The 144,179-nt window shown below is 41.1% G+C and overlaps 2 protein-coding genes across 2 annotated transcripts; one reads left to right on the top strand and one right to left on the bottom strand.

Moving 5' to 3' along the window:
* The first annotated feature begins 48,168 nt into the window (after window positions 1-48,168).
* ZDHHC17 (zinc finger DHHC-type palmitoyltransferase 17) lies at window positions 48,169-126,833 on the top strand. The gene is made up of 17 exons (XM_063396423.1): window positions 48,169-48,290; window positions 77,619-77,722; window positions 85,578-85,700; window positions 89,009-89,086; window positions 90,428-90,572; window positions 96,408-96,472; window positions 97,772-97,934; window positions 102,457-102,582; window positions 103,817-103,959; window positions 106,225-106,327; window positions 113,516-113,638; window positions 115,600-115,662; window positions 116,809-116,902; window positions 120,167-120,250; window positions 120,642-120,799; window positions 121,606-121,700; window positions 123,701-126,833. Exons 1-17 carry the CDS (start codon window positions 48,228-48,230, stop codon window positions 123,837-123,839), a joined length of 1,869 nt encoding a protein of 622 aa, XP_063252493.1. The 5' UTR covers window positions 48,169-48,227; the 3' UTR covers window positions 123,840-126,833.
* A 1,966-nt stretch (window positions 126,834-128,799) lies between these two features.
* CSRP2 (cysteine and glycine rich protein 2) lies at window positions 128,800-137,515 on the bottom strand. Its single transcript, XM_063396424.1, has 6 exons — window positions 137,358-137,515; window positions 133,621-133,739; window positions 131,557-131,725; window positions 130,438-130,570; window positions 129,684-129,777; window positions 128,800-129,108 (listed from the first exon to the last, which is right to left on the bottom strand). Exons 2-6 carry the CDS (start codon window positions 133,730-133,732, stop codon window positions 129,032-129,034), a joined length of 585 nt encoding a protein of 194 aa, XP_063252494.1. The 5' UTR covers window positions 133,733-133,739; window positions 137,358-137,515; the 3' UTR covers window positions 128,800-129,031.
* Window positions 137,516-144,179: the final 6,664 nt, after the last annotated feature.

Raw genomic sequence — 144,179 nt, 5'->3', positions numbered from 1 at the left:
TGGTACTCATTCACACAATATCACATGCAAATTGTGCTGCTACAGCAGAACCTCCTGTCTACCACAAGTATCACTGCTGCTGTTAAACACAATCTGATAACTCAGTCAACTAAATACAGTTTTAAATTTAGTGCCTGTAGGCACTTCTTTTCACCAGGCGATGTTGCCATGTCACATTTTAGCTGTCCCCTTTGGCCATCAGATCAGTACAAGAGAAGTTGCTCTAATTTTTTAGAAAATGTTGCTTACAGAAAAGGACCAGATGTTCGCTTATGCCAAAAAGCAGAAGATAATGGAGTGTAGCAGGAACTTTATCCTGCAGGAACAGTGGGATGAAAAAGACTCATTGTGCTTCTAAGTGCAAGCCTGCATAACCTGCTCCTACTGGGGCCCTGGGAGCCTCCAGAGGTAGGAAAGGAAGGTATCAAAGGGAGCAGCTGCAGTGGGACATCCCAGCACAAAAGCCATCTGGGCAGAGATGTCTGGCATACGCAGTGGGGAGGGGTCTGCCTGAAGCCAAGTGTGGAGGTAGGGAGAGTTTGAGAAGGTCTCTCAGGATGGGTTTCTGCTGGGGTGGATTTCAGTGAAATTACCTTATTCTGGGATTGTTGTAGCTTCCCTCATTCTTTGTTTTCTTTTTTCCTTTTTTTTTCTTTTTTTTTTCTTTTTTGATTTTTAAAAATTTTTCCTTTCTTCTTTGTTTTTTTGTATTTTAATTTTTTTCTTTTTAATTTTTTCTCAATTTTTTTTTACTTTTTTCTTTTTAATTTTTTTAATTTTTCTTTATTCCTCTCCTCTCCTCTCCTCTCCTCTCCTCTCCTCTCCTCTCCTCTCCTCTCCTCTCCTCTCCTCTCCTCTCCTCTCCTCTCCTCTCCTCTCCTCTCCTCTCCTCTCCTCTCCTCTCCTCTCCTCTCCTCTCCTCTCCTCTCCTCTCCTCTCCTCTCCTCTCCTCTCCTCTCCTCTCCTCTCCTCTCCTCTCCTCTCCTCTCCTCTCCTCTCCTCTCCTCTCCTCTCCTCTCCTCTTTTTTCTTTTTTACTCTTTTCTTTATTTTCTTTATGTTCTTTTTTCTTTTTTTTCTTTTTTTTTCTTTTTTTTTCTTTCTTTTTTCTTTTTTTTTCCTTTCTATTTTCTTTTCTTTTTCTTTCTCCTTTTTGTATCTTTTTTCAGTATCAGCCAGAGAATTTGTTCTGTGGATAAAACCCAACAAATACTCACTGTGGCTGAGAATGCTGGTGGGTTGGGAGAGCACTCCTTAGCTCGCAGCTGAGCTCTGTGTGCATGCTGAATAGGGAACATGCCAAATGACCGGGTCCGTGACTGCTCAATGCTCAGCTTCCACTGGAGCTCATGCTGTTGCTCAGTCATGATGCTGTTCCCTGCCAGTCCATTTTCACCCCCTGAGGTGTGGCCTGATAGATCTGTGCTGGGAACAAACCATCTTTAGGGCCTGACCTACAGACAAAGCATGAGACGTTTGTACCGCTCCCATTATCCAGATATTAGCCATAACACAGGTTCTCTTGTGAAGAAGAGGGTTTGGGCCTGGAATGATACATCATTCAGCCTCAGGAGTAAGCAGGAGAGAGAGCCATGTTCAAATCCTTGTGCTGGGAGCTGAGTTATTCTTCAGAATCAGTGAACTTTCTTGTCAGCACGCAGGCTCAAGAGGAAAAAGGCTGCTATGTGAAGCCATACCAAGATTGGCTATTATCAGCTGATGAAATGGAGTTAACAGGTTTGCTGTAGGCACAAGGGACTGAAGTCTCTAGAAACCCTTCCACAGGCCCTCAGTTATTGCATGATCAGTGTCTGCATGTTTCTGGTGAAGTGTACACCAGAAGAGAAAAGGCTGTGATAACTATTGAGATATTCATGATACCCACATTGAAATGAGTGCCCATGAACTCACATCCTTAGCAGAAGCGATTGGTTAGGACTTTGGTTCATTTTATTAAAGTTTTACTTGCTTATATGTATGAAGGCAAAAGAGTCAAGCCAAAAATCTAGAGAACGAGGAGTACCATATAAATACGCAACAAAATTAAATATTTATATTTTACATATTGTATTTATAAACCCTGTGTTTGTATTTTGGCATTAGGGCACTGCATAAATGTATATATTAAACTAGTTCCAAAACTTATACAGGTATTTTTTATGCTATAAAGAAGGTTACAATGTGGAGCTTTCTTTTTAAAAATCTCCACTAAAAATATCTGGCTTCATTTTTATATTCTTAATTTTGTTGGCAAAATGATCAATGTGTGAACAGTGGTGGTTCTGCAGTTGCCTTTCCAGAAGCAGTCTGTCATTGACCATAGCAGTTCCCTGGAGCCTCAAAGTGCTACAGCAGCAGTGGAGCTCTGCCGAGACAGGTGATGCAGGATTAACCCACCTCCACCCATTGCATCACTGGAGACTTCTCTGGTTTTGTAGAGTGTCACCATGAGATTTTACTAGTTGCTGAGTGTTCATATTAAAGTAGAAGGTTTGCACCTTCTCACGCTCCTTTCATGTAAATACCAGTTTTGTTCTATAAACATAGCCATTGTTTTCACATTCCTTGCTGGGACAGACAAGACTGGGTGACAGTCCCTTTGACCAATGTGGTTGAGAGGTGGGAACACCACTCTCCAATCCATGGTCACCTTGCTGGAAGTATATAATAGGAAGTAATAAACAAAGCAGGGGATTCTCCCCTGCTGCTCTGCTCTCCCCAAATTTGTGACTCCGTGTGTCTTTTCTGGCGAGGCTCACAGCGACAATCTGGAATTAAACCACAACATCCAAGCACAAACTCAGGTGTTATGTATCTACTTCTACAGAAAAAATGTAAAAAAATTATAACATGGTATCTTCCAGTTCTGTGTGAATAAAGCAAAAATATCAGGAAACATGATGAATTCACAGTAATTCTACAGCTACAGTAAATAATATTCAATTATTGTGGTATCAGTATCATCAGACCTGTGAAACTATATAAATTGTTCTATATATTGTAAATTAATCAAAATTATTGTATTTTCTGAAATCCATAGTAATTTGAAAATATCACTGACTATTATGTGATATTATTCTTGAAATTTCTTCTATTCTGTAACTTTGTGCTATGAGTTTTCTATTTACTATTACAACAGTGCCAAACTTTCTCACCAAATTTTTGTTCTAGATACCAGATTAACAGCCTACAAAATCTTTGATTTTCAACTTATCTCACTAACCTAATTTCCTTAAAAATCTATTTAACAGTTTCCTTTGAATTTTTGAAACAAAAAAGGAAAAAGTTATAGGAAGATGTCTGGATGCTTTCACTAAATTTTTTCTCTTCCACAGGAAGGGAGAGAGATTGTCACTGAAGTTTCAGCTTCAGATTTTGCATGCCAATTTCACTTTTAAAACGTGCCTGAATTTGTTTTAAATATTCCTATAGCTTAACAGGGATTTATGCTGCTCCACATGGTTATGGTCAGTTATGAATTGTTGAAGAAACTTGAGAGCTTAATCTACCAGCGCATTTATTCTTGATTCCTACTTCTTTGCTGAGCTGCTGTAAATTCACATCTAAAAACCTAAAAACACTCTGTATTCAGTACCTCAGCAGCTTCCCAGCTCCTTGAAGCTAAAAGCCAAGCCCAGACAATTGGTGTCCCAAATGAGCCAAAGAAGTGCTTCTTTGTAACTGAACAGTTAACCTCAGGCTGAATGTTCAGGCTGAATTTCCTGTGTTAGGACAAGAGAGAAGGTGGCTGCAGTGGAGAATGCAGTTTCTTGTTTTACAAGTAATCCATTTAATGACTGAACCAGGTAACACTGTTCCAACAGACAGCATTTCCTGAAACAGGAGGGAAATTGCAGTAGTGTTCATCGGGCTGCCCTCAAGAGCAGTGCTGTGGGGCTTTGCAATAGCTTGCCCTCGTCACACGAGCATTTCTAGACAGCCTGTGCTGTGTCCTGACATAATACCTGAAAGCCTTCAATATAAAATCACAGCACATTCCATTTTAACCTATTAATTACTTAGAATCTACTTTAGTCTCATGACTCTGGGTTTTGTTTAATTATGGAAATCCGAGCAGAGCTTTCCCAAAACTCTGAGTCCTTCATTTGATTCCCAAATCCATTTAAAAGTCTGTTAAAATATGTTCTGAAGGCCAGAGATTAGGTGTTGATCCTGCAAGATGGTGAAAGCTATGACCCTGGTTTACCAAAACACCTAAGCTTGAGTAAGATATCACAACAGAAAACATTAGGCATGAATAACAACTTTTAAGATCTAGATAAATTAGATATGTATTTAGGTGGTTTATTGGGTCATATGCATAATACTCAGATCTTGTAGAATCAAGCTCCATACTTTATCTATATACACATATGCACATAGGAACATACATTGTGTATTTTAAAAGTCATTTGCAATTTGATTTCAGTTTACTGGTACGACTTCCTCAGTATAACTATACTGAGTGCAAAAATTACTGTTTTGCATACACTAGTGTAGGTGTACTTACAACAAAGTCCAGAAATGGTTGAAGGAGTCTGCCAACAGTTGTTCACTTTTCATGCAATAACCAGCTAAATCTAAACAAAATGAATACTACACTTGAGAGCCTGAATTCAATAAATTTTCCATTTCTGGGTATAGGAAATGAAGTGACATTTCTATCAAATCAAGACAATGTGTTGTATAAAGCTATCCTAAGAAACAAGGGAAACCAACTGTAAGAGGCTGTACATTATGCTGGTATCATATCAAGCTGCAGTTTACAATTGGCAATGACACACTGAGGTTTTGCAAGTATATCAAACAATACATTGCAATATTTTTCTAAATCATTTTAGCTATGTATGTTTTCGACCTCTTGCAATCCCAGCTTCACAGACCAGATGCAATATTATTCAGTTTTCATAACACCCCTTATGCCCTTCATCATCTTTTGCTTACATTACTTGGCAAATGTGATTTATTTAAGAAAAAAACAAGTGAAAGAAAGATATTCTCACATTCCAAGGAGTTCGATATCTAATTTTATTCAATTAATTTTCTGTTTCCAACAATCTCTTCTTTAGGTTACAAAATATTTCTGTTGATGATTTATCATAATTAATTAATTACCCATATTGAATAATAATTTTAGAAATCTACACATTCTTTTCAAACAAATATGGACTCATCTGACATTTACTGTGGTTGATCTTTCTCACCGGGATAGTCCTATATTAAACATTTCCAGAGATAACAGATGGTGATTTTATGTGAGATTTACATGATTTTCTGTTAACTGAATTATTTGTTGTCAAATTATCTAACAAATTTAATCTGCTGTCTTCTGAATTATTCATAACCCAGTCATAATTTCCTGTAAACACGACATAATCTTTATCAAATAATTTGTACAAATAAATGTCAGCTTTCTTATTATTGAGCTAATTTTTCAAACTTACTTCCATCTTAGTCAAATGTCTGTCTCTGGAAAACAGGGACAGAGGTGGTCCCTGAGAATGGCACCTGGTGATGGCACAGTGTCACTTGTTGGAGGTTCCTCTGGTCCTGAGGCATGGCACGGGACCATAAGACCATAAGATGCACTTCTAGGGGTTTAGGCAGAAAAAGAGGCACCACAGCATGAAACCATTTCAACACAGCAAAGCTCGCTGCTCATGTGCACTGCCCTCTTTTAAAAAACCCCTTGATTTTCCATAGGGAGGAAACAGAGAAAGAGTTAGGCTTACATACAGGTCGGGAAGCAGGAACAAGAGTCATTTCACTCCCCACATAAAAGAAAGTTGAGAAGGACAAATTTTGCACTCCAAAAATGGAGTGAATATCTATCCATTCAGATTCTATGTCTGAAACTATTGTTTTAGTGTTCCATTTATAGAGCGACCTAAAAGAAAAGATAATTTTTATTTTCCTTTGTACTTAAAATACAGTTAGAAATCAAATTGATTTTTTGTTAAAAATAAGAATTTGAGGAGGCAGAAAATTGAAATAAAATTACACCAGGAAACTTCCTAAGGCAATACCATCCTTCTACATGAGATAGCCTGTTAGGACGTAGTTAACAATCTGGAGAAATTACTAACTTGGCAGATGTTTCAGTGTATACTAAAATTAAATTGATGTTTGCTTAAAATATAAGGACTTCAATATTTCTTCACATATTCAGAAAAAGCAGTAATTTGTGTGCTTTTAAAAATTATTTTTAAAATTTATTTTTAATTTACTTTTAAGAATCCTTTAAGAAGATGTTGTTTTGTTAGTTTTGTTTGTTTGTTTGTTGGGGGAGTGGGGCTTTCTTTCAAATGCCACTTTAGAGAGTTTTCCAGTATAAAAAACTTCACTGATGGCAGATAAAAAAGCTGCTAACTTAGTTTAATGCATGTGTCACGAGCCAAAAGATGGTCGTGATGGTCCGTTTTGATTTCAAAGTGCAAAAAGAGGTGATGAGAACTTAGTTCAAGTAAAATCAATTGTATCTTTATTGATACGCACAATTATGTGATAGAAGAGAAGGGAAAGAAAAAGAGAGAGAGAAAAGAGGAAAAGGGGAGTCATAGCCACCGACTGACAGACGAGAGTCCTCGTGACGCTGGAACCAAGACCACCTTCGCAGTCCTCGTAGCGCGCGCCAATAGCTCTGTCTTGTCCGTCGAGGAGATCTCAGAGAGTCTCCTCTCTGGGGTGATCATTATAGTTCTATTTCGAGGCAAAGGGCAACACGCCAGGAACGGGGAGAGATCTCGTGGGCACTGCAGGTGTTCTCTCACAATGGAGGAGCGGTGTGCCCGAGCCTTCACAGCAGGTACGGTCGGTGCAGAACAGCAAACACGGCCTCCGCAAACACGGCTCAGGAACCGTAACAGCGTCCATTGTTCATCTCTGAGAAGGGCATCTCAGAGGTCTAAAGGGTGCACCTGCAGGGAGAGGCCCTGGATCCCACCTTAATCAGGCCAGAACTCCTGTGGCCCAGGGTCCGTGGGGGTCTCAGCCTCTGACAGTCGTGGGGCAGATGAGAAATCTTCAGAACGACTGTTACAACATGGTACTGCTTCCTTTTGTCTTAGTGGAATCTTTTCTCTAGCTCCAAAGTCGACAGTAACAAGACCTCAAATATTAGGCTTAGTTTTAAGCTGATTTCTATGATATGATAAGATGCACCAATACTGACCTTAATTATCTCAGAGACTAGAAATATCTTTAATTTGATCCCTTACCATAGTATATCAGTACCTCTTAGACTCATTTAATAGAATATCTGAAATCCATTAAATGATCTGACCTAAATTTTGAAAATCTCATGAATCTGAGTAAAAGCAACTGCTCAACACAATGTTTATTTTCTTTACTATCCTTGAGGAAGAACTTTACAAAAACACTTGTCAGAATTTAGAGTTCCTGCTACCAATTTACTGCTTTAACAGTACACTTCAGTTTTTTGAGTGTGACTGTAAGACTAATCTTTGTACTTATAAGGAGCTGTTCTTTGTAAATAGCGTTTTCATTCTGAAAAGAAAGAGTTTATTTTACAATTTTCAGACTACAAAAGAGTGAGAGAACTTTTGAGGGAAAGTTCCTTTTCTTAAAAATTTATTACATCCAGGCATAAGAACTAAGATAGCTCCAGTTATTTTTTTCTTTTTTTTTTCTTCACCTAAATATATAACAAGAAAAAATATCATCTGAAACTGTTGCCTCAGAATGGAAAATCATCTGGAGAAAGTTATTTCGTTTCTTTTAAATGGGGACATATTAGAGCACAATCATCCTATAAAACTGTGCTGATATGTGCCAATGAGATTAGCTAGTTTTGAGCTCAATCACCTGTGATTTGGAAAAACTTCCAGGGTTGAAGACGACTTATAAAAACTTTTCAAGCAAACAGGGAAGAACAAATATTTTTTTGTTTGAGGTAAAGTGAAGGAGGTCATGGTACAGACAGACTGGGTGTAGAGTAGTGAGGAGAGTACTGGACTGCTTCTTTTTTGACCCCACTCTTTTATGCAGTGTAACACTGAAAGTCTCTTCTATGGACCTGTTTTCTTTGAAGCCCTGTCCTGCCTAGAGGAGCAAGAATTAAAATAGCCTATTTTAAAAATATAACATATAGTTTACATCATCTCCATCAGAAAAAGAGCTAACTTGACCTCTCTACCCATAAATTAAAATGGGAACCAAACTTAACTTCATATATTATGTTCTCAACTTATGACATCTTAGTGTGGTGAATTCTGCCCTAAAAGAGTATTTTACTGAGGTCAGAGCTGTACATTCTGAAGACAAAATTTCCAAGTGGACAGAAGTGGATTCAGTTCCCAGAAAAACAAGGTTTTCTGCTAAAGTTATAATCTAGATACACCTGGTTCAATTCTCCATCATTTAGTTTAGAGGCAGCCAAGGTATATAGACTCTGCAATGAACATTCACATGCATTTCTGATATATGGGACTCTGATCCTATCTGGTTTTTGGGATTCCACTGTAGCTATTAAACTATTTGGGTTTTTTTCTTCCTTATAACACTGAGGTAGATAGGGACAATATTTAGAGGGAACAAAAGACTTTGGAAGACAGAATGAGAGGACACAGTCTCAAGCTGTGCCAAGGGAAATATAGGTTGAATATTAGGAAAAAGTTTTTTACAGAAAAGGTGATAAAGTATTGGAATGATCTGCCCAGGGAGGCAATGGAGTCACCGTCCCTGGATGTGTTTAAAGACAGACTGGATGTGGCAGTCGGTGCCATGGTTTAGTTGAGATGTTAGGAGTGGGTTGAACTTGATGTTCTTGAAGGTCTCTTCCAACCTAATGATTCTGTGATTCTGTGATAACACAATTAAAAGAGAGAAGTCAGAAATGGTGAAAGTAAAATACGGATCAAACATGGAAGGGAAAAAAATACAGCAGAAACTAAGAGAACGCTGATTACTCTGGAAAGTCTGCTGAATAAATAAAAATGGTAGTGCAGAATACATGACTAACCTACAGAAATGTGTCAATCGACACACGAAATGACAACGCGGAGGCAAGAGGTCTGCAGTGCTAGAGCTGCTCCCCAAAAACAGGGCCAGCCTGTTTATTTCTTTAATTTTTGTACATTTGTGGGTCTGGTTGTGGATTGGCTGCTGGGGTTACTACCCCTTCACCCCACTGGCCAGATGAAGTGGTTAGGGGGGGGAGGTGAATTTTTCCAGGGGGATTTAAGCAGGCCAGTCAGTGATCAGGTTTTGTGCTGGGACTTGGATTGGCCACTCAGAGGTTTGGACACGCCTCTGAGGACACAAGGGGTTAAAAGCAGGACTCCAGGGGGGTTCAGCCTCTTTTGGGTTCTGATTTCAGCAGGGAGGCATCTCCTCTCCCCTGCTCAGCTTTAGGCTGAGTGGGGGAGGGGAGCCACGTGGCCGGGCTCAGGAAAACCACACTGAACTGAAGTAAGCTGGGGCCCCGGGGGGAGAAGAGAGTGGACAGGACTGGAACTGAGCTGCCCCAGCCAGGATGGAGGGGTGGAGAACTGTGGAGGTGCCTTCCATGTGTGCTCACTCCCCCCCTCCCCCTCCGGGAGAAGATGCCGAGCCTGGGAGTGCCTGAGCCTGCAGCCCTGCCTTGAGCTAGAAACTCTTAACCCTTTCTTGGCAGAAAGAAACTTTTCCCAGACATTGATTCTCATGACTGGTAGTTTCAGAAGAGAGAGAGAAACAGCCTGGGACCAAGATGATAAAGCACGATTGGAAAGAACCCGATGGGCAGGGAATTGAAGAAGAGTGGCTTCTGAGCTGGACTTCTCTTGCATAATGTTAGCCATAGACTGAACTCAAGTCTCTTTTGAACATAAACTGCATTTGGGTGGATACAGCTGCCTCTGCTTTTGCTACAGTGACTGGCACTTGAAGAGTGGAGTGAGCAGAGAAGAGAGGGGGAGGGTGTGGTGGTGCCCTCTGCCCTCAGGGGAGACCTGCTCTCGGAACCCCGGCCCCTGGGTAAAAAGGGGGAGAGCTCGGCATGCAAGCATCCTTAAAAGAGCCCTGTATGTAGCTTTGGTCCATGGACGGTGGTGAGAGCACTGGACATGGAAAGGAGGGTGTCACCCTGGCAGACTTCTCCGGGCGGTGCCAGGGGTGACATGAAAACACATAAGGGGTGGACCCGTGTTTTCTGAGGAACAGTCTGTGGTGCAAGAGAGACTCCTCTCTCCCTTGCTGAATTGAAGATTGGGGGTTTTTTTTGAGCGGTGATTGTTTGATTTAAAACCCAAAGGTTTGGTCTATGGAGAGTAATGTGTGGGGGGTAGAGAAGAGGAGAAGAAATGTTCTGAGAAGTTTTTATTTCTGTCTCTGTGTGTGTTTAAGAGTTTTCTGTCTCTGTTCTTATGTAATGTAATAAAGTTGGGGTTTTTTTGTTTTCAAGATTTAAGCCTGCTCTGCACTGTTCCTGATCACATCCCACAGTAGTTGTTAGGGAAAAAACGTATATTCATGGGTGCATTAACATCTAGCCACTGTTAACCCATGACACCAGACCAGCTGTCAACCAACATTATTTTCAGGCTAGAAAATATGTAGGCAAAAGACTGTGAACAGAAACAAGAAGGTTTGTTTATGTTCCAAGGCATGACAAACTGAAAAACTGATTGCTAATATTGTGCAGAACTAAGAAACTGACTCCATCTGAACAACAAGGCAGAAGGCTTTAGAAAAACTCAGAAAAACCAGGGCGACACAGAATTGAGACTAAACTATTCACACAAATTAAAGTTCAGTATGATGCAGATATTCACATTCCCCAGTGGAGTTCTCAGCACTCCTACCTAAGCCTGTAAAAAGAAATTCAGCTGAAATAATAATTATACAACAGGTTTTGGAATAAATATATCAGATCATATTGAATGACCTCTCTTTCCCTGAGAATGATCCCCTAGGGTACGCATGTAGTAATATAACCTTGAAAATGCTTACTTCATCTTTTCATGATTTCACTGACTGTCCAAAAGATATTGTGCAGTCCTCTTGCACCTGCCAGCACAGCCCTGGGTGTGGCAAGGTGGACTGTCAGATGTCCTGGTCTGCACAGCTTCACAGAGCAAGGAAACAAGGTTTAACTTCCTCAAAATCTTGTGGTGATCTTTTCCTTGTTGACTGACCTTTGCCTCTTTTACCTTGTTGTTTCTAAATATCCTACTCTCCTCAGGGATTGGTGATGCTGAGATGGTTCTCGTTAGCTGACCTCCCTGTCTCAAAACTTTCAAAGTTCCACCCTGGAACAGTTTCACAAGCTAAGGTTATTGCCACATACAAAGAATGACATCTGTAGGAAACAGTTTTTAATTAAAATCTAGTTTAATGTTTCCATTTAATTTAAGCAGCAGCTGGCATTATTTTTCACATTGACAGTATGAAAGAAAGACATCAGAAAAATGGTTACTATTCCTTCTTCTTACTCTGCCAATTGAATTATTGACAGTATTAACATTTTAAATCTCTTTCTCCAACTTTTAAGAAAAAGGTAAACAAGAAGTAAACTGTGGCTAGGATTGATTTTCACCATTGACATGGTCACTAATGCCAATGTCACAAGGTAAACGTATCATTAAAATGCTGGTTAACAAAAACGTAGGTTCTCTGTGCTGAGATGTATTTATTTGGCAGAAGATTTCATAGCATTCTTTATGACTGCTGCTTGAGAGAAGCAACTGTTGTTTCCACTGGCATGTTTCTCAATTTCTACTTAACAAATAAAGAACTAGGAATACTGCTGAGCACAGCGTGACTTCATCTAGTTACAGTCCTTGATCTGGTTGCCTTACTACAATTTAAAAATAACCTTGGCATTCAGAAAAAAACAAACAAACAAACACAACATTAAAACTCTGTTTGAATTCCTCTTATATACGTATATGCTTGCTTTTATTACTGCTTCCACACCATTATCCTAACAGGGCTAATCACATGGGAAAAGGATTAATCTCATTTAGTTGAAAGCATCTGTGTCATGGACACCTACACCTGAGATAAACCTCTCAGGTTCTCTTGGTAATTCGTAGAGAGATCCCCCTTGGATGCTTCTATCTGCCCTGCTTTCACAGGAGCATTAAGAATGGAGTGCCTGAGTACACTGAGCAGTGGCAGAGAGGACAATGCAAAAGGTGTGATGAGCCTTGATACAGGTTATGGACTGACAAGTTACAGGAAGACAACACTGGAAGTGCTGAAAAGCTGTGTCATGCTATCCTCACGGGCTGATTTCATTGGCAGCTGTGCCTGTACACCTCTCCTGGCACCTTCAGGGAGACTGGGGTGAAGCACAGTTACATGGATATCCTACATCAAGCACCATCTACAAAAAGACCCCAAGGTTAATTTTAAAAACAAGAATTAGACATTCTGAAAGACCTAGCATCTGAAAGAATTCTTAATATGAAAATTCCTGAAATGGTTTCAGCCATCAGAGTCACACTCTCAGGGCCACCCGCAGGGCTGTGTGCTTGTGAGATGCTTGAAGAACAGCAAGAGTCCCCTACAGGGAAAGAAGTGGTATCAGAAGCACTACAGAATTCCTGCAACAAGATTGACTACTGATTAGATTGAAACTGTGAGGTAGGTAAGGATGCAGATAAGAGAGGGAAAAGCAGTGGTACTGTATAGCTAAAGCTTGGGTTATACTGTCATTTTACCATACTTCCAAAAATGAAATTACGTGATTGGTGAAATTAAGTTTTAATTGTGATTTCTTTACATTTTGCAAGACAAAAGCAGTAATTTGAGATACTAAGATTAATTTAAATGCTTTTTTGTTGTATAACATGTATTTCAATTATTGTCTATCTAAACAAATATTTCAGAATTATATTGAATTCCCTTTTAGGAAAACATCAGCTATGTCAAGATGGTTCTTGAAGTTTAAATCCAAACTCCACTCAGATCAGAGGATATAATTTGGATCACTTTACAGTTTTTATAGTAGCTGAAAAAATTGAAAAGAGATCATCAAAGAGGATGCTAATTGCAATAAAATTAAATGGCTGAATGGGTTAGAATTAGGATGCAGAACTCTGGGAGAATATCTGCTCTGATACAGCCTACTGAGTAGATACTTTATTCCTGTGTATTAGACAAAAACTTTTTTTAGCGTGTTGTTGAACTTTGGAAAAACTGAGGACTAGAGTAACGCGAGACTAACCAGTATAGTTTCTAGCACGTACTCTGCTTTATTCTGCGAGATGGCCGGTTAAGTACAGAACGAATAGTTTACAGTTAGCAGGTGCATTGTGATAGGCGGTGAACATACAGAAGTATGTAAGCAATCTAGGATTAAGGTGGCTACGGAGATCTAATGCTATTACTTCTATGCTGCGAGTAGCCATACTTTAACACATACCTAGTAGGAGATAAGTTTATCTGCTACTACGTATGCTGAACGTTTTGCGGCCTACTAGGCCCAGGCCTGAGGCCTAGTTTGGCCTAGTTTAGAATAGCTCAAATGGTATCCGTGAGCATATCATGCCCACGATACCTGAGAAACTCGGCCACATTAGCGTTTTCATTATGATTAATAGAAATTCACAGTGACTCAACTGTGGACTAAAGAAGAAAAAAAATGGTTATTGTCTTGGTTTGAAAGACAGATATCTGCTAGGAAGGGGGCAGGACCTCCCTAGAGATGGAGAATTCGAATCCCCTCACTCCAAATTATTCTAATTTTAAAAAATTAAAGGAGCTTTCAGACAGAGCTATGGGGATGGGAATAACAGTTCTTTACTAGTATATATGACAAAACAACAAACAAACAACAACCACAGCATTAATAATAAACAGAACCAAGAACCCTGAGGGCTTTCTTTTACAAAAGCCCAGAGCAGTTTGATCTGGGTGCCCCTGCAGGGCTCCGAGAGGCCGAGCTGGAAGGGAGGAAAGTCCCGGGCTGGTGGATGAGATGAGGAGCTCTGCGCTGGCAGCTGGAACAGCAGGGGTGTCCCGGCAGGGCTGGGCAGTGCAGGGCTACAGAGTAGCAGGGGAACCTCAAAGCTCCGAAGAAGCAGCGGCGGTGGGGGGAGGCTGGAGAAAGCGAGCTCAGGATTCCTGGGTACAGGAGCAGATGACGATAGATTTCCCAGGACGAGACAGAGGCAGAGCGATGGCCGTGAGCTCTTCCTGCAGAGAGGGGCAGCTTGAGCGTCCTCCTGGGCACTGAGAGCGAGACAGAGCAGCTGCCCCCCAGATCTGTCTTTTACCTTTCCCAAAGCTCATCATCTCTCCCCTCTGAGGGACACTCCCAGAGACTTAAAAACAATAGGTGTAGCCTTGTGCTGCCATGTCCTTCAAGTACTCCCTTTGTTCTGATTAAGTAGTCATTAAGGCTTCTTGGAAGCTTATGGGGAAAAAAATTCTGTAAGTGAAAAAAAAACAAACAAGCAAATCTAACCCCCAACATTTTTTCCAGTTGTTAAGGGTATAGTTTAACCTAAGAATAAGTTATACAATAAGTTATGCAAAATCATGTGTATATGAATTCTGGAATATTTATATCTCTCTATCTCTCTCTCTCTCTATCTCTATCTCTATCTCTATCTCTATCTCTATCTCTATCTCTATCTCTATCTCTATCTCTATCTCTATCTCTATCTCTATCTCTATCTCTATCTCTATCTCTATCTCTATCTCTATCTCATCTCTATCTCTATCTCTATTGTCTCTGTCTTTATCTCATCTCTATATCTCATCTCTATCTCATCTCACCCATTTTACCACTACTGGAAAGAATGAAAAAATAATTTTCTTTTTTCTTGAGTAGCTCTATGAAGTAGATAGGAGTTTTAAGTACAGGCTTGGTACTGTCATGCAAATAAGCACTTCAAAGAATTCTTCTCAGTTTATATTGCAAGCCAGAACTGTGCAATTAATTAGTCTGTTCTTCATGGTAGATGTTTCTATAAAAACTTTCAGTGTTCTTATAAGGAAAGTTTTTCTTTGTTTAATTCACTCATTAAATTTTCAGAGATGTCTAAGTGAACACTATACTAGATTAAATGAATGAATACAAAGGGAAGCTTAACTCAAACCAGTCTAGAAAACTGTTTTTGGGCAGTTTTAGAGGAAAACAGATGTATATTGAACAAGATTTCAAAAAATGTTAAAAACAAGAAAAAAATTCATGTGAGATGTGGACACCAAATAATGATCTTCATCTTTTTAGATTTTTCCCAAAATTTGGGGAACACTTTATGTAACAAACTTTAGATAACCTTTAAAAATATTTGGAATTATAGGAAATTTATTAATAAAGACACCATGTATATTAAAGAGCACATATAAAGTTCTATTAAAAATTTACAGACTATGATGGCACAGGTAGCATTTAGACTGACAATATATTTATCTCATTTTTCAAACATAACCAAGAATTGAAATGTTCTTAGTAAGTTTAAACATCATCCACAGAAGGCTCTTCTTTTCTCAATCCAAGTTTACATTTGTGACTGTTTAAATTTGTGTATTTTATTTTCTTATAACAACCTTATGAACTGAAATTCCTCTTCAGTACCTCAGATATTAATTTTTCAACTTCACTGAACAGTGAGCACTATGTATTTTTCATAATTCAATCTCCTCTCTAAAAATATTTACATAAAACTGTATTCATTTAAAGAGTTTCCATAAACTGTGTTCAAAACTGTTGCTTGGGGTAAGCATGAACTTGTAATATGAGCCCACGAGTCTATCTCACCTCTCATAAGTTTCAATGGGTTTTCTTCCATCTTTTTAAAAAATTGTTTTTAATGTTACACAGGTCTGAAAAAAAGTAAATAAAATAAATTTTAAAAAGACACATTTCTATTCATATGTAGTCGTGTGGAAAGAGAAATCAGACTGTATTCCTAGTAGCTCAAAAGTGATTTTTTTACTGTGGTCTGTAATCTCATTGAGATTACAGACCACAGTAAAAAAATATATTTAATATATTTAATAAAAATAAAACTTAATAAAAAAATATATTTAATATATATCAACATAAACATGTTGAAATATATTAAAATCAAATTTTATATATTAATCGCAAATGTTGGCTAATTTATACTATTTTTTTTCTTTAAAAACATTGGCTTTTCAGCATTGGTCTTTAAAGAAGTAAGAAAACAAGCATGCCTTTCAAAGGGAGAGAAAAGCAAAAAAATATAGTATTAATAATTACATAAACTTTGTGGAAAGACATGAGAAACGTTTGGACAAACAGGTACTTGTTCTATCAAGCTTGAATGTCTCCTTAGTTTTATTACAATCTCCTCTGAGTCTATTCTTCATGGAAATCTTATTTTTGTCATATATAGGGCTGAGGTAGGAAGAGAAATTAGAAACAATCCTTTATATATATTTGAGAAATAAATTCCCAGATATAGTCTCCAGTCTCCAAAAGATTTAATTTCTTGCAAGTCTTCATAGCTGGGATGGCAAAAGACCTTTCCTGTATGTTTTTAGCTACCAGGACAAGTAGATCAGAATCCAACCAGGTACTTACACATCTCTCTATCTGTATGTATTTGGTTTTCATTGCCTTACAATGATACTATAAATATTTTGGGGAAAGGTAATAAAATTTCTTCTCTTTGCTTAATGACTATTTCAATAGTATTCTTGCCTCTAAATTGCCATATTCTATTAAAAACCCCACAAAAGTCAACAAATCCGAACAATAGAAAGGAATGTTTATTGATGTTAAATATAAAAGGAATTTTGTGAAAATGCTGTGTTTCTAGTTCATCACCATGGCTTCCAGCTCCCCTCTATTCATTATTTTTTATTCTCTGTAGGGTTGCATGGAGAACTGGAGACTCAGTTACTGAATGAAACAATCTGAAGCACTCTGCTTTTGATGGTTTAAAGTAGGAGGTTGTCTTTTTGTAAGAACCCCCCCAACATATAATTATATTTCCATATATTTTCCAGGATACAGGAAGATGGGTGGTTGGTTTCACCCCCACATCCTCTGAGCTCTGCCCATGGTGATTTTTGTCCCATTTGTTATTCCACCACAGATTACCATTTAAGCACAGATTTGAATGAAAAGCATTTCTGCATATGCAGCTGTGATCAGTAAAAAGCATCTTAGTGTGTTTCCTTCTTAACAAACGTGGAAGTGTCTACACCTATTTCTGAGGAAAGTCCTGAGCTCTTGTGCACTCTTTCTTCACACGCCAAAAGGCTTTCCAGATGCCAAATTCTTAGGGATCACTGAAGTCTTCACAAATTCTGAGAAACAAGAGAGAATAGCAGTCCTGATTTAGTCTTATGTCCTATACATTTTTATTGTGTTATTGTGCATTTATATGTAAAGGTGAGCATGGGATAGACAACTGCTTTAAATACACTTCAATAAATCAGTACAACATTAAAATTTTCTTTGCTTATTGCTTTTTTCCTAAACCTCTTAAGGAAAATTGTTTAATAAGGAGGCTAACCAAAGTAAAAGAAATGAAATATACTATTTCAAGAAAATTAATTTAATTTCTCATATATCTCTTTGGAGACTATTGGGCTGTAATGATTTATGAAAGACTGTCCATACATATGTATATGTCGCACCCTAGATATGATGACGTAGTTAAAAAACAATATGATATGCTTGATTAGAAAGGCTTGCCAGCTCTCTCTGTGCATTACAGTTATGGATCTGGTTTGACCATTACACAGCAAATACTAACATCTGGAAACTTGGAGTTCAAAGGTTATTTTTCTCATAAAACTGAACCAGTATGATTCATAAAAACCTGATGTTGACCTTTAATATAACAAATTCGTACTGTTAAAACTGTACTATAAAAGATGGGCTGTCCCTTTCCTTGACTTGGTTTCATTTTGATTTTACTGAACATTTTAATCAATTACCGTAGAAAGAGGTGTTTGAAAATAACCCATCCTGGAGATTATGATGCAGAACAGATAGATTACTAATGTTTAACATATTTGCATATGTTAACTTATATCACAAAAAAGCAAAATCTTTTATGATTGCCTATGAAGCTTCTGACTTGTTAGAAAATTCCTCCAAATTTCTTTTTTCTCTTTGTTGTTGCTGTTGTTCTTTTTTCTCATTTTTCATATTCCTCTTCCCAGTATACCTCAGTTCCATTCCTCCTCGGTTTATAGTGCTCGAAGGAAGACACTATAAAAAAAGCACATTAACATGAATTAATTTGGTATTCTAGACCATGCCTTCAGGCTATGGGGATGTGCTGTAGATAAAATGATTTCCCTTACACTCCTGCACAGCTGTCCATTTTGTAGCTCTGGCTTATGTCCGTGTGCTCGTATTACCTCTGCTCTGAGCAGCAGATGTGGCATTGCACGTGTACCTCTACTCAATTCTCCAGGCAGCCACCCACTTCTGTGCATTTCCCCTCAACATACATGTTATAGGAACTACAAGCTCCCTGGGAAGTGGTAAAGACCACCAGCTATTGCTGGCACTAAATACACTGGCAAGGGGGAATGCCTAGATTCAAAAAATGCCTGATCATAATTTTCCTCCTTTTCCCATCCTTCTATTAACAGTAAATACTTGCCTGAAATCTGACTTTATTTGTTCCACTCCTCTTCTTTCTTTAATTTGTGCTTTTCTTAAATGAGTAACCGGAGTAAGGAGAACTTCTCACTATTCAACAAAAGGAATAAAAAATCAAGGAAAGTATCCACAATGATAACACTAAGCTAGAAAAATATTCCTTCCACAATGTTGGCTTTGAAAGGTAAAAACAGCCACCAAAAACCAACCACAAACCAAAAAATAAAACCACCACCAACCCATTCCCGGCTGTCAGGTCTGGTGCTATTTGGGACCATTTCCACTCCTAGCCAAGCCCCAGTGTCCCCCCGTAATGACCGCCAGCTTGAGGGAGGAGCCGCCATTTCAGGGCAAGCCGTGAGGGGCAAGCAGTCACCCCACGAAGAAATGGGGATAATCTGGGAAAACACCCACACGTGTCAAACACCCACGAGCTTCCCGAGTGAGGGAGGACCCTGGCAACTCCCAGAGTGACGCAGGCTCATCTGGTCACTTTTGAAACATCACCTCCAAAAGGCACAGGAGCAGGTGATTCCCAAATGTCAGCAGGCAAGCAGCTGAGGCAGAAGGCTGGCTTGCCTGAACAGGCATCTTCTCTGGGAAATAGGATGGAAAAGGAAGCTGTGTGCCCAGTGGAAAGCAGGTCACAGATGCTTCTTGCCATTGAAGGGAGAAAGTTGGTGGGGTGAAAGCTCAGCTGGAGATGAAGGTGGCCAGAAATGTGAGGCACAATAAAATCAGTGTTTTAAAATACATTAAAGGAAAAAATCATTGTAAAAGTAAGGTAACAAAACAAAAAGTAACAATTGTCCCCTACCAGGATGTGGAGGGTCACCTCACAGACAGGGGCAGATGTGGCAGTGTTTTAGTTTAATCAGTTGTATTTCTTATGCTTTCTGTATTGGTTTGGTTCCATGTACCCCTACCCCCCTAATTAATATTCCTTTGTCTCCCTCACAGGAGTTATTTTTAGCCTGCACCTGCATATGTTGTGTGACTTTTAACTATGTGTCTGTCACCCTTCCCGCCTTTGTAACTCCCCTCCTACCCCCTCCTGATTGGTCCACGTTATGTCACCCCATCCCTGGGTCCCTCAGCAACTGTTCCTGGTTGGCTAGTGGTAGCCAGCCACTCCCCTTGCTCCTCTCAGCTAGCCCCTGACAAAACCCCACTGCACCCTCCCTTCCTCGGCCAGTTCTGGGCTGAGGAGGTGTTTGCAATAAACCCTCTGTGCACTCAGAACTGTCTCCTCCTTTCTTCCACTGCCTGCCGCTTCAACATTGCTCACAAGAGTCCCTCAGGGAAAGAACCCAAGGGAGTCAGCCCTGCCTGCTCTGCTTGCAGGCTGACCCCATGAACGCCTGTCACCGTGCCTGGGCTTGCGGGGGACAGAGTTGGTCGACTCTAGTGGGCACCGCAACAGCGTTTCTGGTGCCCAACGTGGGGCCCTGAAAAGGGGCTTTCTACGCCAAAAAGGACCCCACGGACAGGATTGGTGGGTCTCAGAGAGGTGCTGAGCCCACCTGGTACAATCCTTGGACATCACGCCGCCTCGGGTCCGAGCAGCCTCTTCGGAGGAGCGCTCCCCGGGGAGAAGAGGGTAGCCAGCTCTGCCACACTCCAGAGAAGGTCCTCTTCACGGCAGTGGACTCCTGGAGTCGCGTTCCAGCACCCGCACCAGGGATTTTTTAGGTAAGTATAACCCCCCCTTGACCGCGGGGTGGGTTGGTGGGGATCAGGTTCCCCTCGTAGCAGCCTGTGTGGGACAGCCCCCCTGGCTGTGGTCGCGTGGCCCCGGGGAGCGGGTTTTTTGGCCCCTGCCCCGGTTCGGTACCCCCTGGTGTCTTGTGTTTCTTTAGTTGATTTGAGATTTTGTTTGTGAGCGAGTAAGTGCTCCGGAGACTGCCAGTGTTGTGTGTGAGTTTTTCTGGCCAGTTCTTTTTGTTAAGCGTCACGCCCCGGCAGTTTGTGGTTGCAGTCGGGAGTGTGCGTTCACCGGATTTTAAAGCGCGCGGCGGTTTCTGCTTTTGTTGAAATTTTAAGTTTTCCGACTCCAGGAAAGACACAGACAGGATGGGTGCTTCCCTGTCTGCATCCCAGAAAGGGGTTTTTTATGTTTGTGTTGAGGTGTTAGAGGTTCATAAGGTTGAGTTCTCCAAGAGTTGTTTGAAAAGGCTGATCAGATGGGTTTTCCTTCACTACCCGGATGTGTCCCAGGCGATGGTCCGTAGCTCCCGATTTTGGGAGGCGGCAAAAAAGAGATTATTTCAATTGGGAGGCGCCCTGGACAAGGACACGCAAAAATTTGCTTTTTTAATTTTGCAATTGAAGACATCCACAGCTAATAAGGGAGTGCAGAAAAATCCACTGAAAAATCAGCCTGCCCCAGTTTCCCCACACCCCGGTCCCAGTCCCTCTGCCCCAAGAAGGGGAATTTTGAAGAGAGCAGCAACCCAGAGGGCTGCCAGCCCAGGCTCTCTAAAAAATTCCCGGTCCCCCAGCCTCAGCAGTCTTGGCCGGACTGCTGGGGATTCCTCGAGAAGCCCTGGCCAGGCCGACTGAGGACTTTACCTTCCCCCTACCTCCCCGAGTTATAAGCCCAAAGTTAAGTTTAATTTAAGTGCGTCACACCGACCACAAAATGGCGGCTGTGATGCGCAAAATGGCGCCCACCCCACCTCATGGTCGTCACCCCTCCCCCCTCCCTTAAATCCTCCCCCTTTCTACACCCCCTCCCACTCGTCCAACCCCTTCCTTCCCGTACCCCCTCCCACAACCCCTCCCAGGACCCCTCCCACCTCCCCAAAGGTCCCACCCACCCGCCCTGCCTATCGCTGCGCCCCTGAGGCGGAGCCAATCCCATCTCCCCGCCCCGGAAGGAGGCCATCTTGTCACCAAAATTCCCACGCCCTCTCTTCCGGTTCCCACGGTTGGGAAACGGAAGACAAGAGCGATGGGGAACCGGAAGTTGCTCTTTCTGCCGCGCCTGTCACCTTCCGCCGCACACGCGGAGGTGACAACACAAAACCTAATTGGCATCCCTTTTCCCAAAACATAATTAAAGACTTATGTAAGGCGCACAAGGATTATGGCAGAGAGTCCATACTTCCGGGGCCTCCTCACAGCGGACCTCGCAGGTGTCCACGTCACACCAGCTGACCTCCGACAGCTCTTCTCCTGCCTCATGAGTGGCACGGAGTTTAAGCTGTGGGAGGCAGCGTTCAAGCAAGCCCTGCGAGAAGCCACGCCTCACTTGCCCTTCCCTGCCATTGATGAGCAGGGCAACCCCCTTTCCTTAGAATTGCTCTCTGGTGAGGGCACGTACGTTTCCCCAGAGTTGCAGGCAACCCTCATACCCCCAGCAGTCCTCTCTATTATTAGGGACATTGCTTGTAAGTCCTTCTTCTCCCTGCAGCCGCACGCTCCCCTACCACCCTGCACCAGCATTAGGCAGGGCCCTTCCGAATCTTTCATTGATTTTGTAGAACGGCTCACCAGAGCTGTTGAAATCCAGGTTAAGACGGAGAGTGTGCAGGACAGTATCCTGGAAGAACTTGCTTTTGTGAATTCTAATGACCTGTGTAGACAGGCAATTTTACGTCTCCCCTTAGATCCACCCCACACTCTCCAATCCATGCTACAAGTGTGCCAGTTGAAGGTGCCCTTCCTCACCCGGCGGAACCCACCACCGCCTGCTCAACCGCATTTTCCGCCAAAGGCCATGCGTGCTGCAGACGCTGCTCCTCAGACTCGCCGTCGTCCACCTCAACGGCACCCTTCCTCCAGCAACCACCCCGGTCGCTGTTTCTTTTGCAAGGAGGAGGATCATTGGACTGCGGACTGCCCTAAGCGACCTTCACAAAAACAGACTCCACCTGCACCTCCGGGAACGCCAGTGCCTTCCCATGGACCTTCAAAAAACTAAAGGGGGAGCGCGGGTCCACCCAGCGTGAAGACCCCAATCGGGTGGACCGGGCAGGGGATGCCAAAGGGGGTCAACCAGACGGAGACTTCTTACTGGACTTGACAACTCCTGAAATGGACATTGCTAAACCTGTTCTCACCACCTCTTCCTTTTACCAACCCTACAGGTTGCATCTCACTAGCCCGTTGCACCTGAAGGACAGGGACTTTCACTTTGTCACCATTGATCCCAGGAAGCTGCGTCACTGGCCAATAACCGGTGAAGGTAAGTTCATCGTCGTCGGTGATTGCAAATACATTCCGCGAGAGATTGAGGTCGTCCCGGGGACACTTCACAACAACCCCAGGGCCCTCATTCTTTGGCTGCGCTGTACTCATCCACCCACATTTCTGCCCAAGGGCCAGGTCATCGCTCAGGCTATCCCGTGCGGTGACCCGGAACACCTCACACTCACGGTTAACACTGTGCATCACATTTCCACACAAAAGCCCTTGGTGCGATGCACACTTACAGTGGGGGATGAGTCGGTTGACAAAGACCTAGTCTTCGACACAGGGGCGGATGTGACGATCATCCCCACTGCGGAATGGCCGTCGCATTGGGCCTTGGAAGACATGGATGGACAAATCCAGGGTGTAGGAGGGTTTCAATCGGCAAAACAATCAAAAAGCGTGGTACAAATTAAGGGGCCGAAAGGACAATTGGCTGCTGTTCGTCCTTTTGTTTTAGATTACAAGGAGCCCCTGCTTGGAAGAGACCTCATGGCCCAGTGGGGGGTCACAATTGACATTCCCGACCCCTCGCAAAATTTTCGGGCAGCGGCTGCTGAGAAGCGCCCGACCCTAAAACTAAATTGGAAGACAGATAAACTAGTTTGGGTCGAGCAGTGGCCGCTAACAAGAGAAAAATTAAAGGCACTTGAAGAGCTCGTGGAGGAGCAGTTGGCTAAAGGCCATATCGTGGAAACCAACTCTCCATGGAATTCGCCCGTTTTTGTCATTCACAAGAGTGACAAAAAACGATGGCGCCTCCTCCATGACCTCAGACAAATTAACGATGTCATCGAAGATATGGGGTCTCTCCAACCAGGAATGCCTTCCCCCACCATGCTGCCACGAAATTGGAATCTGGCCGTAATCGATGTTAAAGACTGTTTCTTCCAAATTCCTCTACATCCGGATGATGCCCCACGTTTTGCCTTCTCGGTACCTTCTATCAACCGAGCGGCCCCAAGGAAGAGGTACCACTGGAGGGTCCTCCCCCAAGGGATGAAGAACTCTCCAGTGATGTGTCAGCAGTACGTTTCTTCTTTGCTGTCCCCTGTGCGCGCAGCCGTGGAGGGCGTTGTCATCCACCACTATATGGATGACATCCTCGTTTGCGCGCCGACCGAAGATGAACTTACGCGTGCGCTTGACCTAGTAACGAATTCGTTAGTTGCTGCAGGGTTCGAGCTGCAACAAGACAAGATTCAAAGGATGCCGCCCTGGAAGTACCTGGGTCTTGAGATTGGTAAGAGGACCATTGTTCCTCAAAAATTGGAAATTTGGACAGACGTCCGTACCCTTGCGGACGTCCATCAGCTCTGCGGTGCTTTGAACTGGGTAAGGCCCTGGCTAGGTCTGACCACCGAGGACCTAGCCCCTCTTTTCAATTTATTGAAAGGGGGAGAGGAGCTTAGTTCTCCTAGGGTGCTTACCGCAGAGGCAAAAGCAGCGTTGGAGAAGGTACAGCAGGCAATGTCATCACGGCAGGCACACAGATGCGATCCCGAGCTTCCCTTCCGTCTTATCATCATGGGTAAGCTGCCACATCTACACGGGATCATTTTTCAATGGGACACGCGCGAAAAAACACCGGTGCACAACACCAAGGGCCAAGGCAGAAAGGACCCTCTTCTTATTATAGAGTGGGTCTTTCTCAGCCACCACCAGCCCAAGAGAATGACACAGCTGCAAGAGCTCATGGCTGAGCTGATCCGCAAAGCGAGAACGCGGATGAAAGATTTGGCCGGATGTGACTTTGAATGTATTCACATGCCAATTGGACTTTCAACGGGCCAAATGACAAAACCTATGTTGGAACACCTGCTTCAAGAGAATGAAGCGCTCCAATTCGCTCTAGATTCCTTTACAGGACAAATTTCAATTCATCGGCCGGCCCACAAACTATTGAATTCGGAAGTAGCATTCAGATTGGCTTTAAGGAGTGTCCATAGCAGGAGACCTCTTGATGCTCTGACAGTTTTTACAGATGCGTCTGGGAGTTCTCACAAGTCAGTTATGACTTGGGAGGACCCCAAAACTCGGCAGTGGGAGGCAGATATTGAAGTTGTTGAGGGTTCACCCCAAATAGCCGAGTTGGCCGCTGTCGTCAGGGCACTTGAGAGATTCCCCGGACCTCTCAACATTGTAACCGACTCCGCATATGTAGCGGGGGTGGTATCTAGAGCAGATCAGGCAATTTTACAGGAGGTGTCCAACACAGCTTTGTATGAGCAGCTCTCGAAATTGGTCAAGCTTGTCTCCCACCGAGAGCAGCCATTTTATGTGATGCATACTAGGTCGCATACTGATTTGCCAGGGTTTATTGCTGAGGGTAACAGGAGGGCTGACGCTCTTGCTGCCCCTGTAGCGATAGCCCCACTGCCTGATGTTTTCGAGCAGGCCAAGCTCAGCCATCAGCTGTTTCATCAGAACGCGCCTAGTCTTGCTTGACGCTTTCACCTCACACGTCAGCAGGCTAAGGCGATCGTCGGCTCATGTCCTTCATGCCAGTCCCATGCTGTGCCTACCCTGCATGCCGGAGTCAACCCCCGTGGGTTGGAGAGCTGCGAACTCTGGCAGACGGATGTCACCCATATTCCGTCTTTTGGGAGACTGAAGTACGTGCACGTCTCCGTCGACACCTTCTCTGGCGCTGTCTATGCTTCTGCGCACGCAGGTGAGAGGGCCCAACATGCCATCCAACACCTTGTTCAGGCCTTCTCATTCATGGGCATCCCCAAGGGGATCAAAACAGACAACGGCCCTGCGTACACATCCAGGGAATTTGCCAGCTTCCTGCAGCAATGGGGAGTGGAGCACAAGACTGGCATCCCCCACTCCCCCACAGGTCAAGCCATCATGGAACGGACCCACCAAGACATCAAACAGGTCCTCAAACAACAACAGCAAGTCTTGAAGGTGGAGCCGCCGGCAATTAGGTTGGCCAGAGCACTTTACGTTATCAATTTTTTGAACTGTTCTTTTGAAAGTCCCAATCCACCCATCACCACGCACTTTGGGTGCAACAAAGAGTGGCAATATGACCCCAAGCCTCCGGTACTGGTGAGATCGCCTGAGTCAGGGAAGGTGGAGGGCCCATTCGACCTGGTGACATGGGGACGTGGGTATGCCTGTGTCCTCACGCCTACCGGAATCAAATGGGTACCTTCCAAGTGGGTGAAGCCATTCATCAAAAGGAAGAGGCAGCGTGAGGATAGTGTGCCACAGGTTGCCTCGGCGGCTTTCCACCGTCGAAGGAGAGTCTCCTCCCGACCCCCTCTCCCCCCTCTGTGGGAATGGGACCACACTCTGCCCTTTGCTTATTTCAGTTGAAAAATCAGTAACCTTTTGTCCCCCAGTTTTGTTTTTCAGGCCCGGACCCAAAATGCAGAGCCTCCCGATCCTCCTCCTCCTAGCCAACCTCCTCGCCGTCCACCAGGCTTGGATTGTCCCGCAGCCCAAGGCCAACATTTGGGCAACCCTTGCTCGATCGGTGGGGCAGGATCATATCTGCCTCAACCAAGCTAGTGCCTCTGACCCTATGTCAACATGCCTCGTGGGGATCTCATTCAAAACAGAAGAAATGCCAAGCCCCTTGGTCATCAGCCAGAGGAGTCAACCCTCCGATCTCGAAGAAGCTCATTCATCCGGTCCCCTGGTGGCTTGGAGGAAATTCACACACAGCCTGAACAAGACTGAGCAAGAGCCACCAGAATTAGAGCTTCTTGGCTCCTCGCAGGCTCCACTCTGCATCTACATTATGAAGCCCACCAATGGCGTCCCACCTAGGCACACTCATGTTGTCCAATCCAACACCCTATACCACTCCAGATCCTGGTGTGAGCGCTTGGTGCGGGTGACAGCCACTCCCACCTATTCGCCTGTGGAGCCATTGGAGCTGCCACAGGGAATGTTTTTAATTTGTGGGGACCGAGCTTGTGCAGGCATCCCCTCTCGTTTCTCAGGAAGTCCATGCACCCTAGGTAAGTTGGGGCTGTTTACACCCAACAAAACCCAAATTATGAATTGGCAGGAAAAACAGAAGGGTGCACACGATTTGGCCGTTTCCAAAAGAGATCTGAAAAATCTAGACCCGGACTGCGACTCGGAAATTATCCATTGGAGTAAGACTAAAGGGGTCGCAGTCACAATTTTTGCCCCATGGGTCTCAATTGCCAAGGCCATGGGGGAATTGGGACATCTGGAATGTTGGGTGGCTAAACAAGACAATTTGACCTCCAACGCCTTATCTAACCTCCTGAGGGACGAGGAAATCATGAGGCAGGCTACCCTCCAAAATCGGGCAGCCATCGACTACCTTCTGCTCCTCCACGGGCACTCGTGTGAGGAGTTTGAAGGCCTCTGTTGTTTTAATCTATCAACAAGGGCAGAGAGCACAAAAAAGATGATTGAGCAGATGCGGGACATGGTTGGACAAATCAAAAAGGAAACTGATGACTGGCTGAACAATATCTTTCGAGGTTGGGGGCTCTCTGGGTGGGCCAGATCTATTTTAAAAACATGCTTCTTGATTTTATTTATTATTATAATCGTTTTGGTTGTTTTTGGGCTGATCAGGAGGATGATTTACAATTTAATTTCAAGTTCCACATCCCTCCCCACTCCGGCGGTTGCTCGGGTCGCCATGGCCACGGCTCCTGAGGAGGACTTAGAGGAGTTTGAGGAGGAGCTCGATGAAGTAGGCGACGGCGAAAACCCAGCGTACAATCAGTGGCCAACCCAGCAGACCTGGTTCGCCGAATGTTACCCGGACTCTGAACATCTGCCGGACCCCCCTCAATTTTGTTCATTTTAATTAAAAGAAAAGGGGGAGATGTGGCAGTGTTTTAGTTTAATCAGTTGTATTTCTTATGCTTTCTGTACTGGTTTGGTTCCATGTACCCCTACCCCCCTAATTAATATTCCTTTGTCTCCCTCACAGGAGTTATTTTTAGCCTGCACCTGCATATGTTGTGTGACTTTTAACTATGTGTCTGTCACCCTTCCCGCCTTTGTAACTCCCCTCCTACCCCCTCCTGATTGGTCCACGTTATGTCACCCCATCCCTGGGTCCCTCAGCAACTGGCCCTGGTTGGCTAGTGGTAGCCAGCCACTCCCCTTGCTCCTCCCAGCTAGCCCCTGACAAAACCCCACTGCACCCTCCCTTCCTCGGCCAGTTCTGGGCTGAGGAGGTGTTTGCAATAAACCCTCTGTGCACTCAGAACTGTCTCCTCCTTTCTTCCACTGCCTGCCGCTTCAACATTGCTCACAAGAGTCCCTCAGGGAAAGAACCCAAGGGAGTCAGCCCTGCCTGCGCTGCTTGCAGGCTGACCCCATGAACGCCTGTCACCGTGCCTGGGCTTGCGGGGGACAGAGTCGGCCGACTCTAGTGGGCACTGCAACAGGCAGAGACATGGTACAGGTGTTTTAATGCATTCTTTGCCTCTGTCTTCAACACTCATCCCTCCCTTCCCAGTGGAAAACAGTGCATTGTACCAAGGGACACAGCAAAGTTTCTGAAGAGGGCAAGCCCTGCTCAGCAGAAACCAAACCACCCCTGTTTGATTCACAGCATTCCCACCCAACCCCAACACAGGCCAGCTTCTTGGAAGAAAGGAACCCTATCCCAGTCAAAACCAGAGCGGTGGGAGCACCATGAGCGGTCTTTGGCAAATCCTGATTTATTTAGAACAGAGGCACTGCAGAAGTCAGGGAGCTGCAAATAAAAAACTCTTCCAGCCCTCGACCACCATTTCAGGAGAGCTCCCCAGAGACAGAGGAACTTCCTTTGTGTCTGGAGGATCTTCCCAGGCAGAGAGGAGTGGGTATTTCCAGTTGGTAACGCTGCAGCGTCCTGGGAGCTGTGGACTTGACACGGCTGGCACCAGCACTCTTCCTGATGTGCCACCACTTGCTCCAGGAAAGGATTCATTGGAACAGGCTGACCTCTGCTTCTTACTTCCAGGCTTTTTCTGGCCATGGCTATCTTCAGGGATGAGCCAGTTCTGCCGATCCCTGAGGCGGGCGGGGCAGTGACGGCACAAAGGGGCCGAGCGCTGGTGTGAGGCAGGGCTGTGATGTCACAGGGTGTCCTGGCCACAGCACTGTGCCATCACCAGCCACCCCTATATAAGCCAGGCCAGGCCCCACAGCTGCCAGTGCGCTCGCGATGGGACGTGCCGGAGCCATGAGTGACGGTGGTGTCCTGCTAGCCGCACTTGTCCTGCTGCTGGCCGCTGTGGTTGTCTGCTGGGCCATCGGCCACTGGCAACCACGGCGGCGGCAGACACGGACAGCGAAGAGGAGCAAGCGCTCCCGGGTCCGGCCCAGAGGCTCACGGAGGAAGCGAGGAGCCCCCGCGGCTCCCAGGTCCTGCGGGCCTCGGGCCACCTCTTGCAAGCGGCCACGCGCTCCCGCCAGCCCCACGCACGGCGCCTGCAGCTGCCGCCGCTGCACGGCAGCGGCCTGGGAGCTGCAGGAACTGATGCTGCTGCTCTGGGCTGGCAATGGGACATGTGTGCCGCTCTACACGGGGATGTGTCAGGCACTGTGGAAAGGACTGGAGGAGCTGGTGAAGCGAGGCCACCTGCCCTGCTGCGGCTCCTTCAGCTCCTCCACAAGCCCCCATCCCTGCAAGAGGCTGCTCCCAGCAAGATTCTCCATCCCTGGGAGAGCCTCAACCCCTGCAAGGATGGCACAGCAGCGGAGACCACCCGCCATCCACACAGGAAGCTCAGGCTGTCAGAGACCCTCCATCCTGCCAGGAGCCTCTGCTACCTCTGACAGCCTCCATCCCTCGCAGAGGCTCAGTGAGACCTGTCGGCCTGCAGAATGTGCAGAGCCCATGGACAGGTCTCCCAGCTCCCTTGGGCTCACGGACTTCAACGGCACAACCCTGACGCTTGACGTGGCCGGGGAAAGCCCTGAAGTCCGGATAGGAGCCCAGCCCGAGCCAGGAGAGCTCAAGGAGACCTGTCGGCCTGCAGAAGGTGCAGAGGCCTTGGACAAGTCTCCCAGCTCCCTGGGGCTCACGGACTTCAAGGGCATAACCCTGACCCTCGACGTGGCCGGGGAAAGCCCTGAAGTCCAGATGGGAGCCCAGCCCGAGGCAAGGGAGCTTTCCCAGGAGCAGCTGGCGGAGCATCGAGTGTCCTGGCACCAGCAGGTGTCATCCCACAGGTCCCAGGACGCTGTGTTGGCTGTGCCAGCTGGCAACAGCCCCAGCCTGGTGGTGGAGCCGATCCTTGAGACACCAAGGAGACTCCTCCATCTCCAGGAAGCTGCCGCACCACAGCCCTCGACTACCTCGAAGGCCTTTGTAAGAGCAGGTGAGAGGTCCTGAGGAGCTATCAGAGGCTCCCCTGGGGCTCCTGACGGGCATGCCCAGGCCAGGCCGGCGCCCCTGAGAGTGGCCTAGTCCCTGGCTGCTTCCAGCACCTCTGATGCTCGGCTTCAAAAGCCCCCTCTGCTTTGCAGCTGCTCCTGGGACGCCCCCGGGCGAAGCTTCGGGCTGTAGCCCCGGCCGTCCTCACGAGCTCAGCGCAGCCCACAACGCCGGGGAAAGCGACGGTGTCGCCCTGCCCCGCTGCCCTGCGGCTCCCGCAGCCGCCTCTGCGCCCTACCCCGGCCCGGCCGTGCCGCTCGCCAGCCCCGGGGCTGCCGGGCGGGGGCCGCTGCCCGGCGCACAGCAGGAAGCAGGTCAGAGCAGCGGGGCCCGCGGCGGCTCGGCCCGCTTCACTGGCGGGCGCTCGGGGGCTTCCTGGGCGCAAGGCTGACGGCTCGCTCTTGGCCGCAGGGCGAAAGAAGGAGCTGCAGGAGCTGTACCAGCTGGGCCCGCAGCTGGGGAGCGGGGGCTTCGGCACCGTTTTCTCGGGCGTCCGCCTCTCGGACGGGAGGCCGGTGAGTGAGCGGGAGGGCCGGGCGTGCAGGGAGGGGCAGCGGCGGGCAGGGGCAAGGCTTGAGCTCAGCCCCCCCCGTCTCGATGGCTGGCAGGTGGCCGTCAAACGCGTGGCCCGGGAGAGCGTCCTGCAGTGGGTCGAGCTGGTGAGCGAGCGGGGCCAGCGGCACAGAGCAGGGTGTGCCCCAGCATCCCCTGGGCGGGAGGAGTCCCCTGGGCGGGAGGCTGCCCGAGGGGGCACTGGGGCATCCCATGCAGGGCCCGGCGTAGCCACAGGGCAGCGTCTGGCCCGCTGGAGCGCTGTCTCCTCCTCACAGCCCGACGGCACCTCTGTTCCGATGGAGATCGCGCTCATGGAGAAGGTGGGCTCCGGCTGCTCCAACATCATCCAGCTGCTCGACTGGTTTGAGCTGCCTGACGGCTTCGCGCTGGTGATGGAGCGTCCGGAGCAGTCGCGGGATCTCCTGCAGCTCCTGCGGGAGCACGGGTTCCTGTGCGAGGAGAACGCGCGCTGGCTCTTCTGCCAGGTGCCCGGGACATCAAGCCGGAGAACCTCCTCGTGCACCCGGAGCGCGGAGAGCTGAAGCTCATCGACTTCGGCTGCAGCACCTTCTTCCAGGAGCGAGCCTTCACGCGATTTGCCGGTGAGCCGAGAGCCCCACGCCAGGCCCTGCTCCCGGTGCCAGGCACTGCACGGCCCCGTTCCCTCCTCGGCCGTGGGGGGCGGCGTTCAGCCGGCTGCCGCCTGTCCTGTGGCACGGGGTGGACACTGTGCCCCAGGAGCCGGCTGCCGGCCCTGCCCACACAGGGGGGCTGCAAAAGCCAGGCCCCGGCCGCTGGGCTCGGCAGGCCCGCAAGGGCTGGGGCTGCTCCGCCGGCCTTCTCTGCTTGCTGAAGGGGTTCTCGGCTGTGGCCGGTTGGCCGGAGGGTGCGGAGTGGCCTCTGGGTGGGGGGGGCGGTTGTGGCCGGCGGTGCAGCCCCTGCCTGTGGCAGGAGGCTGGCGCCAGGCTCTGGAAGGCAGCAGCCTGCGGCTGGACAGCGCTGCCTGTGTCCCCTAGGAACACAGGTGTACAGCCCGCCCGAGGTGGTCGCCATGGGCTGCTACCGCGGCGATTCGGCGACCGTGTGGTCCCTGGGCGTGCTGCTGTACGAAATGGTGTGCGGGAGCCTCCCCTTCAACGACGACCGCGCCATCGTGCTGGGGCAGCTCGTCTTCGGGCCGCAGGTCTCCCCAGGTTGGTATCGGGCCTCAAGAAGGCGGCTTTGGCAGACGGCAGCGTGCAGCCCGGTGTGGCCCTCCCGCAGCTCAGTGGCCCCTGCCCTCAAGGGCTGGCCGCAGGAGGCGGCCCGTGCCGCCGGGGTCCGTGCGGCACGCCAGCTGAAGGAGGGGGCCGTGTCCCGCCCTGCCGCTCTCCCGCACGGGGCCCCGTCGCTCTGGGCCCGGCGCGGCTCTGAGCACACGCAGCACGGCTCGGGCCCTGCGGGCCTCGGGAGGCGCCGGGCAGGAGCCTTCTGCAAGTGACCGCCGCTTTCTGCCTCCTCTCCGCAGAGTGCCAGCATCTGATCTGCTGGTGTCTGTCCAAGCACCCCGCGGACAGGCCACAGCTGGAGGAGATCTTGCGCCACCCTTGGGTGTGGGGCTGGCGGTTTTGATGCCTTGCCAGAGCCTCTGCAGCACCCAGGTAGCGAGGCCCAGGCAGGACTCAAAACAAAAAAACAAACACTACCAACAACAACAACCAACAGCCCCCCCCTTCCAAAAAAAACCAAAAAAAACCAAAAAAAAAAACCAACACAAAACTAAAAGTGTGGTCTTACGGAGTACAAGTCATTGTCAGGACTGACTCAGTCACAAAAGTCCTTGAGGAAGTGTGGCATCAACTCTTTTTGTCCATCCAAGATCACCCCTTTCTTCCCCTTCTCCAAATCAAACTCACATGTCTCTTTGAAACTCAGAACTGGTGGAACTGAGCTACATTCAGCTGTGGGGATGAGATTTATTAGACTTTGGAATGGTGCTATGTTCCTGCTGATGCTATATGCTGCTCCCCTATGGGATAATATGGTACTGACACCCCTACAGCTACATTAAGTCTGCTCAGTAAATTTATTTGGTGAATTTGGTAAAGCAAACAATCTAATGAGACCAAATGCATTTACTTAATGACAAGCAAGTTTGTTGGAGATAGGACGTGAAACTACTCAAAACTGAACAAAGAAAGTTAAATGAAATTGTATCTGTACATTACTGATATTTTTGAGATAAAATATAGACATCTAAAATTCTTATAATTAAACCACCTGCTTCTAGAGCATTATCCTTTCCTGTGGTTCATTTTTTTGACTAATACTTCAACTTTACTTCTGCCTGCAAATTAATTCTATGATAGACTTCTTGAGCTATTCCTTACTAGTGAAAATATTGTCTCTGTTGAAGAAGGCTGGCATTTCATTTAAGAGGTTCAATTGGAAAATGTGTTGTTTGTGCATTGGCCTTGTTTGAATACCACCAGTTAGAGAAGCAGAAAGTAGCCTAGATTCAGCTGGAATGTTTGAGTCTTAAACTTTTGCATTTTCAAATTTAGGGAAATGGAAAGGGGCTCTGTCCCTTTTTGCCGCTGTTGAAGGTCATCTGGCTAGAATTTGACTGGAGTTGCAGCTAGATCTGTTGGAAGAGGCGTATTGCCAGTAGGAGAACAGAGAAGCCTTTGAGGCGGATGGTCCTCAGACTGGCTTTTGCGTGAATATGAGGATGGGCTGCTTGGATGAATTTGAGTCCTCAGCTGTCTCGGTATAATAGTTTAAGTGAACACAGAAATGAAGTTTATTATTTCAGTTTTACGTATTGAAGGCCTCACAGCTGAGGATCTACAGAGGAGAGGGTAAACTCCTTCTGGACTGGGTCAGGTGTAGGGACAGCACAGTAGCCACTGCACTGATCATGTGACTGAGTCAGGTTTTAGGGGCTGATGCACAAATCTACCAGTCACTTGCTAGGCTTCTGGGAGAAGCAACTCTCAGGTCTGACCTTGAGCAGGTAAGCAGAGGACAAATGAAGGAAAGTGCTGTCTAATATATGCCACAAAATTTGAGCTTCTTATTCCTGATATCCTCTGTTGTAGGGGATATCTGGCAATGCTACCACCAGGTATTGGCACAGAGAAAGATCTGCGATCCACTTTCTCTGACATGTAATAGGATTGGCCACAAGAGCCTAGGTCAGGACCACAGTCAGACAAATCTCTCAGGTTGCTGGCTGCAATATCTTGCTCACATTCCCAGGGCCAAACTAATTGTCAGTTTTGGTGTTTATTTGAGGGTTAAATTATTCCTTCATGTCAGATTGGCAGAGGCTCAGCAGCTTTTTGTTTCCTATAGGGCTGGGTCCATCTGCTAGAAATTCCCCAAGGACGTTTCACTAATGGGAGTGCTGTGCCTCTCATATCCTCTTTAAAGTGATGTCATGGTGTAATTTTTGAGGCTTTTTGCCTTTTGCACTAATGGTCTTGAAACTGTTACATGGTCTCAGAGATTGCTCTGTGGTATGAGGTTTAGGTGGGGGAGAAGATACACTGAGGATCTGTCAGATCCTAATGTCGATGCCGTGACACAGTGTGACTGCAGGGAGTTGAATTCAGTGATGCAGAGGCTCTTTCCCAGTCCCACCTGCTGCCTCACCCACCGCGAGCTCACAGATATTGTGTCCCCCTTTCTGTTTAATTTTCCTATTTGTCTGCTGCTCTTCAATTTTCTCTTCTTTACACATATGCTGCTCTGTCTGGCTAGAAGACTACCTAACAGTCTCAACAGAACATTTCTGAAATAATTGAATATGGTTAATAATAGCAACCTTGGAAATTGTACTATTGTACCAATTCTCACTGATATCTTTAAATTCCTGAATTAGCTTTGAAGCTAGTATTTCCACAGAGTGCTGGAGTTGGATGCTTCATATAGCTTGGGAGCTGTGACTATATGTTTTCAGATGAAACATGGCATTGTTTCAAACATAAATCACTTGGAGGCAGCCACTTAAATTGGGTCAGAATCAGTGAATCAATGCAAGAAGAGAGAATGTTAGTGAAAGTGATGTGATTTTTATCTTCCAACTCTCATGAACCACTGAGCCCAGCAAACAAACTGCTGTACATCTTTGGAAGGCTGGACTGAATGATTAGCCTTCTAGTGGCATACTGCGTTGATTTTTGTTCTTAAACATATCCTGAGTCATCAATAGTCAATGAATTTTCAAATCAGGCAAACACACAGGCCTTTTTCTGAACAAAACAGGATGTTTTCTGCATCTCAAGTGTCTTGAGCCACTTACAAGATATCATCCAGCCCTGTTGCAATAAGAACTACCCAGCAGGAGAAAATCAATATTTAAATAAATAGGTTTTGTTTTCATAGTGTGGGAGACTAAGAGATAGAGATATATATAAGGAATTGTGTGCATGGGGCTTTCTTTTCAAGGGGGTACATGTGGAGAGTAAAGCTGCTCTTAACCATGCACTTGTCAGGCAATGGCACTAATGGCACACTATGCATACAGTCTTCAGTTTTAACAGCAGCTGCTTGGTTAAAAAGGAGGTTCTGTTGTCTGATTTTCTAATTCTCTATGCATTGTTTTTGGAAATATTCTCTATCTGCAAAGCTCTGGGGAAGAAAGTATATTCTTTTCCGTTTTTGCGTGTGTGGGATTTGAGACACTAGAAACAGGCCAAAGCTTTGATGCTATTCTTGACATTTTGAAGTCAGCTAAGCTAAAAGTCAAACACTGCTCAGTCACAGAGAAATAAAAAAATATGGCTAGTACTGCACTTCAGATGCATGCAACCCCATGGCCTTGTTCCCTTGCTCCGGCCTGCAGGCTGTATACATTTTGTAGCAGAAGATTTAGTACAACTGAAAAATTACAAAGCAGTGCCTTTAAGATTAACAAACACTTCATGGAAAAGAAAACTTTGTTTCAAGAGAAGATGGGTGAGATAACCCCTATTCTTTCCCTAGCCATCCTTCTTTTCCTCTTTAGTACCCTTCTTTCTCTACCATTTGCTGCTTGTTGTAATGTATTGTCTGCAATGTCTCTATTTCCTCCAAAGCTTTACAGATACTTAATATTTCCTTTCTACTCAAGGGTCTTTCTCTGGTTTCTCCTGTGCCCCTCCACTCCTTAATTTGCACCTTGTCTGTTCCTCTTTTTATTTCTCAACCTATTTATTGAGATTGATGCCAGGTTAAGACAAGGCTACTGGCAGAGGGCAGGACCACATAGGGGAGCTCTCTAGGAACAAACAACTCAAGAAGTCATTAGGCTTCAGTAACTGCACTGTGTCCTTGGAGAAAGCATTGAGGTTCATTAATGCCTAATGCAGTAAGCACAATCACAGAGTGGCAGCTTGTCACTAGAGCAAAAGGGAAGAGCAGATGCTGATCTCAGAGCATTGATTAATGGAAGTCTTAAGTAATAGAATTGATTTTAATGTTATCATACTGTCAACACCAGTGTCTAAAAAGATACACACTGATCCTTTTACTTAAGAAAAGACCTCTGCAGATACAGGGCCTGATTCACAGCTATCTGCTGAAATTTTGCACCAGCAGAACTTCAGTGCTCTCAGTGGAGGTAGGCCAAGTTTAGTGATATGATACCAGGAGCAGCAAACCTAGCCTGTACATTTTCTGAGAGTTTTCCAAAGTCTTCAGCTGTGTTTTCAGAGTCTCTGCATTTCTGTTCAAATTCAATTATTCATGTTTGACAGAACCTGCTCTGGCACTATTGTGCCTTTAAAAACTGAAAACCCCTCCAAGATATAGTACAGAAAAAAGTCCCAAACCCAGTCTATTGTCCTTGAAGGAAACACTGCAAGGCTGGTGATTCTGTGATTTCAAGCAGACTGAGAGCTTTTTGTCCTATTGTGTCCATTCATAGTTGCTGAATATATTCTAAAACATCTCAATTACTCTCTATTTTAGAGACATTTTTATTAGATCTATAATCTCATGCCTCATATCCTCAGAGGGTCCTCAGTGCTCTGCCATTGCAATTATCAGGGGGATGTATTTTCTCCCTGATGGATTATAAGCTTTTCTTCCAGAGTCTAGATTTTATTGCACATTTTATGTCAGGACAGCAGAGGCTCGTTGTTTCCGTTAATTGTTCCCAGTAGAAGTCAAAAGCATAAATACAGAAAGAAGACCTGGAGTGTTAATCTAGGCAAGACAGAGCAAGCAATTTTTGATATCCAACATTCTCATAAAGATTCATTTCATGTTCCTGCTGACCTCTTTCTTCTTGATTCATGGCAGATAAACAGAACACATATCTGTTTTTTCCTCTCTCATAACACATCAGAGAGGTTCCTCTCTTAGCCAGCCTCTTTACTGCAGAATAACAGGGTGGCAGATAATTTTGCAAACTTTCATATTTTTGCTGTTCTTTCTGAAAGGCCCCTGTCTTTCATGTCATCCTCTTCATATCCTGAAAAACTTCACCCACCATAGGTAGTCTTAATTCTACAAAAATCACCACTGAAAAAGCATGTTAATGCTGTCCCCAGAACATGATACTTCAGGTGTCTGTTGTGCTTGCAACACAAGCAAAACTACACAGAAATATATTTTTGTCTTTCAGACAAAGGTGCCAAATTCATCAATCAGCTTTCTAATTAATATTAAGTCTAAACCTCCATTGTCTTTCCTCCAATCATCACCGTAGCAATGTCATAGATAAATAAGACTTCCTAGAAGCATTGCACATGACCTGCTTCATTCATATAATGGGCACTTCCAAACAGATATTTTAAGGACTGTATATCTTAATGAATTGAAAGGACAGCATGTGAAGGAATCAGGCTAGACTTCTCAGTACCATTATTTGGGAGATTTCCTACCAGCTGGCTGCTATGAAGTTGCCAAGACTACAGACTGCTGACATTCTTTAGGATCAAAGGAGAAGACGGGGAACCCGGCAGTCAACAACACTTCGAGAAATGAAACAGCAAGGCAATCCAATAGACTTTCCTAACATAATTCCAGTGGGTCCTCATGGAAGCAAGTAAGACAGTAGAATAAGATTTTTCACTAAAAAGCCAATCACTTCAATGATTTTAATTGATTTTGCTGAAAAAATATAAGGTTTATGTCTGCAAAAGTCTCACTATTTGAGGCTACTACTGCCAAGTATTTCCATTTACTCTTCCTTCGTTCCGAACACCTTCTTTGCCATGCATTTGACAAGCACTGGAAATGCTACTACAAAACAAATGCACTCAGATTCAAGTCATCATCCTTTTGCATAAATATATTTTCTTCAGAAACACCTACATTACTTTAGAGCCAAAGCAATTTTTAAAAATATCCCTCAGAGGAGTGATAGGGTGAAATTATATCCCTCTCCAGTGGAGTGCCAAAGGCAGTAGCCTCTCTTGAGGGTCAGTCACGAATTCTCCCATCTTAACAAAGGATGTTATGATGTCTGAACAGTGTTATAGCTTTCACAGGCAGGATGTAGGGTCTTTCTCACCATTATAGAAACTGGTTTTCATTTACTTAGGGTGCATGAGAGAAGTTGGACCAAGTTAATTAATTACCTATCTCACCAGTAAAACTCCGAGATGCTTCATTCTTGCCAAGCAGCAAATTTGAGAAGGAGATAAATACTCATAGTTAATATTAAAATATTTAATGTTTCAAATTCACTCTTGAGGTTTTTTTCCCCCCAATTTCTTGCAAAGGTTACCTACTGCCTCCTTCCCAATTCTGGCAGCTGTCTATGTGTAGGAAAAACCCATGTCTTGGTAAGAAAGGAGCCCATAACCATAGATTTGAAGTGCTCAAGCCTGATAAAAGATAGCTTTCAGGTTTAGAATGACCACAACCCCAATGTCGTGGGTCTTCCTGTATTGCTTCTTTAAAAGAATAATACAGTTACATGTATTTCTGATCTGCCTTCTATTTGGATCTACCCAGGTCTTAGGACAGGAACTGAACATTTGTGAAGGGAAAACTACGAGGACTGACTGGATTTCCAACCAAACAGCACAGTGCCTTACACAACCATGAGTTGTGCTTCTGTGGGGTAACTGCCTTACAGTGTCTGAAGTTATTTATTTTCTCCTTTAATTTGAAGATCTCTTTTGATTTGTTGTCTCTCTCTTGTAAAACTAATGTTGTAAAAATGTTTGCGACTTGGTTCTGATGTGCATCTTTGACCACGTGCACAGCTGGCTCTGCGTGATCCCGACCCCAGGCTGGGTTCACATGAACTGGCTCTGCTAATTCTGGAGCTGGGAGCCTTAGGGGGTTATCCAGCTGGCATCTGCAGAAGTGCTGCTCGGTTACTCCTTGTGCCACTCAATCAGCACAGTGGCTCTATGCTGCAGTGCAGGGATGCTAAAGCTCAGGTCAGCCCACACCAGTGCTCTCTATGCCTTGCTCCATCCAGCAGAGCTCTGCCTCTCCCTCCTGGACACAGTAATGCACAGAGAGGTTTTTAGGCAGTTTAGCTGAGTTTGGTTCTCTGTATCTGTGAGTGGCAGAACACACCTTGTGATGATGGACAATTGTCTGCAGAGCGCGCAGGTTTCGATTTTTATATCTGTGTTTTTATCTGCTTCAGTACACTATCTTAAGCAGAAATGGTAGGAAAATATTTGCTGTACAACTGTGAGGGAAAATGGAGTCAGAAGAGAGGACTTTATAGATCTACTCAGTACAGGAGAACCCCAAAGGTACCACCAGCCCTGACTGTCCTTGCCACACTCCTGGGGCTCCCCTTCACTGCCCACCCCATGTCAGCTCCCCAGCACCATCAGCCCCTGCTCCAGAGATGCCACAGCAGCACCAGCCTGCAGCTTCCTACAACTCTGCCCATCCTGTCCCCATCCCCAGGGCAGTGACTGATGCTGGTGCCCCCTCCTTGCCCCTCTCCCAGCCCAGTGGGTATCCAGGCAGCAGCAGCTCTGCTCCTTTGCCTGAAGCTGTAGGACATGATGCTAGGAAAAACTCCTGAGTTAAAAACTGGGAATGCCAGACATGGCTTGTCAAGGAAAATGAAGATATTAATAAGAAACTAAGCATATGGCTGTTATGTCTGTATTATATTTCATTTCACTTTCACAGAATTACCCCTTCTCCCTGTGAGACAGGCAGGGACTGGGTTAGTGTTACACAGGGGAGCTCACATCTATGCAACTGCCAGAGCATTCCCAGCTGGAATATGCTGACCTGCAACTTCGCAGATGAAATGATTTTTTTTTGCTGTCAGCCCCCTCCTGCTCTATTAAAATTCAATTTTATGGTGTAACTTTCCCTATGGACATGTTTTGTTATTTGTTTCCAAGACGTGTCAGAAACATTCATGTGCTTCTAGCAACTGCTGAAACCTAAGAGAAAGAGCTTATAAATTAGCAGCAGCATGCTACAGTATAATAAACTCCTTACTTCTTTTGCTACAATATATGACCATTGCAGCAGTTTTAAAGCCCAGATATATACTCATCTATTAAATAACATTCTGTACCTTTTTATTTTACTTCCACTGTATTAAAGCATGAGTGAGCCCTTTTCCTTTTTTTTTTTTTTTTCTTTTTTTTTTTTTTTTCTTTTTTAGGACCACTAAAAGCACCAGCAGTAAATTAAACCCAAGGTGTCCAAGGTCCTGCAAGTTCGGAAGTGTTGCCACTTTCCATTACCATCAAGATGTGCAGTTAGAGTGCTGGGAAATCTCTTAAGTGATGATTCTCTTGAGAACAGGGGATGAGAGTCTTAAACTTTGCAGCAGTTCAAGGGAAGCTTGTCTCATCCAACTGCAAGAATCATAGATGCTATTTTGACTGTGTTACCTCAGCATCTGAAGGGAGATAACACAGTCATTGCATTGAAAATGTCTTGGCATCTAGAGACTTTTTTTTTTTTTTAAGAAAAGAATCATGGAAGAGGGTTAAATCATCTGCCTCTTTCTGGAATTATCTACATAGCCCATGGTTTTTGATGTTTCTGATCAGGCATGGTTTTTGACTTTGATCTGCAAGCTCAGAAAGGCAGACTTGGAATAGTGCATCTGTAGATTTCCATCCTCTCCTAACCCAGATCTTTGCACAGCAGATTAGAGCTGCGTAGCAGAGCTGTCAGCTTTAATGTGACAGTTCAGTTTGCCTGCATTCATTCCAAAAACAGTGCCACTGGTTCATTCCCCACAGCTTCAAGATTTGATTATACCAACTAAGCACCTCCTATACATTTTGATGTCTTTTATGATTCCCAAGCATACCATCCAGACATACAACTTTCTCAGCTCTAGGCTTGTTTTTTTATAACAGCATGATGTTTAACACAGTGTATTGAATATTAGGGATCTTTGAGTTTGCTTTCAGATTAGCCATTTTTCATCCAAACCTTATGAATGTTTGATGTATTTTACTTATTTTATTAATTTAAAGAACAGTTGTGGGGATTATTTCTTCATTTGGGACCTTCAGTATTCTGGCAGTCCTTATATGAATGTAATAAAGGAATTTTCCCCCACTGTATCAATGAGTCAGTGGAAGAAGTTGCTTCTATGTATCCTTGCTTAGTCAAGGACAGAAAACTGCTACCACTCTTTCCCATTAAAACACAGTCGAATTTATATTGGCCCCTATGCTCAGAGTACTTGCCTGTGTGCAACTGTTATTAATTCACCATAAATTCAGCAAAAACCTAAATAAGATGGTAATTAATACAACATTTTCCATCACAATTTTGAAAGTTTTTTATAGTGCTGTTGGCTTATTTTGTCTGTCCTTAATGCTAATGATACAATAAATGTAAAATACCTGCATGGCATGCTTTAAGGACTTCAATAAGCCAATTAATTGTTCTCAACAACAACAACAAAGCAATCAAAAAAACCCCAACACCACAAACCCAAACAAAACCAACAACAGAGATTTTAAACATCTCCCATGAAAAGCAAATATTCACCCCTGAGGTGATCAGGCAGTTGGACTAGATGATTACTGTGGGTCTCTTCCAACTGAGCACTTCTCATCTCTTGCTCTTCTCTAATATCAGAAACTTTCATTTTCTTTTTTATTACTTTTGATAAAGTTTCCCTTTTTTTAATTTTCTTTCCTGTACAATTCTTTTTTTCTCCTCTTACATGAAGGCCAAGTAGCTTTCATGGTCAACGAATGAGCAGGTCCATCCCTGGCAATACACCTCCCTTGACAATGGGCTCTACATATTCACTGCCATAACCAGGATGGCAACAATTCCTGAAGAGGATTATAAAACAATAGTATTCTACAACCACACTATTTATATAAGTGTCTTATTGTTTTATGTTTGAACATCTCCTTGGTTACAGAAAATTATTTTAATTCAGCTAGGAAATTCTCATTTGTAAAGGGAAGGGTGTTAGTCTACTGTGCTCCTCAGAGCTTGCTTTAGATCTGAGCAGGGAAAATATTTACTTCATTTGATATAAGGTACCAAAAAGAATTAATTTATTTGCTTTCAACCAAAGATTGTAAATGAAACTGTTAACTGTTATTTTTCTCTTATTTTATCATTCAGCCCACTTCAACCTAAATTACTGAAGATGTAAGACTTCCATAAAGCCATTGTTGAATATTTATTGCTTCATTCTCAATGGTTTCTTTTTAAAGTAGTGGAATTACTATTAATTTTATTTTATAGCTTTGTCACTGGTTTTTATTTTGGCAGTGAGTTTCTGCCTCAGCAACTGCCTATGTTTCAAAAATTCATTCTTTGGGTATATTCTGCACCTTCTCCAAAGGCAGCTAGAATAATCAGCCCAAAGCAAAAGATGTAAAGAGAGGTCTGGGAGAAAAAAAGGATAATTAAAATTAAAACAGAAAAGGGAAAAAGTTCATAAAGTGTAATCCAGTTTCAAGTCTGTTCATTTTCCTTCACAAATACAGAGCATAATCCAGTGTCAGCTGTTGTCCAGGGCTCATCACAGTAGTCCTGGGTTTCCCCAAAGAACAAGCACAGGCAGGTGTGTTAGCTGAACAAACTGGTACGTGTGGCAAGTTACTGAATGTGCCGAGAACACGCTGTGGGTGAAAACTCACCGGAGACAGCCTCAGGTGTGACAAAAATTATTTTAGTGCACCTATTAGATCGACCTAGCCTAAGTAATGAGAACACTAAGCAACAGCCACTTTGACCATGACTTTGATCATGAACAAAGAAAGGAGACATGGTCCTTTGACATAGAAGAGAGCAGCAAAGTCATCCATGAGTACGATATGGTATCAAGATCAGATATTTAAAACACAATGAGTGGGAAACAGAAACACATCATCTGAAAGGGAAAAAAAAAGGTGGGAATAAAAAGTCAAGTTAGATAACCCCACTCATTTTCTGCACTTTTAAATCAATGCAGAATTTGTCAGCAGTGGAATTGCATCAGCAAAGATAATCACCTAGGGAATTAATATGATTGCTTTATGTCACTCAAGGGTTATACATATTCCATGCTAATAAGATTATTTTGGCAGAAAAGAAATATACAATAAAATGCAAAACCACCAAAAATGAAAAGCAAGGGTGCTATGCTTAGTAACAGCTTACATTTAGTGATTACCCCTCTGTGTTCAAATATTAAGTAATGATTCTACAAAAGACTTATTTGAAAGACAGAAAGTGATAGAATCTCTCCAGAAAGAGATATTCACAGGCTGATGTGCTTACTGTTCTGAAAGCACAACATTCATTTAGGCATTTAGGTTTCAAGAAATACAATTTATTCAGCTTTTTTTTTTTTTTTTAATAGATGTCTAGCATCTTGCAGTTTGTTCCTGTTTTCTCTATGTGCTTATGTCATTAGCATTATATTTCAATAACTCTATGGGAAAATTTCCCTGAATATAATTTGATACAGGAATTTGGCATCCAATTATACTGTGGGGAACTACACATAGAAAAGGCTACCTTTAAATGAAGTGGGCGATAATTTCACCACTGGAAGGGCATTTCTAGCTTCCAGCAGTCAAATAGAAAGTTTTCCCCCTTAAGGAAAGTGAGGGGGAAATAGTACAAATATATTATGTTGCATATCATTGTCATTAGGCCTTTTTTAAGACTAGCAACTTCTTGGACTGTTTCCAAGGGAGCAAGAGGCTATGTAGCAGAAGAGAAGAATTCCTTAGGCAGTCATCCTGTTCCATAAAAGCACCTATCCTTTGCAGACCAGTAGACAATATTACGGCTTCCTATCCCATCCAAGGAAGCTTGCCCCAAACAGATACACTCAGGAGGAGTAGAGAAGGTGACTTTCTCTTTTAGCACCCCTGTCCATGCTGTGTCACACTACAGGCTACAGGGAGGACCCAGACATCGGATGATAGTTAAGCTAGGATTTTTCCAACATTTTTCCCCTGTTTTAGGAGGATTGCTTCATGGTATCTAAAACTGCCTGGCATGATATCCAGTGCTATTTGGCAAATAGTAAAGTATAGTACAAACACAGCATCTGACTTTCTTCTCTTCACCACAATGTAAATCAAGATGGCCACCACTGGAAAAAAACCCCAGTGAAAGAAACAGGTGTTAAGAGCCTTGTCAGGGTCTCTTTGGTGATGCTCGGGAACAAAATGCCTGATGCAGCCACTGTGACTAATCCTCTGCACTGGCTGTGCAGAGAAGAACCTGACCACGCTCAGTGGGGAGGGAAATCCCATCACCCACTGCTGTCTTGTACCGGCAGCATTGACTGACATGTGCAGCACATTACATGGTCACACGGTCGGGTGGCTGCTGTCCCCACTCATCCTGGCTGCCAGATGCTGCCACCGCTGAGTAAGGACACTTGATCCCCTCATGAATCCTCTCCTGAACTGCCATGGCTTTCAGCCCAGGATGCTGAGAGCTCACGTTACTTTAGAAGAGAGGGCTGAAGCCTGCAGTGGTTCAGGACAGGACCTACAGTGACATCTGACGGATCTGCCTTCCGGGATAGTCACCCCTCTCAACAAGCTGAGGCAGTCAGACCAAAACCAGGTTTAGTCATGCAAGTTTCATTCCTATCCACACGACTGTCAGAGCCCTGAGATACTGTAACAGAAGCAGTGCCTGCAGTTAAAGGAGGCACTGTATTGAACAGTTTCACTATCTGATTTCTGTCTTCAATCACGTATATTTAACATTCTCTTAATGCACTTGCTTTGGGAGCACTTTCAGCTGGATCATATTTTTAAAGACAAATTCTGTGGAGCTGTCATGCAAACTCACAGGCTTTCAGTCACCCAAACTGGTCCAAACTGTGAGAAGTGGATGCTCTCCACGTAGGAGTGAATGCAGAGAGAAACAATGGACTTGAATAAACCCATGCAGAATGACAGGTTTTATACATTCACTTTGGTAAACACATTTAGATAGGTGCGTGTCATTTCCAATACATAAAGCACAAGGCTCAAGCAGTAACAGGATTAGAACATGAAGCATAGATAGAGAAAAATAAAGATAATCACTCATAGCCCCTCTGCAAACATACTCAGAGAACAGGACCATGCCATGGCTTCTCCATATATTTTATCTCTTTACAATGAAGGTGCTAGAACCCTTGAATTTTTGTGTCACTGCGCAAGGGACAACTATGTAAAGGAAAATTTCAGAGGCACCTCAGCACAGTGGTAAATGCATCTCATGAATGATTAATTCGAATAGAATTGATCAAAACTATGTATGAAAAATGAAGAACATGTACAACTGTCGTAAAGATACACATTTTTGTAGGGTTAGATAACCCTATTACTACCTATTTTTGTACTAAGACATTCCAATATTTTTACTTTAAGTTTGGACCTGCCATGAGAATAAACAATTAGTTTTAATTGCAATATTTTGTTGCAAAGTTCAACATTGTTTACACACACTTTTAGTTGTTTTAAGTGTTGATAGCATAATACAAAGCTAGTACTAAGAAATGTGTGTTAAAAGTCTTTTATTTCACCGTACCATTTCACAGTCCAGTAGAAGACAGAAGCTAAAAAAGCTGCAGTCATGCCTAGTACTGAATCCTGTGTACAGATGCATATTTCATAAATATGTTTTGTCTCTGCCAAAGGGCTTGTTAAAAAAGCTTGTTAAAGAAGGTAAAATTCATGTTGCGGAATAGACAATCATAAGACTTTGTGCTACTTACTTCCCAGTTGGGCTTACCTGAAAATTAAAAGGTATCCAGACCTTATTCCCCTTTCCACAGTGATTAACATAAAGCAAAACATAGGCAAGAAAATCTATGTCTGTGGTACTGGTGAAGTGCTTTCCTTTTGTGAGAATATGACCTAAAATAATTCTCGTGTGTGTGAGGTGTTTAAGCAATATTACAGACTTGTCCCTGTGGAATGGCTAGTTAAGTAGAATTGGATAAAACCTCTTTGGTCAATACGGAGAGCACTTCACACATCAGCTATGGAGCATTCGATGCAATCACACAGAAGAGCATTTCCTGCCATTGATCAACAATAATTCCTGGCATTTACAAGGCACCTTTAATCAAGAGAGATAAAATTGCTCTGCAATGGTAATAAATTTCCAGAGCACCCCCTGAATGAGATGACAAACTTTTGGATTTACAAGTGAGCAAAGTAAATCATAGAGAAGTGAAATACTTGCTAAATGTCAGATGGTAATTATTTTGGCAGAGTCCAGAAAGACATCTAACCTTACAGACTTTTAGATTTGTGGGAAATAGTAGTAAACGTCATTACTGTAGCAAATTGTTGGGTTTGTATCTGCCATTTGCTTACTTTGCATAGACTATAACCTCTTTGTAATTACAATGCAAAACAATGAAGAACTATCATCACCGTTTCCATGCAATTATGCAAGATTGTGTGTACATTAGGAAAGGACAGGGAATGCTTGAAGTGTGGAAACCTTTTTAAACTTCTGAACCATTGCTAGCTGTTAAAAGAGGAGCTCTGACGCAGAGGCACAGGAGCACAATCCCGTTTCTAGTTCTGCTGTTACTTGGCGGTAAAAGGAGCACTCATTCTGAAGAAAGATAGAATAGGCTGCACATAAACTATACTCACAGATGAGGCCTCAGTTCAAACAGCAAAAATTCTCTGTGCTATATCTGGGAACACAACTGGTTTGCAAATGTGTAGATCTGTAAAGAACAGGCTATAAATACCTAGACAGATGTCAAAGTATTTGTTTATAGTCCAGTTCAGAGCTATGAGACAAAGCATAACTTCTTCAGAGTTGCAAGGAAAAATAATCTGAATAGTAAAAATACCATAAAGATTTTCAGTTATTTTATCACTCTTGCTTTTATTATAAATAGGAGTGATGAACTGTCATGATTAATAGGATTTCTATTTCTGGAGGTTGCAGGGGGTTGAAAACCCTCTTCCTCATGCAAATCAAATTGCAAATTATATCTAAGCACTAGTACATTTAATAATATAGACAGTTAAAAAAATATTCTCTCCTGTATACTCTGTGTCTTGTTCTGCTCTTTTAGCACTTCAGTCCTTATGGCTTCAAATATGTGCTTTGAGACCTGTTTCACACCCCCGGTTTCTAAATCTTATGTCATTCTTCCTCACAATTTTGAATTTAAATACAGGGGAAAAAAAAGACATTTATAGTTTAACATTTTAATAATGCTGCAGTCAGATTTTATTAGTGCTTCTCTGTTACATTTTGCATGAGATAGGAAAGAGTAATGAAGAGAATATTATTGTAGGGTTTTAGGCTTATGAGCTTAATGTATTATGATACAACAAAATGTATTAACTAAAGGTCCCTTTCTCACAAAAGCAAATGAGAGCACCATAGATATAGCAATACAAAGCAGCAGTCAAACCAGCAATAACATTCTGTAATTGCAAAGCTATTTTTGATTAAAATGTAGTTTATTAAAATAATGAAATAAAGCGCTTTAGGATTCCTGATCTTGGCTGCACGTTATGCAGCCTGTGAGAACAGAAGTGACCAACTAAACAGAAGCAAGCCTATTTTGTGACTCGTCCCCAAATCCGCAGCCATCTGGGCAGTGCGTGTGTTGGGATGTGAGGAAGCATCGGCCCAGTAGGGCACAAAGCGTTGGAAGGGATTGCTTCCTCAGGAAATCCTCAGCACTGCTGGGGGGTTTCAAACATTCCTGCAGCTGATAGCAAAAACCTAATTAAAACTTTCTTGCCGGCTTCTCGTACTCTCCTTTGCTACCCTAGCAGGCGTGAAGGTAACTCCCAACGGAAAATGGACCGACATTGCTTAGTATGGAACCAAATCTACATTAAAGGTAGAAGGTGAAGGGCTCTCTTTTGGCTCACATTCCAATTTGTAATGAACCTTGCTCCTTACAGGAGTATCTCCGCAAACCTATGCCATACTAAATATTGATTCCAGGAGAACTGGTACTGCTGTCTCCAAGCGTACGGACATACATGCACATCCCTGTGTCAGATGTGGTGTGTGTATGTACGCGTACGAACACCCCGTACCCGCAGCCAGCCCGACACTGCCATGTCCCTCCCGCGCGCGGGCTCTGAGGGGACGCGGCGGCGCGCGGGGGCGCCGCGGGCACGCGCACTACCCGGCATGCAGCGGGCGCGGGGCTCGCAGGAAGATGGCGGCGCCGCTAGAGGAGTACGAGAAGGAGGCGGGCTGCGTCCCCATCCTGCACCCGGAGGTGCGAGCGGCCCGCCCGGAGAGAGCGCGGCGCGGGAGCGGGGCTTGGGGCGCGGCCGGGACGGCGTCCCGCCGTGGGGCGGGGGGAGCGGGGCTCGGCGGGCGGAGTGCACGGAGGGCGGGAAGTGCGCCGCCGCCCCCCGCCGCCGGCCTGGGTGTGCGCGGCGGCGGCGGGCCGGGGTGGGCAGGGCCGGGCCGGGCGGGGAGGCGTGTGCGGCGGCGGGGAGCGGTGCAAGGTCCGCCGCCGGCCCTCTGTGCGCCCTTGCCGGCGATCCCTCCCGCCCCCGAGCCGGGGGGCGAAGCAGCGGGGCAGAGGCGCCCCGGGTGGTGCCGCGGCACCGGCCCCTCAGGGGCAGCGCTCGGGGCTCGGCGCCCGGCCCCGCTGCCCGGGGGAAGCGGCTCGGAGGACTATAAGTGTTTCCCCTTGGGTTGGGATGGCACTGGTCTGCAGCTCACCCGCGGGTCGGGGCTGGCCCCATCCAGCCCCGCGCTCCCCGTGTGGCGTGGGCTTATTTTGAGAGCAAGCGGTCTGGTTTTTCCAGTGTGTTGACGGTGGGAGGAATGTTTACAGGTAACATGTAGAGGTCGTTTCGTGCCATTTTTTTCTTGTCCTTCTGTTGTGCCGCCCACCTTTGTCAGCAGCATGTGTATATTCTTGAGGACTAGTATGATTGTTTTAAAACGTATTTTAGTTTTGAAAAGCATTTACGTGTGGATTTGTCACCTGATACGTTAAAGACTGTAAGAACTGGTTTTTTCAGCCTAAAACACAGATAACTGCATCTGTCAGGCTCCAGGTTTTGCTAAACAGATGATCTCTTTCCCCTAAAACACTGTTAGTTTAATTTAGTTAATCACTGAAAAGGCTCTGTAGGCCTCTATATATGGCCGTATACCTTACTTTACCTCTCTAAACTGTGCCCATGACTTTAGAATAGACCAGTCTGTTCTGAAGGGAAATTAGCTACCAATGAACCCCAAGTAAGTGCCTTGAGTTGTTGTTATTGTTTGGTTGTGGGTTTTTTTTGTGGTTTTAGGATTTTTTTTTTTGTTTGGTTATTATTGGTTTGGATTTTTTTTGTTTGGTTGTTTTTTGGGGATTTATTTTAAAGGATGTGTGTAGACTCTTGGTACACATTTTTTCAGCCTGGAGTCAGACTAAATGCAGTACCCTTGGTAGCAGTGTCTGATGATTTTCAGAAGTGACACAAGTTTTCAGTAGTGATCCAGACTGTAGAATGTTGATGTTCTTTGAAAGAGAGTATTCTTAACTTGTGGAAGCTTTAGATAGGCAATCTAAGACTGGAAAATGGAATAAAAAGCATTCACAGCTTGTCAGAAATTCATTGCATTTTAAAGATTGAGGACTAGTGTTTGTTAACTTCGAGTAATGAGTGTATAGCAAACTAAAATCTCTCAAATTAACTTGGTAGTCTAGCTAGTTAATCTGGTAGAATTTTATACTGTTCCTTTGATGCATAAAGTTGAATGTGTGCACAAAAGATGGGAAAGGAAGTTAACATATATTGTGTGCTGTAACATCAACTGGAATCTTTTAATATGCAATAAACATAATTTATTTAGTTTGGAGGGGATTTTACTCGATTTTTCCAGAAATGCTGAGTGACTGACTAGATCTTACTCACAAGATACTGTCTGTGAGGATTTGTAGAGTGTTTCCTTATTCCCTAAAGTCTTTGTACAGATACGCTTTAGAAGAGAAGGATGTTTTCCATGTTGGTGGTGAGACAGACTGGCTGTTAACAGCCACTCCAGAAATGCTCTTTTAAAAACTTAAGGACTGTGTGCTGTAGCAGAGCTGTATTGTCACAGATCTGCCCACTGAACAATGCAGTGCATCTGTGCTCAGTCGTTTTTGAAGGTCAAGGGCCTTAATACATGATGGTTTCCACTTTTTAAGAAAATAGCACTATGTCCTTATGTAAGTAATGACGTTGAAGCATATAATCTGTTTCAACATTTGTATACATTTAAAATCGCTGCTTTTTATAGGACTGTCAAAATCTTAAGCAATTTTGTTTCATGGTACTGTTGCTTATTGTGGGTATCTTTTTCAGGTATTCTTTATGTACCTTTTTAATGAGACTTTTACTTCTTACTGTCTTTTTGTATTGACTAATTTGGATTACTTTCAAATTGTTTGAAGTTTTGGGGGTTTTTTGTTTGTTTTTTTGTTTTGTCTTGTTTTTTTTTAAGGGATGTGTTTATAGATCAAAACAAAGGATGCTGTTGTTATCTGGACTCTAAGGCTTTGCATTTTGCCATGAAATACTATGAATACAATATTGATGTTGTAGGAAAGAGGTTCTAAAGAATAATGAAAAATTACTTAAATACTGTCATGCTGAGAGATCAGTGTATTTATTTATTTGTGAAAGACTCCGTTTAAAGTGTTTCAGTAATTTCAGTAAGAAGAGGTAGAAACTGATGGAAATATAAATGTTTTAGGAAACTTAGGGTGGAAGTGCTGTGCTTTTGATGGGGTTTGTGTGGTATCTGCTGACTGAGTTCTTGGGCCTTCCTTGCTCCCTCCCTCATGAATGCAAGCTGAACTTAAGTAATAGACTCTTTCCAAGGATATTTATTCTATCTTATGACAGGTTCAGTTTAGAATGGCAGTGTAGATCCCACTTTTTGAGCTGTAACATTGCTAGTGGAGCAAGACAGCTTCTGAAGATAATTTTAGTGGTGAAGTGCAACAAATAATATTAACTGCACATGTGATACTTGTAGAATGATCTTACAGTATGTGATAAATGCTTGGAAAACTGCTGCCTAACTGATACATCTTGGCAAGAGTTGTTAGGGTTATTCCTGAATTTCATTGTTCCTAAAAGTCTTGGAGGAGTTTGTCTACTAGATTTGGGGTTTTTTTTCCTTTAATGATTTGGCTGTAATATCAAAATTGTCAATAATAAAAGTTTCAGACAAGATGGATGGGTGCTAAGCAGGGAGGATGGAACTGTAGAAAACCATCTAGCAATATGTGAAATTATGCTGGTAAAGCAAGGCACACCTTAGTGCAGCTGTATTCAAAGCAGTGCACTGAAGGTAAGGAGCATATGCATGGGATTGCATCCCAAAAGTTATTGACTGATAGGATACAGACATGAACACGCAGTTCAGCAGAACTTCTCATATAATGCTCTGTTTAAAAATGTATAAGAACAAGGAGATGATTTTTGGCTGAACATGTGGTAATGCTAATGATGAATTTTGTCTTTAAAAATTACTGTTAAATAGTGAAGAGTATGGGAAAGAATTAAAAATTATTTTAATAATGCCTTATGGTAAAAGGCCTGCAAAAGCCTTGGTCACGTTATCTGAAAAAGTGAGAGGTATTTTTTTTCACCTACATGAATGTTTTCTTACTGAAATCCAGTCCTTATTCAGTTTATGCTAAACAAGATCCAGTGACTGGAAAGTGAAGTTGAATGGGATCAAGTTGAAAAGCACAACTGGTGAAGCTGAGGGTGCGTAATCATTGTAATGCAGGAAGGGGGGCAGTGGTGGATTATCCAGCTGTTGATGTTTTCAGCTGGAGTTCAGAGATCTTTCTATTGACCAAATGCAAATTTTTTAATTCCACAAGTGGATAGCTGAGTGGTGTGTCAAATGTGTGAGTATAGAGGAGTGTAGACTGTGTTGGAGTGACTCTGATTCATACACACAAATTGTTCGGCAGGACTGGGAAGTGCGTGGCTGAGCAAAGGGAGCCCGGTGGCTGTGGGTCGCACAGGGACGTGGTGTGGGTTGCCTGCAGTGTGGTGTGGTAGCTCCGTTCTGAGGGGTGCAGAGCACCCTGCCGAGGCAGAGGAACACTGGGCTGAGTAGTCCCTGCTGGTTTGTTTCCTTCTCGCAGTGTTTAGGTTTCTGGTAGAAACCAGGTTTAGGCTTCTGCTACAGAATAGCAAATTCTGCTTCCTTTTATACAGTGTAGGCCTGGTATGGGAATGTTGCTCATACTGATTATGTTTCTTGTCCTCTGATTAAATTATTTTAGTAGACCAACGGACTTGACTTAAAATCCTTGGATCTTCTAAATAAGAGTGAATTCCTGACTCTTCTGTGGTAGGTGATGAAAGATTTGGATGTTCTATTCTGAAATTCAAGGAGCAGGAGGGCAGAAGAATCTTAGAAAATGGATTTTGCTTGTAATGCTCCTTTGTATTTGAAAAATATTCTAGATGTGTGCCTAGTAGGGCTCTAACTGCCAAAGGTATTTCAGCTGTTGAGAGCTGTATTTCTTCCTAAATGGTAAAAAACTATTACTGCGGAGGAAGATGTGGTTTGTTACTTCTGTGTAGTGCAATTACGAGTGTCAGGTGGTATGAGATATATTTGAGAAAGATGGAACTTAATGTTTATTAGACATCTCTTGCCATTAAAAAATCTGTCCAAGAACAATCTTCCTGCAAAGTTGAAAAGTAATTTTAACAGTTATGGGCTCTGTTTGACAGGAATTTTTCCAGATGGAAGCTGTCATCCTTGTATTTGTCTCTCTCCTTATGATTCAATTTGTAACTACCTAGGAAGTTAGAAGCATATACACTTGTATTCCTTGTTGGTGATTTGACAAAAACAAGTAAACCAACTGTGAATAGCTTTGCTCTAATTTTTTCTGTTCAAAATTTCAATGAAAGGCCTGACTTTACCATCCACAGCTCTATACTCTATGAAGTTCCATAGATATTGTTGGGGTTCTAGTGGAGTGCTGATTGTTCTTAATTATCCTGTACAGATGCAGGACTTACTGTGTTGTTTAGTCAGGATCACTCCAGAGACTAATCTTGCATTTGGGAGCTCAATCAAAGATCAGGTATCACTTATTATACTGCTTAGAAAGGACAACAGAACTGTAAAGACAAATTAGCATACTTGATTTTGAAGGTTGAGCCTTGCTTTGAGTATCTTGGGTTGCTTCAGAGGTTGAGGATGGAGAGGACTGCACATCTAATCCAACCTTATATCACAGGCTGAAGTTTTTTTTAACTTATTCTTTTTATTGCCAGAGTACTACTTATAAAATAAAAAAGAAAACAAAATCCTATGATAGTGGGTCATATTGCATAACTGGGAAAGTTGCCCTCAAATTTAATTAGTCTGTTTAAGACTTAAACATGTTTCTAGTCTGAATTTAATTTACTTCTGTTCATTACATCTTGCGAGATATCTGTCCAAATATAGGTCTGTCTGTATCTATTTAATATGCTGATGATTATCAGATCCCTGCACTACCGTTATGGTCTGTAGTCCTCCTGACCCTTTTGAGTCTCTCGTGTTCATTCATTCTTTCAGTGTTTGGATGGCTTTGCTGTGAGTGCAGTGGCTGTTGCAGGAACTTGGGAGCAGAGCAGTCTTCCATCCCTGGAAGTCTTCCAGGCCAGGCTGGATGGGGCTCTGAGCTCTTGGGAGAGGTGTCCTTGCCCATGGCAGAGGGGTTGGAACTTCATGGTCCCTTCCAACCTATGGCCATCCTATGATTCCTGCTTATCCTTCCCCATACATATATTTGTACTTGTCTTGTTGGGAACTGTGTCACACTGGAAACTTACACTCAGATAATGACCATCCCTTCGAGGTAGTTTCTAGGATAGGTCTTTATTTTAGATAAGACTTTGCTTTTGTTAATATTTAGAAAACCCTAGTTTTGTCCTGTCCCAACAATCCCCAAGTTGTATCAGAAAAAGAGTATTTGTTATTCCCCATTTTCTCTCTTTACACACTCCCCGCCCTCCCCTCCTTCCCAGTAAGAATTATCTCTATCTGTTGTTTACTTCTAGGTTGCAGACAATGGTGAAATAGGGTGAGTCAAGGTGCAGCCTCTGGAAGATGCTTAGTGTTTTCATATTGACACTTCTCTGGGGGGTTAAAAATGGGAGCTACTGAAAAAAACAGGATAGGGTTTTTTTGGAGTATATTCCTTAACTAGAAGAGTATATATAATGGTCACAAAGCAAATCATAAGAAAAAAGCTTGCTTACCTGTAGTTTTTAATACGTGGAAGATAGACCACATTAACTTTCATTATATTCTAATTTCTTGACTAACCCAGACACTTTGGAGGTTAACTGTGTTTGACCATTGCTACGCATTTATCAAATGAAAGTGGCAGGTTTGATTTCCTGTGAAGCCATTGTACTAGTCTGTGCTAGTCTGGTATATTATTAGTATTTGCTTTTTTGTCAGTTTTATATCAAAACCTAGAAAAGCCAGCAATAACTTAAAATGGTAACCATTTATAACCCATGTCATCTTGTATCCAGACTGCAGGAGTTTGTTCTGGCTTAATGAATAGCAATGTTCACATCTTTTAGGCTACATGGTTGACCCAAACAACCAGTATTTTACAGAAGGTTAATACTTGTTCTATAGAAAGCATTTTATTGGGGCAGTTTAAGTATTCTGGCTAGACTTTGTGTTCTGCACTTACTGAATATTTTCAAATTTTGTGGGTTTGTTTTGTTATTGACAGTTGTATCATTCTTTGTAATCTTGACAACTTTTGCTAATTTCTTTAATTGCTAGGATAATGCTTGCTATTCTAGGGATAGGGAGGTATTGCATCCTTTTGCTAGCATTTTGAGGTTTTTATGTTTTTCTAATTTGTTGTGGTCATTGCCAATGCTTCACTTGCCATTCTTACAAGATTTTTTTTTTGCAGTTGTTTTGTTACAGTTCCTTTTGTAAATGGTGCAGTTTTTCACCACTCTGGTCTTTTTCTCAGTGGTAAAATTGTGGCTTCTTAGGCATCTGGTAAAACACTTAAACTAGTTTTCAACTGTTTACATTTTTGTTGTACATATCTTCTTCTGATTTGGGCAGTAGTTGATTTTAAAGTTAAAAAATTCTTTTGAGAAAAGCCCTCTTAATGCATAAGAGATAAATGTCTGGTTTGACCCATATTTGTGTTGATTCAATTTACCTTTACTTGTTAAGCACAAGCCTTATTTTTCTCAGATTTCACAGATCAGTCTTTCAACAGTGCTTGTTTCACTGTGTTTGCCTGTTTGCTTAGGAAAGTAATGAGACTTTATGAATGAGGAAGAAAATTTACAGAATTAAGGAGGAAAATGTTTGTTGGCTGTTTGCTTGAACACATTCACTGCCGTTGGTACTGACATGTTTAGATAGGAGCAACCTCAGTAACTGATATTTCAGCATGCACACTGTCCTCTGTGGCTTTTCAAAGACACTATGAGATAAAGATTTGACTTTCATGGTATCCTTGTAGTTGAGAGAGACACTGGGGTGTATTACAAATGAGACTGTGGAGCAAAGTAGAAAGCTTTTTCTGAAGTCAAAGGGGGTCTGGCTGAATTGAGGCCTTGGGCCTGTCATGCTCAGTGTGAGGTGTAACATTAGACAACAATTTATCTTGTGCAGTTTTGAAATCTAGTAATGTCTTCCTACACTTGTAGGATGCCCTGAGGTATGTAGAAGTGTTTCCTTGATTCTCTCTATAAGGGAGGAGGTGCCGGAAGGGGAGGGTAGTGGGAATGCTGTGGTCAGAGCTTGGGAAGCTGCTTAAGATCAGGAGGGAGAACAGTAGCAAGAGAGGGAGGACATCAGAGCATACTCTGAGAACTTTTGCAATGTTGCCTCTGAAGGATGTGATTTTTATGATTGAGTTTAAACTGGTCTCAAGCCATGGTGGAACCCAGACACAGCTGCTCACCCTTCTTGGGGTGAGCTCCTGCAGTTGTGGCTGGTAGGTGACTTGGGGTGGTACTTGGTGAGTCTGTGACCTGATCTGACACCTTTGCTGTGCTGTTGTGACAATGGGTAAGGTAGTGGAGAAGGTGCAGCCAGGACCAGGAGTGTGATCACCTCCTGATTGCAGGTCGCTTGCAGATTGTCGTAAGCCCATTGTGATTTAGGTGCTTCCTGTACTCATGTGCCATGATGCTTGTCTGGTCCCAGGATGAGCCAGTTCGGGGAAGTTAATCAGTAGAAAATGCATCCAGTAAAAAACCCACTGTGAGTAACTTTCTGCCAGTTCACTAAGCCTACTCATGGGCAGGTCAAGTGCACTAAAGCACCGAGAGAAGGTAGATGGTGAGCTGGCAGTCCTGGTTTGAAAAGCGAGGAGTTGGAGAGAATGGGACCCTTCTGCAGTGTTAGACCGTGGTTTCAGTGAGCTGTCTCATTTGCTGCTGAAGATTGTCCATTAGCATGACTAGAAACACCTTTCATGGACTTCCTAGTGTTAACTAGTGGGTTAACCAGCCTGTATTTATTATAAGTGGGAATGGGAGTTTGCACTGCTGGCTGTTGATGTGAGGCTCCATTGACTGCTAAAAAGTTCAGATGGGAATGGTGAATTGAATTTTTTTGTAAGGACAAAAGTACTCAACTTGTACTAACTTTTTTCTCTATATCTGCCAAGGGGAAAAGAGCATCTGCAGCTAGACTGACTGCTTGTTCTGTCGTGTGTACTTGCTGGTGGTCTCATTCTTGATGAATGAAAAAAAAAATACCTTTGAAAAAGACTTTTAAGAATATCCTTTTCTTGAAATTGAAATTTCGTGAATTTGAAAAAGAGGACTATTTTTTCTCCAAGTAGCTGAGTATCAGTGTTGAGCCAGACACATACTTGGGTGCATTTTTGAAGTTTAGCACTTTAAAAGAGTGAAATATGTAAATAGTTTTACATTAATCTCATTACTGACTCTTAATGATAGGCCTTTCAGGGATTTTTTTAAGGTTGATGGCTCTGTAAGCTCGTGTACTATGAAACCTAGACCTGTGTAAATCACTTGGGAAAACAATAGTTTCATTTTTGCCAAAGTCCTGAGATTTTTGGCTGAGAGCATAATGCAACACTCCTTGAAAAGAAAGCCAAAAAGATAAATATACATGTTAATGTAACTTGCTGACTAAACAAAAGCTTTATAGTGAGCTTTACACTACAGCATTTTAAGCTTTCAATTTTTTTAGCCTTTGCAAATAATAGTAAATGTAGCTCTTTTAAATAACACTTTTGAGGTTTTGAGGTGTGTGCCAATACAAAGCCTCTTGTAAAGCCTGTTTGTGAAGCTATGGCTTCCTAAAGTGTAACTGTTCAATTTAGGAGCATCTTCAAGGAAATTACTAGAAAACAGTTGACTGCTTGTGCGTGCTTGTTTTGGAGAAACAAAGCTTATCATTATCAGTTGTGCTTTCAATCACATGAGCTCTGACCTCTGTGTAGAGTGGTTGGATTAAGGCCTCTAGTTGAGCATCTCTAACTTGTTATGTAAAAAATCAGATCTGTGTTAGAGAGTATGCAGGATTATGCTCTCTGTGTGATGCCTGACTTACATGTGGGTGGAAATCTGTAACAGCAAAAGGACAGCTTTATGGTGTTTGAGGTGAGGCTTTTCTCAATCTATTTCACCGCTTTTGAAAGAAAGCATTGTCAACTTAAACTATAGATTGATTTCAGAAAGATTGAGTATTAGGCACAGGTTTATTTCCATTGTATATCTATAATATATACATTTCCATGTATTCTATAATTAGCTTCTCTAGGGATTTTCGTAAATGCATCTTTTCTCTTAGTGTGTCAAGAAACTGTGCAATTAGACCAAAATTATAGGAGGTAAACTGAACAGACTTCACAAAATGCAGTAAAATGTAAAAAGTAATGGAAAACAGTAACAGAAATACCATTGAATGGAAGTTTATTTTATTGTATCATACACATTTTGTGTAATTTAGTGCTATAACAGGGGCAGGGAGAATCCTAATGTGATCCTTGGTTAAGGATTAAAGTAAGGCAAGTCTGATGGTATATATTAGCAAGCCAAACACTGAACTTTTTTTTCTTAAATGCTTAATTTGATCAGGTGGGGTGGTTTTTTTGTTGTTGTTTGGGTGGGTTTTTTTGTGGGGTTTTTTTGTTTGTTTTGTTTTTTGTTTGTTTTGGTTTTGGTTTTGGTTTTTTGTTTGTTTGTGCTTTTTGTGGGTTTTTTTGTTTTGTTTGTTTCTTTGTTTTTTGGGGGGCTGTTTGTAGGGTATTTTTGGGGTTTTTTTGCATGGAGAATGCAGTTTGGTTTAGGTTGTAATTTTCTAGCATGGATTAGCTGAACTGAAGGTGTATGTGAATCATCCCAGTCCAGACAATCTAACAGCTCATAGCTGCTGAACACTCTTAACTGCTCAAAGTTATGAGCCTACATAGCTCTAGAGAATTCTTAAGTTTCTGAGTGTTTGTGTGAATATGAGAAGGATCAGACTGTCCCCAGTTGATGACAGTCAACAGTTAGGTTAGCTGTTGCAGCAGTAAATGTTGGGAGAAACTATAGGAGAAAAATCTACTCTTCTTATGCCTGTAAAGAATTAATTGTGATTCTCTCTAAAACTAAGGCATTTTAGCCTCTGTTTCTGTGACTTTGTGTGTTGCAGAGTTAGCTGAAGAGATAGGGGAAGGAAAGTTACCATAAATTTAAGAAGAGGATCTTCCATTAAAAATATTAAAATACCAGCAGTATCTCTTTGTTGTTGTTTGTGTTTGATTGATTTGCTCGTATTAACTTTGTGAGCATTTTTCTATTAATATTGGTACATGAGTGACTAGTTTTTGTGTCTGTAAATGAATGTGGGTGTTTATAATATGCAAATAACTATGTATAAATTTGTCTGCATAGATTCTTGCACCTTTTTAAAAGTAGGAGGAGAACTGGGAGAGCAAACTAAAAAGCACTATATAGCAGTAAATGAAGAACAGGGAAATTGAACATCCAAATATGGGGGAAGGAATTCTTAATTACTAACCTCCAGTAGTCCCTGCTAAGTGTAGCACACATACATGAGGATCATTATTTAGCTTCCCTGAAACAGATGCAGTCACTTCCAATTTTATTATCATTATCTGACTGCAGCCAGATATGAGAATAGTGTAGTCATCAATTAAAAAGAATTTGTTTCTATTAAGAAACGGAGGCAATAATGCAGTATTTTATAGAAGCTTATACTTCTATTTCGAAGTTGTTATTTTAAAACTTGTTAGTATTTTCTCTTTAAGTCTCAATGATCTTGGTCACCTTCCAGAATTTGAGTGTCTGATTTTGATCATGGCATCGCTTCCTTGCAGCAGCATTGCATAACGTTAAGGAGAAGCAGTCCTAGCCATCTGCTGATGCCTGCCAGAGCCATGCGTGGCAGCTGTAAGCAGCAGTTCTTTCCTCCCTTCCTTATGTCCAAGCAGGCGTATTGACCTATTCATATCCTCCTGCTGGGTATAATTATGAATTAGGAAATTGCTGTCTCAGAATAATTCAGTCCTGGTCATCTTACTCTTCCATGCTTAACTTCTTTTTTTTGTAAATACTATTCTCAGAATCCTTCTTAAGCTTGTTTCATTTAGGCTTTTTTATTGGAAAAGATTAAAAGCTTTGAGTATTGAGGGGAAATGAGCATAACTTTACTTACGTGTTTGGTTATGAGGAGGACTGATTGGAAATGCCAATATTAGCAGAACTTCCAAGAATAAACATTTTCCTCTCTCCTCTCCCCTGCACTTCATGCTTTTCCCTTTGGAGTTATATTTCACATTTTGCAGTATCTTCTCTTTCCCCATCTTACTGCTCTTGTTTTCCAGAGGAGGTTTGGTTTTTTAATGTGTTGTTTCTTTTTTTACCAAAACATGTCTTTTTTGCTGTTGTTTTTCAAGCATTATTCTTTTTTGTGGTTTTTTTTCCTACACTGCATTACTTGTGCATCTGTGCAAGTAGTCTGAACATTTTGTGACTAATGAGTAATGTCAAAATAGTCACAGATGCATATGAGGGATTGGGATCTTGTCAAAGGATAGTCACTGAAGTGGGAAGCTTCTCTAGAAGAAGTGATCCTTGGTAGAAGTGAAGGAACCAAATATCATTCTTACAGATGAGCAAAATTTGTCTTTCTTGCAACTTCCCATACAAGCCAACTCTAGTAATTTCTAAGCAGAATAATTTTCTTCAACCTGTCAGCCCAACTCCTTGCTTATTTAAAAGCTGAATGATTACATAGTCAAATTAAGAATTAGCAGGTGCAGAAATGTTCCTGCTACCTTCTGTTGGCTTGCTTTCCCTCTGTCAGTGGCTCTCGAGCCTGTGTTTTCACAGGAGAAACAGATTCAGCTCGCTGTCCTGCTAAAAGATGGAGTTTTTTTCTGTTTCTTGTTGATCTCCCCTGCCCCTTTCCTGTAGTGAGAGGAGTGGGCATGGTGTGACCACAACTCCAAGAACCAAAGCTGGCTTGAGTTAGGCAGCAGGAGCATGGAACCAAGGGCCGTGGGGAAGAGTGGCCAGAGGAATACCCCTTCTCTTTTAGCAAAGGTAACAATTTTGGCTCGAGACCTGCTTGGAAATGGCACCCTGAAACAGGAGGAAACAACTAGGAATTTAGTGTTTGCAATTTGCCTATTTTACATCAGTGACATCAGGTGTCTGCTCTGTTACCTTCTTTCTGGTTTTCCTGACTCAGATGGGGAAGAGCCATTGTCACTAAAGATCAAAATCACAAAAAGCAAATGCACTTGGTTTTCAATTAGCTTTTCATCTTTTAATTGGCTGTTAAGGTTTTTTAACAGCAGATCATCATTGAAAAATTTAATTTTCCTGGAATAAATATTTTCATCAAAAAAGGGAAAATATTTTAACACTTGGGAAGTGTTGTTGAAGCCATTTGTGAATGCAGTTTATACTCTAGGCTCAAAATGTTATGTTGCTACTTTATTATCAATCTGTCATATCATATGTTTTAAAAAGTCATAGTAGTTTCAAGAATTTAAAGTATATTCCTAGAATTTATGTGAAAGTGTATGAATTTAGGGGAGGTTCATTCTTTTAAGTGGGAACTTACAAGCCTATGCTCATCATTTTTCACTTTTTTATGCTTATTTCTGTTCCTTTAATAGTGGGAGGCAGGTAATCTAGATCACTGTAGAATTTAAAAGTTGAGCTTTCTCTTCTGTCCAGCAAGTTGGAGGAAGTAATTTCTATTTTGTGCGTTACTAGTTTTTGTTAACTCTGAAAAGAGATAGTGTAGAAATGTCCTGCCTATGGTTTCTTTCTGGTTTATCTGCTGAAGCCAAATGACCTCTCGTGGATGAATTCCCTGCAGTGTAGCAGCGCTGCCGTTGGTCGTGCTGGGGCTGAGCAGGCTGTGCCGTGCCTGGGCTCGGAGAGCTTTGTTCAGCAGCCTGCTGGCCAGTTAGAGAGGGCCTGGTGTGTTAGGGCAGTGGCTGATGGTTGTGCCTGCTGAAACCACTGTCTGCTAGCAATGCATGTAAAACCAGATTGTGTTTCATATCGACAGGCTTTGAAATTGCTGTGCTAAACGTTATAGCAATGGGAAATGTGCCCCCTTGAGCAGGTACCTCGTTTGCATTCATTCATTGCAGATCTTCTAAAGGTCTCCTACTTCAGGCTCTCAGTTGTTTCCTATTACTGGTAACTTGCCCAGTTAATGCCGTAAACCTGTGTTGCATTCTCTTAGTATTAGTCTTTGGTTTTTTCTTTCTAAATCATTCTTTCTAGAATAATTAGGAAAAACTACTCTTCTGCATTTATATTCCAGTGCCCTAGCCCTGCATGGGAATTTCAGAATCCTGAAACAATTATTTTCAGTTCCTAGCTGCTACCTTAATTCTTTAATTTTTGCCTTGTCAGCCAAGTGTAGTGTGTTACCAGCATTATTTGCACTGACTTGGTCCAAATCACCTATCACCAGGTGAATCAAGTATTACTGTGACTCACAAAATCCAAGTTTTCTTTTCTCCTGATTCCTGATAGCTTTTTGAGTTAGGAACCCAAAGTACTCTGCAGATTAGAGTCATAAACTAAGCACTCAAAATGCTGCCAGGTGAGAGTTACCCCCATAGAAGGGCACTTGAAGTAGCCAGCATGCTACTGTCAAGTTGCATAGATAATAATGAGTGATAAATTTTGAGTCTAACATTGGGAATCTGTGTCCAGGCTGCAAAGAATTGACTATATTGGCTGAAAATTCGGATTTTATGTGTTTTGCTGTGATTTACTGTTAAAGATTTACTTCCAAAATGAGCAGTTTCTGCATGTTCTTCTCAGGCACATCTAAAGATGTCCTTTTTTTTCCACAGTTTACGTTGTGGTTTAGAAGACTCTATGGTGTGATAAACGCCAATCACTCGTTGTTTTTGAAATTTATGAATATTTAATAAAGAATAAAAATTGGTTACAAAAATATTAATACAATAATAAAAGTTTAAAAAAAGTTTTCAGAGACAGGACAAATAATGAGACAACAAGAGCAAAGAAGGTAGCCCGGGTCTACCGTCCCCCCTCCCTCTCAGACAAAGGCTCCGAAGGAGAAGGGCCCCGAACAAAGAGAAGTATTCTTTTTTTAAGCCTTCAGTTTATGACTATTCATATCTTACGTAAAACGAGTAATTCTCAGCTGTTTCTTGTCACAAAAGTTTTCTGTTAATTAAAAGAACGCATGAGAGCATACGTCCTTGAGAAAGTTAGGTTCTGTGGATAAGAGGCCATAAATTCTTCTTCACTAGAAGGTTTAGGGGCCTCTGTAAGATTTAGGGGCCTCTGTGAATGTTATCTCTGTGCTGAGGAATTTCTCTTCTTGAGCAAAAAAAATATAACACACATACACAGCTTCTATAGTACTATGACATTGTTAATTACAAAACTACATTCACTTACATTATTCTAATGTTAATATAGTATAACTTTTCTATCAGATTACATATAGTAAATATCTGCGTAGAGCCACACATACAATATGCCTTTTTCAGAATTTCCCCCTTTTTCTTTTTTTATAATAACTGTGGCTTGAGCAGTATTTACTGAGTTCTTGCCTCCAGTTTACGTTCATTTTCTTCATAAATCAGCCTAGCTTCCTGAAGGGAGCCTTCTACTCTATTTTGTTTCTTTAGTACCATAATCCTCTGCACCGTTTTTGTCGTATCCATCTTTTGGTCCATCGTCACTAATTGCATACTTTGAACTACACTAGTGATAAGACGAATGAAACAAGGAATTAGACAAGGGAGGAATATTAAACCAGCAGTAGCACACAAGAGGAAAAAACCTAGTTTCTTCCACCACTCTACTCCCAGCACATTATCCCACCAGCTGGAACTGAGCATGGATTCCCACCTTTGAACTGGTACATGGGCGATTTTTCTGATATCATTGACGATATCCAGGATAGCATCTCCATTATCATCTATTTTTAAACAACAATCTGATGTATTGAATTTTCCACAAACGCCCCCTTCTTCAGCTAATAGGTAATCTAGTGCTAATCTGTTTTGGTACACTGCGGCTCTGATTTGAGTTTGTTGCCTGGATATTAATTCCATGGCCAGACCAGTTTTGTTTGTTATTATTTCTACGACTGCCTGAAGCCTTATGATACGATTTAACATATAAATGGGAGTTCGATATCCCCAACTCCCGTCTTGTGCCCAGGTGGCTGGCCCATACGTTTCTAGTATTCGTTCAGGGGGCCACTCATCATCTCCCCATTTTTGGAATCCTCCAATTAGGTCTCTCTTGTTTCTTTTTAGATCCTCATAAACTGGTATCCCTAAGTGGTCCCCTTCAGGTCCAGGCAAAAGAAAAAATCCTGGTTGTATGACACCCAAAGTACAGCTCCCTTTCCACTGGGGGGGAAGTTTTGGGTATGCCTTTTTTCCACATATCCAGAACAGACCGTCTGGTGCTTTCCAATAATCCAGTTTTTGTTCATCCATATTCTCCCAAAATTTTGAAATCTCTGGGATGCCAACATAGGGATTTTTTCCTGTATCATTACACTGAAAAAGCCTGATTTCATAATTATATTTACAATTTCCTTTTTTTTCTTCTTTCTGGGTCCAGTACATGGTAGGTTCTTCTGGGACCCACCATACAGAGGTTCCATTACTAACCTTGTATCTTTTACAGGGAGTTTTTCCTACTTCATGGAGGAGCTTTTTTCCTTCACGCCAAAGACATTCTTCCCCTATAACTACTGAACTCAAAATCCATCCCCCTGGTCGATTTTCTCCCCTTATGCTTGTTTGGTTCCACTTAAGGAGCTCGATTGGACCTAAGCTGCTGCCTTTCCATGGCCATTCTTCTGACATCAAGGCCCCTCCACAGACCCAACAATTGGTTATGTTAAGTTCTTTACTTATTCTTTCTCCCAATTCTACAAACAGATTTTTACCCATCTGTGAAATATCTATTTCTTTCTCTAGTTGTTGTTCCAATTTCTTATACAAACCATCCAGTGAGATTGGTACAGGTTTAGGTGGTGGTGTTGGCCTAGCCTGTTTGCTTATCAATTGCTCTTTTACCAAATCCTTTGCTTTACTCCCAGTAATGTGGGTGAAACACATCCATTTATCCCCTTCCCCTTAAATTTTCAGCAATCCAATACTTTTTCCCATTGTGTATACAATTTCCCAATTTGGAAGGGTTATAACAGTGACTGTTGACATGAGTATGAGAAATAAAGAAGGAGCCTCGGTGTCGTTCCATATACAGTTTTTTGTAACACCTGTAGCATGGCCTGGTCGATATCCCAAAAGGGAGGAGACAGAAAATGAGTGACAGAACCAGGAGAGGTCCAGTATGGCTTATACTCCCACCTCCCATGCCTATGGGGTTGCAGCCCACAGCAGGTGTATGTGATCTTCTCGGTGGCGATTATAGAGGCCAATCTGGTCTTGCCCTCTCCTCTATTGTCACTTTCTCTTGGCTAATTTCCAGGCAAATCGTTTCTGACACTCCTTAATGGTGGTCTCCCACTTTTCCTCAGCTATCTCCCATTCAACAGGCACTAATAACTCCCAACCACACAACCAAGTTATTATTTCAGTTTCTTCAAGTTCTGTTTGGATAGGGGGCTCAGGTGACACTCTACACTTCATACAACGAGAGCGTCGTTTGTGTGAACTACAGTACCAATTTTTTCCACAGCTCAAACACTTACATTTAAACCAACCAGCATGTCCAGTATTTGGGTGAATCAAACAAGGTATTTGGAGTGGTAATGAATGAAGTTGCAATTCACCCTCCTCTTTATATAAGTCACAGGCTAAGGCCAAAATACAGGGGTTTCTTGTCCGAAACAGTCCCGATCCTCCTGTCTGCGGTGGCAGTACTCCTCCCCAGGGAGGGTACCGGAGGTGTCTCAACGTTTGTCCAGGTGGTATTCGAAACCACTGATGCAAACTCGGTCTAACTTCCCAGTCCGGTTCAACCCTGTGTATGTTTCTTAGGTCATTTGGATCTCCCCAGTTCATTACCACTCATTGCCGTTTAAGAGTTAATTTCGTATCACCCGGTTCCGAGGATATTGTCCACTCCTTAGGCTTTTCCACAGGTCCTTTGATTCTGCTGGCGTGGATCCACCCTCGTTCTCTGGTCCGGATCGCAGCCTCAGTCGTCAGCAATACCTGAAAAGGACCTTCCCATTGTGGAGTTAAAGATTGTTCTTTCCATATTTTAACTAACACCCACTCCCCTGGATGGATGTTATGAATTTTAAAATCTAAAGGGGTGGTCTGAGGAATTATTCCTTTTAGTCTCAAATTCTCAAGAGTTTTTGCAATTGTGTTAATATATCCCTTAACACTCCTTTCCCCTACCTCATAGGTAGCATTTTCATGTTGGGTGGTCAGAAAAGGTAACCCAAACATCATTTCATACGGTGACACTCCCAGGTCTGATCTGGGTTGTGTTCGAATCCTCAGTAATGCTAAAGGCAAGCATTGTACCCATGACATTCGGGTTTCAACTATTAGCTTAGTTAAAGTTCTTTTTAAAGTCTGGTTCATCCTCTCTACTCGGCCCGAACTTTGTGGGTGCCATGGGGTGTGTAGTTCCCATTTTATTCCCAAAGCTTGAATTAATTGTTGTAACACCTTTGAGGTAAAGTGTGTTCCTCTGTCTGAATCTATCTTATTAATCATTCCATATCTCGGAATAATTTGTTCTAAAAGGGTTTTACTTACCACGTTAGCTGTAGCCTTGGTAGTGGGAATTGCTTCCACCCAATGAGTTAAATGATCTGTTATCACTAATAGATATTTCCATCTCTGAACTTGAGGAAGTTCAGTAAAATCTACTTGGATACTTTGAAATGGCCTAAGAGCCAATTCCCGACCTCCTCGTGTGGTTTTCCTCATAACCTTTCTGTTTACCCTTTGACAAGTTATACATCTTTCCGTTACCTTCTTTGCTACCCCATAAATTCCGATGCACCCATAGTTTCTCAAAAAATGATCACATAAAGCCTGAGTACCCCAATGAGTTTTCTGATGCATGTCTTCTAATATTCTTCTAGTAAGTGTTTTATTGAGTAATTGCCTTCCATCAGGAAGTTTCCATTTCCCGGATTCATCTAGTTCACCTCCTATTTCCTTCAATTCCTTTTCCTCTGTTTCACTAAATTTTGGAATTTCCAATTTCTCTTCATTTGTAGTTAATATCAACATTACTCTTTCCACTCCATTCTCTGCTGCATCCCTTGCTTCTTGATCTGCCAAATTATTTCCCCTTATTTCTGGAGTTACTCCTTTTTGATGACCCCTAATATGTACAACAGCTATCTCTTCAGGTAATCTTAATGCTTCTAAGACTTCCAAAATGAGTCCCTCATGTACTAATCCTTTTCCTCTTGAATTAAGCAACCCTCTTTCTTCCCAAATTTTTCCAAAAGTATGTACCACTCCAAAACAGTACATTGAGTCAGTATAGATTGTACCTTTTTTATGTGCTAAATATTCCAATGCCCTTTTTAGAGCATATAATTCACAGGTTTGAGCTGACCAGTTTGAGGGTAATTTCCCTTTTTCAATAGTTTGCATGTTCTTCCCATCAACTATTGCATATCCTGACATTCTTTTTCCTTGTAGGCATCTGGAAGAACCATCCACATAAATTATTTCTCCTTCTGAAAGGGCTTGTTCCTCAAGGTCTTCTCGGACCTTTGTCTGGTATTGGATAATTTCTAGACAATCATGTATTAAGTTATCTGTTGGTTCCCCATATAGGAATTGAGCAGGGTTTAAACTTTTATTTACTTCTAGTGTCAAATCATCACTGTCTATCAAGATTGCCTCATATTTTAACATCCTAGAGTCTGTCAACCATTTTTCAGCTTTTTGGTTTAACACATTTCGAACTGCATGAGGTGTGCACACTATTAGTTTTCCTCCAAAAGTCAGTTTACGGCTTTCTTCAACTAGGATTGCTGTAGCTGCTATAGATTGAATACATACGGGCCAGCCGTGGCTCACTGGATCTAACATTTTCGATAGATAAGACACTGGTTTCTTTACTCCTCCCCACTCCTGAGCTAAAACTCCATGAGCTACCCCTTTTTCTGTATTTACATATAGATGGAAGGGTTTCGCTAGTGAGGGTAAGCTTAAAGCTGGTATCGAGGCCAGTTTTGATTTTAGTTTCTCTAATTTATCCTCATCTTCCTTGTTCCATCTTATATCATCCCCCTCTGTCAATTTTTTATATAAAAATTTCACTGCCTGTGTGTATCCTTCAATCCATAATCTACAATATCCTAATAGCCCAAGTAGTTTTCTGATCTCTTTTTTAGAAGAGGGAGAGGGAAGGGATAATATTCCTGCAATTCTTTCTGGGCTTAGCTTCCGATTTCCCTTACTTATTAAGTGTCCAAGGTATTTTACCTCTGGTTCCACAAATTGCAGTTTCCCTTTTGATACCCTCAATCCTTTTTCTCCAAGAAAATTTAAAAGCTTTATAGTAGCCTCTCTGACTTCAGCTTCAACTTCTCCTGATAGCAAGAGATCATCTACATATTGGATGACTTGTATCCCAGGAGGAGTGGGGAAAGTTTGTAATATGGTTTCTAAAGCTTGTCCAAATAAGTTTGGAGATTCAGTAAAACCCTGCGGCAATTTTGTCCATCTTAATTGCTGCTTTCTCCCGGTTTGTGGGTCCTCCCATTCAAAGGCAAAGATATCTCGGCTCTCCTCGGCTAATGGGCAAGCCCAGAAGGCGTCTTTAAGATCCACTACACTAAACCACTGATGCTGGGGAGGGACCTTACTTAGGAGAGTATAGGGGTTGGGAACTACTGGATATCTGGTCCGAGTTCTCTTGTTTACCTCCCTTAAGTCTTGTACTAGTCTGTAACTTCCATCAGGTTTCTTTACTGGAAGAATGGGGGTATTATGAGGAGACATACAAGGTTCTAATGTCCCATCCCTTATCAGTCCTTCTATTACTGGCTTCAACCCTTCCCGTCCTTCTAATGAGATAGGATACTGACGCACCCGTATGGGACAATCTTCTCTCTCAATTGTAACTTTTATGGGGTCAATATTCAACCCTCCTCTATTTCCTTCAGCAGCCCATACCTCCTTTTTAATTTTCTTTTCATCCTCCTGTTCTAGTTTCAGTATTTTAGCTGTCATCTTCCCATTTTCTGGTATAACTCCTATTCCTAATTTTATTTGGAAATCTCGTCCCAATAAATTACTGCCTGCCCCTGGGACCAGCAAAACATCTCCTACCCAAAATCTAGTTTCTCCCTCTATTAATACATTTTTGATGACTGGAGCAGAAAAACTTTCTCCTTTTGCACCTACTACCTTTACAGTCTCTTTACTTACTTTATAACCTTTGGGAATATCTATGAGACAAGTTTTTTCTGCGCCGGTGTCTGCTACAAATTTCACTTCCTCTCCTTGGGGACCCACTTTTAGGGTTATCACAGGCTCTAGATGGTATTTGTCCCCTAAAAAATAGAGCCTGAGACTTCCCTAGTCACTTTCTGTATTCATCTCTTTGAAGATTTTCAGATCTTTTGCTCGTTTAGGGCAGTCCTTTCTATAATGCCCTTCACCTTGACAGAAAAAACAGACATTTTTGGAATGCCTTTGTGGCTTTGTTTGTGTTGGGTTTTGATTTTTTTCCATTCTCTTGTCTCTATGACCATCATATTTAGGAGCAGTGCCTGTATGTCTCTGATTTCTCTGGAAATTGGATTCTCTCATAGTAACTGCCATAATTTTTGCCTGTAGTTTAGTTTGTTCTTCATCTCTTCGAACATAGACTTTCTGAGCTTCCTTCAATAAATCATCTAATGGCTTCCCATGCCAATCCTCCATTTTCTCTAATTTCTTCCTAATATCTGGCCAAGCATTTGTAACAAAATTTATTCTCAATAAAGCTTTCCCCACTTCAGTTTCAGGATCTATTCCAGAATATTGTTTTATATTTCTTCTTAGTCTTTCTAACCATTCAGTTGGTGTCTCTTCTTTTCCCTGTTGTATTTCAAAAGCCCTTTTAGCATTTACTCCTCGAGGGGCCGCCTCTTTTATTCCCTTAATTAATGCACTGCGATAATCATTCATAAGTCTCCTCCCTTCCTCACTATTCTGACCCCACTCTGGGGGTTCTGTTGGCATTATGTCTTCCCCAGAGGGTCCCTGGGGATGTTCTCTATTCCAGATTTTTACCCCTGCTGTTCGAATCATCTCCCTTTCCTCCTGAGAAAATAATATCTTAATTATGGATTGCATTTCTTCCCAGGTATATATATTTGGTCCTAGGAATTGGTCAAGTTGTTCAGCTGTGCCTATGGGGTCTTCCAGGATCCCTTTTATTTCCTTTTTAAAATTCCTGACCTCAGAGGAGGTCAGGGGAGCATTTACGAACCCCGTTCCTCCCCCTCCCATGGGTACCTCTCTTAGGGGAAATAGCCCGATTTCTTTTTCCCATTCCTTTTCTTTTATTTTGTTTTCATGTGGTGAGTAATAATCAGGAGAAAGTTGCTTCCTAACTGCATTTCTAGTATTTTTATAAGGGGCATCTGGCAGAGACAAAGGATTCTTTTTAACCGTAGCGGCAGCGGTTTTCACAGAAACAGTTCCCATAACCGGAAGCGAGAATCTTGGAGGACTAATCATAGAGTTTTGGTCCTCCCAAGTAACTATAGGGTTTGAGTCCTCCAGAGGAGGGGCATGGGCGGGGTCTGCCACCGGAATTTCCGAAGGGGAAGTCATTTCCTGTCTACTCCATGTGGTTGGGCTGCCCACGCGGCCCATGGCGGCCGGGCCTGCCGTCTCCGGGACAAACGGGGCCGCGGCAGCAGCGCCCGGCATCGCCGGGGCCGGGGTTGCCGCCAAGGTCATCGGGGACAGGACCGACGGAAACCCGCCACACGCTGGCAGCGAGGGACTCGCCGTCCCAGGAGGGCCAGGAGCCACAGCTGCCTGCGGCGCCATCACCGCGGCGGACGGGAGGGCCGGCGATCTCATAGCCACAGGAGAGGCGTGCAAGGGTCGGGCCGCTGCTGCCGCCGTTTCTGGCGATACTATTCCCGCGGCTGGCGGAAAAGCTTGGGGACCTGGGGTCGCGGGGGAAAGGGGCAAGAAACGGGCGGCCGCCTCGAGCGGGAGAGGGTCCGCCGCAATTACTGGCGGAGAAAGGGAAGGGAAAACCTCCCCCGCCGCCGCCACCGTGGCCGGCGAACCCGCTGCCGCCACTGTGGCAGGTGAAAAGGCGTGCGGACTTACGGCTATGGAGGAAGGGGTCAGAAAGCCCGCTCCTGCTGCCCCAGGCAGACAGGGAGCGGCTACCGGGGCCGGGGGGGGGAGGGGGCCCGGTACCATCGGGGCTGCCGCCCCAAGCGGACCCGCGCCCGGGATGGGGGCCGGGGCGAGATCACACGACAAGCCGGGACCCGCGGTGTACGCTGGGGCGGGGGCAAGCTCCGGCATTGGGGCCGAGGGAGACCTCCCGCTGGGTTCTGACTCTGGCAATGCAGGCGTGCTTTGAAAAGGAGGGGGTAGAAACTGCAGAGGGTCCCATTCCTTTTCTCTCTTTTTCTCCTGTTCCCCTTCCTTCCTTTTCCCTGCTTTCCTTTCTTGCTTTATTCCAGGGGTTTCTGCTACTTTAAAAATTTTTATTTTTCTATAATCCCCTGTCCAACAGGCCGCGTAATTTCTTTCTTCTAAATCACTCTGTTCCTTTGAATTTATAAATTCATTTAAAGCCTGACAAATCCATTTTTCAAAGGAACCATATCTAGGCCAATAAACGTGATCAGATCTTATTTTCTCTCTTGGCCATTCTAACATACAAAATTGTATCATATTTACTCTATCCTTTGTCCTTGTACAAGGGTTTTTTTCCCAATTACTTAACATGATTCCCAGTGGACTGTCTGGAGGAATTTCTGTGGATGGTTTTTTACTTTTTCTTTTCTTCCCTATCTTCTCTTTACTGGATTTCTGTCCCATTCTTCAATATTCTCTCTACTCCAACCCCCCCCCCGTGTCTCTGTTCAGCTTCCCTTTACCCCCCACAAAAACTACTTTTCTCCTTTCTCCCACACTATTTCTTAATACAATTTACCTTCTCTGAGGAACTATAATAAAGCTTAAAATAAAATAAAAATCTACACTATCTATACTTTCATTCGTCCACATTCACTCCACTCTATTTTTCACTTAATCTCACACACTACAAAACAATCACAACTACAAGGTACCTTTTACTTTCCACACACTTTTACACTCTTTAACCTGGCCAGACAATGCCCTTCACCAAACCCTCAATCTGACAGTGTTGGGGGGTTCTCCCTTCCCAACCTCAGGTGCTCTTGGGTTTATTTCCTAGATTCTGCAGAATTTAACATAACCCTGGATGTCTCGGAATTGCTTCCTCCAATCCAGCTGGTTATCAACCCGGGCAGACAATGCCCTTCACCAAACCCTCAATCTGACAGTGTTGGGGGGTTCTCCCTTCCCAACCTCAGGTGCTCTTGGGTTTATTTCCTAGATTCTGCAGAATTTAACATAACCCTGGATGTCTCGGAATTGCTTCCTCCAATCCAGCTGGTTATTAACCCGGGCAGACAATGCCCTTCACCAAACCCTCAATCTGACAGTGTTGGGGGGTTCTCCCTTCCCAACCCCAGGTGCTCTTGGGTTTATTTCCTAGATTCTGCAGAATTTAACATAACCCTGGATGTCTCGGAATTGCTTCCTCCAATCCAGCTGGTTATCAACCCGGGCAGACAATGCCCTTCACCAAACCCTCAATCTGACAGTGTTGGGGGGGTTCTCCCTTCCCAACCTCAGGTGCTCTTGGGTTTATTTCCTAGATTCTGCAGAATTTAACATAACCCTGGATGTCTCGGAATTGCTTCCTCCAATCCAGCTGGTTATCAACCCGGGCAGACAATGCCCTTCACCAAACCCTCAATCTGACAGTGTTGGGGGGTTCTCCCTTCCCAACCCCAGGTGCTCTTGGGTTTATTTCCTAGATCCTGCAGAATTTAACATAACCCTGGATGTCTCGGAATTGCTTCCTCCAATCCAGCTGGTTATCAACCCGGGCAGACAATGCCCTTCACCAAACCCTCAATCTGACAGTGTTGGGGGGGTTCTCCCTTCCCAACCTCAGGTGCTCTTGGGTTTATTTCCTAGATTCTGCAGAATTTAACATAACCCTGGATGTCTCGGAATTGCTTCCTCCAATCCAGCTGGTTATCAACCTGGGCAGACAATGCCCTTCACCAAACCCTCAATCTGACAGTGTTGGGGGGTTCTCCCTTCCCAACCCCAGGTGCTCTTGGGTTTATTTCCTAGATCCTGCAGAATTTAACATAACCCTGGATGTCTCGGAATTGCTTCCTCCAATCCAGCTGGTTATCAACCCGGGCAGACAATGCCCTTCACCAAACCCTCAATCTGACAGTGTTGGGGGGTTCTCCCTTCCCAACCTCAGGTGCTCTTGGGTTTATTTATTTTTTTTTTTTTTTTTTTTTTTTTTTTTTTTTTTTTTTTTTTTTTAGGGTCCCCTTTTTCACACACTTTACCTTTTTCCTGGGGGGTTTCTCTCACTCCTTTTTACCATTCACTTTCGTCCCGGTGCTGGCCGCCTCCCTCGCGGGACAACGGAACCGCAGCGTAGGGGACTCCGCACTCGCTTGGAAGGTCTGGGTGTTACCCCAGCCCGCCTCTCAGACACACACTTTCAGCCCCCGTTCCGCGCCAAACGCCGCCACCCCCAGTCCCAGCAATTCTTACCACTCCGTTGTCCTTGGGTCTTTATTCTTCGTGCACACTTTGATGTTAGGAGCTGGTTACCGCGGTTTTTTAGGGAATTCTTTCCCTTCTCTTTGCCTTATTGTCTCCCTTTGTCCTTGGATCTTACCCCTTTCTGGGGTACTCTGCGAGGACCAGAGCCGGGGCCGCCTAATGCAGGCGGGACGCGTCTCCCCAGTCTCTAATCCTCCCACAGCACCCGCAGTGGGGTATTTTAAACCGACCTCTGCTACCAAATTGTGATAAACGCCAATCACTCGTTGTTTTTGAAATTTATGAATATTTAATAAAGAATAAAAATTGGTTACAAAAATATTAATACAATAATAAAAGTTTAAAAAAAGTTTTCAGAGACAGGACAAATAATGAGACAACAAGAGCAAAGAAGGTAGCCCGGGTCTACCGTCCCCCCTCCCTCTCAGACAAAGGCTCCGAAGGAGAAGGGCCCCGAACAAAGAGAAGTATTCTTTTTTTAAGCCTTCAGTTTATGACTATTCATATCTTACGTAAAACGAGTAATTCTCAGCTGTTTCTTGTCACAAAAGTTTTCTGTTAATTAAAAGAACGCATGAGAGCATACGTCCTTGAGAAAGTTAGGTTCTGTGGATAAGAGGCCATAAATTCTTCTTCACTAGAAGGTTTAGGGGCCTCTGTAAGATTTAGGGGCCTCTGTGAATGTTATCTCTGTGCTGAGGAATTTCTCTTCTTGAGCAAAAAAAATATAACACACATACACAGCTTCTATAGTACTATGACATTGTTAATTACAAAACTACATTCACTTACATTATTCTAATGTTAATATAGTATAACTTTTCTATCAGATTACATATAGTAAATATCTGCGTAGAGCCACACATACAATATGCCTTTTTCACAATGGTATGATTTTGGAGGCTGTGATGTTCATAAAACTTTGGGGATTTTAGGAATTGTTTCAGCTATTCCTAAACATAAAATATGAACTCTCTCAATAAATTATGAAACATAAGGTTCATTTTAAGTTTATATTTGTTGTGAGTCTTTATATTAAATGGATTGTAGCTGCTCATGTTTGTACTGGAGGGAAAAGAGGGAGAACTGTTTGTTGCTTACTCATGTATCATGCTTCACCTGCAGTGACCTCAAATGTTTTTTCACGTGAGCTATTTTGCATTAATGTATAGTGAAGCTTTTGAATTCTGTTAAAAAGAGTAGTTCAGAGATACTATCAGTACAAAAGCAATACATATTTTTTAAATTTAAGGGTACTGTCATTAGCTTTAACTTATTAGAAAACAAGTATAACAGGAGCTAATATCACCTCTCACTTTTTTGAATTTACATGGTTATTAATTAACACCTAAGGTTTTATTGTAGTCCCATAAGCCTTTTTGTGAAAGCATAAGTATCATAAGTGATTTCATGATGACTCTAGGCTGACATGAATACTGCTTGGGAATGCTCTCTTGACTGGCTAGTGTAGCCTTAAGGGAACAGAAACTGAAGTTTGTGTGCTTGAAGTGGTCAGGAAAATGCAGGTAAGTAAAAATCTCTGGTACACGAATATGTGACTGAAAACCAGCCTGAGTTTCTCAGTTTGCTTTTAATAAATGTTAGATGAGAGACTTTTTCCCTTCCCAGTAGCTGTGGGAGGTTAAAAAAATGCATGAAACTATTGTCTCCTCATCAAGGTGCTGCAGGACAGTGAATGTTTTTTTGTTCAGGTCTGCTTATTCTTTTAGCATTTCTGAGCATTACGAGTTGATACACTGCCACTTTGTGTGGTGTAATACTGGGTTAACAGAGATGGTATAGATCCTGCTTTTTATAAATCCATAACATGATGGAAAAGAAAAAAAATCATGTGGGACAAAATAATGAATGCAATCTGCTCTTATATTTTACTTTCTCTTTTAAATTATAGTGGCCTCTGGTATCTTTTCCAGCATCTTTTACTCCAGATAACACTCTGGCTTATCTAGTAGCTGGGGCAAAAAAAAAGGTTTGGTTAAGCTGTTGCCTTTTTCAGATACAAAGCAAAGCTGTGTTTCTGAATTGTAAGAGGATTGGTCTAACATACTATTTGGATGACAGCAGATGCCCTGTTACATTTTTAGTTGTCTCTCCTGTAGAGATGTCAACAGAGCAACCTTCCTGCTGGGCTGGGAATGCTTGATTGGTTCATCTAGGTAATTTTTCAGGCTAGGGAAGAAAAATCAAATGCTTCAGAATAACACTGTGATAAAAAAAACCAAAAAAGATATAATCTGGTGATCACTTAGGTACTGTGTGAAATGGAAAAATTTGGGGTTTTGAAGAAAAGTCATGCATAATACTAAGCCTGTTTTAAAAATGCAGACTTGCTGCACTAGTCATCACTGTTAACTGTGTTCTGGTTTTAAAGCTCTAAATGCTTCAACTTCTTGAAAGATTTTTTTAGTATATAAATTTTCATAATTTTTCTAACTATATAAATTACTATATTAATTTAGTGCAACAAAATGTACTTAATGCATTAGAAATTTTTACTTGTATTTGTTTTCATCCTGTCTAGAATAAGTTTATTGTATGAATACAAACATGCTCAACTGAAGTTACTCAGTTTTTAAATAAATGTTGACAGTTTTCAGATTTGCAACTAGACTAATTTCTTGATAATTTGCTCTGAAGTTATGACTGATATCCAAAGATTTTAGACTTATGCCTGAGTGGTACTTCCGCATATTGAAATCTAGAAATACTTAAAATGTGGGTTTCAAACTTTTTTTTTTTTCAGCTTCTTTAAAAGAGATACTGTACGTAATAATTTTAGAGTAGAAATAATTATTTTAAAATAGCAGCATATGAGGGCTAGAGGGCAGTTCACCTAAACTCCTATCCATTCAATGGAGAGCTGGTTAATGCCCCAGAAGCAAGAAAACATTTTGGCTCACTAGTCACAGCTGGACACAGTAAGAAGTTGTTTCTGATTGTGCCCGACATCTCCTTTTGCAGAAATTACTGGCCAGGTGAGGGAACGTGAGAAATAGGAAGGCCTGCTCCTGCTGGCAATTGATCTAAAATCTCCCTAGCTGTAATACATCTCTTAGCTGAGCTAACAGGGCAACATACGTCTTTAGGGAGAGGTAGGAGTGGAGATTTGTGACTATGAATCCTTGTTAAGGTTAGGTGCACTACATGATCATTGTCTCAACTCATTTATCTTTATTTTAAAAAAATTAAAAACTTGTGTATATGTAATAAGCAAGTTGATCGCTCATTTCAGTAGCGAAGTGGAATTTGGAACTGTTTTAATTAAACACCTTTCATAAGGTGTTTAAAAGTTTTTCCAGGTTTAGATTAAAGATAATAATTCTTCTCGTGGAAGTATATGCTGGGGGAAACTGAAAGTAAACAATACATTTTAATGAAATCAACTGAAATGCATTTTTAGAACTTTCAGAGAGCATACTCTTTTTTTGCTTTTTCACCCATGTTGCAGTTTTCCTTCTTTCTATGTAGCTATACTGACTTGCATGGCTGATGCACACAGGCAGTCAGCTATAGCATCTGAAACACATTGAAAATTGTCCAGAAGATGTATAAAATTAATTGTTCAATTTCAGCTTGCTGAGCTTTCATGTGTTTGTAAAGAAAAATGGTGTGTTGCTGCCCTAGTGATGTGTTAGTACAGCGTTTGAACATAGATTCCACCAAGGGAAGCACTGAGCCTGGAAGTGTTGCCCTTCACCAACAGAATGAAGTCAGAGAGCTCTGTCTGCCGAAGAACACGTCATGGTCATACCATTTACTTTTGAGACCCACAGCTTAAACATCCACAGATAACCTCTGCTATTTGAAATGCAACATTTATTGCAGTAACAGAGTGAGACTTGGTCAGTTTATGACTAATAGCCTTTCTACCTGTGTTATGCTGCCTTTATAAAAGTAAAGTAAAGCAAACCAAAAAATAAAAACCCAAACCAAATACTACCTGAAGAAATTTGTTCTTAGTTTTTGTTAGCCTTCTGTAAAAATACAAGTAGGAAAAAAATGTAGGATTTGTAATCACCCTGTGATTTCAAGTCATGTTTTCTTTAAAGTGTTTTAAAATGCTGGGGAATATGGTGACCTGCTTTCCAAAATGGAGAAATGTACCACTCTTATATTTAGGTGGCTTTATCGTACATTGAACGGTGTACTGGTTTAGTTTTGTTTATAAAATGAAATTTTTTTCTCAGAAACGTGCTGACTTGGTTGTCCTAAAAGCAAGTTTGTCTTTTTTAGGAACTAAAACCTCAAAGCCATTACAACCATGGATACAGTGAATCTCTTGGACGGAAAAGCCACATTGATGATTACAGCACTTGGGACATCGTCAAAGCCACACAGTAAGTTTATTTTTGAATGTTAGATTTGTCTGTGTTCGTATCAGTTAAAAACAGTAAACCAGGTTGTTTTATTTGTGTGAAGTGGAAGATAAATTTTCAATCCAATAGTGGAAGATTTCAGAAAGAACCTCTCCAGAATTACCGTTTTGACAAATTTATGATGGTTGTATTAAAAAATATGGGAGAAATTGTGGTAAGTTGTAAATATAGGTGGTTCCTGGACAGATTGTTGGAAGAAAGAATGGTACTGATGCTTATTTTCCATAGGTGATGATAGGATAGGTAAGCAGACAACATTTATATGCAAACATAGGGATTTGATTGATTTATAGGTTAGAAAGAATGTATCTCTAACTTCCATTATCTCTGATTCTGCAGTCTCAGATCTGCTGTAAGACTGAGTTTAGTATTGAAGGAAGACTGCAGGAGTAAACTGAGTGCAGATTTAATTGCTCTCTTTATACAGATGTATTATACAAATTTGTTTATTCCACAGTCCTGTAGCAGACACTAATTTACAAGACTTTCCAGAAAGTTGTCATGACACTATTTTTTAGTTTGCTGCTGTTTGCCATTCAGAAACCATCAGCACCATCACTTTTCTTCGATGAGCTGAGATAGTTCTGTAAGATTTTCATTTTTATTGTTGTATTATTAATTTGAATGCTTAAACCATTATGAATCTTGCAGAGCTATTTGCCTTTTTCTTCTTAAGGGAAGATTTTTCTTGCAATTTTTTCGTTAAAAAAAACCCTGCCTGAACTGAAAGCAGCTTTGCAACTGTGCATGTGACACAGGCCCAGTTTAGGCATAGGAATTATGTACGCTCCTCCACTTTTTGTTTTGAGCTGTAAGGAGTTTAGCTTCCTGAAACAGATGTCTGACTCTGCTATTGTTGCTCTAGATACTTCTTAAGAGCCCTGCAACCTGTAATACTCACATTAAGGTATTCTTGGGATTTAAAATATTGGCACAATGTCAAACTAGCTGGTTCTTATAAAGGTATGGAAGCATGTTTGACAGCAGACGTGGTTTTACGAGTTACCTATTTCTATTCTTGTATGCTCCTTGCGTGTTTGAAAACCTAAAATGTCTTTGTCCCTCTTAACCCTCAGATTCAGGTTGATCTGTGCTTTCAGCTGAGTTGTTACAATTCTTTTCAGGTCTCTTTATACAGGAACCAACAGCTATGAGTTGACATCTCACCACAAGGACTGCAGTTTCATACTGTAGCCCCAATGGTTATTATTGTAGGAAAGGGGGGGCTGTCAACATGATCAAGTTGTGGTATCCAGGCAGCACTTCCCTGACTCAAAGGAGAATTCACAGAAGCACAGAATAAACTAGGTTGGAAAAGAGCTTTGAGATCATCAGGTCCAACCTGTGACCCAACATTACCTTATCAGCTAAACCATGGAACTGAGTGCCTCATCAAGTCTTTTTTAATCACCTCCAGGGATGGTGACTCAGCCACCTCCCTGTGCAGCCCATTCCAGTGCTGAACTGCTCTTTCTGTGGACATTTTTTTTCCAATATGTAGCCTAAAATTCCTCTGGTGTGGCTTGAGGCTGTGTCCTCTTGGACGCACCTTTATTTAAGCATTTACTAGGTTTTGAGGGCCGTGTTATAAAAGATGTCGGTCATAAAGGGAAATGTCTCTGAAATTTAAGATAGAGAATAAACCCACTAAATATCATAAGACTTGCAGTAAAATAAATAATGCTGCTGCTATATTAATTCAATGTTCTTGAAAAGATACTTTTTTACTAAAATTATGTAGCTATTTGCATTTACAGAAACATAGCCTATTACATCCATGTAGAAAAATAGGTGATCTTATCCTCTACCCTTTGTCCTCAAATATTAATATTCACTGAGATTACAGTATCTGCTGATTCTTCCTTTTTATTTAAGTGCTAATGTAAGAAAGATGCCACAATTTTTTTTTTAAAAGGGCCACCCATCAATCCTTTAGAACTCTTCGCCCAAGCAGGTTATTAAGTTGAAGCAAGATATAGCAAAATAAAATTAGAATTATTTTCAGTCTCTTGGTTTGGGTGGGGATTTTTTTCCAAGTCCAGTTTCTCCTGGAAAAATATAATTAGTTATGTTATTATTCCAACATACATGAAAATTGAGAGCATATTTCCTTAAACCTTAAAGATGATGGTGAGAAAAATGGGACGAAAACATTTAAACTCATCCATTTTTCCTATATGCTGTTTGAGTTCAGAATTCTATTTCAACATGTTTTTATTGACACTAGAGTACATAGAAATAAAACAATGTTAGTAAAATATTGTGCTCAATTTTGTTTTTCAGCAAGGGAAAATAAGAGCTTGCAAACTCCTTATATTCTTCCATAAGTACTTGTATGTTGCCTTGTATCTTACTGGACTGTTTCAGAGCTTTATCTTCTTAATCTGTAGATTAGACACTAATTAAATTAACATGCTTACACAGTACAAGCTACAAATATAATAACTTCCTATAATCACATTAGGATTTTGTATAGAAAACAGTGGTTTGGCTCATTGAATAGAGTTTATTGGGATTTGTTGTTTTTATCCAGTGTGCTCTTCATAAGTTCTCATAAAGATCTGGGACCTTAGGCATATTTTGTATCAAAACCAGTCAGTCTCTGTTTTTTATTATGCACAAACTTTTGCTGGAGTAAAAGGCATAGTATTTGGTTTTAGTACCTATTCATACACAGAAGACTTTCCACTGATTTTTGTTATAAACATGTCCAAGAGCATCTAGGTAGCTTTAGAAGTTGCACTGTCTTGGACCTTCATGTTGCAGATGTTAGAACGTGTGTGTAATTTTTTGCCATTTTATATTTGGTTATAGCAAAATTGTTTGGTTCGTATAAAGTCTCCACTGTGTTTCTGAAAGCAGAAGCAGGCCACTCATCTGTATTTGAAAAACTTTTTTCAAGGGAACAGTAAAAAATTCATCCATGCTTGCTTGCCTTTGGTTTTGTTCCTCTGTGATATTAACAGTTCTCATTGGAGCTCCTGGGAGGGAATGGAGTCTTGTTTAAAAAAACCAAAACAACAAAACCATCACAAGTGATTTAAAACTGAAATTCAATGGTGTTATGTTGGGTACATTTATTTCTGTTGTCTGGCAGCAGTAGCCCTCTGTCATGCAAGGCAGCAGTCATAACTTTTAATATGATGTCTTGGAAAGCGTTCTGTGTTAACTTGGCGAAGTTGCTGCCTTTGTTTTGTTTTAAATCTTTTAAGCTGAGAAACTGAGATGTAGCTAGAGTTCTCAGGTAAAGAAGCATGTGATGGGCTGTCACTAGGAGAACAAAATCTGACACACTTTAATCGTTGCATTGTCGTGTTCTGTTATGGTGAGAGTGAGTAGACACTTTTGGCTTGTAGGGAGTTTGATCAAATTCCAGCTTTGTTGAAATTAAGTTAAATGACCATTATGAACATGGGTATTAAACATTAATGGCATTAATAAGTGCTTTTGTGACATCTGGAAGATTGATTCCTTGTGCTTAAGTATTAATATTCCATTATCACAAGATTAACTTTTCTGTTGAGTTTTATTCAATTAGATCATTCAAAATGAAGTTGTGTGCATTGTGAAATAGTGCAGCGTAAAATATTAATTATGTTGAACCTCACCAAGGAAAAAATTTGTTGGATACATTTTTTTTCATTATTATTTCTCATCAGTCATAGGGTAAGTGATAAAAAAAAGGTATATATGGAACAATTAAAATTGATAAGGGTTTGCCAAAGGAACAGTAACTCCTGGCTCTTTTGAGCTACTCACAGGAGAGAGGACAAACTGTGACACAGGTACACATCCATTATTCCTGATTATTGTGCCCATGGGGTTGATGATATTGCTGAAAGTGAAATGTACCTGACTTTGCGGAAGGGTGGGACTTTTTAAATCACATTAGTAATGTGGCTGTAACTGTCTAGACAATTTAGGGCTTTGGAACAGTATTTAAGAGCTGAACTCCTTTTCTTTCAACACTGCTGTTAAAGGTCTATTAAGCAACTCTTGAATTAAACCTTTTCTGCTGGAAACAGAACTGTCCTACTGTTAACACAAAAACTTTGAGAATGTGTTAAAGGCTTTGTTAGTATTTACCACCATTATTGATGGGAATGAGATTTCCAAAGAGAAAAAAGGTCATTTTTCTGTTAATTGCATTTCCAGTTCAAACAGCTTTGATTTGAGTTACAATGATAGCAAGATGAGGGAGTGAGCTCCTGCTTTACCTACTCTCTGTTGGCATGGTGATGTGCTCACTGTAGAGAGATTCCTTCCTATTATTGTGGCCAAATTTAATGTTAATCGTACTGCAAAGCTGGCAGTGTCTATTTTCAAAAGTCTGTGTGTTCGTAGATAGAAGAATAGAAAATGGATTACATATTTAAAATGCAGAAGGTAGTACGGTACTGTTTTTCAAGTATTAAGGTCGGAATATCTTTAACCTGCAATGACAAATAAAATGTTACAGATTGGTTACTGAAATGGCTTCAAGACTGTGGTAGCAAAATGAGCTTGCACAGTGGTATGGAGCTTGCACACTGGACTAATTCTGTTTCTTTCAGAACAAGACAAACTCAATACACTTTGATTATGCTCCATATTGATGACAGCATCACCCTCTAGAATTCACTGAATATTGGTAGATACATTTATCAGTCTCCTGTGAGGATTTCAGTCTTAGTCTCCATTACTCTTGAAGGGCATAGAGCCCTTTATAACAGCATTACAAGCGCGATTATGCTGAGTGTCAGAAATAGGTGACTTTGTAATTTTCTAACCTAACAGCACATCATGAACCTTTGAAGAAGGCAAGGTGAAGTCAGCTGCAGCAAATGGATCGAACAAGACTGTAGGTCATATGTGAGAGAAGAATGCTGCACTTCTGGGACAGAGCTGAAGAAACCATAGCTGCAGCAGATTCTGTTTTATTTAATTGTAGGGAGCCTGCTGTTTCCAGGAACAGGAAGAGGAGCAAATTGTTGTAAACTCCTAACATTTTTGCCAGGCAGATTTTGTCTGTCAAGATCCTTAAGTCCTCTTCTGACAATTTAATACATTGAAGATTCATAAAATTTTACCTTGTGTGCTGCATCTACTGAACTGTTATGATTGAGTTCAAAAAAACCGAGTGTAAATTGATAGGAACAGACTAAACTGAGGGTGACATAAATTAAAAAATTGCTGTATACCTCATTCTCAGTATCACTTCTGGAAAGAGCCTTGTTTTCCTGTCAAAGCTATTCTGATGTATTGCAGAGTTTCATGTTCTGTTTTGTGGCCAAGTAGTACTATGTATTGTGACTTGCAGATTGCCTTCTAGTGGGAAGAATGGGAAGTCTGTGGTGCTAAGCCCAAAAGACAGAATCTGTTCTTACTGTTCCTTCTTGTATCTGAAGCCAAGCCAGCAGTCTTTGCCCTGGGCCTCAGCAAAATTTTCTCATCAGGAACAGGAATTTCCTGGAAGTGTACTGATGGCAGGAAAAGAAGTACTGATCTTCCCCTCTGCTTCTGTCACCAATATTCTGTTTATTAGTTCCTCACCCTCTTCCATCAGGTGTTTCCAACTCTCCTATTTAAATGGCCCTGTCTGAGGACATCTCTTCACTAGACTAGCTGGATCTATGTTCTTCCCATTGCTCCCACATTTCCTCCTCCAGATGCTCTCTGGTTATTCAAGTGCCTCTCAACAGACTGGTTTCAGGCTTTGAACTTCAGGAAGTTGGCCAATCTTTCTGAAATTCAAATAAATATCACATTAGCTAAACTCACCTTTATACATCATATTTTTTTAAGCTGGTGACTGTTAAACCTGGTAGCAGGGCTTAGGTGAATTATTTATTTTGAAACATGGTTTCAATTTGTAGTTTAAGTGGAGGCAGCAGGCTATATCTAGCAGGGAGGAGTGTCCTAACAGCTGACTGGAGTAGAACAGCTTGTCAACAAATGATGGCATTGCCATTCTATATGAATCATTTTCCAGGCTGCCTTCGAACACTGTAATATGGCAATGTGACACTGTACTGTAGGAAGAGCAGAATTTGCTGTCCTGGTTTCAGAAGTCCTTTCCCCCATCTCTCCTCCTCTCTCTTGACTCCTTGTTCTTGCCTGACCTGTCTTGTGTAGTCCTAACCTGTTTCAGTGGCCCTTCCAGGAGTCATGAAAAGTCAGGAATGGTATGTATGTGTTAAGCCATTTGTACAGGCACTTATCAGGCCACGCTATTGAGCTAAACTAGGACTTGGTAGATGGTGTGCTTCAAGGCTGGATTGACTTAGAACCTTACCAGTTTTCCTAGCAATTATGTTTGTCTGTGTATGTGTATCTTGTCTAGCTGATTGCATATTTTTGAGTTATCATAACCCAAACATATTCTTTCCACCTGCCCCAATGTATTAAAAAAAAAAAGCTTTGTTGTCACAATTGTTCATGGCTGCTGCTTTTTTACTCAGTGTCATGGACCACATTTTACCAGTGTGTTACCAGATGGTATATACTGCATTCAATAGTCTTTGTTCTCTTGTAATGTTTGAAAATATAAGTATGACAACAATTTCCAGCCTTTTTCATAGTTTCTCATGCAACTCTCCTAAGAAATTGAAAACAACATGATCTAAGTGGGCTGTTATGTCTAGTACTTTTTTAGTAGTGTCCAGCTAATTTCTGTACTTCAAATCTGTGGTAGGCTTAGAAAGCATTCCTGAGTTTTGTCGCCTAGGGTCATTTGATCATTCATTATAGGAGCACCATGCAGATTGAGGTTCCATTCAAATACATGAAAGAAGTAGTAAGGATGGTAACTACCCTAGGAAGAAGGTCTGTGCATCAGTTATGGAAGCTGATCAAGTGGAAGAGAAGAACCTTTACTAAGACTATCTCTTCAGCAGAAAGTAGAACATAGAAGCAGCATATGAAAGACTTAGTTAAGTCCCAATTTTGAGAGGCTGTTAAAATTCTGTTTTAGCAGAAGTCTCATATCAAGGCTTTTACCTTGATTTCAAGGCATTTCCACATTCTCCTCCTTGAGACTTAAGAAATCCGTATGGGATGTATAGATTTTTGAAATGTAATCTTTACTTGTTTTTCTGCATTGCATTTTTGACACTGAAAATAGGTGGCAAAACAGTGTAAACATCAAGGCAAAAATTATTTAATGTTGGAGTTACTCCTACATTAAATGTCTAAGTGATGTTTATGCTTCCTGATTTGTTTCAAATTTCAAATATATGCAGTTTTATTTTCAAATGGCAGTACATCACATTTAGTAATTCTCTTTCATAAAAGCATAAATTTCATATTAATGTACAGGTTTTCAAAGTACCCTAATAATCAAATGATATTAAAGTGTATCAGAAAGATTTATTGTCTTGAGAAGAAGAATTGGGAATACTTGACCTGCTAGTGTTTGTAATTGGCTTGATGATCTTAGCTTCTGAATTTTAGGAAGATACTAAGGCAACTAAGTTTTATTTGCTCTTCAAGACCTGGAAAGAAAGGAGAACCAAAGTGGGAAAAACAAATGTCGTGGAGTCTCTGGGAAGTGAACAGTTACTTAAATTTAGTGTACTACTGGTAGATATTTTGCCTTGCTCTGCAGTACAGTTTTCTGTGGACAAAGGTTTTCTGTAATATGTTGATTTGATTACTGTAATTTTTGCCAGTGGAAGCTTCTTGTTGCAAGACATTTGTAATCATATAGAAAAGGAAAGTCAAGCTTCTTCATTTCTCCTCTGTTGAAGATTTTGTATTGTGACCGAATGTATGATGTTTACTGAATGCATTTTAATCTAAGGTAAGCATTTTGACAAATCTTACTTTATTCTTCAAGGTATGGAATATATGAACGATGTAGAGAGTTGGTGGAAGCTGGATATGATGTTCGACAACCAGACAAAGAAAACGTAACACTTCTCCACTGGGCTGCAATCAACAACAGGATAGATCTGGTGAAGTATGTATTACCCTTTAAGTTAAACAAAAATTAATTATGTCCATTAAAATGTTAATTTCTTTTTTTAAGAAAATATCTTTAAATTTAATGTGTCTAATTTGTCCTTTTTTCCTTGGCAATATGTCAAAGCTCTTGTCCATACAGCACTGCATTTTCTTCCTGCTGTTTACTAGAGTGCATGTAACTACTGATATGTCTAACTGTATCTAAAATTCCCTGCTCTTGATACAGTTCTTGCACTTCAGATTCCTCTGTCTTTAGGGGATCTTGATTTATTTTTGTTTATATTACTCACCTTATTGTGTGCTCTCTCACTCTCTTTTTGCAAGCTACTACTTAATTTTATATCCTATTTAATAGAACTTAATAATTTAGTGTTTTTTCTTTTTGTTCAAGCCTATCACATCTTTCCCCAAGTGTTCTCAATTTCCCCATTGTGTGTGGTGGATAATTTCATTAATATGTTGGCTATTGAGCTTGGCACTACAGAGATAAAGTTGTGATACTCTTGTGATACTAGATCTCAATGTCTTGCTTAGTGGGTGTTGACTATGTAAGTTCTTTCCAGTGAAGTGGCTTAGCAGATGGTCTGTGAGGAGGGCAGACTAGGAATTAGGCTTCTTTTATTTTTAGTATTTCATCCTATCTATTGTGGACTTGAGATTCAGTGTAGATAATGATGAAACCCATTGATAAGGAAAACAACAGAACCTTTTCATATTTCTGTAGAATCAGGGATGAATGTCTGTAACACCATTCTGTTTTAATCATGATACTGATCTATTGCTATCTCTTCAACTCAGTTTTATAAAAATGCAAAAAATGAGCTTACATCTCTACAATTACTTACTTCCTACATTTCCCCATCCCCTGTGTCAAGCTTTCTCCAGACAAGGATTTCTCTTCTGCTTTTCCTTCTAATAACAGTGACTGTATGCCCTTTGATTTCTCAAGCACTGAATGCAAGCTGAGGTAGTGTTCAAGTGCCTGCCAAGCACTTAGGGATCCTAATGTGAAGATCAGTGGAAGTATTTTCTTCTTAAGGCGACCTCTTAAGAGATTTGCTTGCTTTGAGTGTAAGTAGTTTGCTTAAATAGGACTACTTAAGTAGTTTGCTTAAATTGGACTTCCACTCCAAGATGCATGCCTGGCATCTTGGAGTGGAAGCTTAGATGACTCACTGAGAGTGGGATTGCCCAGTTCTTTCTTGAAGGACCTTCTCACCTAGCACAAATTTCCTTCTGCAAGATCTGCTTAGACAAGGAGGTAAGGTTCTCAGTCTGGTTTTGCAGAAAAATCTTACCATTTTTGTATTTTGAAATGCAGTGATAAATCTCAATCAAGTCTAAAAACACCCTTAAAGAAACATAAAATGTTATTTCAATGCACCATCTGGCAGAAGATTGTCGCCTTGTCTTTTCCCAGTTGTCGAACTGCAAGTTCTTCCTTCTAAATAAAACCTACTAACCAGTAAGCAGTTCTGCTGTCAGTAGAATCTGAACGTATTCTGCCTTTCTGCAAAGACCAGTGTTTGAATGAAGACAATCTGTTTAGTGTTCACCTCCCCATGAGTGGCTGTCACATCAGAGAGATGAATCCAAGTTTTGACTGGGAATTTCTCTGTGCTGTCTTTTTATCTAGACAAGATTTCCTTTGGAGCTCCTTCCCAAGGGGGAATAAATAGCTCCTCAGTTAGTAGCTGGTACTTCACTGTAATAAAATTACTTTGTTTCTTTACCACGTTGTGTACGTTGTGTTTTCATCTAGGTGGGACCAAGATTTCACAAAATCTTTGGTTTTTCTCATGGAGAAACAACAACAACAACAACAACAAAAAACTTCTGCAGAAAGATGTTGAACTTTTGTTCTTTTAGTATTGGAGACCAGTGGAGTGGACTGTTCTGCATCAGTCAGAGCAGATCTTGTTCGTCTTTCACACTATTTTTTTTTTTTACTTTTGCAAACCTATTGAAGTACTCCATTGTGTCTGATGGCTCTAAAGCAACTGTATAAAAACTTTTTCTCTAGATGTGTTTATTCTGACATGCATTTTTCAGCTTCTGTTCCTAAAGGTTCCTAAAAGGGACTGTTTTTGAAGTTTCATTCTCTTAATCGATGAGCACTGTAAAAAATGAAGGTAGTTACTTAAGAGTAATGTTTTTCAAGTTGTTCTGTCTGTTGGCCTTCTTCTTGCCATGTCTTGAAACACTGAGCAGAGTTTGAGATGCCAGAAATTCAATGGTGAGGATTTGAAGGACAGCTTGTGTGGGTGGGAGAGCAGTGTTCATATATGCCTGACAGATATTTTCAAAGGGAAAAGTCTGAGGCACAGGAATTCAAAATGTGCAAACACTTGCAAATCTATAGGTAGGTAGTGCTTTTCAAAGGTTGGACAGTGGTGAATGAAAAACAAGAAGCCTTTTGGGGAAGGCCTGTATTTAAAGATGTTGTTTCTTTCAAAAGCATTTCACAAAGTAAAAGTAATATTTGCAGTTTAGTGTCCCAGATAAAACAGCAATGAAAACAATTCAAAACCGCAATGAAAACGGTTCACAGAAACATTACAAATTACTATGAATATGAATTGTTGCAGTTAAAAATAGAGAACTTCTTTTGTTCTTACAGATAGCTCATCTTTTTATAAATGTCCTTCGGGGAAAAATATTTTCTATCCCATAATTTAGAAATATTTTTTAAATACTCAGATGATTTTTGTACTTCGATTAATAACAATTGAAAAGTATGTGATTGAAAAATGAGATTGGAAAAATCTCAGTCCTTCACTAAATGTATAACTTCAGTGTGATCTCTAGGATCAATGACTTCAGTAGGGTTATTCCAGTGATGATATAAGCTGCAAGTCTAATGGTGTATAATTTTACTATTTAGCCAAAATTCTCTAAAAATTATAATCTTCTAGTACCATAATTCCTTACTAGTAATTCAGAATTCTGTTCAATGCAACAGCCGCACAATATTTAAGAATAGTTTGTTAAATACTTCTGTGGTACCACATTTCTACTGTACTACTGTATATAGCAATTATTTTGTTTTACCTTAGAATAAAATTAGGAAATAGCATAATGTTTAAAACACAGTCGGAGGCATCTCTAGTCTCCCAGCCCAGAAATGCACAAAAATTAAAAGTATATGCAGGACCTCTAAAAGGGAAGGTTATATGAAGGCAAGAAAAGGTTCTGGTCTTCTGATTTCTAACTGCCTCTTTTGCATGACATCAGACATGCTCAGTTGTGTCCTTTCTATTTAAACAAAACATTCAATCATGTTTACTATTTCTGTTATTCCAGATACTATATATCAAAAGGTGCTATTGTTGATCAGCTTGGAGGAGATTTAAATTCCACTCCACTTCACTGGGCAACAAGGTAGGACAAAGTCTTCTGAAATTTTCTTCTCTATTTCTTTGCTTAACATGAAGTACTAATAGTTTTATGAAATGGTTGCATTTTATGGGAATACTTTGTACTGGAATTAATTCAGTCTTTGATAACTGGGCTCATTGTAATGTGGTGTGTTTGAGCTAAAGGAGCTTTCAGCATATGGTTTTTCTGATATAGAGGAGGATGATTGCTACAACAGGAAAACAAGGTATAGGCAACTAACCTTTCTCTTACTTCTGAGATACTATTTTTGTCAAGTCATCTGAAGTTCAGTGGCACTTTTGCAGATGGGTCATGAAATGATTTTGTCTGACATTGTCCTTGCAGTGTTCTATTGCATATGTGAGTTTTTTTAAAGATGTACTTTAAATCAGGTTTCTTATGCAGAAGATGGTCAGAGAATGATAAGTGGCTAGAAAAATTGAAGGCAGCCTTCAAGCAGTAGCTGCTCCCTCAGACAACCACATAGGAATAGGTGGGAAAGAAACAGTGTCCATATTAATATTTTTCACTGTAGATGGCAAAAGGAGACTTGGAAAATTAGCTTTCAGAAGATGTAATGTATCAAAATAATCTGTTTGCTAAAGGTGAGGACTTGCTTGTTAGCCTCTGTTAAAGATTTTAGCTTCTATATTTCTTTTTGTCACAGAACACAATCTGTGATTCTGTGTGAACAAAATCTTGATTAAATTTCCTGGTGTTCATTCATACCTCTAATCAGTTTTGTGAAGCATTGTCTGAAGTGGCTTCTGCAAAATTGAAAAGGTCTTTTGCTCATGTCAGAAACTGTGTACTGACATTTAGGCACTCAATCTAAATGAAGGAAACGCCTACGCTTATTATGCCAAAAAGATGCATAAACTTTTAAGACAGCATGGAGGAAATGTAGACCTTCAGTTTTCCTTTTTTCCCCCTATTTTTGTTTTACTGCAGTTTTTAAGCCCCACAAAAAGTGGGAGTATCTAGCCAGTTTGACGTCTCTTAAAATAGCAGTTTTCATATGTGTTTGTAACAAGTCACAGTAGACTAGATTTCTCAACTATAACTTGGGTTTTTTGTTGAATGTCTTTTTTGCTATGCAGTACAGTTAAGCAGATTGCATGTGATGAGTGCACTATATGCATAGAATTTCTCATATGAAAGAGTTTGTTTACTCACTTGGAGAATCAGATCATGGCAGTTGCTGTTTTTAAAGTATGAGTTAAAGTGTGGAAGTTAGTGTAATTAACTGCTAAACATACTTGTTGTATTTCATTATTCAAATTTTAATAGTTTTCCTGCCTATAGTTATCCAGTTGTTTGTTTTTTGTTTTTTGTTACATTTAGACAGGGTCACTTATCCATGGTTGTACAGCTGATGAAATACGGGGCAGATCCGTCGCTAATTGATGGAGAAGGATGTAGCTGTATTCATTTGGCTGCCCAGTTTGGACATACTTCGATTGTTGCTTACCTGATAGCAAAGGGACAGGTAAATTTTAAGTAATACCATTTTTAAAAGATTCTACTAAAATTTAGAGTAGGAGCAGACTTGAAACTTATGCCTATCATTAAGGAAATGCAAAATATTTGCTTGAATAAATATAAAAATAATTCCATGTCCTTTTTTGTAGACTACAGTGTTGATACGCCACCTATTAAATAAATTTCCTGCAACAGTTGTCTGAGTACTTTGGCTTTAGTTCATACGTGTCTAATGCAGTATATAGAAATCCTAATTCTTTATTTCTAATGAATGTAATCTTTAAATGCAACTGTAGTTGCATTTAAATTACATTTCTAATGAATGTAATCTGTAAATGCAACTGTATGCTACAATAGTAGCAAGTGTTGTAGAATTCTTCATAGAATCATCAGTTATACATGGATAAAGAATCTAATGACACATCAGTCAACAACTTTTAATTTATTGCTGTTCCTAATTACTTTCATGTGTAAATAGAAAATGAAACAACCTCAAACTTTCTTGCTAGCCCCTTATGTTACTGCTAGATCTGTAAAGTGTGTATATCACTTGTATTCATAATTGTTCCTGTTGTGTCCCATGTGTTGCTCTGTCTGCTCAAAAACTTGATCCTGTTTGCTGTGTACCCTGCACTGTAATTTGTAGATTTATTCACCCACAGGCAGTCCCTGAAGCACAAATTTGAATTACTGCGTAAACCATATAGAAAAGCCCTCCTCTTGTATGACAATGCTGTTCACACTTCTGTATTCTGCTTATTCTTTCAAATACCAAGTGAGATATCCAGTGAGTGATGTAGAGTATGAAATCAGTGAGTTTGATCTGTGTAAAAGAAATATGAAATTTTCTGCAGAAAATTACTTTTACTTGTACATGTGAAAAACCCCAAACTGTTGTTCCAGGCAGTATTCAGTTTGTATCTCTTTGGTAAAACAGTACTTAGGGTATGATAAAGAGTAAGCTAGGCAAAGGAAGAGTCTGATCCTATTTTGTATAATTGCTGTTTTGTAAGAAATAATGATTGGAATGTGTATTTATGATGAGAAAGTTTTGTATTTCCTTCTCAAATTACTTATAATTGTATGTGAGTTTTGTGTTACCAGAAAAATCTTGCTGATACTATACAAGTGTGAACTTATTTGAAGTATACCATTAATAAAGTACAAATAGTCTTTAAAGTATTCCACTGTGATTAAGAAACCTCCCAGTGTTTGTCGTCATGTTTATATACAGATTTGTCCTGCTTATTTGAACATATAATGCTTCAATTTAAAAGAAGCTGTATGTCTCTTCATGAGTCCATACATAAAGACACAAAAATTGCCTTAAAGTTTCAAACTTGTTAATTTGAAAACAGCTCTTTTCAATAATTTTTAAAACACTGATTTTTATTAAATTAAATTTTTATTAAATCAAATATTTTCTAGTATGGTTTTGGTATTCTTTCCGTGATATAAATTTAAATTCGTTTGAACAGTAATTTTTCACAGTGCTTCAAAAAGTTCAACTTTAAAAATTAGATACTTATTTGTATGTTTAAAATCTAGTAATATCAATAGCATTATACTAACAATCCCTAAAATGATAGTTCTCTAGCTGTATTACATACACCTACAGGAACTACATAGTTCATCTAGGAGCTATGGGAGATACATGATTCTATTTTTTAATTTTCCTTTAATTAGTATTGAGGTCATTTATCTCTTCCCTTTATTTCTTTCCCCACCTTCTTTGCGGTGCTGAGATTTGGAAATTTGAACTGCTTTTTCTTCTATGGGCTCACCATACATACTGCTACTTAGTTTGCTTTTGTCTTTACAGAGACCAGGTTCCCTTATATCCAAAGAATAGGCTAGCCCTTGTTCTGAACCTAATTCTAGTACCTAAGTGGCAAATGACAGCTAAATAAATGTCAAAATAAGGGTCTATATAGGCTATTGTGCTGTGCTAGTTCAGATCCTGATGTCTTTGTGCATGAGTATGGTCAAAGAAAAGCTAACTTTTACAACTGAATAGAGGACTGACAGGGGGATTAAGAAATTGCCCCTAATTGCCAGCTTGCCCGTTTTTGAGACAGAATTGGAACCCAAGTGTTGCTGTTTCACTTTCTTCTGGGCTGCAGCAGCCAGTAGTAAAATTTCCAATCTGAGGCTTGAGTCCAGCCCTCCAACTTCTGGAGTATGGTGAAGTGGAAAAACTCTTGGTCAGATGCCCTCTGGCTTTGATTGGAAGTGAACACAATTTCAAGCCAGCAAGTACTACTCAGCCAAGAGGCAGCAGTGGTAGATGTTGCTTTTTGTTTAGTCATGCCTCATACTGAATTCTGAAAGACTGATACCTGGCTGTATCAGAATTTGAACATGTTGTTTGTGGGTCAAAATCAAGCCCAGTACAAGTACATGATATAATCAGAAATCAAATAACAGAATCTGTAGCACAGTTCAGGTTTCAGTGAGATCTTTATTTTAAAAAACGTGAGAAAGAAAAACAGAAAAAGAACTTAATCACAGATGACAAGTGACTGTAAAGTTGCTCGTAGGGTAATATCATGTAAGAAATATTCTAGGTCTAAAATTATAGTTTAATGATTTCATACTCATAGTTCAACTATCACTTTCATAGTTTAACTAGCACTTACCCATTAAGTAAGTATTATTTTTTTATTCTCAGAGTTGCAATTTTGTATGTTAACTAATATTTCGAGTTATGTAGGGCCACCTGCTGAGCTATGGCCTAGAAGTAGGTGGCATCTAGGTTGGGAGATGCCAGAGTGGTACCCGCAGCCGTGGTTACTTCAGTGCTGTGATCCATGAGCAGTGCTCCTAAGCATTGTCACCTTGGTTGCCACTGAGGCTCCTTCTCTCCACCAAGCTCAGGGCAGCATTAAGACACTAAACCAGGTGTTTTATTTCCTGGACCAACTCAGAGAACATTACTTAGAGAATTAAAAGTCCAGTTGTGTTCGTTCTTATGACTGTCAAGACTGGCTGTGTGTTTGATGGACTAGTGTGTTCAGAACAGAGCTTTTGTTTGAAGGGAGGAGGTAGGTTTAATTCTGTGCGTTATCTTCTGTTCATCTGTTCTCTGTTCCATGGGAATCTTACAAAAACTCTGTGCTTCTAGTCAGTAACTAGCATGTCTTTTCTAAATTAAGAAATACTGTCAGACTTACATCAGCCTTACTGATAAATCTGCTTTACTATATTCTTTTAAAGGCTTTTTTCCTTTCCCTGGGCAACAGTTTATGTGAAAGGGGTCTTTTCCTTACAGAGAATAGGGTTTTGAACAAGGATGTGGTGGGTCTTTTCTATGAAGGTCTGTGTTTTGTGAAATAAGCAGTAATGGTTCTAAGGAGGCTCGATCTCCTAGTTCTTTTCTGTGTGATTTAATGTAATTCTGACTGGGATCTCTTCATGCAGTACATGCTTTTGGAAAGGCTGTATTGTATCACAGTACTGGTTTGATGATTGCTTGTAAAATGTCCCAGAAAGCCTAATGCTGCTCCGATCTCTAGCTGCTCTTTACAATCCTTCCTTGTCAAGTCTTGCTTTCAGAAAGTAGTATTAAGCAGCCAAAGAGTTGCTGCAACTCCTTTTCATGCAGAAAGCTCTTTCTCCCCAGTATTTTTGCCTCTAAAAGCTTTTTGTGCAATTTTGTATTAGTGTCCTAGGATTAAATCTGGTTTTCTTTGCACGTGCAAAGCTTTTTCTCTTTCAGAACCAGAGTTGCTGTACTTAAGAGGAAATTTTGCCACTTGTGGTCCACAGAATTCTCACTTGAACCACATGCAGGGGGCAGCAGTATGTGCAATTTTTGATCGTTGCATCACTTATTGTCGGAATCTTTGGTTCTTGCAGTGCTTGCACCATGTCCTAACAGCACAGGCACACCCCTCCATGAGCACTGAGAATTAAACAAGAAAGTAATGCTAAAGTACCTGTTGGGACACAACAGAATGGAAGAACAGTCTCTTAATATGAACCATGCTGCAGGTTTACTTTTTTGCCTCAACCCTCTCTTTGGTAAAAAGCAGGAACAGAGCTTCCTTTCTCAAATGTATCACTTGATCTGTGGTTATAGCAATGATCTGGAGAAATAACAGGGAATTTTTGATGAGAGGTTTGTTACAGTTTGTGTCTGCTATCCACAGCTACATCTTTATGTCTGTACAACAGCACACAAGTCAATCTTAGCTGCTTTGCCTCTCATTACATTTCCTTTGAAAAGGTACCTGCCTCAGCTAACATAGTAGCTTAGTATGAGTAGTACCTGCCTAGGTAACTTATGTTACAGGGAATTCTCTGGAGCTCATGGGTTTGGGTTTTTTATTTTAGCTGAGTGTCACCCAGTGTGCAAAGTAACTTGGATTTGTCAGGTGGATCATTGTATGAATTATTCCACTTACATCCAAACACATTGCTACTGTCACAAAGAGGCACCTTTCTGTAAGAAATCTAAAGATGAAAGAGCAATTGTTCATATTGCAGTAATTTGTACAGTCCTCCAAGTACAGTATGAACTGTGAATCAGTCATGCTTCTCAGGGATGAGAATTCTAATTTCCTTCATGATTTCAAACACAGGGGGTTAAAGGCAATGCCAGCAGTTGTGTGGTCCTGGTAGGCTCAAAAGGCTCTAATCTGTACAAGTGCTGTGCGTAAACAGAGTTGGATCCTGATCTCAAATCATGTAATTCTTCTGAACAAACAAGCAAGTAAATCAAATCACTGTTCTTCTCCTCCATCAACTGTGTTTTTTAAATTCCCTTTTATCTTCAATTAAACAACAAAGTAAAAACTCAGAAATATAAAGTTATCTGCAGATTAGAGGTGTTTTAAAAACAATTATTTGGAGGCACTGTGTTGAATTTTTTCAGAAACAACTGCCTGGGTGAGGCTAGCAGCAGTGTGAGTAGGGATCCCAGGGTGCTGGGCATTTTTTTAGACTGCTGGAGCACAGGAGGTCCTGGGGATGACAGAGCAATATCAGTCACATTCTGGGTTTTTGTCAGGAATTTCTCTAGCAGAAGACTTCATTGAAATGCCTTCCGATCTAGTTTTCTTAGTAAGAACCAAGGGAAGTGGTATAGGAAATGCTGTCATAGCTCTGTTGCCTCTAAAGAAAACTCTTCATATCCTGCATTACGTTAACTTGCAATGATTTTATTAGGGCTGGTCTGTGAAATATGCCTAAATGTGCTTGAGAGTCTAATCTGTCTCAAATTATTTAGGAATTACGAACTTCCCTAGGGAAGACAGGAAAGAGATTGTAGATCAATTTTATCTCTCAGGAGGTTGATTTATTAATGGTTTTTTTTAACCTTAAATTCTCTGGCATTCATTAACTGGATATCCAGGTACATAAATACCTTTGGAACACAGTGAGCTAAGGAAAATTGCTTTGCAAGTGGAAAAATAGGTGCAACTAGCATTTAGTAGGATGTAGGATTCAGACAGGTATTTATAGTGATTTATCAAATATATTTTCAAATATTGGTGCATTATTTTAATTTTCTTCTTCTTTTTAATGCAATAATACACCACCTATATACATCTTTAATGTTGAAAGTTAATAGTAAGTTAGAAATTACTGGTCTTACACAGCATGACTGTTTCATAGTTTCCAAAATAGATTGGAACAGTTGTTAATGCCACCACTGCCAAAAAATGTTTGTTTTCATTTTTAAAATATGGTTCGAGTGCTAAAAGCTTGCCAGTTTTTCTTCCCATTCAGATAATTAGTCTTAGAACACTGCTTTTCATTGCAAACATTGTGTCTGCTACATCTTGAGTATCTTTACCTCACCAACTTTTTCTTTCTTTCTTTTTTTTTTTTTTTTTAGGATGTAGATATGATGGATCAAAATGGAATGACACCTTTAATGTGGGCAGCTTACAGAACACATAGGTAATACATGGAGTTTTGACTCTTTCGTAGTGTTAAGCAAGTGGCATATAGTAGTGACTGGTTTGGAGGGGGGTGGGGGTTTGAAAGATTTTTTTTCTGTTCTTTCCACAATTGCTGTTTTATCTTTCTTCATTTATGGATACTGTGAATTCATCCCACTTGGTAGCTCAGCCCTACACAGCCCCACTCCTCCCAAGTGGGATGAGGAGGAGAATCAGGAGCATAAAAATGAGAAAACGCATGCTTTGCAATAAAGACAGTTGAACAGATAAAGCAAAATAAGGAATTGTTACTTCTCATCAGTAGACGGAAGTTCAGCCATTTCCAGGTCGGCAGGGCTCTGTTGCCTGTAACAGTTACTTGGCAAGGCAGATGCTGTAACTGTGAATGTCCTTTGCTTCCTACTTCTCTTCCCCAGCTTTTATTGCTGAGCACACTGCCATGCAATACTGGATACTCTTTGGTCAGCTGAGGTCCTCTGTCCCAGCTGTGTCCCCTCCCAGCTCCTTGTGCACCCCCAACCTGCTCACTGGCAGGGCAGCATGAGGAGCAACTGAGGCCTTGACCCTGTGTAAGCACTGCTCAACAGTAGCTAAAACATCCCTGTGTCTTCAATACTGCAATACTGGTCACAAATCCAAAACACAGCACCATAGGAGCCACCATGGAGAAGATAAACCTGATTTCAGCCAAACCCAGCACAATGACTTTTTCAAGAGAGGAGGTACTATGAGGAAATGCTCACTAATCCTTCCTGTAGCAATGATTGGAAGAAAATGATGTAAAATAACACTTCTCCAAAGAACAAATGTTTGAGTTAGGTTCCTGTTTGGAAGCGCCTATCTCTATAAATTGTTGGGAGGAACACAAACTAGCTCTTACCAATACCTGCCATTACCAACATTCACATCCTATTTTAGTTTCATCTTCTGGATTGTGAAGTGGAACCATAACATGTTTTGACCTTTCATTGTTGAAGTATACAATCATGTGCATATCTTTACAAATCTGTTACTAGTGTTAGATTTTGGTAAACACAAAACGAGAGTTTGTGTTTGTAACTAGAACAAATGCTTCTTGATATGAGCTGACTTAGGGAGATCCTTTAAAGTCAACAGAATGGTGGTTGGTTTTGGTGGGAAGAGACTTTGAGTCATTCGTAACTGGCAGCAAAAAAATGTCATTTTGCTATTACATAGTGTACCTGGTCATCAATCTTCATAGAAATTGAGTGCATCAGCAATAAGTTGGGATGTATTTGAGTTCATCTGTAGATCTAACAAGAATTTTGTTTTCTAGTGTGGATCCGACACGATTACTGCTTACATTTAACGTTTCAGTTAATCTGGGAGACAAATACCACAAAAACACAGCATTGCACTGGGCTGTGCTAGCAGGAAATACTACAGTTATTAGTCTTCTGTTAGAAGCTGGAGCTAATGTTGATGCTCAAAATATCAAGGTAAACGTTTGGTCTGTTGTAATTGTAAGTGGTTTGAGGCAGAAATACCAGAGCCTATGATAAATCTCAAGAATAATTTATTGTTGTGGGTATAATGGGATTACGAAGATGGAGCAAAAGCAATGCCACCAATGTGTCATTTGGCTTTTATTCCTAAGAGCGATGCATAACCACTAATTTTGCACCATAAGAGATACTCAAGCAAATAATGTAACAATGGTTATTTGTAAAAATAGGGGAGGGGGGTCTTCAGTTAGACTGCATGTGTGAAGATTGGTGTATTTGGATGCAAAATTGGAAACCTTACTGAGTATCTTCTAGTGAAGAGGTGACTTTGTTTGTTGGAGTGAGATGTGAGACATCTCTGTCCTCTTCCAGAGAGCTGACAAATGCTCTTGAGGGTTTCCCAGTGCCAGTAAGCAACTTGGAGGCCTGAAAATCCCAGTAGGAATAAAATAAACAAATGGGTTCTTTTTTTGCATATGAACTTGCCTGATTACCAAAATTTCTTAAAAATGACTCCTAGATTCTGTACTAACAGAGACCATCTCCAGCATATGTTAAACCAGCAAAACAGCTCTTAGAATTTCTGCCATAGATTTGGAGCTTCTCCAGCCTAGGAAGCTGTGCCTTTGGACTGTGGTTTTGTCTGTTACTTCCAGATACTCTGTATATCAAATTAGATGCATTTTGCTACCCAAGTTGTTTTATCTATGGTGTCAGAGAAGAATTTGCTTTTAGAAAAAGAATTCTCTACTCAGTTTCTTTTCAAATATTTGTATTTTCCAATTAAAGAGTGTTACAAGGCAGAATGGTTATGCTTGAAAACACAGCTGTAACTTAATTTAATTTATTTGTCCTTTTTGCCATTTTTCCTACTGATTATAATGGCTGGGGTCTATTTTGCTTGGCCACAAAAGATAGAAATATATATGTGTGTATATATATATAAAAATATGTATATATAAAAGTACACATCAGTTTTCTTGAAGAGCCCTTTTAAGGGAAGAACTAAATTTTGCTGGTAGCTTTCTAGGTCCTACATCCACTTCAGAATATCAGAAAAGTTCCTAATCATGAATGAAAACTCATTAGAAGAAATTGCCTTTATACACATGTTTAAAACAAATCAGCTAGCCTCCTGCATGCACTGAGGTGAATATGTACTAATTATTCCTGGTCTGTAAGGTCAGTTGTGTGGAGGAATTATGCTTCTAGTCTCACTTGTTGTGTTAAAAAGCTATTTTCCTATGCCACCTATGGAAAAAAGGTACTTTTCTGGGAAAAAATCAGCATGTCATATCTTGCTTCTCTTGACAGACTGATTAGCTTGATAAGAGTTCGTAAGTCATCACCTTACCTACATTTCTAGACTCTTACGAAATCTGTAACAAAAATCTCTGTGTTTGGCTGTATGAGAAAGTATCTGCTTGCCTGAAGTAGTTCATGGTCTTGCCTTCTTTATTGACAGACAGCAGCAGTCACTAGAAAAAGGTTTTTGAACCTGCTGGATCATGATATCTTTCTAGTCATGCCAGAAGACATGTCTGGTTTCAGTGACCACTGCCTATCTTCTGCATTGAAGTCTAGGTTCCTTGCATGCCTTCCCAGGGTTTTAGGATCTTCAGAGTAGCAAAGTCATTTGAGCAATGGCGCTTTTGCCATTCAGCCAGTGACTTTATAACTGATGACGATTTAAGTGGTAGTAAATATAGAATAAACACTAAAAAATTGGTTGATTCTTAAAGGCCAGTAGAAACTCAGTTTGGTGCCCCTCCTTTGACTGTTCAGCAAAAATGTTTTCTTTGAGCCAGAAACTGATTAAGTGTTTGGCTCAGGTTTGCTCAGGAATAAAAAGAATTGTGAAAGGCTTCTTTCTGGTGCAGTCAGTTCCAGATTTCTGCAGCACTATCTAGTGAAGTCATTTTCTCAGATAGTCCGTGGAGCTGACCAGGAATGGTGGTAAGACAGCTGAGATTAAAGAAATACATTGGCTGAAAGCTGTTCATCTTCTTCAAATGATGAAGTGACTGAAATGTGAGATGTGAGCTTTGACTTTATTGTTATCAGCCCTAGTCAGTCTGTATTAGAAAGGCACGTGCTGCTGGCTGCCTAGGCTTGGAACAAATTGGCACTGGTCATCTCAGTAAGGTGTTCTTTACTCTGCATGACAGTTTGTGAAGTATTTGAGCAACAGCACTCCTGTTCTGGAGCAAAGCTTGATACAAGCAGTGAGTTAGTCCTGTCTTGTTATTTACCCTCTTTTTATTATGCTGTACAAGAAATTAATATTTTCCTTTTGGTAGTAAGATACTTCTTTTTTCATTTTTGAGAACTAGATTAATGTTAGAGTTGGAAGCTAATTTTCAGTAATCAAAGTAAGAGTGGGTTTTTGTTTGGTTGATTTTTTTTCTTAAGGAAATTATCTTGCCACATCAGTAGACAGATTGGGCAGATGAGAACAGGATTTCCCAGGGAGCTGGGTTATCACTGGGGACTTGAGGAAAACTTGTTAATTTTATTTAAGTATGCGCAGCAGAAGCTTCTTTTTTTAGTAGAGATCTAAAAGAGCTCTTACGGTCTAAAAAAGATTTATTTTTTTAATCTGTAAGTGAAACATTTATTGAACTTTAAATGTAGATTCTTGATTATCAGTGTATCTTAGGCTTGTCCGTGGAACTCTACATGTACAGTTCCCTATCATAATAATTCTTGAGATTATTTTTTCTACCTAGATACTTTAAATATATGTTATTGAAACCTTATTGCTTGCTGACAATCTTAAGTGTGTTACTAAATTAAGTTCCCTGATGCATTTTTTTAAATTTTTAAGCAATTCAGCCATCCACTACTCCTGTAAAAACAAGGAAAATATTAAAATGGCCAGATGATAAGTGTAGCCAAAGACTTCTTTAAAGCTCCCTCAATTTTTTTATCTAGGCAGTTCCTAGGTGTCTCATGGCCCTCTAGTGGAAGGGATGCTCAGCTGGACTCCAAGACAACTTCAGGATTTACTTGGGAGATCAACTCCCAGGGGGGATTGTTTGTCCACAGGTAATCTTTACAGTCTGGATGTATGAGGTGGAACTAAAACAACAACATCTCTGGAGTTTCCCAGATATTAGCAATTCAAAGTGCTATCAAACTTGTGATGGGACAGGCACCAATAGTTTGATTTCAGGCATTTCTGTTGAGAATGGAGTTAATTTAATCTGATTTTTTAAACATCTGGCTAAATAACTTTGAAACCAAGTTAAGTCAGAATGTTGCTCTTTTTAAACTGATTTTGCTAGTTCAACTTCTCGCACAGAAGGTGTGAATGGTCCTGTTAAGTAGCAAAAAACTTCACCTCGTAATTTGTATTCTGTGCTATTTACTCTCTTAAGGATTTGGAGCAAGATTTCAAAGGCAGAGATGACAGTTAAGTACTCAGTTCCCATTGTCTTTCTATGGGATATAGGTAGCTGGCTGTAGTTTTGAATCTTTGAAATCGCTTCTGTCTATAGTAATTATTGCCCTTTCTGGGTAGTTTCAGTTTCTAGTACCTGTCTCACTTTTTTTTTAGGAGGGGGCCGAGCGATGGAGGATTCAGCCATTTTTCAAGCCTCCATGAATGGTTTGTTTAGGAGGGGAGTTAACTCCAGTAGAAGAGAGGAAGAGTCAAATGCAAAACTGAAGCTGGAGGTACCTGCAGTTGGTTGTCTCTTGCCTCCTCTATAATTTTAGACCAAGTCAACACCTTTTTCATTTAGCTCTCTTGCTAAGTGTTTAAAAAGCAATAAAATCAAATCAGTTTGGTAGGCACCTTTGGTCCCTGTATCTTTCGCTCTGTGTTTCTCTTTTGCTTCATCTGTTAGTCCTTCCTGAAATAATGGAAATAAAAACATGAACCATTGCTGGCTTAGCACCCATAATACATGAAACACAAGCTCAGAGTTATGAAATAAGTTGGACATGAGCACTCAGTTTATTCTTTCATGTTTTCTTCCTAGGACTTTTGTAATGAAATGAACCTAAGAACATTAGACTTGAAAAAATAATTCTAGAAGCATTCTATAGTATTAGTAACTTCAGTCTGCCAAAAGGCAGAGAATTACCTAAGTCAGGCTTTAGACTTGGAAGATTTTCCATGATCCAGTGGGTCACGAGTTCTTATTCTTTACTTGATTTCTGCTGCCTGTCAATAGCTGAGGGGGAAGCATAGTCCTTCATTTACAGACTAATAGGCTGTGTGTAGAATAGGGGAACATAGATTTGTTCTCTGCCAAAGGCAACAATTATTACTGTCAGGACATACATTTAAATGTGACTTGTCCACACTTATATAGTTATGGGAGAGTGAAAAACCAAAAGGAATGAATGATGTTTTGTGTCAAGTGAGCTGCAGAGCAAAAAGTATGCCAGAATGTAGTTAAAATGGTTTAAAATGTGTTGGTTTTAACAGCCAGTCTTCTGTTTCAAAAGTGTTCCAAATGCATTTTATTTTTAAATTGGATGTTTCCCGCATTTATACTCTTGGCAGGGAGAATCACCACTTGATCTTGCAAAACAAAGGAAGAATGTTTGGATGATCAATCATCTACAAGAAGCAAGACAGGCAAAGGGGTATGATAGTCCGTCCTTTCTGAGAAAACTAAAAGCAGATAAGGTAAGTAGTAGCATAACACTAGTGTAAATCAATCTTACAGCTGCTCTTGGTTTGGGGATGTGTGTGTTTAACAGAGGTTCAGGGCTGTGTTTTTCCCACATTTCAGCTTTAAGGAATGTCTTTTCAGTATTAATTATCAAAGTAATTGCAAAAGAAAAAAGTACTTTATGTAGGGCAGGAGGAAGTAAAACCTTAAGCTTCCATGAGCTTACTTTTTGTGCTAACTAAAAGAAAGTGTTAGGAAAGTATTGAGTGGTTTGTATTGTTGGGGTTAGCCAAGACATTCCACAGCTGACTCTCAGGTAGCTGAGGAAGGAAGCATTTTGGGTATTCTGAACTCTAATCTCCTCTCTAATTATATATTGTTTATTGTTATTGTGTTGAATGAAAGAAGCAGTCAGTCTTAGCAGTATAAAGTAATACATAAATCTCTAATGTGGAGGCCTTTTGCTTCTCAGAGTATTGTTTAATACTGCAGATAGGAAGAGGAGGGTGTAAGGGTTACTGCTCTAGCATGAAGAGCTGTCCTCCTGTCTGTTGTTTGAAAATCTGGAAAGAGTTAATGTTTTCTTCTTAGTATCCATCAACACTCAGGCGGAGAGTTGTGCTGGATATTAAGTGTTGCTACCACTGATTTATTACCATTTTTTGAATTAAAGGGACATTGCATCAAGATGCTCAAAGTACTGCTACAGTCTGGGCTTTAACCCTGTAGCACTGTAACAATGCAGTGATTATTGACCTGAAGTGGTTTGTACATTACATTGTCACTGGGCTTCCATTATTTGGAAGAGTTCAGTGTTCTCATCAAGAATTGAATCCACACAGTGTAAGACAAAAACGGTCCTATCTTTATTCATAGATCATTCAGTATGACTTAAAAACTGCAGCTACATGAGTAATAAAAATTTACTGACATTGTCATGTGCTGTGCAGCAGTTCATACACTGACAGATTCTTTAAAAAGAGCTAATGTTGCCTTGATTCTGGATTAGCAGCAAAGTCCCTAGAAGACAGTTCTAAAACAAGTTACTGATTTGTAATACAATTTTAGGAGGGTTTATTTTCCTTGCAAATTCATTGGAGGTTTGTAAAGACAGGAAATGAGAAAAAATTATGAAGATATTATTTCCCACTGTCAAGCTTCCTGGAAATGTACCTTTTTGTGATTTTCCTGTTTATTATACAATCTGTTCCTGAAAATAGTTACTTACTGGTGTTTGTTTCTATATAGGAATTCCGTCAGAAGGTGATGCTGGGAACTCCTTTCCTAGTTATTTGGCTGGTTGGGTTTATAGCAGACCTAGACATTGATTCTTGGCTCATTAAAGGGCTGATGTATGGTGGCGTTTGGGCTATGGTACAGTTTCTTTCAAAGTAAGTGTTTCACTGGGACACTGTCTGTTTAGTGTGCATGCAAGAAGTACTTTGCTGGCATCTTTATTGGATAGATAACAAATTTCCATTTGTTGGAATTGGTCTTTATTTCTGCAAAAGATCTTGTGCAACTATAGCTCCTGTAATGCTCTATTGTCTTGTGGAACATGGAATTATCTTGGATGAATACCACTGAGCTAACAGCAGAACGGAAATTCTGTCATTATCCAGAAGAGGGTGCTGAATGTCTGTCTACAAAGAGTTATCAGCATGAATTTTGCAGAAAGCAGGCAATGGAAAGTTACTATAAAGTAATAAAGACAGTGTGCAAGTGTACTATTAAAACTGTTTTATTTTAATCATTTAGATGCACAAAGGCATCTAAAGAGCTTTATAGAGAGAAATTAAGTCAGAATCAGATTTTGTAGCTTTTGTTGTTGTGGAAATAAATGACTAAAGAAGGAGGCTACTTTCTAATAGTGTTTTTGTACATCTGGTTACCCAATCATAAAAGCTTCTGGTTGTATTTATGATTACTTTAAATGTCTGTAAATGCACTTACAAATATGCATAAACACACACACGTGTCATGCTCCAGTGGATTTTCAAGATTTGTAGACTACATCATCTCTCCTTTACTTTTCATTATCATGTGTGGCCAAGATACGAGAACTTGTTGTAGCCCCATGCTTAGGTGCTTTCTAGTTTTCTGGGGTTGGATGTAATGTTTATTTAGAATCACTTGCTTCTCTTTTTTTTCTGTACGAAGAGGCAAATATATCTGCTCCTTAAACCAAGTTCAAAAGATTTTAGTGAATTTAGTAGACCAGGAGGGAAGGTTATCAAGCTTTTGCAGGGTCTTGGAAATGATCTGTTTAGTCTTTTTGTCACCTCTGAGGCTGTGCAATTTGCTGGCCTCCTCCCACAAAACCAACTGTTTGTCAGTGCAAATCCTCAACTGTACCTATAGAAAGGCAGGACAAGATTTCTTCCAATCTCTCAAGATCTGTGTTCTGTCAAGTTTTCTATTTTTGGCCTAACTGCCATGAGTTCAGGATTAACATTTTTATTTTCTCTTATCTGTTGCTTAATGTTTAGTATAAATCCTTTTTGAAGTGTTTTTCACAAAGCCCAGGTCTGAATTAGAGTAACTTGTGCAGTTACTCTAACAGTGTTTTCTTTCCCTATAGAATTTTAGCTAATCTGCTTAGCTGTGTTTTCCTCCCTACTTTCACATACACGAAAATGCACAGAAGTCACTGAAAGAAAGAGCAGTGCAGAGTAACTACTATGTGTCCAAATGTATATTCACTTATCATTCAAATGAGCTCATGTATCTTACAGGGTTTTCTCCAAAGACCTAAGGAACTTCCACTAGAGAAGAGAGAGATACTTACTGTAAGGGAGTATAGAAGTGAAATGGAAACTACTCCCTGTACACATTTGTCTGTGGCAGCCCTGAGGGAATCACCAGCACAAAATGCAAAATGCATCAGTATCAGGATGTTTAGGCAGATGATGCAGAAGTTTTATTTCAGGGAGGTTAGTTGTTTAGAGTGTTCCTTTCCATAGATTTCATAGCAGTTTATTCTAGAATACGGGGTAGCCTAGCCATTCACCTGGTTTGTCTCAACTGTATTCAGCTTTATTCAGAAGTCTTTAAAATGCAAAAGTGTAAGAAAGTGAAAATAATTCTAATGGCTTAATTTTTTTAAAAATTAATGTAGCAGCACTTTATCTTAGAACTAGACAAGTGTAGTGATATATGGGAAATTAATTAGTCTGGATTTTTTTTTTCAACTTGCTATTAGTAACTGTAGCAGAAGCAAAATATTGAACAATCTGAAATATTTCAAGTAAATAGGCAGATAATACCAAGGTCTCTTAAGCTTTTGTCTTAGTGAAATAATTTTAATGTGCGGTTTTCATTTGTATAGGTTTCCAAAATGTTTTTAGTACCGGAATCTCAAAACTTAATATAGTTTGCAACCATTGTTCATGTTGCTAAGAGTCTCACAGGTTCTTAACTACTTTCACAGTGTAGTTTTAGCATGAGTATTTACTCATTCTGTTTATCTTGGAAGGTTAAAAATGGGAATTGCTTGTGAACCTTGAACAGAAAAGTGAGGAAAATGCATTGATGGCATATTTTGCAATACCCCATATAGTACATATTTTAATAGGAAGTGTTTTCCTGAAGCAGTAGTTCAGGATTTATATTTTATAAATTGAAACTTACTGTGTGACTTTGTTCCTACATTACAGGTCATTCTTTGATCACTCCATGCACAGTGCACTGCCTCTTGGAATATATTTGGCAACAAAATTCTGGATGTATGTGACGTGGTTCTTCTGGTTTTGGAATGATATCCTTTTTTGTGTACAGTAGTATTTTTTATTCATGTTCATAGTATGAGGAATTACACAGCTTTATCCTGCATATAACAGTAAGTAAACTAATAAAAATTATAAAAAGGGAATCACTACTAAACACTGCTTTCTATATAAAAGTTAATTATTTTATTACTTAAAAAATGTGCGTGCTACTGCTGAGCTTCGGTAAGTCGATGATTTTCCTCAAAATTTACTTACAGTAGTCTGCAGAATTTCCTGTGCTTTACCAGCTTCTTATGTGGAGGACATGTTGGCAATTTTGTAGAATATTCTCTGGCTGTGAGGTGACACAATATAATTTGACTTCATTTTTTAGACACTATTCTGAAAAGCTGCTTCATGGTCTGTATCAATTCCAGTGGAATTGGTTTCATAGTTAGATCTTCCTAAAGATTTTGGAAATTTCATTTTGTACAAACTTTAGAAACATTTGATAACTATATTTTCAGTTATTTTGAAAATATGTGTATTAACAATAGTAGATTATAGAGATTCAGCATATTGCCATGTTTTTGTGGCTTTGATTATCTGTCTAGATAGGAATTTCCCTTACTCCTGAAGATAGAAATTGATTCAGAGTTCAGTGGGGAATGTTAGTTTTCCATGGCAAGGAAATAGATTCAGATTTTTAAACAACTTTCTTAGGTACTTTAATTTCAGTAGCCAAGAAAACAAAGCAGAGATTCTATGTTTAATACAGTTTTTATAGTTGTAATTAATTGGAGTAAATTTTATGAGGATGTTGGTTTGGCTTTTTTAGAAACTGGTTTTCTTTTCATCCTGAAGGGAATTGCCATGAGATAGGATAGTAGCAGTGCTTCTGTTTTGGCATCTTCTTGATACGTTCTGCAAGCCTAACTAAATCAGCCGTGTATTTTTGGGTTGAGAACAGAGAGGAGACCCTGCTTCCATGCTACCTTTGGCTTCCATTCTGGCAGTGTTTGCAAAGATGCTCCTGTGAATAGCAGTCCCATGCAACTGGAAATGATTGTTATGGCATGTTTAAAAAAAAACAAAACACCAAGAGCTTAAAAATTAAAATCTAGTCGCTGTTAAGTTAAAAAAAAAGAATTATACCAATATTAGTATGTCTTGACACAGTAGAAATGCTGGTCCTACTACCAGTCTCCCTGCCTAGCCTGATTTTTTTATGTTTTTACTCAAATTTATTAGTGACTGCAGAGTGAGAAAAGTGAGTACAAAATGAATATGAGAGATTTTAAAAAACAGCAGTTAGAAATAGCAGCTCATGTTAGCCAACACTGTTATGTGTTTTGGATTGCAAATGTTGAGGTACTGTGAAATGTTCTCATGTGCTAACATAACATCAGCTTGGACCTAATCTAAGAATGTTTCCAACTTTGATTGAAAGTCCTTGACCACATTCAAATGGCTATACTACCAGTACATGATGGCCTGTATCTTGATGTAGAAAGCTATCCCTTAAAGCTGGCAAATCATGAGGTTTTTTTACTGAAGCTCATATTTCATTCATATTTTACCAACTAGCTTAGATTTTTATTTCTGTTAGTCATTCTGATTAAATAGCTTGAAGTGTGGCATATTTTTTTTGTCATAGAATAATCTTGGTTGTTCACTAGAAGCATAGACAATTACCCTAATAAAACCTGACTTCAGAATGTCGATAAAATACTGTCCTACTTCTGTCCCAAGCTGGTGTCTCCCAACTTTTGCACAGTCTTTTTGTACACATAACTAATGGTCTAAGACCTTCAGTTACTAATTACTTTCATTACAGCTGACACAATTCTCTGACAAGCTGTTTTAGAGACCAAGTGCTTGAGGCCGTCTTCCTTTAATTGGTGATTTTTAGGTGGAAGTCTTTGTAATAAGATTCCAAATACATTCTTCTTCTGGAAAATAGCCCTGTAGCTGTATTGCAAAAAGGAAATTGCATGCCTCCTCTGTTTTTATAGCATGAGGCACAGGATTGTGGTTGGATAAAGAATTCCTGTATTTTTACATCTTTATATGGCTCCTTACAGCAGACTAGAGTACAACTTTATACTTTGTAGTGTTCAAGTGTTAAAACCTGTCCAGGTAGTTTTCACAAATTCTGACTGATTTTTGCTTGGGGAAGAGAATTTTTAACCTGAAACAACTATCAGGAATTGCCTTACTGGAACTTTATATTATAAATAATATAAAGATCTTCATTGCTGCAAGTGCAACTTTAAGATTTAGGTGTTTGGTAAGAATTTTGTTGTAGATATTCTGAAGGTGTCAGGAAGATGATCAACTCTTGTGTGTTTAATCCTAATGGGACAGAAAAGAGCAGTTAATGCAATGTATCTTAAAGAGAAATAAAACGGAGGATTTGCAGTGCATTTTCTTGAATTTAAGTGCGGCCACGTGAAAAATAACTCTCTAAATTCTAATTCTAAATTTTAAGGATGTGTCTTTCAAAAAGCTAATATTGAAAATGTACTGAATTTTTTGTAATGTTTCCATTCTGTTGGATTTTTCTCAGCAGCTTCTAAGTCTGGTGTATTTGATAAAGTAAAAATCCTGTTCTTGCAGGGAATGAGGAATATGATCTGTGTATTTTTGAGTCTATATATGAGTTTATGGTCCTGTGCCTCCCTGCCACTGTTTTATTGCATCCTTGTAACTATATTTGCCTGTAACAAAGGATAGTTACATCTTGCTCCATTAATGTATTCTAGTTTTTTAGTGTTTGCAGAGTATGAATGAAAATGCCCTCAAAACTCCTACACACTAAGTCACTGTGTTTTAATTTAGTTTTATTTTTAAAAGAAAAACTTATTTAAAATTACACTTTTAATAATGTGAGTAGAATTTCACGTTTCATTCTTTTTCATTAGTATTTATAGGTAGAACATTCTCTTGTGCCCTGTAAATGTCCACCAAGATTATATCTCAGTTGTTCATGCAGTCTTCTCAGTTCCAGCTGAACAAATACTGCTTGTTATGTCAAAAGGGTCTTACATTGCTCTGTTTTTCAAAGATGTCAGTTTGCTGTAACACCAAATATTCACAGTATTATTTTTTTGTTGCTTCTACTTCCATGTGGTGCAAATGGGAGTGTGCAGTTTTAATTAAGCAAGCTTTTATGGCTATTTCATCCTGTTTGCAATGCTGAGATTATGAGATTATATAGGGCAATTTGTATTTTTTAAAATAATTTATCACTGATGAATATTGTATTGGTTATCTTATTTCAAATATAACTCACCAAATGATAGGGTCTAGGTTAAAGAAAGCAAACATTGCACATTTTTTGAATTAGGATCATTTTAAAACTGGGTGTAAGAGAATTCATGATGATTTTCATTCTTTCACAAAGCTGATTCAATTGCATAGGATTTAAATCTCTGTAACAAGCTAGTTGATACAATTAAGCAGTTGAATTTTTTTTATTACCAAAATTAGTTTCAGGAAAAGAGCAAAAAGCCTTCATGCAGGAAAAAAAGAAGTCAGCAGCCACGTTTCTACAGGAACCAAAGATCCCAAAAATCCAAACCCTGGGCCCAGCTCTCCAGAACTTCTGTTCCAATGTCTAAATACTTTTTATAAAGTTTAAAAAAAAATTCCAGGGTGGAGGAGACAGGCTGACTGAATTTATTTATTGGCTAAGGGATTCTTTTATGTCAGATAGAAATAGAGGTAGAGGGCTTTTGCAGAGCTTCGGTTAATTACAAACTGATTTTGTCTAATAAATGCCTTAGTCAAATGAGGCTTCTCATGTAGCTATCTACTGTTACCTGCCTGGACTCTTAGATCCACCTGTACAGTGTTGTGAATTGGGGATTTGTAGCATCTTTCTTACAAAGAAAGGCTGAGGAAATTGGGCCTGTTAATACTCGAGATGACTGAGAGGGAGCATCATCAGTGTCTATAAGAATCTGAAGGGAGAGTGTCAGATGATGTTTCCAGGCTCTTCCCAATTGTGCTAAGCAATAGAACAAGAGGCAATGAGCAGAAACTGATGCATGGGAAGTTCCACCTGAATATGAGAAGGAGCTTCTTTACTGGACTGGAACAGATTGCCCGGGGAGGTTCTGGAGTCTCCACTCACTGGACGTGTTCCAGAACTGTCTGGACACAATCCTGTGCTGTGTGTTCTTGTATGACCCTGCTTGAGCAGGGAGGTTGGGCCAGATGACCCACTGTGGTCTCTTCCAGCCTGACCCATTCTGTGATGCTGTGGTCCTGTGAATTAGCAGGTCTATTAGCATGTATTTGATCTCTGACATCTTACACTGGCTGCAGATTTTTCTGTGTAGGAGAAAAGGATTTTCGGTTAGTGAAAGGGCACAACTGGGTCTATAATGTGCATTTTGGCTTGATTTCAGATTTGTATGATGCCTGATAGCAGGAAGTTGCATGTATTTGGGGCCTTTTAAATAGACTACAGTTCATGATGAAAAATTAACTTATCCAATGTTTACCTGACTCAGGGGTTGTGTGGTGCTTGTTTGGTTTAAATTTTCTTTTTAATGAGATGACCTTTTTTTGTTCCAATTCCTGGAATAATTTTCAATGTCTTGTACTTGTTCTAATAATTAAAAGATATTAATCAGGACTAAAAGTAGGAAGTGTTTTGTGTGTATTTCTACTTCGTCTCCCAATGAAAACTGGGGAAACTGCATAAAAGAGGAGTAAATTGGTGGCAAGGCAGGAGATGTGAATGGCTGGGATGTTATGCATTTTGCAGCCCTTAATAATATAGTAATGTACTTTTTCCCTGTGTAGCTGTAAATGACGATGTTAACACGAAACGAGACACTCTCTCTGGAGAACCTACTAGATTCCCTACTCTAAAGCTATTATAAACCCACAAGGGTTTCTTGCATGGTGAAGAGTGTTGAGAGATGTCTGTGATGCAAGTTGCTAACATCTCTTTCAAAGTAAACTTCAGAGGGGAGTTCAGCTTGATTTTAGATGCTTCTAGTGTGGGCATCTGTGGTGAAATTTGAATACTCTTCATAGCCAGTGACAAAAAATAGCCACTTGTAAGGCTCTGCTTCTCTTACGTAATTTAAATATCTTGATACTGAAGATAGATTGGATGTGGCTTTTTTTCCTTCCTGATGTCTGTGAAGGCATACTGCATGATTTAAAAGTGGGTGAGATTAATCCTACAGCTGACCTTGTTCATATACATCACATGCTGGAAATACCCTTGAGAGGAAAACTTCTAAATTCTCTTGTAGTCTCCCAGCTGCAGCACAGAAGTCCCTTACCTACCACAAGTTACATTGTCAACATTGCACTCCTCTGACACCACAGTGGTAAGAGGACAAGGAAAACAGGCTCTGTGGGGCTTCTCTTGTATTCTCTCTGTATTTGAGGAAGTAAACTGGGGGAGGAGTAAGTTGAGACAGCGGACAGCTGCTTTGTTACAGGTTATCCAAATTTAAGTTAGTAGAAAATCACTTCCAAAGCACTAAGGTTATAAAAACCCTCTTAGTCTTTTCTCACATCTTCTTTAAAAGTCTAGACATGACGTATGGTATTTAGAAATGGGTCATAAAATTGGTTCCAGTTGTACCTTTATTGTTTGTAATGGTTGTCTGATTAAGGTACGTTTAATGGAGATCCAGTTTTCAGTGTTGTAAAAAACCCAGTGATTATTTTAGTCTTCTAAAGAAAATGCAATCTCTCTCTAGCTGAGCAGTTCAGTGGCACCAGCTTATTCTTGGCAGCAGGTAGCTTTAGAAAAAAGATAGGAAGAAGTTGGATTGTGTAAATTTTGAAGTCAGAGCTTTTCATCTCTAATGTATAAAATAGAACTGTGAGTGTTTAGGTTATAGTACAGCTGATTTTTTCCCCCATTATAAACTTGCAGGAAACGTCTTGTTACTGGAAAGATTAATTGCCTTTAGTGAGCTGATACTAACATTCTATTATATAAGATACATTATTAAAATTTTAATTTATCTTGCCTATATTTTTTTATTAGAAATTCACAGCAAATTCCTTGCCCCAACAGGAGGAAAATAAAAACTGTATGAGATACACTTCACATGAACAGTGAGACTTCCTTGGCATTTTAGAAGTCAAAAAGAGGCCTACTTGTATTTGATTGCATTTCAGGGTTCTTTTACATCACAAGCTATTTAGATTTGAATGTATCTAAGTTAATCTATTGTAGTGTCATTTGGGTGTGTAGTGCTTTCTGCCTGAGTGCTAGGTGTCCTTTTTGTTTGGATAATGCTGTAGAAGCATCTGCCACCACAGATTTGTCAACAAGGGCATCTTCATGCAGTTATAACTGGCAGCTGACAGCAGGTGTCTTTAGTCAATTTTGTCAGGTCTTTTGTTTATGAGAATAAATAATTTTCCTTTTGTGGAAGAGCAACGTCCGACGTATTTGGTTTTTCAACATGACTGTAAAAATGTTTTAATTGTCTGAAGAAATGTCAAGTACTGTAAGACTAGCATGTTACATGGCAAGACAATGCAGGAAATGTATTTTAAAACAAATGGTTATTTTCTGTCTCTATGGTAAGTGATTTTATAAACACTAAGAGAATAATAAATCCTGTGGTTTTTAAAGTATTAGAAATATTAGTATGTTAAAAATAACATTCAGTGATGCAAAATATGTGCATTGCCTTATTATTGGACCAGGTTTCAGACACTACCTTTCTTGGAGATAAGTGGTGTTGGGACATGATTGCCATGCAACAGTGGCCATTGCAGCAAAATTCCTTCTATGGCTAGAAATAGCCTGTTCTGTGATATCACAGGAATGTCAAGCCACTGAAGACATAGGCAATCAAATGTCTGTCTTATAAATAGAGCTCCAAAATGTTTATTCTAGAAACAGGAAATAGTTATTAAGAAGATAAATTTCATAGGATTTAACTTAATTAAATGGGAAAACAGTTACAAAACCTGAACTATCATTATTCATCCTTTAGAAGGATAAAGGCTTTAGAAATACCTCACGGAATAGACCATTCTTAAAAGTAAATTTTGAAGGTCAAGCAATGAAAAATGCCGAGTACCAAGCTAGTTCTTACAGCAGTGCTGAATTTTGTTCTTTCTGAAGACAGTGACTCAAGAGCATTAGTAAAATTTAAATTTAGTTAAATTTTGTTTTAGAATTCTCAGTGAGAATGTTAAGAGGAAATTCAGTTTTACACTTGAGATTCCTTGACTGTAAACACATCTCAATTTTTTCTTTATACATCTTCCGTTCCTTGCTAATAGTGTTGCACTTTTCTACAATTTTGGAAAATCCTGGAAATCTGATCCAGGAATCATCAAAGCCACTGAAGAACAAAAGAAAAAGGTAAACCAAGAGATATGAACTTCTTCTTCAACAGCTTTCCACCAGCAGATCAGAGTAGTTAGTTTACTATTCAGTACATTACATTTTAATAAGCTGTTTAACAGAAGGTTTAAAATGTTGAAGTCTTCCAGATTTTTTTTAATATTTGGAATGCATTTCAAGTCTTAACTGGTGCAAAATTGCACATTGGTCATTTTGAGTAGCAAAATGAAGTTGTCACTTGAATTTTCAATTTTAAGAGTTTGAAAAGCTATTAAGTGAAAAAGAAAATGCAAAGTTCAGAGTTTTCCTATACTGAAACAAATAGTCCATTATGAGAGGTGTTAGTTAATTTTATGAAAACTTTCCAGACGTTTAAACACCTCTAATTTTCTTTATCTTTGTATCTAAAAATACTAGACTGACAAACATTTCGGGGCCAAAACAGCCAAAAACCCAGGCAGTTTGGGGTGGGCTTTTATTTTGGCATAAATGTCAGAGAAAATATGGGTGATCTAATGATATCTAAGACATTGTATCATTATTAGCATCTCATATTTTTGTTCTAAATTAAGTGCATTGTTTTCAGCAGCCAAACTGAGCATTGAGTAAGCCAAATTATACAAGCAACAAAAGCATTTTGTTTTGTTTTGTTTAAGTTTCCTAGAAGCCAACATTCCACCTAAAATGAACTTTGAGCTTATGCTTCATGGTGATTTGTGAAAAGACCTGTGTGTATCGAGATCAGACCAATTGGAATTACGTCCTAATGTAGGAATGGAAATATAATAACCATTAAAAGGATGTGTAGATGAAATAAATTTTGTATCCTGCAATGTTATAGCTGAGTTCTTAGTCAATGTCCAGATTTGGATTTACTCTGAAAATTACATTTCTGTAATTGCCAGTTTGCCAAAGTAAATTCCCAACTAAATTCTCCTCCTTCAACTGGATTAAGTTAAGAATAGTCAACCATGACACTTTGGATTGGATTCAGCAAATTGCACAAATATGCAGTTTATTTGATCTTCTTGCTTAAGTAGGCAAGTGTAGTTCCAAAAGCCTTGTTGAACTGGGTAGGAATTGCAAAATGCAACTTCTTGAAGCAGATGCATATGGCTGAGAATGTTTTGGATTTCTTACATGGCAGCTAACTGCATGGTAAAATGTTCTTTTACCAGGGGTATGAACCACTGTAGGATGTGTGTTACCTTCATGCAGTGTAGCACTTCCTAACATTTTCAGAATGTGTCTTCAAGTATTTAATGCTGAGTTAGCCTTTAGCTTTGAAATAACTAAGAAATTTCTTTTCATTTCAGATGACCATGTTAAGTATGTTTAGAAATGTGTAATAAGCAACAATTTCAAATGTTTGTTGGTTTGGTATGTCATGTCCTTTCTTCTGTGTTACAAAATAACCCAAGTCACTCTTAAAGCAAGTGAAGGAATAAGTAAAGAAAAATTTCCTATAGTTCAAAAGAATAGAAGGTAGACAAAGGTTTACAAAGCACAGTGATGTGAACCTGCGTCTGCACAAGGCGTACATTTAAAAGCTGTTCATCTGCTCTTGTTCAGTTGTGTTCTCCTGAGGTTTGGGATTTTGCTTTTGGACAATACTGAACTCCAGTGTTGAGTGTCAGACCATAAACATTCCTTTCTGCATCCTTTCATTGGTCTGTAGTGTAGTGTTATACTCCCAGTGAAATCAGAGGGACTAATTATGAAATTGTCCAGGGTGTCAAAAGTCACACCAGCAGCACTGGAATCACAGTAGGTGACTAGGAATAAGTATAAACTAGAATTAATTTAGAAGTAAATATGCATATTGGTTTAATAAAGTAGATTCCAAATCAGTTTCATCTGAATTGAATTTGTTCCTGTGTGTAGAAAGTAACGAAAATAAAGGGCTCACAGCCACAGGTCTGAAAATGCTTGTCACCATTTGTTTATATGCTAAATTCTAGTTTTTATTTTTCCTGCAGACAATAGTAGAACTTGCAGAGACAGGAAGTCTGGACCTCAGTATATTCTGCAGTACCTGCTTGGTAGTATATTTTTAATCAATTTCACTTTCCATGATTTTCTTCCTGTAATGCTAAGCTAAAATTAGTGTTCCTGTAATTAACACATATTCGACCTTATTATTGCAGTTTCAAAGGTAGAATCTATTTGTACTATTTAATCTAAGCAGTCTTTTCAATACATAATATGTACACAAAAAAATAATACAACAGTGAGAGGAAAAAATTATTACTGTGGAAATAACTTGCCAGTGTCAAAATTCAAGTATCTAGTATGTCTACTAGGTTGGTTGGTTATACACCTAGCAAGTCATAAAAATCACACGACATTCCACTACCTCCATAGCTCGCAGTAAAATTATGTTGTGCTTCTAGTAAAATATTTCCAAAACCAAGTGTGTTTCTGTATCTGGCAATAATCAGGAGCGGAGGGAAATCTTAATTTTTGTAAAGCAAATATAACATGCTTTTTCTTTGGAAATTAACTAGCAAATAAAAAATGCTCAAGCATATCAGTGTTAACACTGCAAAGCTGTGGTGTTTGTGGAACATGAATGATGTTTGTATCTCCAAATTTGAAGTTGGAAAATTACATACAGATGTGGCACCTTAAAAATTATGTGTGTGCATATATATACACACTATGTATCTCAGACCACTTCTTTCAAAACATAACCTTTCAAGAAAAATTTTTGGGAGTAATTTAGCATTTTAAGTTCCATTGAATTCTGCTTGTTGAATCATATTTCTGTCTTTAGAAAATGACCTGAAAAGTTCATTTTAGAGCTCAGTTATGAATGATACAGAATCATGGAACTCAAGCTCATTCTATATTTTCATTGTTAAAAGCTGATATGAAGCTGGTTGCTGTGCAAAGCTCAGTAGCTGGAGGTGATAGAAGAACTTCGTATGAAAAAAATAATTCTTTGTATAAGAAAAATAATGTAAAAATCGTTTCAGTGCAGTTGTAAGGATGTTTGTGTTGAACAGTATGTAGATTAAGCTAAATAGCTAGGATTGCCTTAAGAATTAGTTTCAGGTTTGAAGTTCTCAGAGGAATTAACAATATCACAGTCAATTTACATTTAAATTGAGGGTTTGTGTTTTCTTCTATTTAAAATATATCAGGATAACCTGCCTTTCTAAACTAATGTTTCTTATCCTTTACAGATACGGAAGCCAGTGAGGTCCAAGCACTGCGGTGTTTGCAATCGATGTATAGCGAAGTTCGATCACCACTGCCCCTGGGTGGGGAACTGTGTAGGTGAGTCATTTGCTAAACTGCTCTGCAAGGCTTTGCCTGTTCTCATTGCATGGTGGAAGTGACTTGGCTTCCTAAGAAAAGCTTTTCAATATTGACCTTAAACCTTGTTCGACATGTGATTCTCTGCATTATTCTCATTTGTATTGTCTGCTATATACCCATCCTCAAAATTATTGTGTGGCTAATTCAGTTTGCTACATATGTATTTTTATTGACATAAAGTTTAGTAATGAAAAGATGCAAACCTTAACTGCTGAAAAGGCATGTGCCAATTCCACAACCGATTATTATCCATTACATAAGATGAAAATTCCTATTTTGACCAATAATATTCAGTAACTAACTGGTAAAGTATGCGTATTTAAAATTGTTATGATTATAGAAATTAGATACAGAATGACTTCCTATTGAGGTATTCTCCTCTTTTTGACTATCCAGGTTGTCTTTTGTTCTCCCCAGTGATTATGAAGTGAATGGATATAGAACAGAAATAATGTCTCTAAATGCTGCTATTCCCAGTCATACTTTCTGAGAAACTTATTTGAAAACCATTATTATTATTATTATCTCAGCTAGGAAATGAGTGCACCTTGCTTCTCATGTTTAATATTTTAGGACACAAGCAGAGGTAACTTTGGTCGTGGAGAGGAATTAAGAGCTGGGTTCACTGACAGTCAGCGGTTCATAAATGCTTCATTGTAGTCCATTCAAATAGATACAATAATGAACAATCAGAGTCATTTGGTCTGAAAATCAAGAGTAAAATAGTCGATCCTGGCATTTAAATTGGAATAGAACATCTCTAAAGTCTCATTGAGATCAACTTATATCACCCCCTTCTGTTTTATGTTTCCTGAAGGTGTTAGTATCTGAGGTATTTTTGATTTATGTTTTAGATGTTTTACAATGAAAAACTAAGAAATTTTCATTTCAGACAGGCAGGGGAGCATGGGCTCAGATTTTGCAAGAGTATGTGTTTTTTACTGAGGAGTACGTGTCAATGGGACAGAAAGATCCAGTATTTTAATCAATAACTGGAAAAAAAAAATAGGGGAGAAAAGACCTTATTTGTGTGTATTGAAAGAGTCTGTGAGTGATGGGATTAGGGTAGCTGGGGGAAATGGTTTTTAAGTGACAGTGATGATGGAAAAGTAGAATCTGTCTTTTAGTGATTGTGTCCAGAGTGGGGTAACTGGAGGTAAAAAGTAAACATTAGAGCCCTTGACAGTATGCTGGGAAAAAGTATTAGAAATCGTAGTATGGGAGCTGGAGCTGAACCACAGGGAGTGGTGGTCTGAACAACCTTATATGGCTTCTCTGTCTCACATTGGTACGTGGTCACTCTAAGCAGTGGGATTGCAAAACAGAATCCATTCTTAAAACAGCATCTGTGGTATGTTTGCCAAAAAGGGAAACATGAATCATGCCTTTCTGGAAAGGTGGAATTTGGATGTGTGTGGAATGTGTCAAAAGGATAAGAATGTTGCTAAAGATAGGACTGAGGAATCTTGTAAGAGTGTTTACAGACACTACAAAATAAGTCCTTTGGGGATAAAACTTGGCACATAAAGAGACTTAGAATATTTTACCATTTTGAAGAGATTGACAAAAAGTGGAGACTATTTGAAAAATAAATAAATTGGCAACTAGGGCAAATTGTTTTCCTCAAGATTTTAATTAAAATACAGCAAGCAAGTCTCTAGAAGTGATTATATTTATCTTCTAAATAAAGTATCAAAATAGTATTATGGTTTTTTTACAGTTTTTTTTTTATTTTAACTGCAGAGGGTGACTCCATTCCTGCCAGTCCCGGAGGAAACTGTAGAGCACAGAACTGTGTTTTGCCTAATCTTATTCAAAATACAGTATCTCCAGTTTCTTTTTCCACTGATTTTTCTTTTAAACTGCAATCAAGATTGTACTATTTCATTTATAGTTTTAAATGCTACACCCCTGTTTTTACCTCACATGTATGGATTTCCTGTTAGGCAAAATTTGGTTTAGTGTCATTAAAGGTGTTTCTGAAAGAAGCATCCCATCAGATGCCTCTCAGATGGACTTCTGGGCCACTGTTTACCCTCTGTGTTCTTTATAGAATGTCTTTTATGAAACTTAACAATTCTAAAAATTAGAATGCAAATGAAAGTGATACCTTAGGAACATTCCCAACACTTTCTCATATGCCCTTAGGTGATTGAAGACAATATTACAACATAATTCTGTTATTTCACCAACTTGTTTGCTTTTCAAGGGAGAGTATTATGTTTAGTCTAGCTTGTGTTATATGTATGTTTTTCCTCATCTCTTATTTATACAGTCTTTCAGCTCACTTGGTAAAAGCACTTGATTATTTTCTGCCTCCAGAGGATGCTCTTGTTTTGGCAGGGAAAACATTTGACGTAATAAGAAGTAAATGCTGTGCTGGTAAAGATGACCGCCAAATCTTTTGTAGCCCATTATCATCTCTGTGGGTTTAGTTTACAGCCTGGAGCTGTTGGAAGGTTGCAACACTGGGCATATTTTACAAACAGAGCAAAGGCTGAGTACTTCGGAATTATGATGTACTCTCATAAAAGGCATATTTTTAGCTCTACTACTATTAAAATAGATCAGTCTTTTAGTAACTTAATTTGCTTGCATTGGAATTCTGTCTAAAGCAGAGTCGTTTTTATCCCATTCATTGTTACAGTTAGGTTCTTAGGCCTTGTCTGTTCAGTTACAGGTATTTGTTTTACAAGTTTTACTAGATATTTTATTTTTAGCTAGCTTCATCAAGCAACCCAATATAAGATCTGAGTTAGCTTATTATCAAGGAAGGTTGTACATTTGTTGATATTTCTGTTACTTTCAAGAAAGTGAACTCTGCAGTTTGATAGTTTTTTAGTGGCTTTAAAAAAAACAACTTATGTGTAATTCCTGACTGTTAAGGGCTCTGCAACAGCTGTCACCAACATTGCTCTAAATATTGTCTATCAATAATTTCATTAGTTCATGAAAGAACTTACAAATGAATTAGTGAATTGCTGTTGTAACATGACAGAAAATTAAAGAGAAATTGCTTTGTTGTCTGAGAAATAAAAGAAAAATCATAAGTAAACCAGCTAATTTCACTGTCTTGAAGTTATAATGGCTTAGTATTGCAGAATAATGTTTCTGTGTACAATAATAAACAGTACTTCTAAGCAAGCAGTTAAACTTCCTGATATAATGTTGTCTTTCTGCTGCTGAAAATCTTGTAATTTGGTCCCTGTTGTGCAACTTTAGGAGCAGGGAACCATCGCTATTTTATGGGATACCTGTTCTTCCTGCTTTTTATGATCTGCTGGATGATCTATGGATGTATCTCTTGTGAGTAAATGTGATATTTTGTCTTTTTCTTTTAAATTGCTTTTAAATACTTTATCTCCTCATATGGATTTTTATAGATCTTTTCCTTATCAGAGTTTTGGATATTTTTATCCTGGAATTGAACTACACATTAATATTTGACTATATTGGGTATTTTAATTTAGAAGATGTTTTTCTTGTCCTAGATCTTTTCTTTCTTCATAGAGAACTATGTGCATATGTCACATATTCAAGGAGTTGGAAAAAGAAGAGAGAGCAAGCAAAGCTCTGCTGGCACTTGTCATTTTCTTATTTAATTTGACACATTCTAATGTGGGCATTATATGTACAATAAACAACCCTTAAATCTTCCATATATAATATTTGGCTTTTTTTTTTTTTTTTTCTCTAGACTGGGGTTTCCATTGTGAGACAAGTTACACAAAGGATGGATTTTGGACCTACGTTACACAGATTGCAACCTGTTCTCCATGGATGTTTTGGATGTTTCTAAACAGTGTGTTTCACTTCATGTGGGTGGCTGTGTTACTCATGTGTCAGATGTATCAGGTATGGAACAGCACTTCATTCATAATGCTGTGTCTTGGGAGTGACATAAGAATATCAAATTGTTCTGTCACTTAAATTTTCATGTTCATTGTTCTAGACCAAGTGTTTAATCTCTCAGCCTTTCTGGCAGGCATCTGCTGTCTCTCAGTATTAGGCATCATTCAGTTCTAATTCATATGACCTTTTTTTTTTTGCGCAAGAGGTTAAAATACCTACCTCCTGCTTTCCTTTCTCAGTATGACAAAAAAGTAAAACAGACCAGAAAAAGGCAATAAAGACTAATACAGGATAAGAGCTGTAGGGCCAACTTATAATAACACTGTATGTTATTAACAGAAAGGGAGTGGTAGCTTTAAAGAGGATGCAATAATTTTGTACGTTGTTTCAGTGTGAGTTGAGGCCATATTATTGTACTCTAATCTGATCAAACCCAAGTTTTCTTTATCGTTTCTAAGGAAAGAAAAGTCATACTGAAAATCCTTGAAGTATGACTTGTCATTCATGAACCATGAGACTTATCTTTCCAGAAAGATTTCCTGGAAATAGAAATTATCTCTAAATCTTAGGTAAAACTTTTTACTAAGTTTAAATTTTGTCCTGTTTTCACAATATTCATTACTTACAGCAAGTATCAATTTCAAAATCTTATGGTTTGTGTTTGCTCCTGATAATTTCCCCAGTCAAAAACTCATTTGTCAAAAGAAGGACTTTAAACCAGTACATTTGGTCCTTTTTCAGTCTGTCTTGTGCAGTCATTGGTTGCATGTTTTTATGTGAGCTAAATTATTTATTCTTCCTGTCTTAAGATATCTTGCTTGGGTATCACAACAAATGAAAGAATGAATGCAAGAAGATACAAGCACTTTAAAGTTACAACCACATCTATTGAAAGCCCATTCAAGTAAGTTTTGAAACATATACGAATTTCTTATTTGTGTAGTCTTGCATACATTTGAATCATGTTGCTCATTGAAACAGAACACACTTAAATACTTTCAGAGTGTTTTCTCTATCTGGAGTGCTGAATCTTGTCAGCTATTTTCACAGTCACACATTCTATCCAGTTAAAGGAAATGATTAATGTCTTGTAGTGTAGGGTGCATAAACATAGAAAAGAATGCTTTCCAGCAGTGGTTGTATTTCACTGTAGAGTTGACGGGGAAATAAATATCCTCTGTATAAAGCAGATGTTCAAACCAGAGATAGTTGCTTACTGCAGCATGTCTATGTTGACCTGGACATTTATTTCCACACTGGGCACTTTCTCCTGAGTGATACTTACTATGCTATTGAATTTGCTGTGTGCAGTAGCTCCCATTTCTCTCTGCTTTGAGAAAAAAGGCTTCACTTTCTTCCTATTCATGAGGAAGAGCATGGCCAAAGCTATTTATGGGGAAGGGAGCAGGATGTCCCTGGAACTGAAATGGATGTTGCATGGGTGAGAGCAAGCTGTTGCGTACAGGTTTGGGGCATCAGTATATAAAAGGGTAGGTTGGGATTCTGGTTCCTGTTGTGATGAGGGTGCAAGGTGAAAGATGGGGGCTCGGGGATGAAATAGCACTGAGATGGGAATACAGGGTCATGGAGCAGCTTGTGGAGCCAAAACAGGACATAAATGAAGGCATGAAGCTGGTATATTGATGGGTTGAGAGCATGTCAGAAAAAGAAAAAAGCACATCTCATGCTGCTGCATATGCTGTGTCTCCTGTGGGAGTTGCTTCTCTTTCTGGTGCCACTCAGGGTAAAGGAGATGGGAATTGTGATCAGGAGCAGTCAGCATGGATTCACACAATCCTGTGCAAATTGCTCTAGGATGACCCTGATTGAACCAGGCACTCACTGTGGTCCCTTTCAGCCTTGCCCATTCCATGATTCTGTTATATAGCAGATGGATTTCTGTGCTAGAAATTTGTGTGGTCTTTTTTTAATATCTCTTCATACAAAACTTGTAGTGAGAAGCAGACAAGGATCTCTATGTAGTTGCAGTGTTTCTACAGATTAGAATTGTAACAAAACCAGATAATTACTTTGCCTGGAAAACACAGGGTGGTGCACAGGATAGGAAAAAAGTGCTAGTTTGATCCCAAATTACTGTCACATTTACAAACCATTTTAACTGAAATAGCTGCTATTATAAAAATTACTCCTGAAAATAACACCAGATGTCTGAAATAACTGACTTAGCATCACCTGTCACATGAAGCACTGACATCAAATAGTTTAATCTCCTTTTTGCTTAGACCTGCTCTCACATATATCATTACATGAGCTTCTCTTCCAGAAAACTGTGATCTGTTCAGCCCATGTCTAATGAAGTTAAAAACCCCCAACATGTTGGGAGTTTTTATGTAGGTTTCTAAAGTATTTCCCAGTCAATTGATTCAGCCACAGAAAGTGCTTGAATAGTTCATTTAATTCAGATAATGCTTTCCTAATTTTGTGTTGTCAAAGGACCTGGTTGATCCTAGACCTGCCACTGGTGAACCAGTATGTATGCAGAAACAGATCTCAATAAATATGGAAATTATTCAAGGAAGACATTCACTTCATGCTGGGTTTTTTTGCATCCCCCTGTACAATGCAACTGATCTGGATCTGAACTACCAGGTTGTGCTACATGGTGGTGGACTGCTAAAAACATATTTTGGTAGATAGTGGATGAAAGTTGATGTCTTGATTATGCCCAAGGATCCAACATTCACCAGTGTGGTGACCACTTCTTATTTCAGAGCTTGCTCAACAACTGCTTATCAAGTACAAGAATAATTCTGAACAGAGTTGGTTTTCTGCAGTTAGAAACTTTAAGGGTGAAGAATCAAATTTGTAGGTAGGGAAAAGATTATGTACTTCATTAGATGAGCTATGACTGCTTGCTAACATGTATTTTTCTTTTGTTTTCAGCCATGGATGTATAAGGAACATTATAGACTTCTTTGAATTCAGATGCTGTGGTCTTTTTCGGCCTGTTATTGTGGACTGGACAAGGCAGTATACAATAGAATACGACCAAACTTCAGGATCAGGCTACCAGCTAGTGTAGCACCACCTTCATCCTGTGAGCATATCATACTGAGTGGTGCCTGAAAAATTTCTCTCTCTCTCTCGACTCCGCATCCCTTGAAGAGTAGCATGCTATGTGTAGGGCTGATGATGAATCATAAAGGTACCTTCTCTTCATCAGAGTTTATTAACAAAAGTAAAAATGGACAGAATAAACTGCCAAACCTGATAAGGAAGAGGAGGAAGATCGAAAAGGGATTTTAACAGTTCTTAACATGAGAATTATTCATGACAACATATTCACAGTATTTGTTATCGGGTTTTTTATTTAAGGTCTTTCACAATGGAGCATGAGATTATTGAAGTAATGACATAAGTAGTTATATTGTGCTAAGCAGAAAAATTTGTATCCCAGATCAATAATTCCACTGAAACGAGAATCTAGAATATAAATCTAAATTTCATGATACAGAATTCACTGATCGCTATGTTGTAGTTCTTGTAATGTGATTTTTTTTAATACAGATTTTCTGTAGTAAGATGTACATTGAAAAATGTGCTTGCAGTACTGTTATAAGCATCCTATGGTGGGGATCCCCTGTAACATGTTAAGTTATAGCAGTAGGGCACGTCGGGTAATGTTGAGTAAAATTATGTTGCCCACATTTTTTGGTAATTGTTTTTGCCACCAGTTAGTGGTACAACTAAATACTTGTAATAACCCTGTTCTGAAATAATGTAGTCTGAAATAAACAACTGCGCTAATAAGGAAAGTTTTCTGTAAAAGTTAAAGCCCTGCTTAAATGCATGATACACCTGTAAAATTAGTTTACAGTATATAATGTTCAGGGAAAAAAAAGTGGAGAAAAAAATTACCTTTGAAGTAATTGTATAAGCAACTTGCAAACTAGCAATGTTTTAGTATTAGGTTTGGTCCTCATACAGTACCATGTAGTTTGGAAACACTTTGGAAGAGAAATTACATGGGGGGATACCACAGATGTGAAAGCAAACATCTCAGTTATAAAAAGACAATATGGTTTTAAATTGAATGCAATTGCAGAAGAATCCAAAGTTGCCTGAAATGCTTATTTCGTTTGGATGTGAAATTATGTAACCCAAACTTTAACAAAAACAAAAAATTAAGAATCCCCATAACAGCACGTGCACACAGAAAAGGCAGTGCAGTGTTCCGAAGAAGATGGTGTATTGGCACGTGGAAATCGCCCTTAATTTCTGTTTTTAAGTTCTCATGCTACAGATGTGTTTGGAAGGTAAGGAATGATCTGGAATTGCATTCCAAAGGGGCTTTTCTTGAATGTGATGCACTGATTTTTGTTACGGTGTTTTCATATACTCATAGTGAATTGTTCACTGCTTCCTTAACTATTGTTTACAGAGAGACTGAGAATCAGTTTAGTTCTCTAAGTGCTGTAGCAACCCTGTGGTTCGAGGAACCTGTGAGGGGAGTTTGGGGAGGGACCTGAAAGCAGATGTCTGAGACCAGTGTAAAGAATGTGTATCTGTATATAAATAATTTATCAAATAGTTTTTTCTCTGTGAGTGTGTGTTTAGTGTATTTAAAGCTGCTCATTTTCATTTTATTCAACCAAAAAAGTGTAGGAAGATATCTAATGAGCTTTTAGTGATGTTAAATATTGCTGTTAATAGGCATTATGCCCTGCAAATTCACTGCATGTTTGATGCTTGGCAAAATTAGCGTTTTCTGTAATACGCAGATTACAGGTAATAAAGCAATCTAGTGGTATTCCCGGCCCTTGCCTTAGTAAGAGGAGCAGTGGAACTGTAAATAGTTGATGTTCAGTATTTGCAAGTAAACATTTTTTCTGTAGTTGTTCATTGATCTCAAGACACGCACTAGTTTGCAAGTACCAGATATCAGGATTTACAGAAGTGCAGCATTAGAGTCCTTGAATGTTTAATACTGGAAAAATCAACGTTGTCTTGGACACTTTTAACAGGATGGGTTTGGGTATAGGGGTGGCAAGAAGCTTTGGCTACTGTTGTCAGACAAAATGTATAATCCTAACAAAAACATGCTCTATTTCTGTGAAAACAATTGACTTCAGTTATTCATATTTTTTTCTAATCAGAAAAAAGCATGAAAGCTTTACACTATGATTTGTTTCAATCACCAATGATGTTCTGCATATCTGATCACTCATTTCACTTTTTGTGTTTTAGTTGGGGGTCGGTTGACTTGAGGAGCTTCAATACACTTTAATAAATAGCAGCCAGCCACCAGAAGAGCAGTTCAGTGCATGATGCAAGTTTTGGTCATATTTGCCCAGTAGCATTAACTGCCATGAATTGCATCATGCACTCCATTTCAAAACTGTTTGCAAAAGAAGAGCTGATCCTTGGTAGCACATAGCAAGTTCTGCAGTATTTACATGGCAGTAGCTCTCTGTGACAGATTTGTTGAGACCTGCAGAATCTGAGCGATAGTAAGTAGCTGTGAAAATTAACATGCATATATGGATTTGGGATGTATGAAGTTTCCAGTGCAAAATGTACCTTGAGTAACACTGAATTGTTGATGTGAAATCAAAGCAAGCAAGGGGGAGCCAACTATGCAGCATTATTCTGTCAAGTTATCAAACTAAAATTCACTTGTTGAACCAAAACTGCATTGCTTCTGAAACTTAAGCTGATCCAGACCAACAGCAGATCAGACCAACGTAATCTGACATAGGTAGAATAAATAGGAATTTTGTCTTGGCCCTAAACATGTGCTGTTTCTTTGCAGGTTTTTGTATTCTTTGATGTCCACCAGATTTTTTTTTTCAATTGATGTGTAAAACAGCATCACTACATTTTAAGCTGTGGATTTTTTTGTATATTATTTATAACTGTGCCAAGTATTATTTTAATACTGTCGAGAACTTGATGTGTATTACATTGTGAACAAAAAAAATCTGTAAAATGTTTAATAAACTAGCTCTCCTTACATAAATTAAATCTGTTAAATTTTGTAAGTTATTAATCAAATAAATATTGACTCTTAGATGCAGTGTTTGTATTGACTTGGGGTGTGATTTCATACAGTGTAGTTTCTGTCCAGTTTCAGAAGCCTTTTCAGAAGCTTTTCTGGAAAGATGTACAGGTGTCTTACAGATGGCATGCACCCAAATCTGTACAGATGTGAAATCCTGTGACTTAGTACAGTTGTGGTAAATTACATCTTTGCACTACCAATTAAAGTTAGCATTCACTAATTAAATATTCCTGTCTTTTGAGTGAAGTATGCTGGCATGGTAACATTTCTTAGAGGAAAACTCCATCTAGGGAATATTTCATGTGGCCTAATGTACTTACATAATGACATTTGAGGTATTCTAAGGGTCAGCCAGACATCTACATAGGGCTAGGATGTGTGACCAAGATATTTGCCTCTGGGTGGCACTTGCAGGAGACAGACTACCTTGGCTCTTCTGGTTTATGCCAAAGGTTGTTTGAGTAGAAACAAGGTAACAATCCAAGTTGGAATTTAATCAGGATATTTTTAACCAGCAATATTTATTAAAGTACACATCTAAAGGGAAGAAAAAAGTGTTTTCTACTGTGTCGTGGTTTGACATTGAGAAATGGTGGTGGTGTTCTCCCCTTCCCCAAGCAGTGTTCCTGGTGAGGCTGTGTCCAGGCTGAGCACCCTTTGGCTTGTCAGGGAAAGACCAGGGAAGACTTTCGACCTGTGCTGAAGATCTCCATCCAAGACTTGCAGTGCTCCATCAGTGGAACTGATGTACTTGCAAGTCGTGATGATTTGCAAGCTGGTTCCTGGGTTTGGTGTGGGGGGTGTGTTTTTTTGGGTGTTTTTTTTTTTTGGGGGGGGGGTTTTTTTGGGGGTTTTTTTGGGGTTTTTTGTGGTTTTTTTGGGTTTTTTTGTTTGTTTGTTTGTTTGGGGTTTTTTGTTTTGTTTTTTGTTTTTGTTTTTTGGGGTTTTTGGTGTGGTTTTTTTTTGTTTTTTTGTTTGTTGGTTGGTTTGGTTGGTTTGTTTGTTTTGGAAATAAGCCAGCTTGCCTAGAGTTCAGTGCCTTGCACCTCCCATTAGTTGCCTTTTAGTAAAATTAGTTTTTCTTGCTATGAAAATGTTGATGGTATGAGTAGCAGGACAGCGTTTTTCCCTAGGTTTCCTAGGCTGTGCTGTTGCTTGCTGCCTCACTCCCACCTGAAATGTGCTGTTTCAGACTTACTGTTGTCTTTTTCAGCTCTAATCTTCGCTGCTCTGTGAACTGGACAAGCTCCTGGGTCACAGTTTGGGCTGGCTTGTTTTTCCTCCTATCCACATGGTTCCTTTATAACCTGTACAAAATGCTCTTTGTGTATTATTTTGAGTAGTACATATTTTTCTAATTAGGCTTTTGGCTTGGACTGCTTCACTGCCTCAGACCATGGTCATAGATGTTGCTTGAAACTGCTTTAGACTGCACTGACACACTTGCTTCATGGTTTGTTGCATCGTTCCCAGTCTTTTATCCAAAAAAAATATCAGCCAGACAACAGTTTCAAAGTTCTTTTTCTGTTTTTTTTTTTAACTAACTTCTTAATTTGCAGCTGTCTTGGTGGAGCGTTCCTGCGCAGTAAGTTCTGTGCATAACAGCACCTCCATACACGTGCATGCACAGCCCCCCAGAATATTACGGTGAAAATGGTTTGGTTCTCATTTACTAGAGACTGTGGCAGAGACAGGTAGCCATTTAGGCACAGTTAGCCCTTATCTCTCACTTTTAGAGCTGTGTCACCATGCAGAGCAGTAGATGCAGATTTACTACGTCTGTGCAGCCAGCAGCTCGTTGCCTTGCACGTGCATATATGATGGTGTGATACTGGAGGAAAGTCATTCAGCTCTGAAGGCTATGACTATGTCCAGTTTTCAGCAGAACTGTGCATCAAGTCTGTAAAGCATTGTTCTTCCACCCCTGAAGTACCCAGCACTCCCCTCACTTTTATTGCTGACAAAGTAGGCAACACTTAGATTTGGGGTATATCAACAAGCAAAGCTTTATTGAATTGATACTCAGTATTAAAAGTGTTACTGTGTGATACACAAGGCGAGGAAAAAAAAGCAGTGTGTGTTTGTTTTTAAAATCATTGGCTGAACATATGCTACAGTAACTAGTATCTGTTTCACAGTAGTTAGTAACATTTAGGAAACTCTTGTTCCTTCTAGCAGGATCTCAGCAGAGCTGGAAGGCATTTTTAGGCCACTCACTGGGCATGAACCAGGGCACCTGCTCCCTGGCCATACCCAAATCCCTTGGGGCCAAAGTTCTTCGCATAACAACCTGTGAGAAAGATGAACACGCAGTAGCTGAGTCTTCTGGCACATTAATTAAGAACAGCACAGTCGAGGCTAAGCCTCTCAGCAGCTTCTCCTTAGTCCCTAGAATACCCTTGCCCAGGAAGCAATGCTTAGAAACATTTTGTTAAGCTGCAGCACTAACAGGACTGAACTCGGTACCCAGGACTGTTCGGTCCGTGTAGCTCCCAGCTCACAGGTCAGTTCTGTGGCTTGGTGTCTGTTAAGGCATTTGTTATCATCAAACCACTGTGTGGATCAAACTTGTATCCACAACCAGTCAAGAAGGCAGAGCAGGATGGTTGCTGGCTTGTTTCTTTACTCTGATCAGGCACAGGGCAAGGATCCTACTGCATTTCTCAATATGTGATACTTGATGCAGATGTCAACTGCATCAGCAGCTTCAGCAGTATCTATTTCATACTCTATTCCTGTGATTTACAGAGCACTTCCATGTGAACATAAGCCCGAAAGTTTATTTTATCAGCAATATATTGACCATTTGTCCTTGTAAGACATTATCTTGAACCATAAACAAATGGTCTTTGCTTCTTTTCTCACCTTTACAATAGATTTCTCCCTCTTTTTCAGTTAGGGTTGTAGATTCTAGGCTTTTTCCACACTTGGCACATCGAAAGCAGTTCTTGTGCCATGGCTAGAGAAAAAATAAAAGTAAAAAAGATAGTATTAATACACAGGATGCCCAAGTTGGTAAAAAAAAACCACATTAACTGCAGATATCTGCAACACTGTTGATAAGAGACTGGTGCAATGAAAGCCAGCTGAAGTGCACCAGTAGCAGACAGGAGCATCTGCATTTCCATGAGCAGCACAAAGCCCCAGTTCCACCCAGCATCCTGCTCAGAGCAGCATTCTGAAAGGTTTGGGCTTGCTGTGATCAATTCAGAGCACATCTTGGCTCTGTGTAGCGACTGAGTCAGACAGCTGGCACACTGACATGCAGTTTTACATGGTATTTTCAGAGACCATCCCACTTTTGCTGAAATATTCAGCTGCCCTCACAAGCTGCACACCTCAAGATTGTTTCCTCTTCTGGGTGAGAGGAGCTTCTGTAGTCTGCTTCAAGTCTCTAGCACAAGACAATATTAAATCTTCGCCTCTCCAATCTAAGGTGATCACTCATCACCCTGCATTTCAAGTGCTTCTTTTTCAGTTAAGTTGATTGATTTGACTATTTCCAGTGCAAAGAAATGCAATTTTAAGGTAACTGCCCTGCAGTGGTTCCCTGCTGGGACCAACATAACACACCTTGCTCAATTTGAAGTCCACATAGCAGGTACATGCAGCTCCTTACCTTTCCAGCTCCTATTACTTTCTCTGCTGCGTAAACAGAATCACCACACCTAGAGCATTTCTCTGTCCCTCCAAACTTCTGAGCGAACTTGGAAGGGTTTGGATTTGTGGTGGGCCGGTGAGGAGAAGGTGTGCTGAAAGAAACAGGACATTTGTTTTCTCTTACTAAATGATCTCTTGCTCTGCTTAGCAACGTGAACAGACCAGCATCCAGCACATGGTACGGAATGCAGTACTGCTGCAAAACTGGAGAAGTAAGTTAGTAGCAAGGCTATCCAGTTACACTTGGTAGGGAAAAAAAACAAAGCCACAACAAAATGAGAAAGGCCGTGCTTTATAGGATAAAAAGAAGCTACTGTAAAAGCTAATTTCCTGAGGACCCTTCCCCTTTTCACTTAACTAGAAGAGCTGAACTCTATCAGGACATAGATTTTTCAGATAGTAAGCCACAAATTCTGTTAAGTTCCTGTCCACTTCTTATAATCGGGAACCTGAACCACTCAACCTGGCTGGAGAGCATACATCATATAAACGTTAAGCAGTATTTCGGGAACTTGCATGAAGCAAATTGTGAGACATACCTCAGCTTCTTTCCACATGCTTTGCTTTACAGCAAGAACTTAATCAGATTAGGAATGTTTACTATTTAATGTGTCTTTTGGTTTTGGCTACAATTAAGCACAAATGGTTCTTTTCATTTGCCATTAAAAATTCATTCTGCTTGTAGCCCCAGATTCTCAGCTGTCCAAATCCATCTCTGCAGGAACCTTTTGAACATTGCCATTTCCAGCTTATTTAGGAGAGCAATGTGAGACCCACAGTCACCTCTGTGAGCTCATGCAATGCCATCAGTAGCTCCATAATCCAATCCCCTATGGCTCATCCATTGGATGAGTGTGTCCTTGCTTGCACTAACTCCTGCTTCTACCATTCCTACTCACACAGTCACCAGTGGGAGCTTTGTGCAATGCAGGTTCAATGCCCTGCATTCAGCTAGACCAGGGCATTTTGCAGCATTTCTATTCCAAACATGAACATAAACAAAATCCAGCCTGAAAGACTCCTCTGGAAACAGTACTGAAGGACAAGGGCCATGCACTCTCCAGCTCAGTTCACTCACCTCTCAGGCTTGATGCCTAGTCTCTCTCCCCTATCCATGTTCAGCGTGCCTGCCCCTTGGCCATATCCATAACCTTTTGGGCCATACTTTTTCCCATAGCAAGATTTGCAGTAAACTTCAGCATCATGAATTGCTACAGTTGTGCTGTCCAAGTTTTTCCGGCAGACCACTGGAGGTAAAAAAAAAAAAAAAGTTAAACTGCCTTAAGGGACTATTTCCATCAGCACACATAGTAAGCCAAAAATCAAGTGAGAAGTGATGTTATGGGTTTCCCTGTCCAAAATTCTTCCCATTAGGCTGTGGGACCACCAGAGATTAGAGGAAGGAAGTTACTGTTTGAATTTGTGAATTATGGGCTCTATTCCCTCCCACCTCTTTGTGACCGTGACATTTAAAGCCTGGAAACTTGCTGTGGTTTGATGAATGAGGCTGCTCAGAAACCCAGAGAGGGCAGTCAGCAGTTTCCCTTGACAGATGCCATACAGCATGAAGCAAAAGCCTATCAGTACACAAGAGCCCCTGTCCTGCCCTTTTGGCCAGGGTAGGGCTGGGAAAAAACCCAAACCTTCAAGGTTTCCCCCCCAGCCCCCACTTCAATACTGCTTCAGGTCAGAACTGGGGCTGGTTCACAGCTGTCACTGGAGGGGCTGTGCTTTTCTGGCGTTCCTACATTGTCCTTCAGCACAATGCAAGCCCTCTACTCAAGGTTACAGTAGAAGGGAGAACTATTTCCTTCTTAAACCTCCTTTTGGATGCCAACTGGCACGCTCTTTCCATCTGTGACACAACTATGCCCATGAAAAAGAATGTGGGAAGGAAAAAAGAAATGCCCTCATGATTTTTTTTTCAGATTTTAATGTCTTCAAAACATTGTGTGACTTTTGCTTATGGCAATCATTAGCCCAAGATTCTTTCTATAAGACACTAATATCCAATAAGTAAATCAATTAATGCCTGCTTGTTAAGTCTACGGACTTTAACCCCAGTGGAAGTATGCACTAAGGAAAACCACGTATTCAGACCCACTAGATCCATTGTTTGACTGTAAGTTCCAGGTTTCTTTTAATAGTAATGCCCATAAAAGGCTGAAAATGAGGCAGCCAAGGCATCTAATCTTTGTTTTTTGTGACCACTGTAGAGCTCAGTGAAAGGAGCGTAGGTGTGCCGAGGCTCTCAAGGCCAGCACAGCACATGAAGGTTAAGTAGCAGACTTAACAGCAAACTTGTTTGAGAGGCCCAGCTATAACTGCAGCCAATGTAAGAAGGCTAAACCCTAGCTCTGCCCATATGTATTAATCACCAACAAGTGGGGCAAAACATTTCCTCATGTTTGCAATAAGGTAAAATTCTCTGATTCAGACAGAGAGGCTGTCTGCTTGCAAAGTAAGAGCCTGTGATTCACAGGGACCCTTTGTTCCCTTCATCTAAGCAGAGGTATTTTGAGCAGAGAAAGCGATTTTCAATGCCTCACTGGGCTTGTTGGTTGGACTGGAAAATAATGCTTTGGACTCCTTTCATCTGAAATAAACCACAGGCCCCTGTGCCAAGAAAGTTTAGGCTCTTGGCTGTACTAAAGCATCAACAACTTGGCTGTGCTCGTGTGCACTGCTGTCCTGGTCTGCACAGCACTCCAGGGCAGCAGTTCCATAACTGTTCCTTCAGCTTCTGCCAGCCCACGAGCACAGGGAAAAGCCCAGCTGAGCTCAGATCAGTGCAAACAAGGCTCTGCCACTGGGCTTCCTCCTCTGCTTCCTTCCTTCCTCAGACTTCTGAGGAAAAGGCTCAAATGCAAATGGATGTGCTCTGCTCTGAGATGTACATTCCATCCCCTAATATGATAAAACCTCTCCAGGAGATGAACTTTCCCCTCAGGACTGCCAAGCCCAGAAGCACATGGGGAAGCAGGAATCAACCCCAACACGATGGACAAAGTCACCTCTGACCACTGCCATCCACAGTGCATCACAGGTACCAGCTGAGTCTGGGACACTTCCTGTGGACCAGCCCCTTGCTGCTGTGACCCCCACGGCTATGCCAGGAGAGATTTTGGAGGAGAATACTTACTGCAGAGGAAGCAGCACCGGTGGAAGCTCCTCCCGTCGCACTGCACTTCCTCGGCATGGTAGACGGTGCGGCCACAGGCACCGCATTTGTTGCCACCTCCCCAGTTCGGCATGGTGGTTCTGTGTGCCCAGCCAGGCAGGAGGGGAGAAGGGAAGGTGTTTATTAAACTCAGTGTCCTCTACCACCCTGGCCCCAGGACAGCTGGAGTTACAGGCTCCTTTAAACCAGATCTGTGAAGTTTGTGTCGCATCAGAGCACAACCCTGCAATTTCATCAACTATTTAAAAACGTGACCTTCCACTGCAAGAGGAATTCTTCACTGTGAGAATTTTTTGGGGCCCGTTCAACCTCCCAGCTCTTCAGATGCCAGACCAGACTTAAAAGCTTAGGCAGGCTCTCTACAGCTATTTGTAAAAGCAGACAAACTGGCAAGGGGAACAGAGACCACTTCTGCTGAACAGCAAGAAAAACAGACACAGTCTTCATGAGCCATGTCCTCTGTCCCTGCCTGGGGATTTTGAAAGTTACATAAATTCGATATGCACAAATCACAGTTTCATGCACAAGAGCTTTACTGTACCTGGAACGAATGCCCCCCCCGATGGATATAATTTCAGTTTCTATGCTTCATTAATGCTGGGCCTCTTGTCTCATGGAAGCCAACCAGTTGTGCCAACAATGGCATTTTGTTTTACTGCAGGGCCTGTAATTTGGGATGTGGTACAAGCCAAAGTTCACTTCACTGTAAAAACACTTTTTAGGGTTGTAGGAACATTCTGAACTCCTTTGAGATCACACTGGACTTCAAAGAAATTTAAGGGGGATTATTTTCCAGGGACTCCACCCCTGTTACATGAACTGCACATTTACCAGGCAGGTTTATCAATCAAACCCAACTGCTCAAGTAGCCACAGCTGATTTAAAAGGAAGTGAAACCCGCTCTCCTGCACTACTCGCAATGGACACTCAGAGAACTATGGGGACAGGCATCTCACCCATTGGGTTAACCTGTAGCCTTGGGAACAGTCTCTTACATTAAGCCAGAAGCAGTGGCTGTCCCATCTCAAGCTGATCTGCTCCCTCCCGAGCTCCCCTGCACTCCCTGTCACCATCACCAGCAGCTTCCCTCCAGCTCAATAAGGAGCTTCTCCAGCTCCTCCCATTAACTGTCTGGGGTTAAAGTTCCAAAGCAGAGCCCTGCCTATCATCTTCGAGATTTCTGGGGCTTTCCTCCGGTCCCCACCACCATGAGCTAACACAGCTGTTTGCTGAAGGCTCAGCCCTGAACTGCCCTTGGCTTGTGACTGCTGTTTAACGCTGCTCTGCTCTCCTGCAGCTCAGCGCCACCACCTCTCACCAGCCAGGCAGGGTTACTGCGTCCGTGAGCTTAACCCAGCAGAGCTGCTCAGCCCTCATCGCCCCCAGTGCTCCCTACTGAGCCTCATTTCACACAGGGGTTTTGGGCAAGGACCATGGTTTGCCCTGGAAGCCCAGAGGGCACTTCCTGCCACCCTACCCCACCAGCAAGAGCACTCCCTCCCTGCAGAGTTCCCACAGCAGCACTGCAGTACAGTCAACTATCAGGGACAGAGGCTGGGAAGGAATTTATTGGGAGCTTCTGCCTTTTCTCTGCAAAACTCACCTTCAGTTACCCTGAGAAGCTCTCCTAGGCCTGCCAAGGAGAAGATAGACACAACAGCATCCCCACACAAAGGCCACAGCCTGCTGCCTTCAGTTAACTTTGCATGCATCCCTCTGAGCCAGAAGCAGAGCACAACCAATCTTCAGCTGCCTCTCTCATCAATAGAGAGGAACTGGCAGTGCCACCACAGGGAGCCAGACAGGAGCACTTTGCTTCAAGAGCTCCTTTCTCTAAGGGGCTCTTCTCCCACCATGTAGGACGGGCCTCAGTGCAGAGTGAGCTGCCTCACACCCCAGGCAAGGTAGAGCAGACTCACAAATCCCAACAGAGAGCAGCAGCTTTGGCTAAGCCTGAATTACATGACCCATCTTGCTTGGTAAAACAAGCCTGCTGCCCCAGCAGCACAAGCAGCAGTTCAGCAGTTTTAGGGATGCCAGGTAGGATGTGTGGTTCCCAAGTAAGACATGCTGCCAGGTAGCTGCTACAAGACCTCTGTCCAAGACAAGCAGACAGCCATTCATGGCATGTGGGAAAATAAGATTAGTTTATTAACCTAAATTGGGGCACCTTAGGTACATTCCTAAGCAACAGCTTAGGAAACTTTCTCAGAGTGGCAGAGCAGTGCCATTTGCACACTGACACCAATTACTGAGATAGCCCTTTGTTTAATACTTCCATGGGATTAGCATCATTACTGCTCCATGGTTTAGCACTAATACCCTGACCTAGCTCATAAAATTAGTTTTATCACATTTCCCACTTTGCTTTTGTCATTCTTGGCACAACTGTACAGTCTAAAAATCAAGATTCCATTTCTTTTATTCAAGTGCTTGGCTGTGCTACCGCACAGCAGCTGACATCAATCACAGCAAAGAGTGTCCTTAGCTAAAGAGAATATAGGCTGCACAACACTTTGGAAAAGGAATGCCTGGACTGGGAAAAAAAAAAAAAAGGAGAAGAGATTCCTTTCCACTCTGCATGCTTCCCAAAATGTAAATGGTGTATGGTAAAAGGACTACTTCTGCATTTTCCTCTCATCACCACCATGCTCATGTTCTTTTGTACATTTACAGGAGCCTACATTATTTAATCGTTTTGTTAGCAAACAATAATTTAGTTTTCACGCACACTAGAGCTGAATCAGGTTTCCCCAGCTTTGCCCCAGATTTCACACGCAGTATTGGTCAACACGAGGCTGCAGCTACACCTTTTCTTTCCCAGACAGACAAAATACTAGACCTCCCGACAACCATTAGCTAACTAAAAACTTCTGACAAGGGCTTTGGGAAATCATTAAATGAAAAACAAAAAGGAACCGAAGTCGTTACTTCGAGGTAACCGTACTCTCTTCCAGAGAAGGTATTTCCGTTTATCCTCCCCACGCTGTTCCCATGCCGGCGGGAAGAACGGCACTATCTCCTCGGTGCCCCAGCAGCAGGAGCTCCCTGCCGGCAGCGGTGCCCGGGGGCGAGGGGCCGGTGCCCCGCGGCAGCTCCGCCCCGGCCCAGCGCCCGGCGCCTCCGGCAGCCCGGGCTCCTTCCCGAGCCCACCGGGAGCACGTTCACACCTCCAGCCCCGCCACAAGCCCGCCCTGCTCCTCCGGGACTCTCTGGCTAGCTCATGCTGGCCTCTGGGGAGCTCGAAAGCAGCAATTAAACATGCAGGTGATCTCACTGCCAGCACCAACAATTCCGGCTGTCGGCTGCGGCTTGGCGGCAGCTGCTCGTACCCAGCACGTCATCCACGGGACAAGCCACGGCGGCCGCCAAGCCCTTCCCGGCCCGTTTGCTAACGGCAGCGCTAATTCAAGAGACCTAAGCCAGCCGCAAGACAGACACACAAGAATTCCAGGCTATCCGGTTATCCTAGGCGGCTTTTTCGGCGGTCCGTCGGGAAGCCTGGTGTGTGGCAACTCCATCACTAGAGCTGCCAAGCAGCAGGAGCGGGTGCGCATCGCCCCCCGCCGCCTCCCCCGCACCGGCACCGGCTCGCGTTGTGCCGCTCGCCACCCCCGCCCCCTGCCTGGGCCGGAGTCCAGTCCAGTCCAGTCCAGTCCAGTCCAGTCCAGTCCCCCCGACCCTGCCCGGGCACTAACCGCGGCTCGGCTCGGCTCGGCTCGGCTCGGCTCGGCTCGGCTCGGCTCGGCTCGGCTCGGCTCGGCTCGGCTCGGCTCGGCTCGGCTCGGCTCGGCGCGTCTCAGCACGGCGCGGCCCCGCGGCGCCTTAAAGAGGCGGGGCGGAGCCGTGAGGGCCCGGCCCAGCCCCCGCGGCCCCGCTCCCGGCGCGGCCCGCGCTGGGCCCTCCGCCGGCGAGGGGCGGCGAGATCGGCCCGGCCGTGGCTCCCCGGGAGCCTGCAGATGTCCCAGCTGCAGCCTGGACCGCAGGACCCCAGCTTGTGGTTTTACCAGTGTTAGGTTTTTTGCTTGACATTGCGGCGGGCTCCGTGACCGTGTTTCCCCAGAGCACGGGGAAGGGATGCAGCGCTCGGGAATGAGGTTTCCCAGGACGTGAGGAGCGGGCGAAGGCAGGAGCCCGTGCCCGGGTCGTGAGACCGCAGCTGCCGCTGCACCACCGCTCCAGCGGGGACTGATCGGGAGGGGCCTTCATGGTGTTCACAAGAGGCCAGCAATCAGGGCTGTCTACAGCACGCTGGAGAAAACCGCCCGAGGCTTCAGCTGCTTTTTCCAGAGTCCCCAGCTCCCAGTTTCCCAGGGCCCTTGCACACTGGCTCTGTCGTTTCAGGATAATGCACGGCGTTCCCTATGTCTGGCCGGAAGATGCGGGGTTATCCCCTGCTCGTAATTAATCCAATACCAAATCACCTCCTCGTTGCCCACAGGAATGCCAGGCAGCACGGGAACGACCTTTTCACACACACCAGAGACAGAGCCCCAGGAATGAAGCCCAGCGAGCTGGGTGGAGGCAGCCCCCACGAGCGCTCCTGCACAAGCCCTGTGCAGTGGATGGGCTGTGAGCTGGCTGGGTGAAACAGATCCGCGGGGCTGTGGCACGGACAGCTGGGTGACTGCCTGTGTTGGGAGATGGGTGAAAATGACCTCCACACCAGGTCACAGAATGAGAAGGGTTACCTGTTCTCTCCCCTTAAAACGTTCTTTCCATGTACTGCAGCTGGCAGCTGCAAGTTGCTGAGATTTTTTGCTTTCCAGTTTTTAATTTTCTTTTTTGGTGTGTAATGAATTCTGAATGACCAGCCTGTGCATGATTTATGTGCATGTCAGAGTCCTGCTCCATAAGCAAAGCCGGTATCTGTTCCTGTGGAACAAGCTGGTGTTCCCTGTGGGCAAGACCAAGAGTCTCACATGGAGCATCACAGCAAAAACTTTATGCTAGGCTTTGAGGGAAGTGAGCACCAGGAGAAGCAGAAGTGTTAGCAACAGTTGTTTCTTGAATTTGAGGTTGCATGAAGGGAGAGGATCTCTCAAAGTCGGACAAGTAAGAGGAGTATGAGTCAGAGCAGGCTGACTCCATTTGCTGCAAGAAATGCCTGTGCTCTCTTGTCCAACCCGTCCTGCTCCCAGCCCTGCTGGAACTGCGTGTGATGATGCTACGTTATTTACCATGTCTCCTCGGGTAGCCTCCAGAGCTATTAGATTCTGTCTTTTGATAACATTTCCTACAGACTATAGAAAATAAACAGCAGAGGTCCCAATGGGAAGAGAGAAGCTTTGCAGACATGGCAAGATCTGACCATACTCAAAGAAAGGGAATTCTCACTGTGACTAAGGGGCCATGCTGGTGTGAAATAGAACACTCTTCAGTGGTTAGGCACTGCTGAGTGAGCTAGAAGACAGTCTGACATCCAGTACTTCATTTTCTCATGTTTAGCACTTAGTCATTTTTTCAGAAATAGGGTAACTGTGAGGGTCAGGCATGAGTATATCAACTAAGTCCATACTGTAGGAACAATATTAAGGGATACATTACTGCAGCACTTGGGAATAATATCTTGGAATGAAGAAAAACAGATGAAAGAATGAAAAGTTTTACCACATATTTTATTGATATGGACTATTTTTATCAATAAATTTTATAAATACAAGTATGCATATGTATATTTGTTATTTATAAATACATAATTATTTTATTTATAGGCATACTTATTCTATCTCCTCTGCAGGTCTCTTTTTCTCTTTTTCTCTTTTTCTCTTTTTCTCTTTTTCTCTTTTTCTCTTTTTCTCTTTTTCTCTTTTTCTCTTTTTCTCTTTTTCTTTCCTGAGAGCATAGTTCAGAATTTATTTAAGATAAAGCCTGGATCCAGCCCTGCTGCATTCCTCCTTGCTGTCCTGCACTCCTTCAACCTGTCACCCTGAACATGCCTGCCACTGCCCAAGCAGCCCCACTGCCCCCTTCACCTTCCTCGGCATCCTCCTGACCTGATCCTGTCCTCCCCTGTGTTCCTGCCCAACACCTGCTGTAAACTCCTCTTTCTGACTCACCCAGAATTTCAGATGATGCCTCTACTCACGGGCCTGGGGAGGAATTCCCACCTAACCACCATGGCAGGCCCCTGTAGGCAGTCAGCTCCTGCAGTATGCCAGCTTTTTGTCTGGCTTTTGCCATTTTGAGCTCAGCAGATTATAATTAGTTTATTTTTAAAAAGCAGTGTTCAAATGTATTAACAACTCCTTTCTCCTGTTTCTTTCTCCTGCTGATTTGGCAGCTCAGGGGCTGGGGGGGGGGTGCTGGGGGAGGGTGTTTCCTCTCTGTTCTTCTGCTTCCTTAGCCACAGGAAAGCCCACAGGCTCCACACAAAACTAGTTCTCCTTTCACATGTAAAATTCACCTGAAGCACATTTATCACCTCCGAACAAATTTCTTAGCCATGCCATAATTTTATGCATGAGTTGTTTCCCATAGAGGGTTTTTTTTAAAAAAAGCTGAGTAAATCATCAGCCTGTTTGACCTAGTTACTTCTCAAAAGACTTGGCACACATCAGTGTACTTGGGTCTTTTGCATCCACTAAATACCTTCCAGTCACCTGGGATTATCTTATCCTCGTTTGATCTTGTAAGCATGGCCCCGTGTGTGCCTATGGCAGAGTAGATCTGCTCTGCTGGTAATCTTTGCTATCATTTTCTGAAAGTTTATTCTAGTTTGTCTTGATTTTACTTTGCTGGGGGTATATTCATATTCTGACGCTTTTTTTGTCAGAACTAGTTTTATCCAAATACTGTTACTACTGACTAACTACCTTAAGTATCTTCTCACAAGAACATAATTTTAGCTATTTTTCCTACTAGGAAAGCTGTTTTGAAGGTACCATTATAGTTTATTTTTTACCAGCCCGGGAGGTCAGACATTGTGCCATGCTTCCCCCGGTACCTTGGTTAATCTCTCACTGGCCATCCCCCAAACTTGCACCTAGTAAAAGGGATTTTCAAGTGGAATATCAGCTGGTGGAAAATTAATTTTTGCCCAGCATTCCTATCATAGAAGGAACTATATGTTTAGCTAATTTCCTTGTCTAAGCATCCATGCATCTCAAGAGTGTTATATATTTATTGTACTATAAATATGGTAATGATAAATTAGTGAAATTTGCACAAAATAAAGCAGACAATTCTAGAGTTTACCAGAGCTCTGATATTTGGTTTTTAATTCTTCTTTAATTCTAATTTAATTTCTTCTTTAATTCTTCTTCAAGCCCAATGTACAGATTTGGAAAACATTCTCAGTATAAGAAGACTGTGCTTTCTAAGGTTATTGATTTCTTCATTATTGGTCATGTTTTTATTTTATTTTGCTTTAGGGGCTCCAGGCAGAAATGGAGGCAGCTGCAGAGCTGCCCACTGTTACAAGTGTGATTGTTGGTGGGATTTTAAGGAGATTGAGCAGTGGGTTTTGACTCAGAGGCTCTCAGATTCCTCTCCAGTTCTGCAAAGTTTGTGGGACCCAGCATGCTCCTGGATCCCCGGGGACATGGGGGTGTGTCTTGAATGCAACGCTTCAGCCTGATGTGAGACTTATCTAAATGAAACATGCGGTTTGCATCTAATCCTAAATACATTTAGCGAGGTAAAGCACAGTATGGGCTGCCAGTGATGAAGTTATCAGATCACAGCAGTGTAAAAACCCAGCAAAACATTGAAGGTACTATTCTGAAGTTCAGAGGGTTTGAACAGAGGTTTCTGAAAAGTCTGGGGAAACATGAGCTCTATTGTAGATGCCACCTCAGCAGAATATGAATACCTGGACTAGTAATGATGTCACCTTCCTGGCAGGAGGCACAATCTAGACTGAAAGTATGGATTTCTTTAATAAAGCTCAATTTTTTCACTGTATGCTCACTGTATGTAAGGCCAAATTATCCCTTGCGCTGTGCTATGGAAAAACCTGCTGGCAAAAGCTTCAATAATCTCAACCATGCACAAGTTCTGTTGCTGACTGACAGGATATCATTAGCGGAGGACAAAATTTGAGGACCCACACAGCTTGTTCCAATAATACTGCTACTGATTTTGAGGAGTGCAGGGAAATGTGTTTAATATTAGATATAAAGCAAAGGGGATAGCTAGGTGAAACACCCTGACTGCTGTTTTCAGAAAGCTTCCCAGCTCCATCAGGCTGCTGAATGCAGACAGAAGTTTTTTGAAATACATAATTTCAAAAAGCACTGGTTGGACTAAAAAAAAAGAGCCTATGTGATCTTTTTTCCCCTCATTGTCCCCTTTCCCAGTAACTCCTAGGACTCTAAACCCTTCTGTACCATGCCAGCACCTTTGCATGCAGCTTCTTGTCCTGATAAGAAGAGGAAGCTCAAAGGCAGGTTATGCCAGGACATTACATCACCTGTGAGCAACCTTCCTCAGAGCCACGGGCAGTCCTGTGCCAGAGCTGCCTGCTAAGTGTTGTGAGAAAGAAGAGGGCGGACGGTTTCCAAGTTGCATTGTGTTGCCATTACATGAAGTTTCCAGCATCCTTACATCAAAGGAAAAGCATTTCAGACTCCGCAGAAACAGCCAGGGGGTGGTCAGCAGTAAACCCAGCAATGTGCTGGTGCTTGCTGCAAACTGTTGCTACAAAAGCTGTCCCTGCCCCTGGCAACACAACGCGCTAAGATGCAATGAGGCTTTACCTTTCCCAGGCTGGGAACATCCGATGTAGAGAAAGGAAGTGAAAAATTTGGGAGAAAAACTATCCCCCTGAAGGAGAATAAGCTATTGAGTGTGGTGGGGCTGGTAGTTTCTAATACGTCTCCTTGCAGCCAGCAGTGCTTTAATTATCCTGACTCTTTGCAGAGGGGCTTGGTGGGATTTTGTTCTCATCTGAACAAAACATGAGCATCACACTCCTTTTTGCTGACTGTAATGCCAGTGACAAGCATGTGTCATTTGGGAGTGTATGAGCATGCTGCAAAGCCTGTTTTTCTCCAGCAGTAGAAAAGGAAAGGGTAGGTAAACCTCATCTCACACTGGATCTCCTGGTGGGAGATTCATAAATATGATTGTGCTTCCTTAACAGTCACTGAAGGGGAATAGGTGGCACTGGTCACCACCTTAGTGGTGCTTCTAAGACTGGATGTAGCAGCAGCAACAAGAGCCAGCTATAAGATATCGCCCCCCTCTGATACCTTTGCATGAAAACGAAGCACCTGAAGCAGGCTCTGTCTAAAAAAGCAAGGGTATTCTGGCTGCAGGCAGCTTGCTAAGGGAGACCTGTGCCTGAGAGCTATTCACAGCCTACAGAGGTCCTGGTTTGGTGCCTAGCAGCTGTGAGTCTGAGCCCCTGTGGTGAACCAGCTGCAGCACTGCATTTGTGTGATGCCTTTCTCCAGTGCATAGCAGCTACAGGTGAGCTGCATTAGCTCCTGCCATGAAAGTGAGCTTCCATTAAGCTGTCCATGCACCCATTTCTGTCTCTGACATATCCCTAGTGTGCAGGATCTGTGGCAGCAGCTTTGTGCTGTCTTGATTCAAAAGACAAATATCTGCCAAGGAAGGTGGAAATCTCCCTGGAATGGAAAGATGCCCCTCCCTCCAAATTATTGTGGCTGTGTGACACAACAGTAATACCTCCCATCTGCATTTTGAAGCTGAGCTGCTCACCACAGTGCCATCTGAGGAGGAAAGAATACCTTGTCAATTCAATCAGTTAATCTGGTTATTAATTAATGTAGTTACCATCACTGGTTGGAGTATTTTAATTACCTCTATCACTAAATCATTATTTGAGCCAATAAAACCAGGTAATAATAGTACCATAGAAATGCTGATTGTGTGCGAAGGTTTCAGCAAGGAGAGGATGTCAGAATGGAGTGCTTGGAGATGTGTTTGTGACTGTATTAACATAAAAGCCATTGTGGTGCACAGTGAGCACCCGATGTGAGCTGCCCAGCAGAAACTGCTCATTCGGGATGCTGTTTTCCCCCATCGGCAGATATATCCATTGACCAGCACTGACACTGGAACTCCCCACGGCCCTTGGCCCCAGTGCTCATTGCTACTCCCATTCCTGCCCATGCTTTAGCCTTCTTATTGGCCACAGCATTAATCAGGGTGCTCAACAGTCCCAGTTAAAACAGACTGTGCAAAAATCCTACCTAGCGGCAATGCTGCATCATCAGGAACAAATCATTCTAAAGCTCTCTGCTTGTCTGTGGTTTCTTTGGATAGCAATTTATGATCCCTTCCACACACAGCGAGTGAAAACAACTGTGCTTAGGAAGAGCACTTTGGCCAGCTCTTGCACATCACACAGTCTTGGCAGTGATCCCTTTTTTCTTGGCACAAATGCAGAAGCCCTAGGGGCTGGGGGAGTCAGAACCTCGTTTGCTCGGTGCCGATGGTCAGTTTTCAGTGCTTGGCTTAGTCATTATTGTTAACGCTGCATTCAAATTATGACAACCACTGACATGTAATGCATGGTCTGTGACAGCCACACACCATCCTGCTGTGAT

The sequence above is a fragment of the Prinia subflava genome, chromosome 4, assembly GCF_021018805.1.
Source record: "Prinia subflava isolate CZ2003 ecotype Zambia chromosome 4, Cam_Psub_1.2, whole genome shotgun sequence".
Taxonomy (NCBI): Eukaryota; Metazoa; Chordata; class Aves; order Passeriformes; family Cisticolidae; genus Prinia; species Prinia subflava.
The sequence above is the reverse complement of the archived record's forward strand: the minus strand, read 5'-3'. Positions and strand labels throughout refer to the sequence as shown.

What these genes read in the sequence shown, in the direction of transcription:
- ZDHHC17 (XM_063396423.1), top strand. Translation starts at nt 48,228, where the DNA reads ATGGCGGCGCCGCTAGAGGAGTACGAGAAGGAGGCGGGCTGCGTCCCC. An exon ending in CCACTTCACTGGGCAACAAG is followed by an intron (nt 89,087 to 90,427) that starts GTAGGACAAAGT and finishes TGTTACATTTAG; the next exon opens with ACAGGGTCACTTATCCATGG. An exon ending in TCATGTGTCAGATGTATCAG is followed by an intron (nt 120,800 to 121,605) that starts GTATGGAACAGC and finishes TCCTGTCTTAAG; the next exon opens with ATATCTTGCTTGGGTATCAC.
- CSRP2 (XM_063396424.1), bottom strand. Translation starts at nt 133,732, where the DNA reads ATGCCGAACTGGGGAGGTGGCAACAAATGCGGTGCCTGTGGCCGCACC. An exon ending in CCGGTGCTGCTTCCTCTGCA is followed by an intron (nt 131,726 to 133,620) that starts GTAAGTATTCTC and finishes TTTTACCTCCAG; the next exon opens with TGGTCTGCCGGAAAAACTTG. An exon ending in CTAGGCATCAAGCCTGAGAG is followed by an intron (nt 130,571 to 131,556) that starts GTGAGTGAACTG and finishes TGTTTCTTTCAG; the next exon opens with CACACCTTCTCCTCACCGGC.